General features: G+C 45.7%; 3 protein-coding genes across 11 annotated transcripts; 2 read left to right on the forward strand and 1 right to left on the reverse strand.

The window, feature by feature from the left end:
- Window positions 1-27,911: 27,911 nt before the first annotated feature.
- On the forward strand, window positions 27,912-44,953 carry ENTPD6 (ectonucleoside triphosphate diphosphohydrolase 6). Of its 5 annotated transcripts, XM_065833654.2 has the most exons (15): window positions 27,950-27,993; window positions 30,847-30,920; window positions 31,091-31,431; window positions 32,755-32,831; window positions 33,641-33,784; window positions 34,908-34,983; window positions 36,581-36,616; window positions 37,765-37,853; window positions 39,186-39,265; window positions 40,181-40,245; window positions 40,596-40,697; window positions 41,160-41,300; window positions 42,201-42,257; window positions 43,208-43,320; window positions 43,596-44,953. In XM_065833654.2, the coding sequence occupies exons 3-15, from the start codon at window positions 31,173-31,175 to the stop codon at window positions 43,683-43,685; spliced, it is 1,329 nt and encodes a 442-aa protein (XP_065689726.1). In that variant the 5' UTR covers window positions 27,950-27,993; window positions 30,847-30,920; window positions 31,091-31,172; the 3' UTR covers window positions 43,686-44,953. The 5 variants fall into 5 exon arrangements, with proteins under 5 accessions (XP_065689727.1, XP_065689730.1, XP_065689726.1 ...); XM_065833655.2 differs by lacking the exon at window positions 30,847-30,920 and having other exon boundaries at window positions 27,912-27,993; XM_065833657.2 differs by lacking the exon at window positions 31,091-31,431.
- Window positions 44,954-46,440: 1,487 nt separating this feature from the next.
- Window positions 46,441-67,774, forward strand: PYGB (glycogen phosphorylase B). Of its 2 annotated transcripts, none has more exons than XM_065834718.2 (20): window positions 46,441-46,701; window positions 48,904-49,005; window positions 51,037-51,115; window positions 52,112-52,215; window positions 53,601-53,732; window positions 57,336-57,447; window positions 58,502-58,584; window positions 59,529-59,672; window positions 60,012-60,104; window positions 60,229-60,375; window positions 60,499-60,662; window positions 61,009-61,123; window positions 62,475-62,576; window positions 62,714-62,861; window positions 64,076-64,134; window positions 64,440-64,581; window positions 64,920-65,127; window positions 65,542-65,676; window positions 66,365-66,493; window positions 66,704-67,774. In XM_065834718.2, the coding sequence occupies exons 1-20, from the start codon at window positions 46,459-46,461 to the stop codon at window positions 66,996-66,998; spliced, it is 2,736 nt and encodes a 911-aa protein (XP_065690790.1). In that variant the 5' UTR covers window positions 46,441-46,458; the 3' UTR covers window positions 66,999-67,774. The 2 variants fall into 2 exon arrangements, with proteins under 2 accessions (XP_065690790.1, XP_065690791.1); XM_065834719.2 differs by having other exon boundaries at window positions 46,443-46,701; window positions 66,365-66,431; window positions 66,704-66,995.
- A 1,895-nt stretch (window positions 67,775-69,669) lies between these two features.
- On the reverse strand, window positions 69,670-116,593 carry ABHD12 (abhydrolase domain containing 12, lysophospholipase). Of its 4 annotated transcripts, XM_065834723.2 has the most exons (15): window positions 116,029-116,152; window positions 115,608-115,710; window positions 115,041-115,188; window positions 91,162-91,286; window positions 87,881-87,986; window positions 85,029-85,148; window positions 82,394-82,424; window positions 77,372-77,417; window positions 75,956-76,085; window positions 73,156-73,193; window positions 72,896-72,975; window positions 72,044-72,126; window positions 71,248-71,326; window positions 70,838-70,965; window positions 69,670-70,335 (listed from the first exon to the last, which is right to left on the reverse strand). In XM_065834723.2, the coding sequence occupies exons 3-15, from the start codon at window positions 115,148-115,150 to the stop codon at window positions 70,296-70,298; spliced, it is 1,116 nt and encodes a 371-aa protein (XP_065690795.1). In that variant the 5' UTR covers window positions 115,151-115,188; window positions 115,608-115,710; window positions 116,029-116,152; the 3' UTR covers window positions 69,670-70,295. The 4 variants fall into 4 exon arrangements, with proteins under 4 accessions (XP_065690795.1, XP_065690794.1, XP_071661911.1 ...); XM_065834722.2 differs by lacking the exon at window positions 115,608-115,710 and having other exon boundaries at window positions 116,029-116,158; XM_071805810.1 differs by lacking the exon at window positions 115,041-115,188.
- Between the last annotated feature and the right edge of the window lie 11,885 nt (window positions 116,594-128,478).

Here is a 128,478-nt window from a genome sequence, read left to right on the forward strand (position 1 = left end):
GGGTCGTGCTTCTTGCCCTCTTTGAAGAGTGCAGTGACGCTGGCTTTCCTCCAATCCTCAGGTACCTCTCCTTTTCTCCAAGACCTTTAAAAGATGATGGAGAGTGCCTTAGCTATAACATCTGCCAACTCTCTCAGCACTCATGGGTGCATCCCATCAGGGCCCATGGATTTGTGGATGTCCAGTTTGTCTAAACAATCTCTAACCTGATCCTCCTCAAGCAAGGGAAAATCTTCCTTCTGCCACACTTTGTCTCCTATGTCTAGGGTCTGGGATTTCTGAGGGCCGGTCTTAGCATCTGTCACCAGGGCACCCTCCTCATTCAGCAGTGGTCCTACATTTCCCCTAAACTTTCTGTTGCTGCTGATGTACTTGAAGGAGCCCTTCTTGTTGTCTTTGATGTCCCTGGCCAGATTTACTTCCAAGTGGAGCTTGGCCTTCCTCACCACATCCCTGTATATTCTAACAGCCCCCTTACATTCCTCCCAGGTGGTCTGTCCCTTTTTCCACATTACATAAAGATCCTTCACCCACCTGAGTTTTGACTGGACCTCCTTATCCATGCCAGCCTCTTACTCCCTTTACATGATTTCTTCCTCGTAGGGATGCCATGGTCCTTGAGAGAACTGGCTGCTCCTTTGGTGACTTGAAGGTTGATTTTTTTTCCCTGACTTTTCTCTTCTACACCTCACGGCCTCTTTCCCTCCCAGACACCTCTACCCACCCACCCTGCAAAGCACCCCATTCTTTCTCTAAGTGCCTGTCTAGTGCTCATTGTCACAACATCTGAACCTCTCTGCATTTTCTTCTTTCTGCTGCCTCCCACGGCCTTCTTAGTGCCCCATCCAGGGGAATGGTGAGTCCCCAGGCAGCACTTTCTCCATGTTCATAACCAGTACCTCGCCAGAAGGAAGCCTCCCTCGACAAATACATCGCTTCCCACTTCCCTGCCCTGACCTGCAGCAAGCTGGAAGCAAGTGGCTGGCCCTGGAGGCACAGGGAAATCCAGGAAAACACATGAAATATTGATTACAGTATTTCTAGTATATCTCTGTTGGGTGTAGAGAAAGGGGGATTTCACTTTATTCTGACTTCAAAGTGATGCAGAGACCAGCTCAGCTCTAGGTGAAGGTGTTGCCTAAGCATTTGCATTTCCAAATCAGTTCAACCATGCCTAATTGTAGGCATGGTGCTATGAGACCTGACAGAATTACTTCTTCTTTAATTAATCTCCAAGTTTGCTATCTGAGTGCTGTGCCATATGGTATTGATTTTTTAGCTTGGTATGACAGCACTTGCCATGAAAGAAGCTAACCTAATTAAAGCAGAAGACACCATGCGCACAGGTGACTACTCTCACTCTTCCCTTTAATATCATTTTCTGTATCAGCTCTCCTGAATGCAAACAGGTGATGAAATGTGGTGCCTCTGCTTGAAGGTGAATTTAAAGTTTTTGTCTGTGCAAAGAGGTCCAGGTCCCATTCTCAGCAGTGGCCTCAGCTTGCAACATGGCTCAGGATCTGCTGGGACAAACGATACTCTGGTGTTGCCCAGCTCTCTCCTCTCTACAGGTGAACAGGGAGATGGTGTTGGCAGAAGAGCTAGAAGATTTTGGAGCCATGTCTCAATTTCTTTTCAGACAGTGCAGATAGTTCATTAATGAATTTCACAGCCCCTTCCCCTCACAGTTAAGCGCTGGACTCCCAAGAGACATAAACGAAGGTCTTTTAGCTAAAGAGACTGACACGTGGCTGTCTCACACAGCCCATTTGGTATTACACAAGCAAATGACCCTTTAATGAAGCAATCCTCTTCCAAACAGACCATCTAAAGGACCTACAGAAATAACATAAAAATAAAATCAAATATATTCCCATCCATGCATTCTCTTTCTCATATGAGCAGAGGCATATGTGCTTGGCTCCCTCACCTTTGCAGGCAATCACACTATTTGATGTTAGAAATACAGATATGAGGCAGGGTTCCCATAGCTCATTTCACCCATTTTGCTTGATCCTGCAGGAGAGCACTTCATGCCCAGCTTCCCACTATGCTCTCAGGGATGCATTTTCTGCACTCTTACACTACATTCTGCAATTTTCTTTTGGATGCGGAAAGAGCAGCTTTCAATGTGTACAGAGTCCTCGCTGCCTGTGTCTCCTTCCATAGCTCAGCACTGTTCTCACCAATGTCACTCCTGAGCCATCTTCTCCTCTCCTTCCTTTTTCTTCATCTCTTTAATTGGCAGCACCTAGTTGTAAAATGTGTAAAATGTTGTTGTGGGATTAATTTTTCCTGTAATAAAGGACAGATTTTAGCACAAAGCACTTTCCAGCTTTCCTACCAGCTCCTGACCTTTGCTTTGACATGATTCCTCCAACATGGTCAAGGTGGCCCCTGGTGTCAAAAAGGAACATATTGTCCAAAATGAGCAGATTGAACGTTGCCAACAATGAACAAATAAGGACTAATATTATTGGTATTGTCACACTCAGGGAAACAAGGAGGAAAAGGATTAAGAGAAAGAAATAAACTTCTCCCTTGAGGGATCATTGTCTGCAGTCTTCCCTTTCAGCTCAAGGTTTTGCTGGATTTTGAAGGTGGAATAAACTTATTTTCTTCCTATTTGGCAATGGCAGGAAAGGCTTTTGTTTCCTTTTGCTTGATACCTAAAAAGGTTCTAGTTTCACTGGCATAGAGATGCCCAGTTAGCAGTTTCATTCAGCATTCCCCTGCTCACCCTTCTTTGCATCTCCTGCAGTGCTCAGCCAGCCAAAGCACCCTTCAGTCTCCCGGGAGCTGAATGCATGGTGGTGGTAACAGAAATCCTAGAGAACACTCTTCCCTCTGCTCTTGTCACCATGCCCAGCCCAGAGCAGAAAAACTTCCGCTCCAGGTCCATTTAGGGTTGCTCACTGCCCCAGGCCAACAGAAAATCTTTGAGGGTGGACGCAGCCCATGTGGGAGGGGACCCATTGCTGTAGGTGTGCCCCCACTTCCCCATATTTCTGTTGGCCATCCCATCATCATAATGATCTTGAGCACACCTGAGTGGGTTACATGTGTCTCCCCTCCTAGCTGGGAGTCCATGGCCCATCTTTCCCTTTTTTTAAGTAACCTCCCACTTTGTTCTTCACCCAGAGGGTGGTAGAGCACTGGAACAGGCTCCCCAGGGAGGTGGTCATGGCCCCAAGCTTGACAGTGTTCAAGAAGAAATTGGATAACACCCTCAGACACTTGGTGTGAACTTTGGGCTTGTTCTATGCAGGAACAGGAGTCGGACTCGATGATCTTTGTGGGTCCCTTCCAACTCAGGACATTCTATGATCCTATGATTTGTTTCTTTAGCTCATGAGAGGAGATGTGACAAAGAACCTCGTGGCCCCATGCAACAGCTGACTGTTCATTTGGTGAAGGAGATGCTGGGGTTGGTGGAAAGCCCTGAGAGTGCCGGCATGAACCATGGCTGATGTATGATGCAATTGAGCCATGAGGCAGCCATCCCCAGGGACAAACTGAGAAAAGAGGCAATTAGTCAGCCCCTCATCAGCACAGCAGGAGTGGTTCAAGGGGAAAGAAAAGCCAAGCCCTGGTGGTAATGACATTTTTCCACATGGGTAAATGCATTGATCTGTGACAAACAACACCAGGTTGTGCCTTTGCCCCTGGTGCAGAGGAGGAGGGACAGGAGAGCTTCCCCATGCAAGATGTTAGAGGTAGAAGTTTCCCAGCTTCCCTGCAGAAAGCTGGATTTATGTGGCATACAGGACTCTAAGTATGTGCCTCCAGCCCTTGCTGAAACCACAGTCCAGGTCTTACCCAGGGACAGACTTCCCAGCAGGTGACATGAGCTCCTCCTTAAAGGTAAGTGCAATGCAGACAAGCCTCATATACAATCCCATCCCGTGTCCTCAGAAAGTTCTGTTGAGTTGAAAAGGAGGGTAAAGAACACTTTAGCAAAGCTTGATAACATAGCTACCCTGGGCTAGCAAGCACATCTCTGCTTGTTCAGCACACTCCTTTGGGCTAGAGCCATCAGGAAATGGATCCTGATGGTTGTTTAATTGCCCAGCTGGACTGTAGCCTGGGACCTGGTTTATCCCAGCTTCCTGCAGTCACGTGTCTGTGCCATGGGCGTAGCAGGGTGGGACCAGGTCTCCCAGCAGCAACAGTGAGCGTAAAGGAAGATTTATTTGCTTTGTGACAGGCCTCTTCATCCATGAGACAGTGGTTGTAGATGCCTTGGCAAGCCAGGAACTGTGCATGAGGAAAGGACCTGCAGCTAAACCCAGAGAAGGCATCACACTTGCCCCTGGCTCAGCACCTGCCTCACCCACCACATCACATGGGATTGCTTTTCTTTCCTTTTTAACAGTAAAATGGCACTTCAGGTAGTGACATTTAACCTAGAAAGCTCCAATTCAAGGCAAAGAACCCCAAACTGACTGGTTAAGGCAAAGCACCCTATCCATCCGATGTGAGCTGCAATGATCAGAGGGTTTTTGTCACTTGCCTCTTCCCACCCTCTCTTTTTTTTGATACTCTCTTCTGTTCATTTTTGCACAGGAGCAAGTGGACCCCACTGCAAAGCAGACCCCAGCTGCCCTGAGCATGGTGGCACCCCACCACACTGCCTGGCCAGAGCAAATTCCCCACCATGCCAGCAGGCAAATACCAGGCACAGGCATCAGATGTGCCTCTCATCCCAGCATCTCTCACTCCTCCTTGCTGACTTTCCAGCCCGCAGAAGTGGCTCAGATTTTCCTGAGCAAAATCTAATCAGTCCTGTGTCAAAAAACTGAGGGGGAAAGAAAAGCCCTGATCATATTTTTAAATAATACCAAAAAGCTGTAAGTATTTGGTCAGCCTGTTAGTTCTTACTGCCTGGGATCAGCGCGATTATTCAGGGATTCATTTTTATTTCTAATTTTTTTTTTCCTCTTTTAACAGCTGCACATTAATAAAAACTCCATTTATTGGAGGATTTGGCTGGGATTGCTATAATAAAATAGAAGGATTTGTGCTGGGCACTAAAAGAACTCTGCAAAAAGTAGTGTTTTTCCAGTGATTAGGAGCACCAGAACATATTGTTTTGCTGTGTAGCCCCGTCACTGCCGCGGACAGTGACAGATGTCTTGTGTTAATGTTGAATGATTAAATGCCATTTCTGAAGCCACTCCCTAGCTGTGTAGCACAGTGCTGCTTCACCCACACAATCTGGCTTCAGTCTGTTTCCTTAGCCAAGAGCATCCTGCCTTGCTGACTGTTAGGAAGCCCCCATCACAACCCAGGCTGCCCAAGCTCAGCCTACATCCTGCCAGTGTTGGGATATCAGCCTTTCAGCTACCCTCTAAGGACGAAACCCATCATCATAACAACTCAAAGATGGAGGATGCAGCCAGTGGAAGTAGAGAGACAAGTAAAGCTCCTGAGCTTTTCATCCTCTCCTGGTGTCCTTCACCCACACCACTAGTAAGGGCAGATTCGGTGGGAAAAATGAAGCCAGCTCAAGATGTCACTATTTCCTGCTCTATCCACTGCTCTGCTAAAGGAGGTGATATGTCCTATAAGGACAGGCTGAGAGAGTTTGGGTTGTTCAGCCTGGAGAAGAGAAGGCTCCAGGCAGGCCATATTGCAGCAATACAGTACTTAAAAGGAGCCTATAACAAAGATGAGGACAGACTTTTTAGCAGGACCTGTTGTAATAGGACAAGCGGTAATGGTTTTAAACTGAGGGAAGAGAGATTCAGGCCAGATATGAGGAAGAAATTTTTTACACTGAGTGTGGTGAAACACTGGCACAGGTTGCCCAGAGAGGTGGTAGATACCCCATCTCCAGAGACATTCAAGGTCATGCTGGTTGGGGCTCTGAGCAACCTGATCTAGTTCAAGATGTCCAAGCTTATTGCAGGGGCTTGGACTAGATGAGCTTTGAAGGTCCCTTCCAAACCAAACTATTCTATGATTCTGTGATTCTATGATTCTGTTCTATCCATAGGCCACTGCTTGGGTCAGCAGGGTGTGCCTTGATCTCATTTTTAACCATTGTGTTCGAGCAGGGGAAAAACATCCCAATCAGAGGTGTCTACACAGCCATGTCAAGCTGCACTGGAGGGCTCCACAAGCCCTCTAGGGCTGGTTCACTTGCTTTCCAGGGTCCCCAACCCCTTTCACTTCTTTCTTCTGCTAAATGACTACAGCCCACAAAACACATCCTGTTTTGCCCAGAACTGGCTAGGTAACTCAAATCTGGGAAAAAAGAAAAAAAGAGCCTCTGCCCAGGAGGAGAAGATGGGCAGGCCAACAGTGAAGTGGAATTGGTGGTTCACTGAAATTTAGCAAACAGCAATGCTCCTCTTCTAGAATCCTGCTCTAGCCCCAGCAAACAGAAAGATACTCAGAGAGATGCATGCACACACACACACACACACAGATCCTTCATCAGAACATCTGTATCTTCTGGAAGTATGTTGTCTTTGCAAAACTATTATCTGTTTGGCATATGTTGCAATGACCCACTCAGGCAACAAGTTGTGTACACATCACTTTTGACTCATGTGCGCACATGAGACATTGGAGTCTCAACTTCACACAGAGGACAAATCAGGTTGTTTCCCCAAATAGTGCTGATGTGGTTGGGGGGAAGGGAGGAGGTGTCTGGGGAAAATCTGGCTGTTCGCATGCATTCACACATGTTATTACAAGTTCTGTTAGTCAAGGAGACAACATGGAAGGGGACACTTCAACAAGCTAGGAGGTGTAGAAAGATGTTAAGGAGGGGGATTGGGAATCCAAGCCGAGATAGTGGGACTGCACCCATTCATGCCATCTGCAAATAGCACCCTTCTGCCCACTTCTGGTCCCTCCAACCACCTCTCTTCATGTACCCAATGCGGGTGATGTCCCCCCTCAACCCAGGATCAAGTTCCACCGAAGACACTGGCCCCTGGGCTGCAGCAACCTGGCTGTGCAAGGCAGATCCTCTGCAAAGCTTGAGGAAGCAGGACGGCAAGGTGTTGACAAACAGCAAAAGGTCCAAATTGATGTCTTTCTGCCACCTTTCCTTCAAAAAGATATGAAACGTGCTGTCACTCACTAGTCCATCAGCCTGACAGGTCAAGTAAAAGCAGGTTGCCCACTCACTTTCACTTCTCCTCCAGCCTAATCTCTGTGCTAAATTACAAGCTGATAATAGGTTCCCATTAATTATTGATTTTTCAGATAATACTTGTTAAAGTAGAATTAACACTATTGTTTCTGAACAAATACTGCCCAAATACTGTGTTTAGCGGGCTTGTAATCAGCTTTACCCACTTCTTCTCTAATCTGATTGAAGCAGATTTCCTACCAAATCTTTTTTATCATTTTGTTGATATTAAAAGGTCACATATTTATGCCTGCCCAAAAGTTTAATTTAAGTTACTGTAATTGATTATCATTATGTGTTCATGCACGAACAGCAGAATGCTGATGGACGCAACTTTAATTTAGACTGGGAATGAAAAACCAGAGAGGAACCCAAAGTACACTTTTTATGGCATCCAGTGAGTGATGTTGGGCATTGTACATGTCAGCTTATTTTCCCAAGCCTTATATTATGATTCTGTTCATCATAATGCCTTTTGGCCTGCTGCATTTACTCCATCATAATTATCCTTTAATACTCTTATGAATGAACTTTTAGCCTATCTTGTGTTAATTCTCAGAACAAGCAAAGCACACACGTAACAAACAAAGCCATCTAAATAAAGTGTTTAACCCTTTTGATGGCTTTCCCTGAGTATTCAAAGGTGTGTTCTGCGTTTAAGAGATAGGTGGCTTCCCCACATGTGGTGCAGAGCGAGTCATGGCATTTCAGCCCCTCTTCAAGCCAAGCCCCATTAAATGACTCTCTGAAAAGCAAAAGCAATTAATTAAAACCAGAGCAAAACTAGATGCAAGAGTATCACAGAGCAGCCTGGGATTTCTCTAGTGTTGGGTAGCCACACAGGCTGAAAGGCACACAGGACCTGAGATGAGCTAGTTAGAGAGGGAAGGTGAGGGCAACTTGTCTCAAGCACTTGAGAAGCTTCAATTCCATTTCCCACTCAGCCACAAGCTCTCAGTGAGCCCTTGGACAAATCAGCTCTCTAGGACATGGAGGGAATACCCCTGTCTGTCCTGTATACCTGCACCCTGGAGCAGAGACTGTCTTTCATAACACAGCCATCAAAAAGCTCATAGTATCACAGTATCACAGTATCACAGTATGTTTGGGATTGGAAGGGACCTCAAAAGATCATCTAGTCCAATCCCCCTGCTGGAGCAGGAACGCCTAGGTGAGGTCGCACAGGAATGTGTCCAGGCGGGCTTTGAATGTCTCCAGGGAAGGAGACTCCACAACCTCCCTGGGTAGCCTGTTCCAGTGCTCTGTTACCCTCACTGAGAAGAAGTTCTTTCTCAAATTTAAGTGGAACCTCTTGTGTTCCAGCTTGATCCCATTGCCCCTTGTCCTATCATTGTTTGCCACTGAGAAGAGCCTGACTCCATCCTCATGGCACTCACCCTTTATATATTTATAAACATTAATAAGGTCACCCCTCAGTCTCCTCTTCTCCAAACTAAAGAGCCCCAGCTCCCTCAGCCTTTCTTCATAAGGGAGATGCTCCACTCCCTTAATCATCTTTGTTGCCCTACGCTGGACCCTCTCCAGCAGTTCCCTGTCCTTCTTGAACTGAGGGGCCCAGAACTGAACACAATATTCCAGATGGGGTCTCACCAGGGCGGAGTAGAGGGGAAGGAGGACCTCTCTCGATCTACTGACCACCCCCCTTCTAATACACCCAAGGATGCCATTAGCCTTCCTGGCCACAAGGGCACAGTGCTGGCTCATGGTCATCCTGTTGTCCACCAGGACCCCCAGGTCCCTTTCCCCTACATTGCTCTCTAATAGGTCATGCCCCAACCTATACTGGAACTTGGGATTGTTCCTGCCCAGATGCAGGACTCTACACTTTCCCTTGTTAAATTCCATCAGATTATCCCCCGCCCAACTCTCCAGCCTGTCCAGGTCCCGCTGGATGGCGGCACAGCCTTCTGGCGTGTCAGCCACTCCTCCCAGCTTAGTGTCATCAGCAAACTTGCTGATAGTACACTCAATTCCCTCGTCTAAATCATTAATGAATATATTGAATAATATTGGCCCCAGTACTGACCCCTGAGGCACTCCACTAGATACTGGCCTCCAACTGGACTCCGCACCATTGACCACCACTCTCTGGCTTCTCTCTTTAAGCCAGTTTGCAACCCACCTCACTACTCTATTGTCGAGACCACACCTCCTCAATTTAGCTGTGAGGATGCTGTGAGGGACTGTGTCAAAGGCTTTACTGAAGTCAAGGTAGACCACATCCACCGCTCTGCCATCATCCATCCACCTTGTTACATTCTCATAAAAGGCTATGAGGTTGGTCAAGCATGACTTACCCTTGGTAAAGCCATGCTGACTGCCCCTAATGACCCTCTTATCCCTGATGTGCCTTGAGATGGCACCAAGGATAAGCTGTTCCATTACTTTCCCAGGGACAGAGGTGAGGCTGACCGGTCTATAATTACCCGGGTCCTCCTTCTTGCCCTTTTTAAAGACTGGAGTGACATTTGCTTTCCTCCAATCCTCGGGCACCTCTCCCGTTTCCCAAGACTTGGCAAAAATGATGGATAGCGGTCTAGCAATGACTTCAGCCAGCTCCCTCAGCACCCGCGGATGCATCCCATCTGGACCCATGGATTTATGGACGTCCAGACTACTTAATTGTTCCCTAACCCAGTCCTCATCGACTAAAGCAAACTCCTCCATTGACCTGGCTTCATCCGGGGTCTCAGGGGTACAGGGTTCCCCAGGACATCCTCCAGCGGAGTAGACAGAGACAAAGGCGGCATTCAGCAATTCTGCCTTCTCTGTGTCTTCTGCCACCAGGGCACCCACCTCATTCATCAGTGGGCCTACATTGCCTCTGGTATTAGTTTTATCTGCTATGTATTTGAAAAAGTTCTTCTTGCTGTCCTTGACCCCTCTCACCAGCTGTAATTCTAAGGAGGCCTTGGCTACCCTAGCTGCCTTCCTGCATCCTCTAACAGCAGCCTTATATTCCTCCCAAGTGGCCAGTCCCTGCTTCCATGACCTGTAAACTCGCCTCTTCTGCTTGAGCATACCCAACAGATCCCTATTCAACCACGCAGGCCTTCTGGCTCCCTTCCTCGACTTCCTACGTGTGGGGATGCTCTGATCCTGAGCATGGAAGAAGCAATCTCTGAATGCAATCCAGCTCTCTTGGGCCCCTTTTCCTTCAAGCAGTCTTGCCCATGGGGTTTCCCTCAGCAGTTGCTTGAAAAGGCCGAAATTAGCCCTGCCAAAGTCCAGGGTTGCAATTCTACTTGCTATTCTGTTCCTGCCACACGAGATGCTGAACTCCACCATCTCGTGGTCACTGCAACCCAGGCAGCCCTCAACCTTTACTGCTTCAACCAGACCCTCTTTGTTAGTGAGGATGAGATCCAGCAGTGCACCTCTCCTGGTCGGCTCCTCCACCATCTGCATGAGGAAGTTATCATCAATGCACTGGAGGAACCTCCTGGACTGTGGCTGGCTGGCTGAATGGTCCTTCCAGCAAACATCAGGGAAGTTAAAATCACCCACAACAACCAGGGCCTGTGACTGTGAGGCCACTCTCAGCTGCGCATAGAAGGCCTCATCAACTTCCTCAGTCTGATCTGGTGGCCTGTAATAGACACCTACAACAGTATCACCCCTACCAGCCTGTCCCTTGATCCTGACCCATACACTCTCAACTCGTTCCTCATCTGCTCCTGGGCAGAATTTAGTACATTGCAGTTGCTCTCTCACATAGAGAGCAACTCCACCACCACGCCTGGCTGGCCTGTCTTTCCTGAAAAGGGCATAGCCATCCATGACCACATTCCAGTCATGTGAACTGTCCCACCACGTTTCTGTAATTGCCACCAGATCATAATCTCCCGACCGAACATAGGATTCTAACTCCTCCTGCTTATTCCCCATGCTGCGCGCATTGGTGTACAGGCATTTCAGGGAGCGAGCAGAGCACACCAATTTCTCCCTAGGGGCACAGGAGGCCACCCGGTCCTCATCTGTTTTAGAATGCTGCCCCTCTGGGGCAAGCCCAACTACAACCCCATCCCCCTTCGAGGCTAGTTTAAAGCTCTCCAAATGAGCCCAGCTAATTCCTGCCCCAGCATCCTTTTGCCTCTGCGAGATAAGCCTTTCCTGCATAACACTGTCCGGACTGGAGTCTTATAAAACCAGCCATTATCAAAAAAACCAAAGCCCTGCCTGTAGCACCAGTCTTGGAGCCAACCATTTAGAGATTGAATTCTCCCATTCCACCCCACATCGTCACTTGAAGAGGGAAGGAGTGAAGAGAAGATCACTTGAGCCCCTGAATCTTTCACCATCCTTCCCAAGACCTTGAAGTCATTCTTCATTCCCCTCAGACTACGGGAAGCAACTTCCTCCCCATCTGTCTGGAAGACCAGCAGTGGGTAGTAGTCTGTCGGTTGCACCAGTCTGGGGAGCTCTCTAGCAATATCCTTGATCCGGGCTCCAGGTAGACTACAGACTTCCCTAAGATGAGGGTCAACCCTGCATATTGGGCCCTCTGTTCCTTTCAGAAGGGAATTTCCTATTACAATCACCCTTCTATCTTTCTTATCAGAGGTAGTCTTCAGTTGTGTAGTCAACCGCCTCTTCCTATGTGATCTTGTAGGCAGGCTTGGCACCACCTCCTCACCTACCTCTTCTTCAAGTACTAAAAACTGCTTCATCTTCCACCTTCTTTCTCCTCCATGGCCATGTGCAAGCCAAGGGTTGTTCCATTTACTGTTGTTTCAGAGTTTGGCACATAATCACATCTCAGTTGTGGTCTCAGCAAAAGTTTCTATAAATACAACATCTGGGGAGCACAAAGACCAACACTGTTTTGCAGCTGTAGCTGGGTGCAAGTGAGACCCTGCAGGCTGGACTGGAGACACCATCTGCCAGCAGAGTCCTCCTTGTCCTTCATAACCCAAAAGGGATAAGAGTCTCTGATACTCCCAGTGGCTTGGACTCCTGCCACTGACCCAGCATGTCAGACTCTCTCAAACTCTTCTGCAGATGGCAAAGCTGCAGCCCATCTCTGCCGTAGCCTGATTTCCCTTGATCCACCTTGCGACGAGCAGGAGGAAGGTGGCAGTGATCAGCACCTGCCTCCCAAGGTGGGAGACAGACCCCTGGGCACCCGCGACCCGGACAGCCCTGCTCGCCCTGCATTTCTGGACGTTCCAGGTGAGGTGTCACTTCCTTGGCAGAAGATGCCTACTGCTGCTAGCAATTAAATTGCAGCTTCTCTTGCCACGGTCATTCCATTTGCCTTACTGCCATTATTTAATATTAGCACAACAAGAAAAGGTCCCTTTCCCAAAGAGTTTGCTAAACCCAGACACACAAGGGCAGAGAAATGGAGCATTATTTTCCCCAAAGGAGCTGAGACACAGAAGTTAAAGACCAGATTCAATACAGGCTTTACCTGCCTGGGGCTCAGGCTTCGAGGGATTACATGCAACTCAGCAAACCTTACACACCTTCTCAGCAGCTGGTCAATGGTCAGCTTGAGTGGCTGTACCTTTTCCCAGGACACATGGCAATGAGGCACGGCTAGGAATGGGGATGGGTGGATGTTTCAACTACCAAGGTGTTGTCCTGGAATGGCTCCACATACAGCAGGGACTTATGTGCTTCAGCATTTCCTTCCCTGCACACATCCTGCACCTGCCTGTTCCAAAGGTGAACTGCTTTAATTTTCCATTGGTTCATCAGAGAGCATCTCATCTGCATAATTCAGAGGTAGTTAGAGGACAACTCATTAGAAACAATTCTTAAGATCCTTTTATAGATCGGGTAAACCTTGCAACTTGACAGTGAAAATTAAACAGATTTTCATAGAAATTTGGTGATATTCAGTGAAAGGCTGTTAGTGTGCATAATGAGAAAATACCTAATTCTCCCAAAGAAGGTTTTATGCCCATAAGTGCATCTACAATAACCTGGAAGGGTTAGATTATAGCTAGTAATGTCATGCAGACCTCTAAAGAAGATTAATTCAGGAGTTGCATTATTAAAGGTGTACTGTTCGTGAGTCTAACTCTGCTACAGTGATAGATACTAAACAGTACTAAAAAAGTTCACCGTCCTGAGCAGCTCTATGAGACAACTTGCCCATGTTGTTGCACATTCCAATTAAAAAAACCCCTCAATAAATGACCAATGAAACAGCTGTCCTCTTTGGTTCCCAGCCTGTCTTATTTACCCTCTAATATTATTTGCCCTCATAAAATCCTGTTGCAGTCTTTTTCCTGGTTTTGCCAGCAAGACAATGGTTCTTTCAAAGTTATGGGGCTGGATCCTCAGCTGCTGTGGACTGACCCAGCTTTGACAGCTAACGGGACTATGTTGATTTATATCAGATGGGAATCTGGTTGCTCCCCTGCCTCATGTGGAACGGACTCACAAAGATTATCAGTTAGCTTTAAGACTATCATGTTTTTGTTGTAAAGAAATCACCCTAAAAGCATTTTTCCCTATTCAAGTTTGAAGAATCAAATCCTCTGCTTTAGCTTAAGGATAAGTTCATGATTACCACAAGCAAAGCCAGGCCAACTTGAGAATTTTTTATTTTTTTCCTGATAACATAATCCACATTCCACAGAATTTGCCATGTGAAATACACTCCTGTGTAATACTGAAGTGTTAATGGCACAGTAAAACCACAAGCTGGTTTGAAATGCAGAGGTTTTTAAGGAAAAGATATGAAATCACATAATGCAGCTTCATAATCGTTTGACAATAAATGATCCTTTTATCCGATTATTGTTTCAGTTGCATGTCCTTAATAAAATGCAGCAGTTACCCGATCCTCAAAGCCTTTGGACCACAGTTATTACCAAAGAATAGTGGAATGCTAGGTCCTGGTCCTTTGTTACCCCACTCAGCCTGAGCTCCTCAAATCTTAGCGTTGTCAATGGGATAAGACACAGGATCACGTCATTAATTACTTTACACTGCAGTAGTTCCAGTGAAATCATTGCACTAATGGTTACCAGCTAGCAGGTAGTAAATGGAGAGAACTGATATAGGAATATAAAAATAATTTAAAGCATTGAAAAAGACCCTGACTACTAGAGTCAAAGAAAGTAAGAAGGAAGTCTCTACATTTACAAAGAGCAAATATATTTCCTGCTCATTAGCTAGCTTTGCTACAATATGCTGTTTGCTACGTTGCCATTCATGGTTCAGAATAATTTTCTTTTAGTCAATTAACTTTTGCAGTTTTAAACAAGGGAAGAAACAGTGGTCACATCTGTTGGTGATAGCTGTAGGAAACTTACCAGCTCCATAATTTTCCAAGGGGAAGTATGACTAGAAGTTGGCTCAAATAATGTGAGCATGTTGATAAAATAATACTACAACCTCTCAAAGGAATTTGATTTCATTCTGATTTAAACATAAAGGAGTGTTACGCAATATTGGCTGTGCCCATACCAACCTGCTTTCAATCTATTCAACTGCTAAATCCTCAAATCAACACCAGCCTTTTCTTAGCCCGGTAGAGTTTCATTAACTACCAAACTGCAAAGAAACATTAAATGTTACTTTTAAAGCTTTATGTTCTGAAGGTTTTTTAATTATTGTTGGGGTTTTTTTCCTTTTTTTTTTTTCCCTGGATTCTTGCCAGATTTGCAGAGGATTCAAAAATGAGCACTAAATAGCACAGGATCAGGTCAGATATGCAGACAAATGTAAAAATATAATCACCTGCAGAAACACATCATTGTTTTCAAAAAAGCTACAGCCAAATGCAAGTCTACATCTCCACAGAAAAAGACAGTGACTAAAATAGTTGAATAAAAGGTTGAACAAAATGGCATGGTTGGAACACATTCTCTCTCTGAAGTGAGATGAATTTGGGTAAGAAAGAAGTGGCATATTTTTTGCCATGTATTCCATAAAGTTATTTACAACAACCAAAAAAATGGGCTGTTTTTAACTGTGCCAACCATGAACTTGGCTGTTTATGCATTGTGTTATTTGTACATGGGGTGCAGTAAAATTATTCACCCCCAAAAAGACATTATCAGAAACCAGGGCATAAAGATAGGAGGCAGGGAGATATTTTTCTCTTTTTGTTTTGTTTTTTTTGTTCTTTTGTGGCCCCTTGGGACAGAGTGACAGAGCTGTAGAGGGCAATTTGCCATAGGAGGAGAAGGTCTTTTGCCTTCACAAATTCTGTAATTGGAAAGGAAGAGTCCTTGCATTTTGCCTTCAAAATAGTCTAGTGGAAAAAAATTAGTCCTTCAAAATTGCAAAAGCAGCATGGGAATCACACTGCTTTGGTCATTGCTTGCTGACCTCACTCAGCAGGATACCAGCTGTTTGGGAAAACATCGAGTAACCTGGGATGCTTCGCTGCTGACTACAGGCCTGTTACACAGATCCGTGATGTGGGTCTGATTTTAACAAGTGCCCCACTCTGCCTAGTTCCCACTGAAAGCTGTGAACACTGCAAGCTCACAGCACCACAGGAAATTAGACACCGTTTATCTGTACAGAAATGCCTGTGGGCTTTTTATGTGTTTTTCTTGTAATAAACAAGCAATGACTAATGCAGTGAAAGAAGATGTGTCAGAGCAGAGTTACATGTCAGAGAACAAGCCACCAGAGCCAGGTTGGACAGGAACAAAGTGGCTGACTTGGTGCAAATACACAGACCTTCATTAAAGTCAGCCACTGTACAAAATCATTCAAGAGCAAATTCTTGTCATAACAGTATTTTTCAAAGTTGTTACAGCTGTCAGAGATACATGCAGAGCAGTAAATTTTCTTTCTTTACGCTTGAAGTTACAGATAGTCTGACAGAGCATCTCCAAGAGCAGCCTCTGAGATTCCCCAGAAGAAATGCAGATGTCCATGTAGCACATTCATGCCTCCTGACCAGAACTTGCTTTTCTATAACTTTTCACAGCCCTTGCAGTATCCCCTGGACTGCCAAGACTCTGGACTTCTGGCTGAAATCTAGTGGTCTGGAAGGTGATGATATAGCAAAAGCTGAATAGTTATATCAGAGGCTGCAAGGCGTGCAAAGCAAGCAGCTCAGGGGGGTCCTTCTTCCTTGTAATGGTGGAGAAACATTCCCAGTTTCAAAGCTGGATAACTGAACCTTCAAATACCCGCGGAGATTATCAAGGGTGGTAAAAGCACAAATTCTTTCTTTGGCACATGCAGGTTAATTGAAATATCTGACCAAAATGCCCAGGTATGACAGACAGAGATACACCTTGTGTATTTTTCTTCTGCTGATTAGGTGCTCTGAGCAGTACTCTGCGGTCTAGGTTTTTGAACTGGATGACTGAATGTGGTGCAAATGCTGAGCAAGACTGCCCATTCAGTTAGACTCTCCACCAGCTCCAGCAAATTCAGACCAGAATAAAACTGATGTCATTAAATCAGGCTGAATTATATTGGTGGTTCTGGTACTTCTTTGGTTGTTGAAATCCCAACATGGGATTTCTCCAGAAATGAAGGAGCAGTTATAGGATTGGGGTCACATCTCCAAGCACAGAGCACATGTGCCAGTGATGACAGTACAAGCTGACAGCTGTCATATATTTTCTCTCATCGGAAGAAAAAAAGCTATTAAACGAGCAAAAAACTTTGCACAGCACATGCCATCATTGCACCAGCATCAACCCAGATGCTTAGAAACACATAGAGGCAACAGTTCTGGGAACCACTCTTTTCTTCCCAGGGATCCCACCCATTGCCATTCCTCTTTTAGGAAGAGGCGAGAACTGCGTGTGTGGGGGGAGAAAGGTGTTTGTCCAAATTACCTTATTTATTCATGTGCCTTCCTTAATAGAATGATAAGAATAAGTCCTGTGGGAGCACTGTAACTAATTCAGGCGTGGATGTGCAAATGGGTAATTTGCAAGCTAATTGCCCCCAGACAATATGCTGTGCAGACAGGTTGTCCCAACACTGGCTCTGCGTACTTTTTGTACGCGGCGGCTGCCTGGTAAGAGGCAGTTGAAATGCTTTTCTGGGCAGACAATGGGCTTGCTCAAGTGTGCAACTATTTTGGAAGGAAGCTATCCCGCCCACCCCGGGTGGTGAGGGTTTTTTCTGCCTGCGTCCAGCTGCCATGTCCTGCCAGGAAAATACAGAGGGGCCACATATGGGACAAAACCAGTTTTGCCTTATTGCTTCTGCTAGCCTGGAGGGACGCAGACAATATCAGCAGCATATGGGCCTTGAGGGATTTCAGCAATTTAACAAACATTATATGCTCCATAACAAAACAACAATATTTCGGTACTTAGATCAACCAAATAACTAAATTAAATTCCCTAGATGGCTTGCCTTGTGGATTTTCTATGTTGTTCCCCATGAAACAGATTGGCCCATTTTTCAGGGAACTGATTGTTAATTGGAGTAATGAATAGCAGCCTGGAGGGGCAAATCACTTTGCTTGGTAAATTCAAACCCCTGGTATTCATGAGGACAAGCTAGAGGTAAAGTGGTTTGCCTGGGAGATGGGCAGATGGGCTCGTGCTAGTTTGATACTAACATGTTTTTCTTTCCCTTTGGGCTGGGAACACAAGGGAAGGTTTAACACCCGATTCCCTGATCCCCCTGTGATTCTGTGATCTTCAAAGAGTTGAACTGCTGGTGAGAAGGGCTTCCCCCATTGACTGTAGAAAGCCAGAAGATACCTTCCATACAATCATACGGTAGTTTGGGTTGGAGGGGACCTTCAAAGCTCATCTAGTCCAAACCCCCTGCAATAAGCAGGGACGCCTTCAACCAGATCAGGTTGCTCAGAGTCCCGTCCAGTCTGGCCTTCAATGTTTCCAGGGATGGGGCATCTAGCATATCTCTGGGCAATCTGTGCAAGTGTTTCACCACTGTCATAGTAAAAAATTTATTCCTCATGTCTAACCTTTATTGAGCAGGCCTCTGCAGATCTGCTGTTCCAGCTCTGTGGTCCCTAACACACGCAACCTCTGTTACCCCTGGGAAAGTCCTTGGCTTTGCTGTGCTTTGCTTCCCTGGTAGCTCTGATGGTCTGGACAAAAGAGCTGGAGAGGCAGAAGCATGCTGGTGAAGTCAGGTCAGCAGCACACAGCTTCTCCCTTCATCATCCCAGGTCCTGCATTCTCTGCCGGCCACACACTCCTTCCCCTTCCCATTCAATCACCAGCAGTGGTTCTGGTTCCCCACTGTCTCAGTTTCCCAAGCTGGTTAGAGGAACACAACTGAGGTCTGAGGAAGGTGAAGCTTGGGGGTCTTGTCTGCTCTTTGATCCGGAGTCATAGAATGTCCTGAGTTGGAAGGGACCCACAAGGATCATCGAGTCCAACTCCTGTCCCTGCATATGATGACCCCCAAATCCCCACCATGTGTCTGAGGGCATTGTCTAAATGCTTCTTGAATATTCTCAGGCTTGGGGTCGTGACACCTCCTTGGGGAGCCTGTTCCACTGTTCCACAACACTCTCTAGCTGAAGAACCTTTCACTAATGTTCAACTTAAACCTCCCCTGGCACATCGTCCCGCCGTTCTCAGACCTCAAGCCCATGCTGACAAGGATGAAGGCTGTTACTTTGTTTTCCACCCCACCCTCTCAAATGCCTGCCCTTAATTTAAAAGACAGTGTGAACATGCTGAGACTTCTCTGTTTCCCGCAGACTTTGATGTAAGCCAAGCTCTCAGCATCTCCCTGGGGCTGAGCAGCCCTGTTCAGCCTAGGTTCCATGGTGGCACACAGGATACCTGCATGGTCTTCCTCACAAGCACTTACTGCATCAAAACACAAGGTAACAATTGCCAAACTATGCACCAAGGACTATACTCAGAAAATTTTAGAAATAGGTCCCTTTAGGGTATTCCAAGTACTGTTCTGCAACTGATGACCTCTTCAGTTCATTAGCTGAACCAAAATATTGGTTTTATATATATATTCACAGAACTTGTTAATATATCACCTCCCCAGCCAGTCACAGTTATACTTTCTACAAAAACATAGCAATTGCTTCAGTTGCATATTCTCCAACAAATGCACAGTTTTGGTTTCATGTTGAGCATGAGGGTGGCTCAAACCAACACACAGGTACCTAAAGTCAGAAGTCACTTTGAAACTCTCACTTACAGTGTAATTTTTCTGCGTCATGATGTCAAAGTAACTGAGCTCATTAGAGAGACTAAGATCACATTTTGCAAGAGGAGACTTATTTTTATAAATTATGTTAGAAGACAGGTAGGTGACCCCATTTACTGAGAAAAAATGTGGCACAAGAGAAGACACTCTATATTCAAAAGCAATTAATAAATGTTGGTGTCCGAATTTCTGGATGCCCAAGGTGGGTGGTCCAAAAGGCCCAGTCCTCAAAGAGTAGGGAGGCTGGTTTTGGAAAAAAAAGTCTTCTTGAAGTACCTCAGGTTGAAAAGCAGAAATTTCCTGTTTGCTTCTCTGGGCTGATCACAACTATTCATCCAGGCACTTCTGCATTCACTCTGGTACAAAAGTGCTTTATAATCAACAGTGAATTTATCACTGGGGCACTAGAAGATACATTCATTTGATAGGAACTAGAGGCTGTGACGTGGGCCTCTAGAGATAGTTTTTGCTTTTTAATATGACCCAGTCACATTTTTGTACAATGAAGAAATGTGCTAGTAACTCTTCAGGTCAGATTTAATTTTAAGATGGGATACCTTGGGTTACAAACATAGAGGGTAGTTGGCAGGCAGCTTCATTTCCATATTTCCATTTCTACACATATTGAGTAATAGAATATTATCAATATTAAGGATAGACACTTTCAATTTTCTGTTCTTCCTAATTTTAAATTGCTTCTAACATGCTTTATGCAATAATCATTAAAATATTGTAAGGCACACACAGAAAATTTGTCATGAAACAAAACAGTGTGAAAACAAGTAATCACATGAAAATGCAAATCATTGCACAAACCCCACAACTACTGTCTGTGGTCAGCAGTCCAACTGGCAGCTGATTACTACGGACATTTTTCAGAGATTGATACTATCTCGGGGCCTCTTGAGGTCGAGCAAAGTCACACACCAAGTCCTCCCCCAGGACAGACAGAAATCCCCATGCAAGGGGACAGAATGGGGTGACAAGCCTCTGGGGGTCAAGGAGAGGTCAAGGTGACCAGGATCAGCAGGATGCCCTTGCAGCCAAGGGGGACAACTGTGCCCTGGGTTGTGTTAGCAAAGGGGAGGAGAGGGATCCTACCCCTCCATTCAGCACTTGTTTGTTCAACCTAGAGAAGGGAAGGCAATGGGAGAGAGCTTATTACTATCTGCAGCTACTTAAGGAAGACAGAGCTGGGCTCTTCCTAGAGATCTTCAGTGACAGCACAAGAACTGACGGGTGCAAGCTGGAACATGACAAGTTCCTGTTAGATATCATGAAACAAATTTCATCTTATCTGTGGTTCAGTCTCGGGACAGGGCCCAGAGAGTCTCCATCCTCGAAGATACTGAAAGCTCAACTAGATAAGGCTTTGAGCAACCTGATCAAACTTCAAGTTTGGCTCTTGTTTGTTTATGGGAACCTCAAGAGGTCAATTTGAAGTTAAATTATTCTAGATTTCAAATATCATGCCCAATATTATTTTTTTTTTTTTTAAACCAGAGCGCTGTTTTTTTAAACTACAGCAGCTGTTATTTGAATCTTAATGCCATACAACAGTAGCTCTTGAAAGCTCTATAGAAGAAATTGGGATCAATTTTCTGCAGGGGAGGCAGAATTATAAGGTGAAAAGGACTTTCTTCTCATTCAGATTATTTACAATTGACTCCAAGATTACTACAAGATCATAAAAGCCTTTATTAACAAAAGCCTGGTCAAGGTACAGGCTGCCTATTCAGCTAGACAAACCCGTGCCACTTGAAAAACAGTTGAGCTAATGAATAATATACAGTTTTTGACTGCCTGGAAACCCATTCCTAACATGAGACACAGAGAGCAATTCCTGAAATCATGAACAATTAAAAATGGTTGGAATGTCTTTTTGCTTTACTCATCCTCCCCATACATTTTTTTCTTGAAAACAAGCTTCTTGAAGGAATTACAGATAATATTCAACACAGTGCTATGTGACAGCCCACAGATGGATGCATTTCTAATTACTTTGGAGAAGTTAAAAATGCCGTGATAGCAGACATGAAAAAAAAGTGTGGACTTCTCCTTAATTAGATTACACTCTGCACACCTTGTCTGTATGAATGAGGACACAGCAGTGTAAACCATCTGATGGCATTGTTAATACAACTGCTAGAGTTCGTAGCAGTGGACATCTGTTTTTAAGCTGTGATCCAATTCTGCCCCTAGAGGCCAATCAGTCAGGCTTTGGATCTCGGTCTAAGCTACTCCTACATTTATACAGTTCTAAAATTACATTTGGCCCTTTGAAGGCAACTGCAAGGCTCATGTGGCCCCCAGTGAAAATGAGTTTGACACCCACAGTCTAAAACATTACAAGCAAAAATCAAACTTGCTGGGAGAAGGTGCAATTCCATTAAACTTGGAGGTATTACTGCTCACCACATTTCAACATCATCCTAGATTTCAAACAGTTCCTACAATTTGCAAGCAAGACACAAGTGAAAGGAGAAAGAAACCCATTCATTATAAATTGTTCTAATATCAGCAGGGTGTAGTAATTCTGTTTCCCAATCTAGAAATGTGTCTCAATAGAGTGATTAAAGTGCAAAGCACATTCAGGTCCTACTCACTGGCCTACAAGTCACAGTCTTGAAAATGTTGCTGTATTTTCTCTCTCATGCTTAAACATACAGACATGAACACAGACAGATATATCCCCTTGCCTAAAATACTTTTTTTTTCTCTGAAAGCAGAATCAATTCACATTTTACTGCAATAATTCAAGGCACAGGTCAAATATGGAGGAGACTGAGGGGGAAAATCTGGAAATTATCCTCCCATACATCACTGCAGACAATGTGCACACACCTTCATATAAATAAATAGCTCTTAAGCCATTCCCATTCATGTTTGCAATTAGTGCAACCTATTTAACAAACAGACACATAATATAGGTCAGTTATGTAGGTCATGATAAATTTGTGAAGAATTTCAGCCTGCAGGGCACCAAAAAGGCCACGTTGAGGCAGCATTTTCCAAGTTACAGCTCACTGCTACACATGGCTTCAGAAGAGCAGTGAGTAACAGCAGAAACCTGTTGGTTTTTCTGTTTTGTGGTACTTCAGCCACAACCACTAAAGAAAACATCAGTGACAGCCCCTGGGAGACATTCTCTGTGATACAATCACAGAATGTGGTGGAGCCCATCCAGCATTTATTCTAGACAAATCCAATGCAAAGCCACTAAGACCACCTATTACACCCTACTATAAAGCAAGTGCAAAATATACTTACTTGGCCCAAATCTAGAGTGCTTTAGAGTTTTAACTTATTGCCACACAATACATTTAGCTCAAGAAAAACAAACCCATAAGACAAAAATACATATTACTTCAGATCACAGAAATCATTGATGCATCATGAAAAAAGCAAGGACAGAGCTAGACAAGCAAACCAGTCAGTGGAGGGCTTACATGTGAATTTGGCAAAGGCACGTTTTGATCATTATTTCCTCAGAATAGAAGGCTTATGTCATTGTTTTGCCCACCTGCTGCCACTCCAATATTTATCAACCAGTTACTCGTTTCAGCCACAACTGCCAGAAACTTAAATGTCCCAAAGATGTTTAATTTCTATGAGTTTGTCAAAAATTGATGGGTATTCAGAGGCAGATTGAGAAATATCTTATTTATGCTTTCTCTGTAGGAAAGGAAATGGCAACTCAGCACTTATCTAGTATGTTTGACCATGGCCTCTGGAGAAGCCACAGTATGTGCCAAGTCCTGTCTTGCTAGAAATGTTGGGAACAGATGACAGGGAACCACAGTGGAGGGCATCAGAGAGCAGCAGTTGCCATGTGGGGTTTCAGGTAAGTGATGGGACTGCAGAGCTGCCCATCCTCCTCAGTGATATGGAGAGGATGTGGGAACACAATATCACAGCAAATGCTACAGGTGTGTGGTTTGCAGCAGGGAGATGAAGGGGTTGTGGGAATTTGATCCATAGGGAAACAAGCTTAATGTTCACTGTTCAATTTTACTATTGAAAGTCAGCACTAATATGATTCATTCTTCGAGATGAAGGTAGAAAACGGATCTTGGATGAGAATTTGAGCCTTAGGTTTAGTAGCTGTTATCTTCCCTTACTATTTTCAGAATATTTTTCTTCTTCAGGCAATCTCAACCTGGCCTGTCGTGGGGCAGAACTTCTGGCTTCCTGGACTGCTGGTAGCAGAGGAACTCTGAAATCTTCAAAAGAAATATTTCAGGAAGTTACCTGAGGTACTCTTTTGTACCTTAAATGCACAATAGTATCAATAGTATTATTAGATAAGCATTTGGGGAACATCTGGGAGCCAGGACACAGCTGGGAACTCAGATGCAGAGCAACAACAGTTGGAAGGCTGATGCCCGAGCACCTGTGGGCTGCTACACCAGCTTTAGTGGCACCAGCACCAGCCACAAGCTGGGAACAGACTCTTCACTTTGAACTTCCTAAATCTGTGCTGCTGCCTGGGAAACCAGTCCCTGGGCAGAGCACTGGTGGCAGCAACAAGGGAAACATGTTCTGCACAGGGAGCCTTAATTAACTGGGCAGATGTTCAAAACCCCATATATGCATCCAGGTCAACATAAAGGAGCCCAAACACTATCACTGGCCACGTGTCAGTTGGCTGAACTCCTGTGTGCCTCTCTTGAGGATGTGAGGAGATGGAGTGTTTTGTGTAACTTGGTGTATGTTACTACCTGGCTTACACAAAACAACATACCAATCACGTGCAGTTTATGAGTACACTGTGCCAAAATAACTGACCTTCTATTTATGTCTATAATATAATCTTGCTACTGTTTGCAATAGTCATGACTGAACTGGTAAAATAGCCTTTTAATTATATAGTTTCTCATATTTGTATAATTTGTCTTTGATCACTGTTTATCAATTATCCTCCAGACATCCAACACAATTGTTCTTATAACACTGGAGTGACAGAGATAACCTGCATTCTAGCTCAGGTATGAGAGCTACATATAATACACCAAACTATGAATTTAACATGTACATATAAGTAATATATTTAATACATAGACACTATACTTGAAAATTTGTTACAAACCTCAGACTACGTGGCCTAAGTTAATCCCAGGAATGATGACAGTACTGTGTGTAAGAAAGTCTCAGGAACAAATGCAAAACCTTTTAAACCATCTACACTCACTCTCAGGGCCCCAGATGAAGCAAGGGCTTTTCCAAGAACAGATTGAGAAATGTTCCCCATGCACATAAATGATGCTTTTCACAGGAGGAAAAAGACCCCACAGCACTACATTCCCATTCTTTGGAATCTCTACTCCTAACAGCAGCACTGTTTATGAACATATATGCAAGATATTTCAACTATGAGAAATAGTGTACTATTTTGCCCTGTCCCTGGGGAAATGGTGTTCCTAATGAAATACTGCTCTCTGCTGGCCTGGCCTGCTTTTTCACAAGGACCTCACTTCCCGCAGTCTTCTTTTCTGTATTCCCCAGTCAAAAAGGGAAATAACACCTTGTTTTGCTGGCTCTTTAACTGCATCTTTTACCAATCTTCATTTAGGATTGAATACAATTATATTGCTAAGGAAAACAATATTGATATCACGTAAATCTTTTGTCTTGAAGAAAAAAATATAAGTAGTTCTAGAGCCAGAGTAACTCTCCAGAAGTATTCCTGTTTTCTTGCAACTTGAAAGAATAGGCTGTCCATGTAGCAGGCTCCCCATTTTAATGAGCTCAGACAAGAGGTATTTGCAAACCTAAAGGACTGAAGTCTTGTTCTGGGTTTCAGGGAACTTGCTTCTAGGTGGAAATTTTCACAGCAGTGCAAAATCCCAGTGACAACCGTAAGATTCAAGATGGGGCTCCTCGGTCCTTTACTTTAAAAGGCCCCTCTAGGCCTGGGTATCTCCCTGACCAAAACTTTTAGCATCTTTACTCCCTATTCCTATTTTTTGTTGCTTTATCAAAAGTGGATCACTCAGACCAAAGCTAACTGAAAACCCCTTTATTTGCATTGAATTTACCTTCACACTGCCACTAGGTATCGCTGTGCTGGTATAGCAATAACCATAAAAGCTGACATTTTTTAACCTATCAGCATCTCATATTTCAGGTCAGAATAAGGTGATGCAATGCTGCAGATTCACAAAGACCACCTAGACCCAGCTGCAAGTGTAATCTTCCCTGCAGTCCCAGGGTATTTACCCAGCAGTCAGGTTGCATCTTTGCTGAGGTGCTCCTGTCTATCCTCTTCCTGACAGCTTTACAGCTCCTGAGATGCTCTGACCGACAGGACTGCTATAGCAGCAATTTTGGGATTAGCACCGACAGGAATTAACAGAGAGCTATCAGCTGTTTGTTTTCAAACTGCCTGCACACTCAGACAGGTTTCTGTGGAGAAACCACACTAGGTGTGAGGATTTCACCTGTAAACTAGGAGATCTAGAAAATAAGTACAGATTCTGCTGCAATCACATTATGGGGGAGCCACAAATCTTAAAGTCTTTGTGCCTTAATATTCCTTTGCAGCATTCTCCCATTAATTGCATGATTCCTTTTAAATATAATTAAACAGGATTAAAATGAGTCAGAAAAATAGTTGGAAATATCAGCTTCATTTACCTGGGTAAGGGAGTTTGATTTGAACAGTAACCATCATTTGAAATTCCTCAGTGCCTCCTACCCACAGGACTGGGAAAAGAAGTACCAAACTAATTTACTTTGCAAACACCTCTATGAGAGAGTCATTTACTGGAATTAATAACACCCTGGGAGACTCTGCACTAATTCCTACAGTAAGGTCTGATAGCACAGATGCCCATACCTGTGTGGAGCAGTAGGTGGTACAGTTGAGAGGGCGTGAGTGTCTCGGATACAGTCAACAGCATTGTGGCTTAGACCTGTGCTCTGCATCTGATTTCCAAACATCAGCTTCCATCTCTTTTATCATAGAACCATTTCGGTTGGAAGAGACCCTCAGGATCATTGAGTCCAACCATAACGTAATCTAACTCTAGCACTAAACCATGTCCCTAAGAACCTTGTCTAAACACTTTTTAAACACCTTCAGGGATGGTGACCCCACCACTTCCCTGGGCAGCCTGTTCCAATGCCTGACAATCCTTTCTGGGAATAAATGTTCCCTAATATCCAATCTAAACCTCCCCTGGTGCAACTTGAGGCCATTTCCTCTCATCCTATCACGTGGCTACTTGGGAGAAGAGACCAACACCCTCCATGCTACAACCTCCTTTCAGGTAGTTGTAGACAGCAACAAGGTCTCCCCTCAGCCTCCATTTCTCCAGGTTAAACAGCCTCAGTTCCCTCAGCTGCTTCTCATCAGACTTGTGCTCCAGACCCCTCACCAGCTTTGTCACCTCCTATGCACTCTCTCCAGCACCTCAATGTCTTCCTTATGATGAGGGGCCCAAAACTGAACACAGGATTCAAGGTAGAGCCTCACCAGTGCTGAGCACAGTGGTACAATCACTCCCAAACTGCCTCTCCTCATTCTTCCCCATCATGTGGAGCAGCAAGCCGTTCTGGGAGGAATTTTAGCTGGTGAAAGACAAAATTATCTTGAGGGAAGAAAAGCCATTACAAAAGTTACTCAGGCAGGAAAAAACTGCTAGAGGAACACAAGGCATGGATCAAAACCAGAGCAGCTATCCAAGGGTGTCCTTTGCTCACATCTACCAATGCTTTCTGCCCCAGAGCTGGATCAAATGTGAAGCTGAGGAGCTCTTGTCAGGGCTGGATTTCACAAGGGCCATAGAGAGTTTCCACCTGTCCTGCTGCCATCTCTTGGGTGACCCCATCCAAGGATTAAAAGGACCTCTCCTGCCACTTGCCCAGACACTGGTGTGTTTCACAGCTGTCCCCTGCCCTGGACCTCAGCCTCCTTCCTTCTCCCACCTTGGGGACCGTTTCTCTCACATCTGTTCCTCACACCACTCTGTTTTCATGGCATTTTGCCCTTTTAAAAGCACATTTTCCCTGCGATGCCACCAATGAGGAGCTCCGCTGGGTTTCATAAGAGGGCTGTTGCAGAACTGGCCATGTCCAGCACAGGGCAACACCAGCTTCTCCTCATGAAAGAGTGTAGGAAACAATTACCTTGCCGATATAATAGGCCCAGGCATGATGTCTCAGCAAAGCGTATTTTATTAACAATTTCGCAAGACCGGGTGTTTTACCTAAAGGTAGGCACCCGTAATATGGCAAAAAAAACGCTGGTTATATCCCCCCCAAATCCCGGCCACAAATTCCCTCCCGTTCCTCACTGGTTGGTTACTGCAGGGTTTACAGACTACCCAACACTTGCCTCAGTTTACCCATCTCATTAATCTCATTCTAACAGGCCCCTCCCCTTATTGATTTACTTAAAATATGGATTCCTGGCTCATTGGTTACTCTTCTCCCTAGCTTAGTTTTTTAAATAATCAGTTTGCATTCCGGGATTAGTTTTAAGAGACTTTGTTTTACATTAAGGATTCATAGTCTGATATCTCTCAGTCCTTCCCCCACGCTGGGGTCAGGCGCCAGTTTTGTAAAAACAACATTTCTTCGCTAAACGTCCCTCACGAGAGACCCCACGGCCAACATAGCCCTCCGTGGAGAGTGGCAGGGCTGGGGGGCAGTTTCCGTACCTCGGTCTCACCGCGCCTGCGCAGCGGGCGGAGCGGTGACGTCGCCATGGCGGGGCAGGCGGCAGAGTGAGTGAGGGCGGCGGGGTGGGCTGGGAGCCGAGTTGGGTCCTGGTGGGTGCGGAGGCCTGGGCACGGAGATACGTGTGCGAAGGGGCGCGGCGGCGGGCGGGCGCCTCGTGGGCTGGGCTGGGCTAGGGTAGGCTAGGCTAGGCTAGGCCGGACCGGACCGGACCACCCGCGCTGAGAAGCCGTGCTGGGGCCGCGCAGGCCCGGGCTGCCAACCGGCCTGTGGCCCGGCGGGCTCCGTCCCGACACCCGGCTCCCAAGGGGTCCCTGCCCTGCCCGCCCTTGTAGCAGATTTCCTCTTGTAGCAAAAAATTTCCTCTTGTAGCAAATCTCAGCGTCCGCTAACATACGCAGGAGGAGTTAATCTCGGTTCTCCGCAGGAAAATGGGAGTAGGAGGGTCGTGCTGTCAGGCTGCTGCTCCTCTGTCCGCCTTACCCTTCCAGTCTCCCCTTTGTTGAGGTGGAGACTTCTGTCCCCTCACAGGATCACCCGGTTCCTGCTGCTTTGCTATCGTGACATGTTTTAGCTCTCATGTAGCTGCAGCTGAGGCCTTTCTGGCACATGGAAGAGCGCAGTAATCGCCTCGGATATGTGCAGTAATTGCCACCTACACTTTTGTGTGTGCTGATAGAAGCCAGAATGTTGTTTGGTTTGGTTTGGGTTTTGTTTGTTTCTTTGCATGTTTGTTTTTCAATGCCATCTCCCTGATTTCTGTTTCGTGATGACCTGTGATTCCTTTATCCCTATGCTGAGCTATTCATGTGGATTTGTGCCTGTGGTTTTGCTTTCCTCCATTTTTATAAATTTTTTTCCTACCCGTTTTGGACAATACACTGTAATTGCCTTGGATTTAAATTTCTCCCCCTCATGCCCTCTGTGGACCTCATGAACTTGTATCATCAACAGATTATGTATGTGTCAAAACCTTGTTTAAGTCAATTTTGTCAGTTGGTTTGCTTTCTCTTCTGTATTACACTATCAAAGAAAGAAAGGTACAATGCAATTTGCTCCCTATAAATCACCACTGACTGCTTTTTAATCATCTGGATGATGTCATGTGGGCATTAGTGGCTTTCTTGTGTTGTGCTTTGCTGTGGTTTCTTTCCTGCTATTGGAGCTGGGGGCAGGGGAGAGAGGGGGGCATTCTAATTCCCTGGATCTTCCTTCTTACGTTTTAAACACTGGTTTTAAATTGTCCTTGTCCAGTCTTCTGGGACCTCCTTCACCATTCAGGAGCTGACAAAATTAACTGCAAGGCAGTGGTTGCCGTGGGGGATTTTAACTTCCCTCATGTTTGCTGGAAGAACTACTCAGCCAGCCAGCCACAGTCCAGGAGGTTCCTCCAGTGCCCTTCTGATGCAAATGGTGGAGGAGCTGACTAGGAGAGGTGCACTGCTGGACCTCATCCTCGCTAACAAGGCGGGTCTGGTTGAAGCAGTAAAGGTTGAGGGCTGTCTTGGCTGCAGTGACCATGAAATGGTGGAGTTCAGGATCTCATGTGGCAGGAACAGAATAGCAAGCAGAATTACAACCCTGGACTTCAGTAGGGCCAACTTTGGCCTTTTCAAGCAATTGCTAGGGGAAATCCCATGCGCAAGGCTGCTTGAAGGTAAAAGGGGCCCAAGATAGTTGGTTAGCATTTAGGGACTGCTTCTACTAAGCTCAAGATCGGAGCATCCTGACATGTAGGAAGTCAAGGAAGGGAGCCAGGAGACCTGTGTGCTTAGACAGGGAACTGCTGGGTAAGCTCAAGTGGAAGAGGAGAGTTTACAGATTGTGGAAGGAGGGGCTGGCTACTTGGGAAGAATATAAGGCTGTTGTCAGAAGGTGTAGGGAGGCAACTAGGAAAGCTAAGGCCTCCTTAGAATTAAACCTGGTGAGAGGAGTCAAGGGCAACAGAAAGAGCTTTTTCAAATACATGGCAGATAAAACTAACACCAGAGGCAATGTAGGCCCACTGATGAATGAGGTGGGCACCCTGGTGACAGAAGATACAGAGAAGGCAGAGTTACTGAATGCCTTCTTTATTTCTGTCTGCTCTGCCGGAGGCTGTCCTGAGGAGCCCCATACCCCTGAGGCCCCAGAGGAAGTCAGGACAATGGAGGAGTCTGCCTTGGTTGATGAGGACTGGGTTAGGGAGCAATTAAGCAGTCTGGACATCCATAAATCCATGGGTCCAGATGGGATGCACCTGCGGGTGCCGAGGAAGCTGGCTGAGGTCATTGCTGGACCACTCTCCATCATCTTTGCCAAGTCTTGGGAAACGTGAGAGGTGCCTGAGGACTGGAGGAAAGCAAATGTCACTCCAGTCTTCAAAAAGGGCAAGAAGGAGGACCTGGGTAACTATAGACTGGTCAGCCTCACCTCCATCCCTGGGAAAGCGATGGAACAACTTATCCTTGGTGTCATTTCAAGGCATATCAGGGATAAGAGGGTCATTAGGGGCAGTCAACATGGCTTCACCAAGGGGAAGTCGTGCTTGACCAACCTCATAGCCTTTTATGAGGACATAACCAAGTGGAGAGATGATGGCAGAGTGGTGGATGTGGTCTACCCTGACTTCAGTAAAGTATTTGACACAGTCTCCCACAGCATTGTTGCTGATAAACTGAGGAAGTGTGGTCTGGACCATCAGGTAGTGAGGTGGACTGTGAACTGGCTGAAGGAGGGAAGCCAGAGAGTCATGGTCAGTGGTGTGGAGTCTGGTTGAAGGCCTGTATGGACACTTAGACAGTAGCCAATACATCAGTCTTACTCCAGGTGCTGAAGGAGCTTCAGGCATTAATTCTTTTACTTGCCAGCAGTGGTGTGTGGCTCCTTGTGTCTAAGTTGTTTGTTTTTTGTTTTACCAGACTGGTTCCTGTAGTGACTTACTGCTTACCTTGACTGTTGTGCCAAACTTATCACAGATCTAAACCAACTAACAGTTAAGTATTTTTTTTTTCTTGTCACAGATCTAAACCAACTAACAGTTAAGTATTTAACTAACGTTCAAGTCAAGTTTACTCCTGTAAGTCCCTTATCAAATAACCGTCATACTCTTAGATGCCTTCAGGAAGTTTAGAAAATAAAACGTACCTTTTCTGTTGGATATAGGAGTAATATGGGAACCATCTGTTCTGTGTGAAAGACAAGAAAGAAAAGATTTGATAAAGGGAAGAAAAAAAGCATCAAATAAATGGAAGCCATGAAGATATCAAAGCGGTTCTTTGCTTTTGGGATTTTGGCATGCATAGCTCTTTATGTTGCATACATAAAATGTCGTTTGGATTCCAAACCAGTCATGGGAGCAACAGAAGGAGCTGCTGAAAGCAGGGGAGACAAACCAAGCCATCAGGCACTTACCGCAGATCTCTCGATCTTTTACGGAATTATGTTTGATGCAGGAAGCACAGGAACTCGCATCCATATTTTTAAATTTACACAGCAGCCGAAAGGTATGGCTTTCTCATAGCACAATAGATTATTTCTTCCTTAACACATGGAGCAGATTATTGATGATTCTTTTCTAGGGATTACTTGAGCAAACATGCTTCAGCTCTCTAGAGAGACATCAGGAAGTATATTATGATTCAAGCATGTGGGTTTGGATGAAATTAGGAAAACATGTAACACGGAGAAAATACTGTAGTGTCAGAATGTGAACTAAATAGCAGCTCTACGTTTAGAATGATGCCTTGAAGAAAAGCAGTTTTTCATCACACTGCTTGGTACAAGTTCAGACTGTCTTATTCTGCCCAAATTTTCACCATGAGGTTGTTGGCTGTCTCCAGATCTGGGAGTGAGCTGCTTCTCTCTCCGTTGTCTGTTTTAATGCATCTTTGCCTTCAGTATTTGATGTAAACTGCAGAACTCCACTGTTTGATTTAAATTGTGTTTTGCATCTGAACAAAAAGTATTGCTGAGAAGCAAGACGGAAGTGGATGTAAAAGCTTCAGTTTTCCTCTGCAGTTGTAAGCTTCATTTGTTTAGGTGTTGTCAGCTACTATTTCTGAAACTCTTAAAAATGAAAGAACCCATGTGGATGCTTTGAAGATTAGCAGTGTGTGGTTTTTGGTGTGATTTGCCTATGGGGGAGCACCTTAGGTTTGCGGAATGAGCTAGTGTGAGGCTTAGCCACCAAAGGCGCTAAACAAAAATCCATGAATTTACTTTGTTCTTCTTTCAGTGTATTCCTAAATCTTTGCCTCTTCTTTCTCTGCTTCTCGTTAAAGAAAATCTCAGAATATAATGCAGGTAACACTATGGACTACAGTTTGGTACAGGAAGATGTCAAGTTCTTGTTGTCTTGCCTGCAGGTTTATATAATTGTCTATACAGTGATTGTCAAAAATACTTAGGTCTGGTTCCCTCTGCTGCCATTGAAGATGGTGGTAAAGCTTCCGCTGGGTTTTGCTGGAGTCAAATTTAGCCAGAACAGAGCACACTGAAACCTTGTTACTGGTGCAGATTGGGAAGCTGCACATGGCAGGTGTAAGGGCTCAAAGAGAACTTGCACCCATCTGGTGATTGTCTGATGTGCATGAAAAATATGTGCATAGTGGACACAAGCACCTGAAAAACAGTCACAACTTTTAAAAATAGTTTCCTTGGGAGCTAATTCCATAGTAAGGGCTGTATTTAAAGTTCAAGTGGCTGTTGATAGTTTATTAAACAGAGGCTTCAGTTGACTTCCATTAGCATGTAATGATGTAATTTTCTTTTTGTGTATGCAAAATTTTATGTGCCATTACTTATTTTGGAATACTGCTTTTGGACAGAGACTCCCAAATTAACCCATGAGACGTTTAAAGCACTGAAGCCAGGTCTATCCGCATATGCTGATGATGTTGAAAAGGTAATTCTGTTTCTGTTGCTGTGAAAGTACGTGTGCCAAAACCTCCTGTTCTTGATGTGCCCTGCAAATCACATGTTGCTGTGGTACAGGATGCTGAACTGTCTCAGTTCAGGGAAGTATTTCCAAATGATACAAGCCTTCAGTAAAAGTTGATGAGCATGCAGAGGAGTGAGTAACAGAATGCATCTAGTCCTGCGCAGTGATGTTGTTAATTAAGCACAGTGGACATTTTTCCTATCTCTGCCTTAAGATTTTTGATGCATTTAATAAAATGACGAAAGAGCTCTGCTGGATTGGAGAAGAACCTTCTCCAAAAGTGACCAGAATTGGATTCTCAAGGAAATAGTCTAAAAAAACAGGTTAAGTACTAAATTACTTCTCTCCCACCTCCCTTGCCTTCTGACTCACAGGGATTTAGGTACTTCCTGAGCCAGACTTACACCCAGCTCATAGTGTCTTACTGATTCCAAAGACCTTGTCATCCCCCCCCCACCAAGGATTTGTCATCATACTGCTTTTCCAACCTTTTGTAGCCAAAACGCTCAGTGGCAGAGAGCTCTGTGTCACTGAAAAAGTGACTCTTCCTGTTCATTTTTGACCTGTTGCTGGATAACCCCCATTATATCTACCATGTGTCATGCTATCAGAGATGGTGAGTCCTCTACCTTCTCCTGACCACCTGAGATATTCACTTGTCTCTGTTCCACATTTACAGTGAATCATACCTCTTATCACCTTTTTGCCCTTCTAAGAAAGGCAAATCTAAAGAGTTTTTAAGATGCAAAAAATTTTTCTTTCTCTGCTCACAGAGTGGCCAGGGAATAAAAGAGCTCCTGGAGGTGGCAAAGAAGGACGTTCCAATGGAGCTGTGGAATTTTACTCCTCTGGTCCTGAAAGCCACAGCTGGCCTACGATTGCTGCCAGGAGAGAAGGCTCAGAAGTTGCTGGATAAGGTACTGTCTCTTGTCTTTCTGTTTGCTTTCCAGAAATTTTATAGCAAAATCTGGTGCTTTCTGTATAATGTACATACTCTCTTATCTTCATGTATGTGAGCCATTCCTATAATTTAACCCTGAAAGCAGTACAGAGCTGCCTGATCTCAAATGGGGTTTGGGGAAGAAATTGCATGAGTACAAGCACAGAGGGATTATGACAGCTCCAAATAAGCCTGGAGATGACATATAATATAACAAGTGTAATGAGATACTCCTGACGGTCATCATAGGTTTGTTCTTACTGGGTGTATTTGCCGGTGGTTTTTACTAGGATGCTTCTATTTTGAGAAAAGCACTCTACTGTTTGATTGGTCATGTTACCAGCCTGCTGCTGCAAGGTGACTCCTTTATATTGGTTGGAAATAATGTAAATTGTATTTACAGGCATGTAAAATATGTTTAATATTTTTTAAAAATATAAAAATAAGCAATATGTTCCAGACCTTACGGCTGCAGTGAAAGTTTGAGTGTGCGCTAAATGTACTCTTTTTCTAAGCAATAATTGGAAAGAAGAAATGTGGTGTGGTTGAAACCAACGTCTGTTGTGTTCTCTACTGCCTGCAAGGTGGCCCATTCATCTCCACACTGAATTTCAGCTGGAATGCTGCAGTTGTTACTTTAGAGGACTCTGGAAACATAGGGCTTTGCCACCACATGTAGGATGTAGTGTAGAGGACCTCTAACAGCCAACATACTCCTGTTAAAAATACCATTCCCTGGGGCATTCCTGACAGCCAAGGTGTGCATCTCCTGCCTACGCTCTGCATATATAATAACCTGTGGGTGAACAGTTGCAGCAAAGTGAACTGAGCTCCCTTCTCTACCCATGTCCATCCCTTGTTAATGGCATTTCTGATCAACCTTCATGCTTGAAAACCCACATATCCATCCCTGTCTCTGCACCAAGCTGCAGAGCCAGTGTGTAAGTCACTGACCTTTCATAGCAGAGTGCAGGGTGAGCAGCACTCAGGATCTGGTCCAGAGAAGAAAAGCAGTTGTGTAAAACTGGAGTTTAAAAAAAACCCTGCTTTCCAGCTGAAAAAAAAGATTTCTCTGAGTGTAGCTTGTATTTGAACTACAGGTGAAGGAGATTTTTCAGGCCTCCCCCTTCTTCGTGAGGGACAACTGCGTGTCGATAATGAATGGAACTGATGAAGGTAGGCTAACTTGTGGAGACCCTTTCTGCAATCCTGAAGATTCCTGCTGCGTTGTGAGAATCCCCACTCACTGTAGCAGGAACCCCCAAGCAGTGGGTTGGGCAGTTTTTACACTGCCTCAGGCAGTGCCTGCCAAAGAGATCTTGTGCTACATTTTCCAATTTGAGGTCCTGAAATCTGTCCTGATTTTCAAAGCCCTGAGTGCCAGGCAGTTCCCATGGGATCACCAGGAAGCCACTGTGCAGTCAGCACTTCTGGAAAGGTTTCTGAGTATTTACTTGTTGAGGTGGTCTACAACAACTGGGTTTGCACACCCTGTTCTTGGCAGTGCTTGTCAGAGCTTTCTGGAAGTATTTGGTCATGATGTTAATTATAACTGATCTAATGAGTGTGATTGTGAATTTAATTTGAAAAAAATGTTACATAGACAAGAAAATACGTGCTGAAATAAGTTGATTCTAATAAAAAATACTGAGGACAGAACCCAGAATCAGTCTTGATTTAAAATAATTTGAAGAAACATGTCTGCATTCTATTATAAGTAACTGAGTGCTGAAATGTGTTTTAAAACTGCTTAGAAACAAAACTTTAAAATAGTTGGAGCTACTTGGAGCTGTTTATGAGTTTCTTTTTTACTGCTTAATGAAAGAAAGACATTGTAATTCTTTTTGTTTTCCTGTACAATCATTAATAGCCGTGACAGCCTTGGTTCAGCCAAAGGTTGAACTAGACTGTGTTCCCTAGAATGCCTTGAATTTTAACCACATGGATAAATATTTACATTTACATTTATATTTACATTTATTAACATAAGGCCCACTAGTTTATCTAAATTATGGAGCAAAGGTTTATAAAACAAGAGGACAGGAACAGTACAACTCACAAAAATCCTTAGAGGAAAACAGGAAAAATTGGAACACTAAAAAGATTAGGATTCTTAGTATTCAAAAGCAAAGCCAAGTGCCTGACATCAAATAAAAGCCTGCCAGTGTATGTTTTCCTAGAAAATGGACAATGCAAGTGTCAGTCATTTCCTTGTCTTTTAGCTAAGCACTAAAGCCTTTGTGACTTCTCACCTAAGTTTTTGACCTGTGAAATACAGAGTTCTCCGGGTACTTCATATGTGGGGCTTCTTTTCCAAATATCACATAAGCTCTGGTATAGAATGTTATTCTCTTTGTTCAAGGTATCTAATCTAAGCCACTGAAAGTTGTGGCAGCACTGGCTTTGGGGCAGGGTGGGGCAGGGGAGCTCAGCAGAGCCAGTCCTATTCACCTTTCTTGAAGGTCCTTCTTGCTTAGCTCTCAGCTAAATATGCTTTGGAGACTTTGTACTAGAAGTCTTCCATTTGTGAAAAGGGGACAAAGGAGCTTGTGGCAGGTGGTATGTGGTGTCTCTGTCTGTTGTTGGATGACAAGCTCTGGTTTGCTGATGATTTTGTTTCAATGGTACAGTTAAATTGTATGAGAAAACTTAAAAATGCCTCCAGCTAGAGCAGGAAGACTTTGCAATTCATCTCACCTTATTTGTTACTGTTGTGTGATGAAATGAAATGCTATGATCTAACGGTGCATTTTCTGTATACTCTCCTTATTAGGTATTTCAGCCTGGATCACAATAAATTTTTTAACAGGTATGTGTACATGAACATGTGCATAAAGATGTGACTGATGCTGTGAAATTCATGCTCTTTTCTGCCCTTGCATGGCATTTGCTCATTCATTGGGGTGGAGTGGTAGAAAGAAGTCTCTGGGAGTAAGTCAGCAGTTGTTTTTGGCCTAGCCTTTTAAAGTCATTAGGATTTCGGCCATTTATTTGCCAGAATGAGGAGTTTAATCCCTTTTCTTAGAGGATTAACATAGCCTTTCTTTCATTTCCCTGTAGGGTACTAGAGCATTTTATTCGTTTTTAAAGTCTGCCACTAATTCTGGCTAAATTTTTAATGTGGGTATTCTAGATCTACTTGGCAGCTGCTCAGAATGAAAGAAAGTGCTGTGCTACTTCCTTACAGATTTATGACAGAAATACCAGAAGTATTTACACCACTGAGTTAGAAAAGGGTAGCTGAAGAGTAAAGAAAAAGTGAGTTGAACCCCTCTCTGACAATAAGTAGAGCAGTCTCCTTTCCTGAGTGCTTTATTCAGTGCACACAGCGTGTGAAGCAGTATGATAAGTGCTCTAAAGCTTTTTATGCTCACAGGAAATATCAGAAAGGTCAGAGATCTTCTAACATCAGCTGTTATGAGGGATACTGAGGTACTTGGCACAAACTAGTCTTATCAGGAAGGTGTATTCAAAGGATCTAACTGAGAAGAACTGGATTTAATAAGAAGAGGGGTCTAGGCTGTCAGCAGGAAGAATTCCAAGAGACCTGAGTCTCTTAGGCCAGCTCTTTTCAGTCTGTCATCTCCTTGGCCACAGGAAAGGAATCTGCAAAACTGCATTCCTCTGTGTTACAAAGTGCTTACCAGAGTAGAATTTGCAAAGGGGTCCTTGCATCCACTGAGAAATGTTTAGGAATCCAATCACCAGAGCTACTGTAATTAGGTCATGAATAGCCACCAGAGAAATAAGAGAAACTCTGTCACTTGAAGATTTTCAGGGCACCCTGATAAAGCCAAAATAAGTGCCCAGTAGATGAGGATATAATTTAGTTCTGGCTGGAAGCTGACAGGTGAAGTTAGATTGTCCTCTTTCTTTACCAGTATACTTCTGGTTTTGTTCCTAGTCAGTTTCTCACAGTGCCCACCATGGCTATCTCTGTTTTGTCACACATTTCAGGTAGCCTAGATGATCCTCAGAAGAGAAGCGTAGGGATGCTGGATTTGGGTGGTGGATCAACACAGATCACCTTCCTTCCACGCACTGAGGTAATGTGAACATGCACACTGTTGGGAAATGCTCCTGCAGAAATCACTAACTGCTAAGATCTGCTTCTCTTGGAGACAGACCAAGAGTTTGTTGTTGTGACATGAAGCCACACTTCTGACAGAAAAACCCTGGTCACTTTGTCACATCTGCCTTGTTATCATCCATCATGGAGGCATTTACAACTCTTTGTCAGTCCTCTTACTCCACCTCATGGGTCAGTGGTGCATGTGGCAAATCTACCAGGTCTTCTTTATCTTGGGGAAAATGCAGTGTTCACCTGAGAGTCTTAATCTTTGACTCTCTGTTTGTGCTGCTTATAACAAAGAACTCAAAGGCAATGCTGTTGATGAATTCAATTTGGCCTATATTGGCTTGTAAGAACAAAGTAAGATGCCTTATCAATCTTTTGATTGTGGTTTTGCTGAGGTCACTCAGTTGCAAATGAATGTTTTCTAAGGAGCAACTGTTATTACGCAGTAAAAAATACATGCTGAAGTTTATCATTTCAGCTTCCTGTTGTGGTGTTTTTACAGCTGTTCTGTGGGCTAGAAGCTCTGTGGATCTAGCCTGAGCAAAGATACTGTTCGTAGTAAAGCTGTGCAAAAGCAAAGGGTTGGGATGCTGTATCTGGTGTCCCACACTGGGCTAATCAAGACATTGTGCTCTTACAGCAGAATGACAGGGGATGTGAAGAGTCCAGGATGTGGACATTCTGGGTTTAGAGATGGTGTAAGATGCAAGCAGCATGACCAGCCTTGTGGCCTGAGCTTTTCTCCCCACAGACACGCTAGCCATACTGGTGCACTTGGGGATGCAAAGTGCTTTAGACAATTACCTTTTCATTTCTTCAGAGTACAGGCTGGTCCTCACTCTGTTCCTTGGTAAGCATAGAGCTGGCTTGTGGAAGTCACAGCTGAATTCACTTGAGTAGGAAGTCAGTGCTTGCCTGGCTTTCATGTTATTTTGTGTGCCGTTTTCACTAGTAGGGACCATGTGAAGAGGCAGTTCCTGTACCCTCTTGATAAAAGCAGTTAAGAGCTGGAATAAGGACTCCTTTTTAATTAAAATAATTCTTTCATACAGCAGTTTGGTGTGGATACAAATAGAAATGTAACCAATTTAGACTCTGTCATGTGAAGATAGTATTTTAGCTCAGGGTTTTATGGTGGTCTTGTGTATCAGCAGTCAAATCAAAATACTTGCAAGTTCATCATTTCTCTCTGAACCACGCTAGGATTGCTTAAGTTTTTGGTAATGTTTTGGAAGATTGCATTGTTGATGTTTGCTCTTGCTGGCAGAAACCTTGCACTAGCATCTTTTTCTCCCTCCAGGCAACTCTCCAGACATCACCAGCTGGCCATACAACTTCATTTCAGATGTTTAACAACACCTACAAGCTGTATTCCTACAGGTTAGTTGTGGGAAGGAGAGCACACTGTAGAGATAGAAGCTTTCTATGGATTCAGTGATATCTAGGTGTTTTGCTAAAGTGGGGTCCTTGTAAATGAGTACTGAGAAGAAGCATTTGCTGTTGTGGATAAACTTTGGCTGCCTGTCAGGTGCTCACCAAGCAGCTCTATCACTTCCCTTTCCTCAACAGGACAGGGAAAAGAAAACAGAAGAAAAAGCTTGTGAGTCAAGATCAGGACAGGAAAGTAATTTACCAATGACTGTCATGGGCAAACCAGACTTGACTTAGAGAAGTTAATTTATTTTATTGCAAATTAAACAGTAGGATAATGAGAAATAATAACAAAATCAAAAACATCTTCCTCCCACTTCTCCCTTCTTTCCAGGCTCAACTTTACTGCCAGCTCTTCTACCTCCTCACCACCAAGTGTTGCAGGAGGAGGGAGGATGGGGATTGTAGTCAGTTCATACCACTTTGTCTCTGGCATTCCTTCCTTCTCACTGTCTTCCCCTGCTCCCAGTGTTTTGGGCAGAGGGATGTAGCTTCGTCCCACACCTGTGCTTGCTGTGGGGTGTGTTTGGGCTCAAAAAGAGTCAATTCTGTGTGTTAGAGGCTGTGCTGCCTTTGAGGAGGGTAGGAGAAACATTAGAGGAACAGTTCCCAGTTCTTCAAGAGCCAGCTATTGCCTTGACCCTTGACAGCTATTGCCTGTGCTTTTTCAAAGAGAGATTATCCTTCTGGATAAGGGTAATAGGAGAGTGGGTTGTCACACTGTTCACCTTACCAGAGTTAGCTGCTGACTCGAGCCATTTTGCTGGGACTATGTAGAGAAGACTGGCATGTCCCAGCCGAGTTGTCAGTAGATTAACAGAGGAAGGATGTTTGTTGTTCACAGAGGCTTTTATCCCTTTGCAGTTACCTGGGACTTGGGCTGATGTCAGCAAGGCTCGCCATTTTAGGAGGAGTTGAGGGAAAACCCTGTAAGTTTGGGGCACTCAAGGGTTGTCTCTGAGCAGAGGGTATGTAAGTCCTGTTGTGGAGGGAGGAGTTGTCTGTCCCTTTCTCACTTGGCTTGAAGTTCTGAGTGGTATGTTGACTCCTGTCATCATGGCTGGGTGCATTTGAGACAAATGCAGGTGGTGACACTGCTAGATCCCAGGAGACCTGGATTCTTTTCAGCACTGGGGGCATGATGGGACATCTGAGCCATGACAGGGCTTGGAGGTCCCTTGCTGAGGTTGTAGTACCCTATGGAGCAGGGCTGGGAGTGATGGATCTGAAATAAACTTCTTATGTTTTTCCCTAATGTGGCTTTGTTTCATTTCTGCAGTAGGAGAAGGGGAGGAATTGATCAGCCCTTGTTTACCCCCTGGCTTCGAATCAGAGTGGCAACATGCTGAGATAATGTACAAAATTAAAGGACAGAAGGCAGGTATAGTGATTAATCACTCTTCCTATCTAGGCCAGGATGCTATTAGCAGAGTAAATGATATATTCTCAGCCTCTTGCAAAAACACTAGATTCTGTGTTTACTGTTCTGTCTGTCTCCTCTCAATGGGCTGTTAAGAGAGATTCTGCAGCCCTTTCCTCTTGTACCATGGTATGTCTGTCCAGTCACTAAAACTGCTAGTAGTAAAGTAGGTGGAGCTGAGCAATCCCTGAACAGGTCTTTAAAAAACTTCTGCCTCAAGTGATGTTGTCCATCTCTGCGTACTTGGTCTCAACCTGAGGATGGTTAAGTGTTGCCACTGAAAGAAGATGCAGATTTCAGTTCTCTGTGAGGAGCATACAAAGTGCTGTTATGCAAAAGGGAGCCTGTTTCCTGGCAGATCCCTAATGAATGATATGTATATTTAACTCTGCCTATATGCTGGGTTTCTTTGCCTTCTTTTAGGGGAGCCTCTGTATGAGTCTTGTTCCAACGAAGTTGCAAAGGTGCTCTACAAAAAAGTGCATAAAGCTGAGGAGGTGAAGGACTTGGATTTTTATACTTTCTCCTACTACTATGACTGTGCAGCAGAGGTTGGTCTCATAGGTATGTTTGCTCCTTTATTAATTTCATTTTAAATGACAAGTTGTGGAAGAAATGGTAACACTTACGCATCACAATGCTTTGCTAAGCCGTCATGGAACTTAGTCTTTTGTTACACTGCTGTGCACTGTTGGTCTTGACTGTATACTGAATGCTATTTGATTTCTATAAAAAAGGGACTGGAGCTGTGAAATAAGACCTGCAATTTCTGGTAGTCGTTTTTAAACAAACTGTCTGCATTTTGGAGATCGTTGTTGTCTGATTAACTTTACAATCCAAAATAGAAAAAAAGCCCTCATAATGATAAACATATTTATTGGGTATTAAAGCAGTAAAGTGATCTTGGACTTTGAGTTTTGCTTTTCTGACCTTTTTAGGTGGAATGAAGATTTTCAGGTGATTCCACATTTATACAGAATGCATCCCATCTCTTTTCCAGTGGTACACTGGTGTACCCAAGGCTATCGTGTTCAGTGGTTGAAAACAGATGATGAGATCTCAAGATAGCTTGGACAAACATACTCCCCTCCTCAGCCACTTTGCTTTACAAATGATTTCAAATTTATTATGTTGCAGAGCACCACTGCCTTGACAGATCTTGTTAAAGGTGTTTGGTAACTGTGTTCAGGCATCACAGGGCAGGGCATCACAGACATGGGGACAAGGTGAGAGAGTCTGTAAACTATGTTTCTTTAGGAAACAAGGCTAGAAGTTCTTCATAAAATTAGGCTTTTCAATCTGTATAAAGAATCTTTAAAGGTGCTTTTATCTTTAAAGAGAGTGTGAGTTTTATCATGGATTTCAGTGGCTCAAGGTTTGATTTCCAAACAACTTTTATGACTTGAATCTACAATTGCCCTTATACAAAAACCATTTAAAAAACCATGGGTTTTTTTCTTTTAGATAAAGAAAAAGGAGGAAGCGTAACTGTTGGTGACTTTGAAATTGCAGCTAAATATGGTGAGTAAAATACAAACAGACACTAGTAATTGTGTGTAAATTCATACCTGGGTGACAAATGTGTGACATGCTAAGAAGCCTGATTTTGTTACTTAAAGTAAATATTCAGCACCTCTCTCTGTAGCATCTTATCAACATTTCTGCTTGTTTCTGAAAATCTCAACTATTTTTTTATTAATTCTTGCTTTTGCAGCCTACATAGGACACGTAATACATTTCAAAACTCCCTCAAGAACTACTAATAAACTTGTCAGTTAACAATTGTCCTGAAATCATGCTTTAAAAATAGATGTGGTGTTCTCATCCTGTTAGCATAACTTGTTTTTTCTTTTTGTCTTAAGATTTGTTCATATGCTTAACTGTTAATCAGAAGAGGGGGAAAACTGATTCATAGCTTTTTGCTTCATCAGCTGCAGCGAGAACTGCCTATGCAGACTGACAAATGTAACATTCTTTACTTATTACCACAAACTCAGTCTTTGACCTTTGGTAAACTTCATGAATGACTGAACAATTATTGCATTTCTGATTTCTGGACTACGATTTGCCTAATTCATCCTGAGAAAGGAAGTGGGGTTTATTTTGGTTTTGTCTTTTTTTTACTTTGGTTTTGTCAAAATCTGATGAGTGTTTATGCTTAACAAACAAAATTGCTCGTATTTTTAAAGGCTTGAAGTAGATAGAAGGGGAGTTGGACGCCCTTTTCATCCTTTCCTGGAGAGGTACAAGAAACCCAGCTGTCTTAGGGGCGAGACAAGATGCCGTGATCATCCTTCCAGTGTGCCGAAGCTTCTGTGCTTCTGCTAACACGTGCATGTCATTTCAGCCCCATTGTAACAGATTCTGTCACTGTCCAACTCAACTAACAAGAGGTGTTTTATGGATTCATGTGAGGTTTTTCAAAGCTGGGCCCACAGTGCACATTCATACACTGCTTTCTTTCTCCTTAGTATGTAAGACCATGGAAATCAGCCCCAGGAGCAGCCCTTTTCTCTGCATGGACCTGACATACATCACCTTCCTCCTGCAAGAACTTGGCTTCCTGAAGAGCCAAGTCTTTAAGGTGATGCACAAAAGGGATTGCTGGGGAGGGTGGACAGGAGGGTGCTGAGGCAGCAGTTGTCATGCCAGGAGCTCAGTCCTGAATTTGCCTTCTTGCTCCAACACATGCTCTATGATAGGGGTGGAGGAACACTGTCCCCATGGTGGTGATGACCAGTTGTGATAACCTTCAGCACTGTATTCACCTTACATGCTTCTCCTTCTCCCAAAAAATTGTGTTTTAACTTTTTTTGTTTGGTTGGTTGTTTTTTGTGTGTTTTTTTTTTTTTTTTCCAGCTTGCCCGGAAGATTGACGATGTTGAAACGAGCTGGGCATTGGGAGCCACTTTTCATTACATTGACTCACTCAATAGACTGCAGTACTAAAGCTCCTCGAAGGCAACTTTTGGAATTCTTAATTTTTGGAAGCCAAACATGGGAGAATCTATTGAAGGGTCTGCTTTTGGATTCTGGGAGGTCATCATAAACTAGGCCCCTTTCCTTCCACTCCCTGGCAAGTCCTCTCCATCACTAGCTCTTTTTTACAGTGCAGAATGTAGTATCTAAAGAATAAGCCTTGATTTGACAGCATCTGCAGTCAGCTTGATGTAAAACTTGATCATTGTTGAAGGAAAACCAAGACTCTGCAGGACATCTATGATCTCTATGAGAAAAAAATGCTGTTTTGGATTATGCCTGTACTATGTGGTTGTACTGTGCCAAAGCTGCTGTAGGAAAGGGTCACTCCAGAAGGAACTCTTTGCCATCCTGATTACAGGGTGCTTTTTCCTCCTTGTAAGCAGTTTCCAGTGATTATTTTTATTTTACTACTTCTGTGTTTAAAGGTGAGGTTGTGTGCAATATAAGTCTGAGCTCTGCTTTTTACTTGCTGAATTAGAAAAGCTCCAGAGCAATCTAGAAACTTGATATGAACTTAGAGCCATGAATTAGAGCCCATGTGCCCTGTAGGGTTAAAGGCTACAGCCTAATGTTGGTTCCCTGGCTGTTGGAGCTGTGTGGTAGAAGATGATACCAGATTTACAAGGCCTGGGAGCTGGGTATGGGGCTGAAGATGGATTTAACAGTTCTAGAATCACTTGGGGCAAGGCTGATGGACAAGACACAGCCACAAAAATAAAGCCTGAGCGTGGCTTATTGGACCTCACAGACATTTGTGCCTTGGCAAGGTTGATGCAAGACCTGGGATGAATGCATTTATGTGGTGTTTTGAGTGCCATTTCCTGCAGATACCTTCATTTATCAAAGCGAGGTGTATTGTGGTTGCACTGAGCTGTGGCAGGGTGGCTGCGATGCACCACTCCACCAGTAGGGCTGAAAGTGATCTTGGAGGCAGTGGGAGCTGGAGAGGACATGTGGTATTTGTAACCTAACTGTGGAACTGTGTTGTATGTGCATGGATGTTTAGAGCAGACTCGAGTGGGCTTTTGGGGCTACAAAAGATCCCAGGCCCCTGGAGAGCCAGCACTGCCTGTCCCAACTCATGGGCTTATGGCCACAGCCTTGTCCTTTCCCTGGGGCAGTGAGATGTGATATGGGGTGTGCTGTGCTGCAGGGCTGCTGGATCTGCAGCTGAGTGTACAGAGGACACTTGAACCCCACTGTACTGACAATAAAATCCCAATTTAAAATGAAAATGTGGTGGTTGTGTGGCTTTTAGTGCCAGAGCCCACAGGGTGGGTGTGATGTGCTGAGAAAAAAGTGATTCATAGAATCATTTTGGTTGGGAGAGACCCTTAGGATTTAGTCCAACCATAAAGTAACCTAACTCCAGCTGTAAACCATGTCCCTAAGAACCTAATCTAAACACCTTTTAAACACTTCCAGGATGGTGACTCCACCATTTCCCTGGGTAGCCTGTTCCAATGCCTGACGATCCTTTGCAGGAAGAATTTTTTTCTATCCCATCTAAACCTCCCCTGCTGCAACTTGAGGCCATTTCCTCTTGTCCGATCACATGGCTACTTGGGAGAAGAGACCAACACTCTCCATGCTACAACCTCCTTTCAGGTAGTTGTAGGCAGCGATAAGGTCTCCCCTCAGCCTCCTTTTCTCCAGGCTAAACAGCCCAATTCTCTCAACCGCTCCTCATAATGACACATGGAAACAACTTTACAACCTATAAAGTCATGAAACTTTACAACTCACAGGGTTATAAAGCAGATATGTTTATTTCGACATCAGGCACAAGGGGGATCATTCCAGCATTCATGCGCAACTTCTAACAATGTGAGGTGTGTTTATAAATACAGTAAGGTGTTACATATGCATAATGACCCCAGGAACACCTATATATATTCATAACCTTTCCCCGCTTCTTATTAAAATGAGTCCCAGGTAATCATTTCCATAATCTCCTTGACCCCTCCCTGTTACGCCTGTGCAGTGCCATCTGGTGGTCTTGAGGAGGGGTCTTTGGGGGTCTTTGGATGAAGACTCCTTCAGCTTTGTCACAGTGAACTTTTTACCTTTGGCTCATTATGTTGAATTGACTGGAACCCAAGCTGCCAAGTCGATTGAAACCAGACTGGTTCCCCTCTTTTGCTGTAAATCTTCGTTATCTCATCTTCTCAAGTTTACAGCTAGGTGCCTTAGGTTTACATCTAAGTGCTGTTAATCTTCTTATCTTGGCATTCGACGAGGTTCTGTTTTTTCTTAACATAATTGGTTACATAAAGCTCTAAACTAGGCACCCTTAAAGTGTTAGTTAGTTAGTTCCCTCTATCAATAAGACTCCTGAGTGCCCTGATGCCACCCGTCTCCACATGCCATCCGAGCCCCGCACACCATCGCTGTCCCCACATGCCACCCCTGACTCAAGTCATTCCCTAGAGGCCGTCCCTGTCCTCACACACCATCCCCATCTCCTCACGCCATCCCGGGCCCTACACACCATCCCCGTCCCCACCAACCCCACCGCGCCGCCACCCCAGTCCCGGGCATCAGCATGGGGCAGGGTAGTGACAGCCACCCCCCCAGTGTCGGGGACGGACCCGGCCGGGAGGCCGCTCCCCTCATCGGGGATCAGGCCGGGCGCCGGCCGTGCGGAGCTCCGCCTCATCTTGGGCGGTGGAGGCGCAGGCGCGGCGGCCTCGGCTGCGGCAGCGGCGGAGCCAGCGGCGGAGCCGGCGGGGAGGGAGGGATGGCGGCGCCGCTGAGCGACGGGGAGCGGCGGAAGCAGATCAGCGTGCGGGGGATCGCGGGGCTGGGGGACGTGGCGGAGGTTCGCAAGAGCTTCAACCGCCACCTTCACTTCACCCTCGTCAAGGACCGCAACGTCGCCACCCCCCGGGACTACTACTTCGCACTAGCCCACACGGTGCGTGACCACCTGGTGGGGCGCTGGATCCGCACCCAGCAGCACTACTACGAGCGAGACCCCAAGGTGAGCCCCCACTGGCCCCGCCGCGGCAGCTGCACCTTCCCTGTTGCCCCGCGGGGTTCACTGCAGATGTGGCCCACAGCCGTGTTCTTTGCAGGAACCTTGCTGTTGCCATGTCCTCTTGGGCATGGCCGCAGCCTTGGCCTCTTACCATGGCTGTGTCCGTTGTGCACCTCACCGTGGCTTCTTCCCCATGGGCATTGCCACAGCTGTATCACTTGCATGCACCCTACTGTGGTTTTGTCCCCACAGGCATCACTGTGACCAGGTACCTTGTGTGCATCTTGCTGTGGCGATCATGCACCTCACCATGGCAGTGTCCCCATGGGCCTTGACCCAGCCATGTTCCTCACACACATCCTGCCATGGCCATGTCATGATGGGCATCAGTGTGGCCAGGTCCCTCACACGGTTCACCACGACTGTGTCCCCATGTGATTCTTTGCAGTCCTTTCCCAATGAGCCTGGCTATAGCCATGTTCTCCCTGAGGCATCCCCATAACTGACTCCCTGCACCTTGTCACAGCCATGTCCCCTGTGATCCCTCTGTGAGCACGTCCTCACATGAGCCTTGCTGCTGCCAGCTCCTCTGCATGCTTCATCATGGCCATGTTCTGCACTCACACCACTGTGGTAGTGTCCCCTGTGGGCATCATCACCTCCACATCTCAGCACATGCCTCAGCACGGCCATGTCTTGGCTTTGCTCCTGCAGAGCTCACAGGCAGCTTGGCTTTGAGGCTGGAGAGGTGTTTCTTGCCTTGTGTAAAGCAGACAAGCTCTCCCAGGTCACCAAACCCTGGGGAGCTGGTAGTTCCCAGGGGACTTGGCCTGCTCCCTCCTCTCCTCATCACTTGCCCAGTCAGGATGGTGATGCTGGAAATGTTGGGGGCTGCAGGACATTATTCAGCACTTAACTGGAGAGCCCCAGAGGGCAGGTGTATACTAGAAAAGGTGTATACACGCCCAGCATGCAGGCAGCTGCCTCCTTGAGTCAGCTTTTTTCTTGAAGTTATGAATATTGCCTTGACTCAAGAAAGAAACTGCACTTTCACACTGGTGTGGCTGCCTGTGCACTGGGAGTTAGGCTGGTGTGTGGAACGCTCCCTTTTATCCTTACTCGCACAAATGCACACTGATCCATACTGCTGCATCAACAGAAGGGATTGTGCAGATCCCATAAAGTCTAAGAGGAGTTTGGAGTGGGTTTGCTTACTCTTCCCTGCACTTAGATATTCACTAGAAACATGTCTCAGCAGGAGACTGAAAAGCACAGAGTATTTGTGCAACTGTGGGATGTTTTCAGTCTTTCTGATTAGCCCCAAGGAACAGATGGATCCTTTCAGACTCCCGGCAGAGCTGTCAGAGTGGGTAATCCTGCTGCTTAGCAAGGAAAGTTCCCACCGATGAAGGGAAGAGATTCAAGGGGAAGCATGATTTTAAGGCAGACTAATGCTCTGTTCAAAATTCCTGTTTGTTTATAAAAATATCTATAGTGATAAATCTGAGCAAGGGCAAAAGTTTGTACAGCCTGCTTTTCATCCAACAAACAGGCTTTCATTAGCATCCACGGCACAGGCACAGCTCCTCTGAAACTTGGAAGGTCACTGCAGAGCAGCCTGTCTTGGCACAGTTGTGCTGGGAACCCTGTCACCTGTGGGACAGTTTATTTGTTCAACAGGGTGAAACCTGTGTGTGAAACTCGACAAGGGGAGGAGGACCTACCCATGCACTGGAAAATCACTCACAGGAAGGTGCCTGGCCCTGAGCCTGACTGGTGTCCATGGGGCTGAGGGCTTGCTTCAGCTTTCAGCAGGCTCTGGATCAGCTTCAGCTCAGCATGGGAAAACTTTAAAAGCTCAGCATAAGCATCACCTCTGCTGAGCTTGATGGTGTATAAATATACCATTCAACATCCTAGATAATTCTTGCCCTAAGTTAATTAGGGAAACACTTAGCAGGCACTGAGATTTTTCTATAGAAGGCTGTTGGCAGGGAGATGTGTGGCAGAGGGTTGGCTGGCATCCCGTGTGAGAGCCTTCTGGAAAACAAACTGCGGTGCATGGTGTTCAGCAGCAGGCACAAAGAGCCAGTTTAGGAAGACGTCCCTACTCAGGGAAGCACTTGGGTCTGCTCTTAATTTTAAGTGACTTTGTTGAAAGCAAAGTTCTGTGCTGTCTGTAAGCGTCTTGCTTTGGCTCCCCAGCGCATTTACTACCTGTCTCTGGAGTTCTACATGGGCCGCACTCTGCAGAACACTATGGTGAACCTGGGCCTGCAGAATGCTTGCGATGAAGCCATTTACCAGGTAAAGTCATGTGAGGGTACTGGAGTCCTCCTGAGGAACTGGCCAAACCTTTCCACGCAGAGGGTTGGGTGTCTTTATTTCTCAGGGCTTCCTCCTAAGGATGTGTTATTTTGAGTAAACAAAGCAAGGCCTGGATCTCTGTTAGTGTTTTTCATCCCCTAGAGAATACCATGGGAGGACCTGGGGTTCCTTGAGAGTTGGAGTATGACTTTCTCAGACCACTGTTTTCCTGTAGTGGCTGGGAAAATCTAGAAGAGTACCGAGAAAGCACCACCAGTATCCCAAAAGATGAGGCTGCACATAGCTTTCCATTACTAGGAGAGATGATGGTTTGTTATGGGAGATGTAGTCTAATGATGGAGGCTGGGCCTGAAGGGCAAACTACAGCACCAAACCACCAAATTGCAGTTCATACATGCAGGTACACAAAGCACCACAGCAGCGCTGCCAGATAAAAGTGGATTGCTGCTTGAATTAAAACTTTATTGGATGAGTTCAAACAGGAAAAAACATAGCTGAGTACCACCAAGGCAATAAAAAATGCAAGGCCATGCTGCCATCTCTGCAGCAGGACAGTGACCTTTTTGACAGAGTATGAGTTTTTGGGCTTTCTCACCCAAAAGCTCTATCTCCCCTGCTCCTCTTCCCCCCAGCCCCATCAGATTGCTCCATGTTACACTTTCTAGCAGAAGTCGGGCTTTGTCACCATCTCTCAAAATCAGGTGCTACAATTGTTGATGAAACGCCATGATGAGCACTTTCCCTGCCAAGGGATGGGAAGGCATTTCTAGGGAGGGACCTGGCACTTTTCCTGTCTGAGGTGTCGTGCCTTGTAGAGCAAGCTGCCTTTTTTCAGGGAGGATCCCCAAGTCCCCTTGCAAGGTATTTTCCATGTGTGGATTCGGCCTGACATATGCAAGTGGAGGCTTCTCTTGCTCTAGCCTCTGACATGTGGAGATCATCATGACCATTGGCTTAGTTGGGATGGGAGGTCTCGTATCTAGCATGGCTCTGTCCATGACAGAATTTGCCTCAGTTTTTATTACGCCCATCACACTGTGCATGAGGCTTTCCCAGTTTGTTGTGGCAAACTGCTGAAGTGCTGGAAGTGGTTTGGGGAGCAGCTATGGTTTCGGTCTGACTCCTCACCCTCCCCTCTGGCACTGAGGTTTGATCATAGAACCATAGGATGTCCTGAGTTGGAAGAGACCCAGAAGGATCATTGAGTCCAGCTCCTGTCCCTGCACAGGACAGCCCCACAGTTCACACCACGTGTCTGAGGGTGTTGTCCAGTCTCTTCTTGAACACTGTCAGGCTTGGAGCTTTGACACCTCCCTGGGGAGCCTGTTCCAGTGCTTCACCACCCTCCGGGTGAAGAACCTTTTCCTAATGTCCAACCGAAACCTCCCTCAGCACATCTTCCCACCATTCCCTCGGGTTCTGTCATTGGCTACCAGAGAGATCAGCACCTGCCTCTCCTCCTCCCCTTGTGAGGAAGCTGTAGACTGTGATGAGATGTCCTCCAGCCATGGACTCCAGCCAAGGGGCTCATCGCAGGCCGGACAGGAGCGTAACGGGGAACACTCTGTTAACCAGCTGCCAGAGTGACCATGCCCTTCCTCAAAGACTGGGTGGGCATGAGCAGAAGGGCAGCACATGAACCCGGGCAGGACTCAGTGGTCCCTTCTGCACTGATCTGGCCCTTTGCCATCCTGTCTTCAACGGCGAGTTTGGTGCAAGTGCCTCCTGGCATGAGGGGCTGCAAGGAAACAAGTGCTTTATTTGGGGTCTCTAAGGAAACCTATTTCATGGGAAAGCAATGTTTGATGATGGGCTAAATTGTTTTCTAATTAATTGGACTGCCTGGGACCAGAAGCTGGTGAGATGCTTTGTGGGGAGGGCAGGGTGGGAGGATGCATAAATGCCCATGGGTTTAATTGCCTGTGCTGTGAATTTTCAGAACTGTGTTTGCCCTACTAGATGAACAGCCCCAGCTGTTGACATGTTCTGCTGTGTCTCTTTCCCCAATAGTTGGGTTTGGACTTGGAGGAGCTAGAAGAAATCGAAGAAGATGCTGGGCTGGGAAATGGAGGCCTGGGCCGCCTTGCAGGTAATGGTGGGAGAGGGAAGCCCACTCCTTACACAAAGTGCATGGGGACTGCGGGTGGCCTGGCTGGAGTCTATCATGGCCTTGCTGGTGGCACCTCAGTGGGACAGCATTCCAACCTCAGCCCTTCAGCAGCTGGTACCTTCTTCCTGCTCCTGGCTGGCCAGAAATGAGTTCCCTGCCTGGGGAGGGCACCAGAGAGGTATAGATGTGTAGTCTGCAGCACAGCAGGCAGGGCTGTGGTGGAAAAGGCTGTCTGGAGTCTTTCTGCTCACTTCTCATGAAATCTGTCACTTATTGGAGCCACCCAAACAGCTCTCACATAGGAAGATTGTTGGATACTATTTTATTCTGTCATAGGATCATAGAATAGTTTGGGTTGGAAAGGACCTTCAAAGGTCATCTAGGCCAACCCCCCTGCCATGAGCAGGGACATATTTACCTAGATCAGGTCTCTTAGAACCCCATCCAGCCTGGCCTTGAATGTTTCCAGAGATGAGGCATCTACCACCTCTCTTTTGTCCTGCAGGACTGCTGGAGATGAGAGCTTCCCAACACAGAGGAAATGCAGGGGCTGATCTTTACCAGAGCTGCCCTGGACTCAGGGCTGAAAGGGTTTGCTTTGAAAGCAATAATAGCAAAGTAGCTGGTGAAGCAGCAAGTTGGGGTCAGAAGCCCTGCTTCACTGGGCAGGCAGTCTCAGAGCAAGGTGTGGGCACCTCAGACAAGTTTAGAAGAGCTCTCACTACAACAAGGCTGGATTTGTTTTTTTAATGACCTGTCCTTGTCTCCAATGCCTTTGGGTGCTTGTGGTGGCGTGGCAGGATGCGCATGGGGTCCTGCTGCAGGCTGTCCCCTTCCATGCCTTCTGCACGTGGATTTCCTCTGACAAATATTTCCAGTGGCACTGGTTGTGGCATCTCCTCACCCCTGTGCACAGCACACCATAGCACATGTGGGTGGGGTTCCTTGCAGAGTGACCATGCTCTGTTCTTCTAGCTTGCTTCCTGGACTCCATGGCCACACTGGGGCTGGCAGCATATGGCTACGGCATCCGCTATGAGTTTGGTATCTTCAATCAGAAGATTGTTGATGGCTGGCAGGTACATTGACAAACTCAAGTCATGCTTTCTCTGTCTTGTTTTATGTTGTGGTGGCCACCTCTGCCTGTGGACAAGCCCTGGCCACACAAACAGCACTGAAGTACTTTGAGCTGTTCATAAACTGGGCAATTTGAGCCCATCACCTGGTGCCACTTTTGCTAACCCCAGGGCTCTGACCATCTGAGCAAAGAGAAGTGATGAAGGTGCTGGGGGTGCATGTGTGGCTGGAGCTCACCCATGGCCATGTGCAAGCTCATCTGTGCCAGTCACCAACCGAGCAAGACGGTGCTGAAGCTGAGCCCTCAGTGCTTGGCTGGGACCAGAGGTCTCGCTGCCCAGGGCTCCACAGCACAGCTGCAACAATGCCCAAGTCCTGTCCAGCCTGGCAGGGAGTCAGGCTGACGATGGAGATGTGGCCAAACACCTCATGAAAGTGCCTGGTGGAGTGTGAACTTGATGGAACACGTGCAAGTGCCAGGGTTGCTGCTGCTCCTGCACGTTTCCTGGGAGACTGGCAGCAGGGGCTTAAACAGGGACTCTCCCATTAAGTTAAAATTGATTAAAAAACTGCTCCAGCTGGGGCAGTCTTCCTTAGTGTATGTCTGGAAATGCTTGTAAGCATAAAAGACCTTTTTTTTTCCCTTTAAAGTAGCTCTCTTTAAGTCAGGGAGGATGAGAGGATTGTTTTTTCCTCCTTCCCCACAAAGAAGCTGCAGTGCTAGGCCCTATAAATGGTGAAAAGAGGGAAAAAAAGCATCCACTGTAATTGGCTTAATGTGACTTTAAAAAGAAAGGGTGGTGGCAATGCTGGGTCATGGCTCTGACCTGCCCCGCCTGGCAGAGCAGCACCTGCAGGCACAGAGCATCTCTCCCAGTGCCTCGGACCCTCTGGTTTCTGGTGCACACCCACCTCCGTGGCTCTGCTGAATTCACTTCACTCATGTTGGTGCTGTTATAAGCAGAGAGGAGAAGAGAAATCCTCTCTGGAAGAGGGCAGAGCAGTTAGTAAGATCTGGGTTACAGGGGTTGGTTTGTGGCCAGGAACAGCATCAGTGAGCTTCTAGGGAACCACATCCCACATATCCCACTATCATGGTGAAACTGGATGTAAAGGCCTTGAGATAGCCTGAATGCAGCCATCTGTGCTGGGTGGTTTAAACCTGTACAGGTCTGCAAAGCCAATAGAGGCTGTTTTATTTATACCAGCTGGGATGTAGTCATCCATGTTTTGAAAAGCCCAGCTCTCCTCTAGAGGCCTCTGCATATCCATTTTTAAAGCCAGCTTACTAAAGCTTTGCTTTTAAACTGACCTCCCTTTGGAGAGCCTAGCTTATCTGTCACTTGGAGAAACAAGCCATCACTTGAATCCCGTTTGCCTCTTGCAGGTGGAGGAGGCTGATGACTGGCTACGCTATGGCAACCCCTGGGAGAAAGCTCGCCCTGAGTACATGCTCCCCGTGCATTTCTATGGTCGTGTGGATCGCACCTCTGAGGGTGTGAAGTGGGTTGACACACAGGTACCAACATCTCTCTGGGTGCTGGGCTGGGGGAGGATGGGCCAAGGTAGCTTGGAGAGGGAGAGTCTGTCCCCGGGTTACCTGAGGTGGTCAGAATTTGCTTCTCTCTCCATCTGACAACACTCACTCTGTTACCCATACAAAGGTGACTTGGTTGGCTATGGCTGCAGCAGGATTTGAGGAAAAAGAGGGATGATCATAGAATAGTTTGGGTTGTAAGAGACCTTCAAAACTCATCTAGTCCAAGCCCCCTGCAATGAACAGGGAAATCTTCAACCAGATCAGGTTGCTCAGAGCCCGCATCCAGCCTGGCTTTGAATGTTTCCAGGGATGGGGCATCTACCACCTCTTTGGTCAACCTCTTCCAATATTTTACCACCTTCATTGTAAAAAATCTTTTCCTCTTGTCGTGATATTTGGTCACTGCTGTAACTTCAGATCAGTTGGGGCCTCCTTCTCTACTCATTTCCAGGGCGCAACCCTACAGTCTTGCATAGATTTATGTTGGCAGAGGGCGATTTCCCTGGCAGCCGTGTCAGTCTCCTTCAGCACTGTTCCTGGTTACCACTCACTCAAATCCAGTGGTTTTGCAGGTGTTTCTGGTTCTGCTGCTGTGGGCAGAGATTCATCTTGTGGGGTGGCCGTGGGTGTTTAATGCCTGTGATCAGAATAAGTTCTTTTCCAGAGCAGCCTGATGTGGAAAGTGCTGTCAGAGGAGGCTGGTGCCATGGTTTCAAGTCTCCAGTCTGCCTGGAGGGCTTGTTTTGTGGCACCATGGAGAGCAAATGCTTCTTCAGCCTCCCACAGCTGGGGAGATAATGCTGTCAATCTGGAGTATGTGCCTGCTCAGAGCACAGGCTGCTGCACGGTAAATGCATTCCAGTCTTATGGTTGAGGAAGGCAAGCTTTAAAGAGGCACAGATTTACTAAGGGAACCGAAGATGTTTCTGCTTCTCCCCTCTAAGCACTGCTCAGGTTGGAGGAAGGAAAGACTATGAACTTCTCTGGGATTCAGGATCATGACCCAGCGTTGTTCCCATGATGTTCAAGGTCTCTCAGCCTGATAGGCCAACTCTGTCCATCTGAGGAGTGCACTGTCATAAAGCCAAGACATTCTCTTCAGTGCCAAGAGCTGAAGCTCAGTTGCAGTGTCGCCCACTCAGAGGAGAAATAAAATGTCCTTTTCCAGGGACCTTAGTTGTGAAAGGCTGTGCAGTGACCAAGGCCATTTCTAGGACACTCAGTGCAGAGGTTCAACACCACAGCCCCATAAGGAGCATGAAGGCACCGTGCCAGAGCTCTCTGGGGAAGCAGACCCATGGATCGAGCGTCATTGTCTTTCAATGTGCTCCTTTTCTGACCCTGGCGGTAGTCCAGGGTTTCAGGGATCCCGAGCAGTGCAGTGGAAACACTGCTTCCCACAAGGAAATGAATTTTCAGATAGTGCCATTAAAGGAACAAGTTAGAAAGGCTCAAAAAAGCCAAAGACGTAGTCTCCAAATATAGTGTTGCTCGGTTCATGTGATGTGCAGCCAGTCCTGTGGCTCAGGCAGGGCAGGCTTTCTGCCTGCTTCCATGTTCAGAGCTTGTAATAGCAGCTTTGAGTGCCTGAGCTTTTGCTGATTCTCCCTGGTGGGGACGTGTTGCTGACACCAGCATGAAGAGGCTGTTCAGGGCTAACATGCTGATCTGCCTGGCTTTTCCCTGCCCTGTGAGCACGGCTCCTGCAGTTCTCTGCTGCCTCTCACTTCTTCAAGAAGCATTTGGACAATGACCTCAGACACACGGTGTGAATTTTGGGGTGGTCCTGTGCAGCGACAGGAGTTGGACATGATGATCCTTGTGGGTCCCTTCCAGCTCAGGACCTTCTATGATTCTGTGATCTTTTCTTGGGGACAGCTTCTGGCTGCCGTGCCAGTGCACACTGACTTGTTCAGGAGGATACTGGCTCCTTTTGCCAGTGTAAGAGAGGCAGCCCAGGCTCCATGCTGCAGCATCTGGGCCTTGTGCTGCAAGAACCATTCAGCTCTGCTGAATAAGCCCTCAGCTTCTTTGCTCCAGGCTGATATCAGGGTGCCGCACCTCACTGCTCAGCAGGTCTGAGGACATGCAGATGTTGACACAGCAGTGAGCTGGAGCACACAAGCTTGGAAGCACACCCTTGCCTGGCTAGTTTAATCTGAGCTGGGAGACCCAGTATTACGCCCTGTAGCCATGTGTGCAGCACCCTGATGCTTAAGCATCATCTGTAGCATCATTGCCGACCCCAGGCAGTGCTACAGGCTCAGGAAAGAGTGGCTGGAAAGCTGCCTGGCAGAAAAGGATCTGGGGGTGTTGATTGACAGCAGCTGAATATGAGCCAGCAGTGTGTGCAGGTGGACAAAAAGGCCAACAGCATCCTGGCTTGTATCAGGAACAGTGTGGCCAGCAGGACTAGAGAAGTGATTGTGCAACTGTACTCAGCACTGGTGAGGCCACACCTCAAATACTATGTGCAGTTTTGGGCCCCTCGCTGTAGGAAAGACAATGAGGTGCTGGAGAGAATTCAGAGAAGGGCAACAAAGCTGGCGATAGGTCTGGAGCACAAGTCTGATGAGAGCAACTGAGGGAACTGGGGCTGTTTAGCTTGAAGAAAAGGAGGCTGAGGGGAGACCTTATCACTGTCTACAACCACCTGAAAGGAGGTTGTAGCATGGAGGGTGTTGGTTTCTTCTCCCAAGTAGCAAGTGACAGGACAAGAGGAAATTACCTCAAGTTGCACCAGGGGAGGTTTAGATTGGATATTAGGGAACATTTCTTCCTAGAAAGGGTTGTCAGGCGTTGGAACAGACTGCCCAGGGAAGTGTTGGAGTCACCTGGGGATGTTTAAAAGGCTCATAGATGAGGTTCTTAGGGACATGGTTTAGTGCCAGTGTTAGGTTAATGGTTGGACTCAGTGATCTTGAGGGTCTCTTCCAACCAAAATGATTTCATGATTCTATGATATGTAGACTGCATTAATAGTTGTGCACTCAAGTTCAGTTTGGGTGCCAGAGATCTCAGTGGATTTACCCAGGCAGGTTCAACAAACCTTGAACATTGGATGAATTGCCCTGGGAATGGTGCTGCAGTGGTTTGGTCCTGGCAGGCTGCAGAAGGCTTACAGGCAGGATTCAGGCTGTGGAGGTTATCTTGGATGGAAACACAAAGGTCTCAGCTGCTCTGGTCCTACCCCAGCACAGACAATGTTGTAGTGGCCAGCTGAGGATGCTGGCAGTGCTCTGGTGAATAACTAAGAAGTATGCCAGTTGGTATAGGAAGGTCAGCAGGTTGCTTGCAAATCTCTTTTACATTTCATTGGTGGGCTTGTAACTCCAGTTTGCCTGTAAAGCTCCAAACAACTCTGCTTCTCCTATAAGTGCTTTGCCAGTGGGTGCTGGAAGTGCCCATGATAGCAGGGAAGTCTGTGAAGCTTAGCAGGTGTATTTTAGTGAGGTGAGATTCTTACCACCGCCAGGATTGGTCTGTGTCCTCTGGATTCTTCCTGCAGAGGCTTCAGCCAATTTCCCACCTTCTTTGAGGCCACCATGCTGCTAATCAGAGGGGAATACTGTTCTTTTGCAGGTTGTCCTTGCGATGCCTTATGACACGCCAGTGCCTGGATACAAGAACAACACTGTAAACACCATGAGGCTGTGGTCTGCAAAAGCACCCAATGACTTCAACCTCCAAGAGTGTAAGTGCCATCCCTCCCTGGCCTCTCTTCTGGCCAGACTGGGACATGGTTGTCCCAGTGTGCACAGCACCTGGCACCACACTGTCTGACCTGCTTTATCCATGCCTCCTGGCCACCTCCAAAACACAGCGCTGTGTGTGCATCCATGGATCACGCTACCTCCACCCACTTCCACAGCCCTCGTGTGCCAGGACACCCATCCATCCTCCTTCGATCCCCATTGTGCTTATCATGCTCTCAAAATCTGCCCTGTGGCTTCCCCAAGTGATGGACCACCTGCCACCGCGCTCCCCACATCACCAAATGAGCTGCAAACCCACACCTGCCACGGAGGGTCATTTCTGTGCAGCATCATCCCTTAGTGCTGAAGGACAATAGCAGCACAGCCCACCTTAACTGTTGTTTTCCTTTGAGTCTACGTGTGACCTCTCTAGTGCATTTTTCAGACTCTAATTGTAGTGCTGCAGAGCAAGTACAGGACAACTAACATATCAAATGTCAGTGCTTGGCTGTTATGGAAGGGGAAGGTTTTAGACTTGCCTGATTTGATTTACTCCTCAGCACAGAGATGTGTGTCCAAGCAGCCATGCCAGCAGAACTTTTGTGGGATGAGGGATGATGGCTCTCGAGTCCTCATAATGTCTGCTCAATTACTGATTGGCAGCTGCAAGCTGAGTTTCAGATGAGCCTTTTGTACACTTTAGGAGTTGAATGTGATTGTGGTCTTTGTACTTCGTTGCACTGCCCCATTTCTCCTTAGTCCTTAAGTGAGATGGCGTCCTTTTTTTCACCTTCTCTAGCTGCTGTCTGTCTTCAGTTTCTGTCTGTCCTTCCCGACATGTGTGTCTTGAGAAACTGCATGGAGATCTGCCTTTCTTTTAGCCCATCTTCTGTCTGTCTGGTGCCTTTCACATATGTACATTCCCACTGATACTCCACTAATACCAGCCTGAATGTTCCTATTACAAATCTCTTTACGAGGAAAAGCACGTTAGGGACCTGCCTGACTCTTGACACCTGCTGCAGTGCCGTGTGTATTTCTGTCTTGCTCCAGTCAACGTGGGTGACTACATCGAGGCAGTGTTGGACAGAAACCTGGCAGAAAACATATCCAGAGTCCTGTACCCAAATGACAACGTAAGTGACTCTCTTGCCTCTCTTCCCAGCTGCATGGGATCTTCCTCCCTGTAGTTGTATTGCCTTGTTTGCAAGCACTGGAACGTCATGGCCACGTGATGTTTATTGTTCTGGTTTGGTGATTTTTAATACAAGAGATTGGCCCCATAAGTCTCAATGAACAGACACAGCTCTACTGGTTCCAGAGGGGCTCTGCTGACTGATGGCAGCTGAGAGTCTGACCCATAGCTGCTCTGTTCCTTGCTTCGAAGTCAAGGCAGTTGCCAATTTACATGGTTCACCATTTGCAAAAGTAAGTTGACATTTCAGAAGTGTCCATGAGGGGTGGACTCATTTCCATCCCCAGTTCAAGGGATTTGTCACTGCAGGGACTGTCCCAGGCCATGCACTCACTGGGCACTGGTTCCAAAAGAGAAGAGCCCTCACTGTCTAGTCATGGATGAGCATCCGTGCTGAAAAAACTCAGCTTCTGGGTGGTCTGTCAGAGTAGCATGGATGTGGCAGGTTCTGTGGCCCTCTGGAAACAGCTTTTTGGGATAGAATCATAGAACCATTTTGGTTGGAAGAGACCCTCAGGATTGAGTCCAACCATTAACCTAACACCGGCACTAAAATGTGTCCCTAAGAACCTCATCTACGTGTCTTTTAAACACCTCCAGGGATGGTGACTTCCATTTCCCTGGGCAGCCTTTTCCAATGCCTGAAAACTCCTTCCATGGAGAATTTTTTCCTAATATGCTGAGCCCCTTGTCCATCCCTACAGCTGCTGCCCCATTAGAGGCAGTATGAGAAATGTCCACATTTTCCCCTGATGAAGTGCTGAATTTGTGAGGTGCTGTTCCTGTTGGATAGCCCATCAGAGTAGACAGGAGCATCTCCAAGGGTTTGGCTGCCAACTGGGGATGGTGGCTGCAGCACTGATGACTGTGGTCTCCCACTTGCAGTTCTTTGAAGGCAAGGAGCTGCGGCTGAAACAGGAATACTTTGTGGTGGCTGCTACCCTCCAAGACATCATCCGCCGCTTTAAGTCCTCCAAGTTTGGCTGTCGAGACCCTGTGAGAACATGCTTTGAAACCTTCCCAGACAAGGTGAGTTTGTGGGCAAAGAGGGTCTGGGGGTGTTTCAGACAGACCTATCATGAGGGAGAGCAGGATGCTCAAGACCAAGTGGAGGCATGTATACCAAGACCCTGGCAGTTTGGTTTAGAAAACAGGTGATCTCCAGGCCTATTTTCCTGGAAAAAAACTTGCAATTTGGAACAATACTTGCAAAGGTTGAATAGCTCTGTTCCTGCGAGCTCTGTGTATGGGGTGTGTGCCATGAGAAGAGGTCTGGGGCTGACCATCGCCCCAGCCCTATGTTTGTGGGATGCTGTCACAGTCCCGTCAGTCATTGCCAGATCTGAGCCCAGCAAGTCTCTGTTACAGGTGGCTATTCAGCTAAATGATACCCACCCTGCCCTGTCCATCCCAGAGCTCATGCGGATCCTGGTGGATGTGGAGAAAGTGGATTGGAACAAGGTAAGCATGGCTGGGAGGTCTGTGCTGGACCTTGCAGGGACAAGAGCTGCTGTCCTGACCTCACGTGGGATTTCCCTTCCCCTCGGGACCTAGGCACACGTGTGTTAACCTGTCTGTACTGCAGGCCTGGGAGATCACCAAGCGGACCTGCGCATACACCAACCATACTGTCCTGCCTGAAGCCCTGGAGCGCTGGCCAGTCTCCATGTTTGAAAAGCTGCTGCCACGTCACCTAGAGATCATTTACGCCCTCAACCAGATGCATCTAGATGTAAGGGACTGGGCTGGTCACAGGCTGTGGGAACTCTGGGGCATCTTGATCTGGCTGCCTTTAGGATGGAAATGTTGCTATGTCCTATGGCTGGGTTGCTAATGTCCCTCTTTCTGCCTCCAGCGGGTGGCAGCTCTCTACCCAGGAGACATTGACCGTCTCCGGAGGATGTCAGTAATCGAGGAGGGAGACTGCAAACGTATTAACATGGCACATCTCTGTGTGATTGGCTCCCACGTGGTCAATGGTGTGGCCCGCATCCACTCTGACATTGTGAAGAACTCTGTGTGAGTTGGGCGATACCCAAGGCACCACTCCACTCACTGGGCTTTGCCTGCAAGCCTGGGGGGATAGCTGAAGCCATCAGGTGTCAAGATCTGCTTTGGTTGGTTTGCTGGGCTCAGCAAGCTTGGGAGACGGTCTCGTTTGCATGCAAGGTCTACTTCATCTCCCTTTGGGGCTGGTAGAACCCTTGGAAATTATGGCTGAGGAGGGGGGTGAGAGGCAGCACAGAGAGTTCATATATGTTACAGGGAGATCTGCAGTGATGGCCCTGAGTCAGGAGCAGAAACAGGGGGGCCCAGCTAAAGCTCTGAGTGGTGGTGGGTGGTTCATAGCTCCCCGGTGTTCCAGGTTCAAGGATTTCTATGACCTGGAGCCAGAAAAGTTTCAGAACAAGACAAATGGGATCACGCCAAGGCGCTGGCTCTTGCTGTGCAACCCGGGACTGGTGGACGTTATTGCTGAGGTGAGTTGCAAGCATCTGAAGTGAGAGGCTCAGTGTGATCTGTTTGCCTCTGATCACTTCTTCATGTGGTCTGATCAGACCTGAGGCAAAAGCCTGGCGGGTGCAAGTGAGGACAGCCTGGGAGGAGCATGTCTGTGGCATGTGTCAGTGTGAGATTGGTTGGGTTTTAAAGTCAGTGATGAAGAGTTGGCCAAAAACATTGCAGAAATTTGGATCTGTTTCCCTGCTGGAAAGCAGCATTGCGGAGAGGGACCTGGGAGTCCTGGTGGACAACAGGTTGACCATGAGGCAGCAATGTGCCCTTGTGGCCAAGAGGGCCAACAGAATACTGAAGTGCATTAGGAAAAGTGTCACCAGCAAGTTATCCTCCCGCTCTACTCTGCCATGATGAGGCCCGTCTGCACTTCTGTGTCCAGTTCTTGGCTCCCCAGTTTAAGAAGGACAAGGAAGTACTGGAGAAAGTCCAGTGGAGGGCTACAAAGATGATTAGCAGTCCGGAGCATCTTTCTTATGAGGAAAAGCAGGTCTGTTCAGCCTGGAGAAGAAAAGGCTGAGAGGGGCCCTTATTTATGCTTACAAATATCTTAAGGGTCGGTGTCAAGAGGATGGAACCAGACTCCTTTCAGTGGTGCTCAGCAACACAGTGAGGGGCAGCAGGCACAGATGGAAACACAGGAGGTTCCACCTGAAAATGAGGAGAAACTTCTTTACTTTGAGGATGACAGAGCACTGGAACAGGCTGCACAGAGAGGTTGTGAAGTCTCCTTCTCTGGAGACATTCAAAACCTGCCTGGACACATTCCTGTGCAATTTGCTCTGGTGAACCTGCTTTAGCAGGTGGGTTGGACTGGATGATCTCCAGAGGTCCCTTCCAACCCCAACCATTCTGTGATTCCGTGAGTCTCTGCAAAAGCATTCAGTTTCACAGACACAAAGGAGCTCACTTGGAGCTGAAGCTCCAGTTCTGTCTCCTTTGTTTACAAGTCCCTTTAGCATAGGTTTTTGCTCCAGGCCGTGACACGCCATAGCCAAATAACGTTCTGCAATTAAACATACCTCAGTGTCCCACCTATCAGTTTTCCAGCTGCCAGGAGGCCCTGGTACATGTGCATACATCTCTCTCTAGAGCTTCTTGAGAGAGAGGGACTTGTTTGGGTTTTTGCAAGTGTCCTGTTTCCCCTGTACCTTTGGGCTCCCTGATGACACACAGAAGAAACTGTGTCCCCTTTTCTGGACAGAGTACTTCTTCCAGTTCCCAGTGGGACTGGAGAATCTTTGTTGGGGAAGCACAGTTGTGGACTGGGTGAGGTGTCTCATGGATGGTTTGTTCTCTCTTGGTTTGTTCTTTTAGAAAATCGGAGAAGACTTTATCACAGATCTGAGCCAGCTGAAGAAGTTACTGGATTTCATCAATAATGAGACTTTTATCAGGGATGTGGCGAAAGTCAAACAGGTAACATGCACTGGAGGTGGGGTAGGGGAAAGAACGCTAAAGGCACCATACTCCCAGGGACATCCCAGCAGCAAATACTCACTTCTGCTGCAAGGCCTGGGAACCCACGCCTGTTCCTCATAAGATTTTCTTGCCAGGAGAACAAGCTGAAGTTTGCAACCTACTTGGAGGAGAAGTACAAGGTCAAGATCAATCCTTCGTCCATGTTTGATGTTCAAGTCAAGCGAATCCATGAGTACAAGCGGCAGCTGCTGAATTGCCTGCATGCTATCACCCTCTACAACCGTAAGTCCTGCCTGGCCTGCTACTAAAAGGGTGTCCCACCAGCCTCTCACTGCCAGTGTTCCCACGTAAAAGTGTGGCAGCTGGTGGCCAAGGACTCCTGCACCTAGCTCTGTCCTATCATGAAGGGTTTCTCTCCAGGAGGGAAGACAGAGAGTGTGAAGGGTTGTACAGAGCCCCAAGGAAAAGCTCACAGCTCATGTCTCTAGTCCAGCTGGGTCCCAGGGCCCAGGCAACTCCCACACCTATACTGCAGGTGTTAGGACTAACTGGAGAAGGCTAAGAGGGGACCTTATTTATGCTTATAAATATCTAACTAACAAGTTAAAATCCCACTTCCTTTGGTTCTCTACCCATTCCCAAAGGGAGGCGAGTCATTGGAGCCCTGCATTGAGCTGGCTTGAGCTCTGAGGACCATGAACCAGCAATGTGTCCGTGTGGTCAAGAAGGCCAGTGGTACCTGGGGTGCATTAGGAAAAGTATGACCAGTAGGTTGAGGGAGGTTATCCTCCTCTGCCCTGGTGAGGCCGCATCTGGAGTACTATGTCCAGTTTGGGGCTCCTCAGCTTAGAAGGGCCAAGGAATTCCTCAAGAGAGTCCAGCGGAAAGCTACAAAGATGATTAGGGGCCTGGAACATTTTTCTTATGAGGAAAGAACTGAGACAGCTGGGTCTGTTCAGTCTGGAAAAGAGAAGGCTGAGAGGGGATCTTATCAATGCTTATAAATATCTCAAGGGTGGGTGTTAAGAGGATGGGAACAGACTCCCAGTGGTGCCAAATGACACGATGAGGGGCAACAGGCACAGACTGAAACATAGGAGGTTCCGTCTGAATTTGAGAAGAAACTTCTTTACTTTGAGGGTGACAGAGCACTGGAACAGGCTGCCCAGAGAGGTTGTGGAGTCTCCTTCTCTGGAGACATTCAAAACCTGCCTGGACACATTGCTGTGTGATCTGCTCTGGGTGAACCTGCTTTGGCAGGGGTTTGGACTAGATGATCTCAAGAGGTCCCTTCTCATCCCAACCATTCTGTGATCCTGTGACTTTGCAGCCCATTTTTGCCTAGCACAGCTCTGGCAGATGTCTGGTCGGGTATTAGGGTTCTACAGGTTTGTTGAGCCCATGTGACATGGGCTAGAATCCCAGCCCACCTCTGAGGCATGCAATAAAACTCTGCTTTATTTTCACTTCAACTGTCTTATGTCCTGCTCTTTCAGGCATCAGAAGCAATCCATCCGAATCCTTTGTGCCCAGGACTATTATGATTGGAGGAAAGGTAACATGCATTCCAGACTCGGTGTGTGCATGGCTCTATGTGGATGTGGGGAAGGTATTGTCTCTTTCTGTGGCTTTGCCAGGCCTGCTGTAGGTTAGACAGCATGTGTCTACTGGTGGGTTCTTCAGGGACCAGTTTCGTGAACTAATGAGACTGAACAAGGTCCCATCACTTTTTCCCTGTGGCTCAGGACTTCTCCTCCCAGTATGGTGTTTTTGTCCCTGTGAAAAGCAGAGGTGAGGACCCACTCTGGCACCTCTCCCTTTCTTAAAAGCCTTTACCCTTTCTGGGTTGCTCTTCTTCAGGCAGCCCCTGGCTACCACATGGCCAAGATGATCATCAAACTCATCACATCCATTGGTGAGGTTATCAACAACGATCCCTATGTGGGTGACAGGCTCAAGGTCATCTTCCTGGAGAACTACCGGGTATCCTTGGCTGAGAAGGGTATGTCTGGTCTTGTGTAAGCATATATCAGGAGCGGGGAATGTCCTAGCTGAGCCCACAAACTCACTGGCCTGAGAGACTGTCATGGCAGGTCCCCTGGCTGTGTTTTAGGAAGGGCCTGAGGGTTCCACACAGGACAGGAAGCCACCTTCATGCATCTGCATGAGGTTGTGGCAGGGTTGAGCCTGGCTCTGGCCCAAGAGCTGCATTCTTTGGGCTGAGGTTGAGGTCAGCGGGGCCACTAGCAGATGCCCAGGGTTGTTTTGCATGCCTGGGGCCAGGTTGTGGGGAGCTGCAGAATGCCAATGATTAACTCTTCCTTCTCTTGCATCTGGCAGTGATCCCAGCAGCGGATCTCTCCCAGCAAATCTCCACAGCTGGAACGGAGGCCTCAGGCACGGGCAACATGAAGTTCATGGTGAATGGAGCCCTTACCATTGGTACCATGGATGGGGCCAACGTGGAGATGGCTGAGGAGGCAGGCGAAGAAAACCTCTTCATCTTTGGCATGCAAGTGGAGGATGTGGAGGCCCTGGATCGCCAAGGGTTAGTCCTGGGGAGAGGCCAGTGTGTGCCAGGGCTTGTCAAACAGGGATAAAAGTCCCAGCTCTGGCAGGGAGAGCCATGATCTCTGGCAAGGACACCCTCCTCCCTGGGCAGCTCAAAGCAGGGGGCTGGAGGCTGACTCCACTGTGGGTTGGTTGGTGGATGGTCTGTCAAGGATGCAGCCCAAGCAGAATGCCTGAGAACAGGACATGAGCCTGGGTACAAAGTGATTCAGGCACTGTGACTTGTCTCAAAGCCACTAGCAAGGTGTTGTGACGAACACAACCCCAAGAACAAGGCTATGTCACCCTCCTTGCCTGCCTTGCCTGCCCCAGACATCCCAGGTCCTGCTCTCCGGGTGCTGGGCCCCCAGGGCAAGCATCAGTCCCTACAGCCCATCTCTGCTGGATGCAGGTACAATGCACGGGCATACTATGAGCGCCTGCCAGAGCTGCGCCAGGCTATTGACCAGATCAGCAGTGGTTTTTTCTCCCCTCAAGACCCCGGTTGCTTCAGGGACGTAGTGAATATGCTCCTGTACCATGACAGGTGAGTCCTGGCAAGCATCATCCCCCATTGGTGGGCTGCTCTCAGCTTACCCAGGTCTCCTTCCCTGCTGGCCTGAGTGCCCCTGCACAAGGGCTCAGCCCTGTCTGCCTACAGGAAGGTCTGTGCTGCCTACTCCTACCAGCCTGGGACCCTGTAGCAGGCAAACCCTCTAGCCCTGGCAGTTTTGGGCACCACAGTATGAAAAGGATATAAAGTTACTGGAGAGGGTCCAGAGGAAGGCCACAAAGTTGGTGACGGGTTTAGAGGGGAAGCCACATGAGGAGCGGCTGAAGTCACTTGGCTTGTTCAGCCTGGAGGCCTCATCATGGTCTACAGTTTCCTCACAAGGAGCGGAGGAGGGGCAGGCGCTGAGCTCTTCCCTCTGGTGACCAATGACAGAACGTAAGGGAATTGCAGGAAGATGTGCCGGGGAGGTTTAGGTTGGACATTAGGAAAAGGTTCTTCTCCCAGAGGGTGGTGGAGCACTGGAACAGGCTCCCCAGGGAGGTGTCACAGCCCCAAGCCTGACAGTGTTCAAGAAGCAATTGGACAACGCCCTCAGACACATGGTGTGAATTTTGGGGTTGTCCTATGCAGGGACAGGAGTTGGGATTTGATGATGTTTGTGGGTCCCTTCCAACTCAGAACATTCTACGATTCTATAGCTTTACTCTGCTTTGGATTTCAGGTTTAAGGTGTTTGCCGACTACGAGGCCTACATTAAATGCCAAGGCCAAGTGGACCAGCTCTTCATGGTACGAACTGCTTCCTACCAAGGAGGGGGACACAGGCACCCATGGCCATGGCAACATAGCAGGTGCAGGGGGCTGGGACAGCATGCCCCTGTAGAGCCATTCTTCAGCCACTGTATGGTGTGAGCATGGGAGGCAGGTTTTGCTGCTTTGGCAGCCCCACACCACAGCATTTAAACCAGCCAAGTGTGCATAGCCAGTGCACTTGCAAGGCTGCGAGGCAGGACAGAGCTGGGTGAGGGACTGACTGCTGACATGGTCTCTCCTCTTTCCAGGACCCCCGGGAGTGGACTAAGAAAGTCATCAGAAACATTGCATGCTCAGGCAAGTTCTCCAGTGACAGGACCATCAAGGAGTATGCCCGAGACATCTGGGGTGTGGAACCATCTGCCACAAAAATCCCCCCACCCAACCTTCCCCGGGATTGATGCAAGCACAGAGGGAAGAAGGGATGGCTTCCCAGCCCAGGAGCCCTCACCTGCATTTCACCACCAGCCAGATGGGCTCTGCTCTGCAGAAACAAGGCCTTTCCCTCAGGGCGCTGGAAAGATGCTTAGGAGCCCTGTCTGAGGAAGAGGAGCTGGCAGAGAGGAGAAAGGACCCTGTGTTTGTACCCTTGTATCCAGCCTGCATGTGCTGCATAGTGCTTTTAGTGAGATGACCACAGATAAGTCCTCCAAAGCTGTGCTCCATGCTTAACAAGGGCTTTCCAACTAAATCCTCCCTCATTCCCTGCATGTGGGCTTGCCTGGCCTCCTTGACCCTGCCCCACAGGCAGGTTTAGCCAACAGAAGAGTGTGTCTTGCATTCTCCTCCAGTGAGTCCGCCAGCCCCAAAGCCAGAGGAGGGAGAGACCACTGTCTGCCGCTCTGGTCACCCCATTCCCCAGTAGCACCTAGAGAAGGTGGGGCTGGCTCCAGTGCAGGTGCCAATATCAAATACTATTAATATGTACTGCAAGAAGGAGAGAGTGCCTGGGATCAGCAGCTTCCCTGCCACAGAGCTTGCTGTAGCTTCCTCCCATGCCTTTTTGTTAACTAAAAGCCCAATAACGAAGCCACTCCAGGCATTTTTAGCCTACACACCTGCATGGAAAGGGTTGTACCTGCCCCTGCCAGCTGTGTGGCTGACCCTGCTAGGCCTACAGGCTCTTGGCTCTCCAAGCACAGCTGTATGCTGGGTGCTACCCAGGGGATGAACATGTATCACAGCTCTTGCATCCTTCCACAGCTGAGTCACGCTGTTCCATGTATCCCTCCCAGTGCTGGGGTCAAAATTTAACACCTGTAGTGCAGCAGTACTCCGCTGTGTGACACCAACTCATTAAAACAACCACACCACTTGCAGGTTTGACTTTACAGTGACTTGTGACTACTCTACACCTGTGGGTTCAGGCTGCAATAATTTTAGGCCATAACACCTGAAGCCATGCTGGCCTTCCCCAGCTGTGGCTTCATGGAATGTGGTCGCCAGCAGCTGGCATTGTGCAGGGGTGCTGGCACTGTCACAGGGGCAACATGCCCATGGCAACAAGGTCAGTCTTGCCAGTGCACAGGGTATACAGGAAGGAGCTGGTACCAGAGGCTGTACTGGGCTAGCAAAGGCCAAAGCCATTTACCTGCACTCCTGGCACATTACTGCATGGGGGTGGGGGTTACAATGCTGGGTTTGCCCTGCAAATGGCACACAGGGCCAGCCCTGTGCTAGAAATCCCACAGGCAGCTCCCATTTACCCCAGCACCAGTGGGGAAGCAGAGCCCCAGCTACAGCTGGACCACAGGCACAGACCCACTGGGCTCTGCTCACTCAGAACTGGTAGCAGCCACAAAGGCTTGTCCAGTCCCAACTGTGAGCTTATCTCCCATGCACAACCCTGCCACACACTCAGGTTCCCCGCACAACTCAGGGAAAAAGTCCCAAAAACTGCCAGGTAAAACAGGTGAAGCTGAAGTGATCAGCAGTCAATGCTTTTATTAAAACTACACCACTTTAGATATCAGTTTAAATTTCCAAGCGTATCACTGGCCTACTAATGGAAATGGCGGTGTTGGAATCACCAAAACCAGCGGTTCACATGCTGGACCTTCAGCTCTGTCCTGCAGTAGGAAGGCAGCCAGCCAGCCCACCTCTGGCTGCACTTTGACCCAAACCAGCTGCCAGCAGCAGCGTCAGCTGGAACGTGCCCGTCACCCTGTGGAGCCAAGTGTTTCTCTTCTGTCAGTGCAATAAGTACATGTGTGTAAAACATAATTTAAGTGGCACAGTTAGCTTAGGAGTATCATGGGTCAGAAATCTCAGAGACAATCACACTATAGCACTATCTTAGTAAAAGAACAAGCTACGATCTTGCTTTGCAACTAATATGAGCCTGCCTATATATAACTTGGATGCATGCTGAGCAGTTTATACTATGCTGTACCCCCCTGAACAGACCCTTCAGGCAGCACAGTTCACTCTTTAGCACTAGTGACTAAACCTACAGCACCTGGTATTGTCTATATAGAGTGACAGGGGGCACAGCCAGGTCCCCAGCCAGCCACCACAGAGTCAGCATATGACCTTCTTCTCATCTCAGTGCAGAGCTTGTTAGTGGCATAAAAGAGCCCCTGTTCTAGCCTCAAGCAGTGCAAGCACACCCCCAGAACCTCTCACCCTGCGAGAGGCTCATTTCGTTTTCTGCCTCCTGGACAACATGCTCTGACCATGGCTGTGGGACAGGCTGAGAAGTGCTACTGGAAGCGCCTGGGGTGCCCAGAGCACAAAAGGGAGGTGGAGGGACAGCCCAGACTGTAATTTTTGTATCAAGAATTGCACACCACTGCCTGCTTTTAACTACAGAGGAACACTGTAGCCACCAGGAACAGGAAAACCTGACCTGAAGAGATACAAGGTCACTGAGGAAAAATCTCTGCCCTTCCCACCCAAAGCAAGCATGTCTGTTTGGGTGTCTACTGGGAGAATGGAAGACATCCATTCCCTCATCCTGGGCCTACATTGTTCATGGAAGGGGGAGATGTAGCAAAAAAGTAATCTCACGCTTTCCATCCTAACTCCCAAGTTTGCAATTTATCTGCGTAAGTCAGTTCAGTCCTATTAGGAAGTGCATGTGAAGAATGAGAAGAGCTCCACAGAGGATAGCAGGGATGGGAGCAGAAATTATGCTTAGAAGGAAAAGGGTACAGAAAAAAGGGCACTAACCTTTTCCGTTAAACAGATGTTTGAAAATGAAAAAACAAACAAAAAAGTCTTTCGTTTTATTTCCAAATGTATGCAATTAGCCCAACATTTGCAACACACTGTGACTGAAGAGCTGAATAGAAATATCTCTCACCACCTCAGTCTTCTGTGTACTTGTAATTACAGCCACTTAAAAAGGCAAAACAAAACATGAATTTCCTAGAAAGAAAACACCTCAAACTCAAGCAAGACAATTGTGGTATGGAGACACAACAAAAACCATTTACCTACAAATGAGTCTCTACTTGATCCAAAACCAGCAGCAGTGTCTACAAGTGGAAGAAGCACCCTTGGTCATGACATGCGTGTCCTAGGAATGTCTGTCCTCAGTGGCCAGACTGGCCAGGCTTTGTTGTGCTTAAAATTTTCACGGTTTAGTACCAGCTCCTGGGCTGTTATCACCCCTCCATCCATGTCAAAAAAGAAGCGAACAACTTCCTTCTTCTACCATCACAGATGCTGATCCTGGGAGCTGAAGTTGCCAAGGGTACGCATCAGGACCGGAGTGGGAATCCCTGACCTCCTCTAGTGCCAGGGTTGGAAGAACAGCAAAGTGACTCATGGAGAGGGGGGAGGAAAAGGAGAGAGACAAAGGAAAGGAAAATTTCTGTGCTGCCAAGCAGCCAGTCTTCAGTGATGATGCTCATGTTCAGATTTTCCCAGGAATTCCCTAGGAGAGGAAACAACACCACAGTGATACTCAGCTCTCTCCTACACTCTGGTGCACACAGGAGCCTGCAGATCTTCCCATTTCCCTGGCAAATACTGGGGCTCACGCACCTGCAGCTATAGGGAACAGCACTGAGCTTTGTTCTCACCCATCACTGGCTCCCACTAGAAGAGGCAAGCAGGAGCAACTGCTCTGCAAACAACTCCTCCAGAGCAACCAGCTCACAGCAGAGATGAATCACAGAGGAGAAATGCTCACAGTTTTCTGTGGCTCCCCATCCCAAACCCCACTTTACAGAGAGGTAGAGAGATCTGAATTTGTGCTAAGCCAGCCCCAGTATCTCACCCACTCTGGAGACCAAAGGGAGTTTCAGAAGAGCTGCCCAACACAGGTGCCTCTCACCAATCTCTCTTGCTCCTGGGAGCATCTCATACTGTACCCCAAAGCCCCAAGCCCCAGCAGCACCCAAACCAGAGGAGACCCCAGTTAGCTGTGCTGTTACCGCAGTATTCGAGGTAGCTCTGGGCTCCTGTAGATGTACTTGTGTCGGTAGCCAAGCTCTGTGTGGAACGGAACAAACTGCACCTTGTAGTCTCGGAAACTTCGTGATGTCGCAGCAATGTTGTAAAGCTGAGAAGCAGGTGAGGAACATGTGTCACTCCAAACCAGCTACCCCTGCCAAACCAGCACCCCCCTCAGGAGTGGGTTATGGGCCCTGGCTTGACCAGCTTTGCTAGCTCTAGCTCTGTTTCAGTCTTGATTTGGTATCTCCAGCATCAAAGAACTTACAGTCCCTTCACACTATGCATTTCTACATATACCTTCCCATTGCTGACTTTTTGCCCGGCTGAGATGTTGTTCTATCCATACCAGTTCCGCCCACCACATCAGTTTGCAGAGCCACACGTGTACCTTCTTTCCTAGATGAAATGGTACCACTGGGTCATCCTCAGCATGAAGGATGAGCAGGGAGCAGGAAATGTATTTCACACTGTAAAAGATACAACAATGTCACAAAGGCTCAGAGAAACCCTATCAGTCTCTAACACCGACACACTTGGATTTTCATGGAAACTGCAATGACGAACATGTCCTCTGGGTCATTAACTGCAGTTCAGATCTCAAAAACACTGTTATCTGGGCACCATTCTCTCAATGTATAGAAAATTTACTAGTGAAATAGGCACCCTTGTAAAAGCTATCTGCTGCTTAGACCAGAGAAAAGTGGCTCGCCCTACTGCAAAACATCATTCCCCAAGGTCTGATTTGGTTTTAGTACTGGAAACCCCTCACAAATCCTCAGGCACTCTATAATGAAAGGCTCGATGAAAAGAAAAATTACAGGCAGGGTGGCTTATGCAAATGCATGGCAGAGCAATCTTCCCAAAACTTCAGTGTGCCAATGCTGCTGTTTAACATGTAACACACTTGAAAAGCATAAATCTCATGGACCAAATTATCACATCCCCGAGTAGTCTCTGTGCTCTCTGTTGCATCTGTCCTTATTAAGAACAGTTAAAAAAGAGCAAGCTCCATGGTGCAAAGCCATGTTGCACTCAGGGCTGCAAGAGTAACTGAAATCCCTTCAGCAAGTATCATGTTTCAACAAAAATAAAAAAGCAAGCAGAGAGTCTGATGTGTATCCTACTTGATACTTGTCATGGCTCACTGTGGCCACAGCTGAAACTCCAGTAAAAAGGGAACTCACTTCTCATCATTTGCAAATTTAATTCCACTTGTCGTGATGGGGTCAAGGAAGAACCAGTCAAACCCAGGGAAGTATCTGTATATCTGAGAGGAAACATTTGCATTAGTGGTACTTATACAAACAGCAGTAATAGGGCAGGCCACTGCCACCACAGTAACATCCCCTGGCACTTGCAGGGCTCTGTGCAGTGAGATGGTCCATGTTTCCACCAGCATTATTTTTCCTCTCCCGTTTCAGGCCCACCTTACCAGCCTGCTCCAGAGCAGGCTCTCTGGATGCTTGTGTGGTCAAGGTCTTTAGGTATCATGCTGCTGCTGGCAACAATCTTCCTGGAAGAGAGCTTAATCCCAGGGCACCTCACCAGCCCACCACATCTAACACCTGGTCCGGGTGTCTGCTCATTGCAGAGTCAACTCACAGCCACGTCAGATGTAAGAGCTGGCCACACCAGAGTGTACTCACCAGGAAAACCACGCAAGTGCAAAGGGGCCACATGGACAAGGCAGTGATCAAGAGAAGCCCAACTTTGCCATCACTTTGCTCGCAGCCCTCAAAATAGCCTCCTGCATCAGAGGAGCTACAACACAAGAACAGGCCATCCACTGCTGAGAGCAGTCTGTCTTCCTGTCGCTACATTTACTGCCCTTTCTGATCCCAGTTTCTGCTTTCTTTAAGAAGGCTCCCCCCATGACTCTGGTACTACCCAGTCTTCTCAGGAGCTGCCTTAAGTGCACCTCTCTACCTGACACTTAGAAACATCAATGCTTCCCCACAGGTCATAAAGTTAGCTCAGATACAGCACTTCTGAAGGTTAATTACAGGCCACTAGCATGAGAGTCACTATATACTTGCCACAGAAAAGGGATGACTTCGCGCCTCCTCCCGTATGTTGGTAAATGGAGATTCCAGTATCAGGGCATCTGGGGGTGTTTCTGAAAAGCCAGAGGCAATGTGCTGAAATGCAGGGGTGCAACACAGCCAGCAAGGTCAGGGTCTACCATGAGAGCAGCTGCCACCGTGGTGGCAGCTTTGTCATAATCGCAAATACATGCAGAAGTCTGGGATGCCAGGTGGGGGGCTGGGTGGGAAGAACATCCAGCCACCAGACTTACCTCTCTCACAAAGGCGCCTCACTAAATTTGTTGCAACCCTAGAAAGAAGAACAATGAGCATTTAATCTGGTGCAGGCCCTCTGTAAAGCACCAGGTTCTAGTGGTAGCAGGCAGCAGAGGTACAACTCAACCCCTCACACTGTCTGAGATCTGGGTAGCCAGCCCACAATGACATGTGTTCCCACAGGTCTCCCATACCAAACTGTCTCAAATAGTACCAGATGTCTGCATTTAGGTAAGGGAACAAGTCCAAGGAAGCAGCATACCATGTAGCCACTTGGAAGGACCTCCTGTAAGGTGGGTCTCAGGCTCCAAGCATATCTGCAGCTGTGTGACACAGCCTCTTATGCCCAGAACACAAAGACTGAGCAAGAAAGAATGGAATGAGCAGAGGGGTGCTGTGTTCCAGACAGCTGGAGAGCACGGTCCCAGAGTGACACTGCAAGTTTTCATAGCTGGGTCAGAAAGCGGCATGCATTTCCCTTAATGGGACAGGGATTGTTTGGTTGGTGCAAAAATAACTGCAGTTTTGGACTGTGAATTTTAAATCATTATAACTAGGCTCAAACATCTTTATTAATCAAAATAGGAACCATTAGAATAAACACATTTTTGCCAACAAGAAATGTTTATTTATTCCTATAGCATAAAAATACATGCTTTTAGATTTGACAAACTCTTGGAAAGCATTTTCTGCATCCTGCTGGTTGTGGAAGTGTTTTCCCTGCAAAATGTTGTCGAGATGCTTGAAGAAGTGGTAGTTAGTTGGCAAGAGGTGAGGTGAATATAGTGGATGAGGCAAAACTTTGTAGGCCAATTTGTTCAACTTCTGAAGTGTTGGTTGTGCGACGTGCAGTCAGGTCTTCTTGTAGAGAAGGATTGGGCCCTTTCTGTTGACCAATACCGGTTGCAGGTGTTGCAGTTTTCAGTGCATCTCACTGATTTGCTGAGCATACTTCTCAGATGTAGTGGTTTCGCCAGGATTTAGAAAGCTGTAGTGGATCAGGCTGGCAGCTGAGCACCAAACAGTGACCATGACCTTCTTCTGGTGCAAGTTTGGCTTTGGGAAGTGCTTGGGAGGTTCTTCTTGGTCCAACCACTGAGCTGGTCATCACTGGTTGTCATACAGAATCCACTTTTCATTGCACATCACAATCTGATCAAGAAATCGTTTGTTGTTGTTGCATAGAATAAGAGAAGTCAACCCCTTCAAAATGACAATTTTTTTTTTATTTTCAGTCAGCTCATAAAGCTCTCACTTATTGAGCTTTTCCACCTTTCCAATTTGCATCAAACGCCAAATGGCTGTAGAATGGTCGACACAGAGTTCTTCAGCAACTTCTCATGTAGTTGCAAGAGGATCAGCTTCGATGATTTCTCTCAGCTGGTCAACTTCCAATGGCCAGCTACTATGTTCTTCATCTTCAAGGCTCTTGTCTCCTTTGCAAAACTTCTTGAACCACCCCTGCACTGGACATCCGTTAGCAGTTCCTGGGCCAAATGCACTGATGTTGCGGGTTGTCTCTGCTGTTTTACAAATCATTTTGAACTCAAATAAGAAAATAGCTCACATTTGTTTTTTGTCTAACATGATTTCCATAGTCCAAAATAAATATAAAATAAACAGCAAGTAATAAGTCAGTAACAATAAAACAAACCCAGAAAATCACAATAAAATGATGTATAACATAACCACATTTATTTAAGAATATACTGCAATATCAAATGGCAAATTTCAACAATGTAAAAACTGCAACTGCTTTTGCACCAACATAACATTTCCAAAGTTGCTGAATCCCCCAAGCACAGCGTATTTCAAAACCTCAAACTCCAGGCTGGCTATGGTCACCGGGGAACTCAGCTGGGAACCACAGTGCCAGGCTACTTGGACTGCAGTGCATTGGGAAATGTCATGAGCACGCTTTGACCCAGAAAGAGATCCTGAACAGGGCAAAAATTTAGAGGAAGAGCCACAGGAAAAGCCTTTGCCGTCTCTCAAATGAAGCAGGATTTTTAGTATCACAGTAATGAAGACATGCTATCCTGAAGTATGTCCCTGTCCCAGCAACACATTTATTAGACAGAAAGATAACCTGTTGTGGTCTCAAACAGTTTAATCTGCACACAGCTCAACTCAAAAGTAATTCTTGCATATGCCCTCTGCTCCTCTGCAAATTGAGGGGGTAAGAGCATATGCTGCCAGCTGGACATGACCCACCTAAAGACAGCAATGGAAAGGGAGGAAGTGAGAAATGAAAGCTAGAAACATGCAGGCAAAGGCACTTGAACTTCGAATTTCCCTGTGTCAGGCATGATCATGTAAATTTCATTGATGGCCAGCAGTGCAGTTATATGGGCATCTGCATGAGTACTGAGTACACACAGCAGGTTTGCCAGGACAGGAGGAAAATGTTTTGTAAGGGCAAGGCACATGCACGTGCAGTTGGTCTGAGATACTCTTTTCAGAGCATCAGAGAAGCCTGATCTGCTCCGAGGGACATACAGACACAGGCTCGCCACAGGAAGAGAACAGTGCAGTCCCACTTTCCCTCCCCTTGGTCAATCTGCATTATATTATGTAACCCTCTGGGTAATGAAGGTTGAACATCAATTCCTACACAGTCATTCACTGCAGCCCTTCTCACTCTGTAGACTGCAAAGGGAAAGCTATTCTGTAGCAATTACACCACAGACTCCAACCCAAGCCAGTCTGGGGATAACAGCAAACAGCACCTTCATCCAAGGTGAGTGTTAAATGTTTTTCAGAAGCTGCTAAATCCCACTTAGATTAGATGCTTACCCTGTGCCCAAGGAATGTCCCCAGATATAGACAGGGTTGTCTCCACTTCTTGCTTTTATCCAGTCAAATACATGAAGGGCATCGTAAGTCATTCCCCTCTCTGACGGACTGCCTATCGAATCGCCCCAGCCTGGAACACAGAGAGTCCTACTGAGAATCACACAAACTGGTCAGCAAGTCCAGTCAGCTCTCCCCACACAGCCAATCTGCAACTGCAAAGGGACCTGGGACACAGACAGTTTCTGTTTATTTCACTGTGCACCTCTACAATTTGGGGCTGAAAGCCCCGACTGATCCACAGTCATTTAAAGAAGGCAACTGCTGGCTACCAAGGGGTTTTTGTGGATTTAGTCAACAAAAACAAAAGCAGGATCTCCAACACTGTCTGTCACACTGTATTCCTGCATCTACCCATCTGTAACATTGCAGCTCCCAAATCTTACCTGCTTTTGCATGTGTGTAACCAATTTGTAAGCAGATCCTCTAACAGCATAAGATCTGGATGCTCAGAGTCAAAAAACAAGCACATTTCACAAAGCCATTGCAATATCAGTTCGTCAATGCTGTTCGATCAATGCCCTCAAGCATTTTTCCACCCTCCTGACTGTTTTGGCTCTACCATTGTTGCAGCAAGTCTACACATCTTACACTAAGCAGCATCCCACATCCCTTCTGATACCTAATAAACAGCTAGAGAAGCAGCTGCCAGCAAGTCCGAAAAACAGGGCAAGCTCCTATAAATAAACCTCTCCCAGATGTCTTCTTGATAAAGATGCAAGGGATTAATTTCTTTCCTGTATCTCCAGTGGCATTACACTGCAGCCATGGCTTGAATACTAAGAAGGGGAAAAAGAGCAGCAAATGTTTGACTACTCATGGCACAGAGTTGCCAAACGGTCATGGCTTCTGCCAAGGATGTTACCAGTTGTTTGCAAATCATTTGCTCTATATCTTATCTCACTTTTCAATCAGCTTTTAAAAAGAACTGGAAGTTCAGTTCCCTGTGTGACCTCAGGAAAGTCAATTAGGTCATATACAAAAGACTATATCTAGATAAGGTTACTAGTTTCCATGTATGCACCTGGAGGATGCCATAAACTGGATGCAGTGACAGCATATGTCCAATATGTCTCCAAATCAACGAGCCCTGTGCATAAGGACAGACAGGGGTCAGAGTCCACCGAGCTGGACATCAGGGAAGCAGTGCTACAAAGGAAGGCACTGGAAAGAAATCTCTGGAAGTTCTTTGTATACCCACAAGGAAAAAAAGAAGCAATAACAAAATCTAATTAGCTGGTAGCAAGCATTTGTAAAATAACAGCTCTCCTGACATCAAAAAATAAATGAGCAAGTTCTTTGTTGCTTCTACAGAAAGAGACATCAAAAAGTGTTTCATAGTAAAAGAAGTCCACCTACCTCGATAATCAAACGTGACTACATGGTACCCAAGGGAGCTGAGAACCTGGAGGGGAGAGAAATATGCAGAAACCCATCACAGAGATTTACGCAGTAGGCATGCTCTTGCCTCAGGCCAAGGTGTAGGGATCTAGTGTATAACATTATCAGCCTGACACACTAAAGTCATTAATGACAGCTTTTTGGTGTAGCAGGCACAGAGCTTTTCAAACACTGATCATCTCAGCTCACTGGCTTTACTCCATTTGTTTCCTGGGCTTTATTATCAGGCTATTTTAGATGTTCATTCTCCCTTTAACAGCTTTGCCTTCAAGATCCACGAATATCCTATGGTTGTTTTGCCAACAAATACTTTCAGGTTTTCCAGTGAAACAGTACAACTGCTTCATTCATATTATTCAAATTGTCATTAATGTTAGCATAACATATAGGAGCCCATTTCAGGTTTGAGGCTTAAATGTATACATCCAAAACGTGCAACTGCCTTACCACAAAGCTTTATGTTGCAGCCAACGGTAACCCTAACAAAATCTGTTAAAAAAGGTAAAAATACCCAATGTTACATTAAATTGCTCAAGAAAAGTGCCTCCGTAAAACTATGCTAGCATTCCAAGCTACCATTGCTTGGTATGACCCTAACAGCTCCATGGTAGATAAAAATCAACAAAAACTCACAAAATGATGGAAATGTTGTTGCTTTTGTGGTCTACGCATGATACGTGTTTTTTTAAAAAGCAATCTTCTTATTACACTATACTCTAAACCTTCTAAAAGACAAAAGTTAATAATCTCATATGTAAAATACACACTTTATTTCTAGCGTAACTGAAATCTTAACAGTCTATTACTAGTCCAGATCTCATTAGTACAGGAAAAAAAAAAAGGGGGGGGGGGGGGGGGAGAGAACAACATAGAAAAGAGGGGTGTTCAAGTAAGCTGGCAATTCAGCTCCTATTATGGTCACTGTTTCTCTCACTTCCCTCTAGGATCCACTTGGGTTAATTTTCACACATTTTGGACATGCATTGGATGATTCTTTCTAGTCAACGGTCTGTGATTCCATGTTACATCCAAATTATCTTGTGGGAGTGTGTTCAACATACAACGGACACATTCTCTTTGTTCCCTCCACACAGATTTTTGCCCAGCTCCCAAGTTTACATCTCTGCAGCTGAGCACTGCACTACATTCAGTCCCTTCATCCAGGTCATTGATGAAGAGGTTGAACAGGACTGAACCTAATACTGACCCCTGGAGGGCCCAGTAACTACAGGTCTCCAACCAGACTCAGCACCGTTGATCACAACCCTCTAAGCCCTGCCATCCATCCAGTTCATGATCCATTTCACCATGCATTCATCCAGCCCGCACCTCCCAAGCTTGCCTATGAGGAGGTTGTGAGAGACGGTGTCAAAAGCCTTGCTGAAGTCAAGGTAGACAACATCCACTGCTCTTCCCTTATCTACCCAGCCAGTCATACCATCATCAAAGGCTATCAGCTTGGTTAAATATTATTTCCCTTTGGTGAACCCATGCTCACTACTCATGATATCCTCCTTTTCCTCCACATGTTTGGAGGGACATCCAGAATGAGCTGTTTCATCACCTTTTCAGGGATGGAGGTGAGGGTGACTGGGCTACAGTTTCCTGGGTCATCCTTCTTGTCCTTTTTGAAGAGTTGAGTGATGCTGGCTTTCTTCTAGTCCTCAGGAACCTCTCATTTTCTCCAAGACCTTTCAAAGATGGTGGAGAGTGGCTTCGCATGTTTATCATCTGCCAACTCTCTCTCAGCGCTCATGAGTGCATCCCATCAGGGCCCATGGATCTGTGGATGTCCGGTTTGCCTAAACGATCTTTAACCTGATCCTCCTCAACCAAGGTAAAGTCTTCCTTTTGCCAGACTTTCTCTCCTATCTCTGGGGTCTGGGATTCCTGAGGGCAAGTTTTAGCACTAAAGACAGAAGTCACTAAAGAAGAAGGCACTCTGTCTTAGCCGTACCGTCTATCACCAGGGCACCATCCTCATCCAGCAGCAGACCTACACTTTCCCTAACCTTCCTGTTGCTGCTGATATACTCGACGAAATCCTTCTTGTTGTCTTTGACATCCCTGGCCAGTTTTACTTCCGAGTGGAGCTTGGTTTTCCTCACCACAACCCTGCATACTCTAATAGCCTCCTTGTATTCCTCCCAGGTGGTCTGTCCCTTTTTCCACATTACATAAAGATCCTCCTTCTACCTGAGTTTTGACTGGACTTTCTCACTCATCCATGCTGGCCTCTTACTCCCATTACTTGCCTTCTTCCTCATAGTAATGCATTAGTCTTGGAGGAAGTGATGTTTGAATATTACCCAGCCCTCTTGGACCCCCCCTACCTTCTAGAGCCCTATCCCATGGGATTCTTCCAAGCAGGACCTTGACAAGGCCAAAGTCCACCCTGCTGAAGTCCATGGTTTAGTCCTACTTATTGTCCTGCTTCCTCCTTCCTGAACTCCACCATCTTCTTGTCGTTGCAGTCGAGGCTGCCCCCAACCATGAAGTCTCTAGTCAGTTCTTTTTGGTGTGTTAGGATAAGGTCCAGCAGCACGCCTTTGTTGGCTCCTCCACCATCTGTGTCAAAAAGTTGTCACCAATGATCTGTAGGAGACTCCTGGACTTTGTGTGCTTAGCTGTGTTGCCCACCCAGCAGATGTCAGGGTGACTGAAGTCTCCCATGAGAACCAGGGCATGTGATCCTGAGGCTACTTTCAGCTGTCCATAAAAAGCCTCATCAAAAGCATGAGTTGCAGAAGGAGCTTGTGGTAGTCTATCACTGACGGTCAAGGTAGCCAAGACAACAGGATTCTTGTCAGTTTTAAAAGGTTTTGAGTTGCATTACTCAAGCATGATTAATTTAATTAATGAGAATAACATGGTGACCCTGAATACATTGGTAAGTGTGATATTTGGAAACCAGGCTTGAACAAAGAATAACTGGATGCTTGTCCAGACTAGAGGAAAGGATGCTCCTCAAAGCACATTTGTATCTGGTACTGTTCCACTGCTGCTCCTTCTGCTGACTTCTTCCCCGTGGCTCCTGCTTCTAGTTACTGTCTGAAAACACACATCGACCTGGGCAAGAACAATTTCGGACACTTGCTACTCACAGACTGTGCAGCAGTGACATCCTCAATTTTCAGTGCTGCTGCTGCTGAGAAAAGCTGCTCCCATGAATCAAGCACTCAGAAAGAAAAGACAGAGACATCTTAGAGATGTTATTTCCCTTCTGAGGCTGTTTAGAGGGTTTCTCCTACTGTGTCCAGCCTACTAGCAGCACCAGCAAGAAGGACAGCAATCCAGCCTGTTTCATTCTGCTGGTATAAACACAAACCTAGAGATGATCGTACAGGTATTTAGTGAAAGGCATTTAAAGAACATCACGTACAGTCAACATGGGTTCACAAAAGGAAAGTCCCATCTAACTAATTTAATATACTTCTATAATAAGGTCACCTGCTTAGTGGATGAATGGAAGGCAGCAGATGTAGTTTTTCTGGATTTTAGTAAGGCTTTTGATATTGTCCCTCACAACATCCTTCTGGACAAGCTGTCCAATTGTGAGACAAGCAGGTATGTGGTATGCTGTGTGAAGAACTGGTTGAAGAGCAGAGCTCAAAGGGTTGTGGTGAATGGGGCTACATCTGGTTGGGAACTGGTCCTCAGGTGTCAATTCTAGGGCAAATTCTGTTCAATATATTTATCAATGATCTGGATGTGGGAGTTGAATGCACCATTACTAAGTTTGCTGATGATACTGAACTGGGAGGTGCTGTTGTTTCTCTCAAAGGACAAGATACCTTGCAGAGGGATCTGGATAGAGTGGAGCACTGAGTAATCATCAATGGCATGAAATTTAACAAGAACAAATGCTGGATTCTACACTTGCAATGGAATTATGTCAGGCACAAGTACAGACTGGGGGAGGAGCGGCTGGAGAGCAGCCCTGCAGAAAGGGATCTGGGCATGCCGGTCAGCAGCAGCTCAGTACGAGTCAGTAGTGTGTACCCTGGCAGCCAGGAGGGCAAATCACACCCTGGGTTGCATCAAACACAGCATGAACAGCTGGTCAAAAGAGGTGATTGTCCCACTGTACTCATAATTGGTGTGGCCTCACCTTGAGTACTGTGTGCAGTTCTGGTCCCCACAATTTAAGAAGGATGTGAAAGTCCTTGAATACAACCGGAGGAGGGCAACGAAGCCGGTGACAGGGCTGGAATGAATGTCCTATGAGGAGCAGTTAAAGACTTTGGGTTTGTCTAGCTTGGAGTAGAGGAGGCTGAGGGGCAACCTTATTGCTCTGTACAACTTCCTGAAGAAGGGATGTGGAGAGTGAGGTGCTGAACTCTTCTCCTTGGCATCCAGTGAGAGGACACATGGGAATAGTTCAAAGCTCTGCCAGGGGAGATTTAGACTGGACATTAGGAAGCATTTCTCTACCAAGAGGGTGGTCAAACACTGAAACAGGCTTCCTAGTGAGATGGTTGATGCCTCAAACCTGGACAAAGCCTTTATATGCTTTAACTTTTCATCAGCCCTCAAGTGGTCAGGCAGTTGGACTATATCATCATTCTAGGTTCCTTCCAACTGAAAATATTCTATGATGGTGAGTATATAGAGACTGATAACACAAGAAAGAATACTCTTAAATGGTACCTTAAATTACTATACTAGTAAAATCAATCAAATTAGAGCTATGAACAAAACTTTACTTTTTCCTATAAACTGTGTTGTAAATGTTCCTGGCAAAGAATTTGGTTAGCTCAGTCAGAGCTGACACTTAACAAAAGCAAGGTAAAGACCTTTCAAATACCTTTTAATAGAGGGAAGTGTGCTCATAGCTTACAGACCCCTGTTGTCATACACACATCATATCTAGAGGAGACTAAGAGTCCTGAGCTATCTGCCCGTTGGCAGGGGGCTGCAATGAGTAGTCTTCTCAAGTCTGTTAATACAACTGCTTGGACAACACATGCAGTCACTTACCTTGTAAAGCTCCACACGGTGATCCCCTCCTCTGGCCAAAGTGATTCATGAAGAGGAGAAAACACCAAACAAACAAAAAATCAAAACAAACAAAACCACATGAACATTTACACTTCCAGAAACAGACTTTCCCAATTGCCTTGGGCTTCCAGTTTAACACAAACATGCCAAACATAAGAAACACCTGACTGCTTTGTCGCAGGCTTCAAGGAGACAGCAAAGCTTTGTTGAGCTATGCAGGACACAGTTTTTAAGTCAACTTCTCCTTATAAATCACTTCTCACAGCAGGTAAAGAAAAACTTTTCAACCTATCCTCCTACCTGCCTTTTCCAAAGTCTGTAATGTGTCCAAAAGAGTCTGTCCCTGTTGGCTTTGCAGACTCTGCACTCCTGCCACCAGTGCTGCCCCAGCCAGTGCTACACCTGCTCTCCAAGATGTGATGCTCTCAGCAGAACTCACCACATTAACCCAAGCAGCTGACCATTCTCAACTGACTTCAAGCACATAGACAGAAAAGGACATGTGCAAAAGACTCAGCAGAGAAAACCAGAGCTGAACATTGTAAGTAAGTCCAGAGGAAGAATTTGCTCTAGTTTTTTTTCATAAAGTGAAATCTAGATAATAAAATGGAAAGGAGAGTGAATGTGCCATCACGTTTTAAAATACATTTACAACATGAAATGGCTAATCCACACTCAAACGTTAGTATTGATGTAAGAGTAGGTTTAGTCCTGCACTCATATGAAAACTCCATGACTGGTTTGGTCAGTACAGCCTCCAAACCAAAATGCCACTTTCCAGACCTCCCTCTAAGAACACATGTGCTTGCCAGCCAAAAGCTGTCAGCTCCAACTGTACTACAAAATATCTAATGCAGCCAAAACCACTCAGGGCAAAATACAAGGGGCTGCTTGTGAGTCATTTTGAATCATACAAGTCTGAAGAAGATGATACACTTGGTTGAAAAGTCACCTTTGACATGCACATATTAGTGCCTTTTCATGCACTCTTCAAAGTGCAACAGAGGAATTTTTTGCTCAGTTTCAGACAACTAAGGCAAACCAGAAAGACAAGGCAGTGCGCCTTTTACTTATGGTTAAGGCAGCTTGCATCAATAAAGCAGCCCATTGATAAGAGACTGAATATGCAGTGTAGAAACATACAGCAATATGTATTAAAGCTGAAACGACAAAGCCAATACACCTCCAGCTTCTCCAATACACAGAGTAAAATGAAATGTGAAATATGTAATCAATCCATAGCTCACTATTTTATCTCAACCTAATCAATACACATGTAATAAGCTCACTAAGCTGCAGAATAGCTTCCGTTTGCTACACCGAATAAAGGGCAAGAAAATAAGTAAAGAAGTACTTGAAAAATAATTCAACAATCTGATAAACTTTGTAACACATGCACACAAGACTACAAGGCCAGTTTCTGGAAACTCATCGGCTCACAGCATGTATCTTCCACACCATGGCCTTGTACTAAAATAGAACACTGCTAAGACATGAATTTAAGTGAATAAGGGCAACAGCACACTTAAAACAGAGTTTCTTTGCTTTACATTACGGAACTTGTATTTCTGCAATGTTTCTGCTCTTGCAGGGTATCTACGAGCAGACATGAGCTTCAAAAGAACACGTGCTGGCACTCAAAACTCAGAAAGGGGCTGATACTCTTTGTAAGATGCATCATGCAGAGATGTGGTAATAAGAATCCAATTATGAGAAATATCCAGGAAGTGTCACACTGCACTCATGGCTTTTAGCATCCAGCAACAAAGTTTAGAGAACCAACCTACTTCCTTAGCTGATACACAGTCCACAATAAAATTACAGATTTTGGAAAGGCTCCTGTTCAGGACAAATGTCCTGTACATATGCAATAATGAAATAAGACCAGCACATTACCTTCCTCTTTCCTTCTGATTTTCCTTTGTCATCACGTGTTAACTACTAAAATAAGCTCACAAAAAGAACTGGAAAGTTTACTTAATGCATGTAAATCACACCTACTGAGAGACCACTATACTGAAAGAAGTAAATCTCCCTACCTGACCTACTAAGTGTCACAACCTCCTGGCTTCTCCCTGAGGATAAAAGGTAAACTACATCATCGGATGTCTCTGATAGCCGCAATAAATCTATTCTCACACTCAATAATTTCAGATGCATCATTTCTTAAAACATGCTTTCCTTTTAAAAGAAATGAAAAGCACCAAACTGCTTTTAGATTTTATTTTACTTTAAATCATAGAATAGTTTGGGTTGGAAGGGACCTTCAAACGTCACCTAGTCCAACCTCCTGCAATGAGCAGGGACATCTTCAGGTAACAGATCAGGTTGCTCAGAGCCCCATCCAGCCTGACCTGGGATGTTTCCAGGGATGGGCCATCTACCACCTCTCTGGGCAACCTGGGCCAGTGTTTCACCACCCTCCTTGGAAAAAGTTTCTTCCTTATATCCAGCCTGAATTGCCTCTCCTTTAGTTTAAATCCACTACCCCTTGTCCTATCACTATAGGCTTTACTAAAAAGTTTGTCCACATCTTTTGTATCAATGGTGTTGAAGCTGTGGCAAGCCAGGAAAACAGAGCATGAAACAACGCCATCACTGTTTTGTACCTCACCTTGTTCCCGCATTGCCATGCAAGTAAAGGATTACAGGATGGCTGGAACCCAAAGCATCTTCAAACCACAACTGGTCCTTCCCTCGGGCGTTCTTCCATAAGGCTGCAGGGACCGTGTGCCTGTATACAGAAGGACAAATGTACATTTTTCTGTTGCTGTTCAGTGTGTCCTGTGTGGGACTACAGTGGGTCCATGGATTCCCTGACAGAGGGCATGGGAACAGAAATTAGCCTTGAAGATATCAAGGCCTACTCATGAGAAAGATGGGAGTAAAGGAGTACCTGGAGATGTTAAGGATATACCCAAGAGAGAGAAGGGAGTAAAAGAGTAACATTGATGATAGCAAAAATAGCCAATGAGATGTTACTGCTGTAACTTGTAACCAATAGTAAAGAGACACATGAATTGGTAAAACTGTATAAAAATGCACTTATGGCAATAAATGGCATCTACTATTTTCATCCTCGAAGAACTTGGTCTGTGTCATTTGTCCCTCTCAACCATGACACTCCTGCTCTAATATTGAGTTTTTCTGATCATTAACTCAGGATTACACACCCCACACACACTCTTATTCTTAAAGTTGTCATGATCAGCCAAGAAATGGTCAAATTTAAAAGACAGTATCTAGGATTATATCTACATTTTCATCTCCATCAATGTTGCCTTCAAAACTCAGGGCTGTGCAAGGCTTCAAACTTCACAGGTAACCTCAAAGTATAACTACTGAACTTCACACTGTTCTGGAGAAGAATCTGAATTCTTCAGTTTTATGGCATTTAATTACCTCAATTAACATAATTATACACCATAAACAAGATTTCATAGCTAGGTCAGCAGATATTCAGAATAATTAAAGTCAGCTGTTTTTGGAAGGAATGTTCAATCAGCAAGACACATATCTGACTCCAAACTCAACATGAGAAAAAAGAGGGGCTCAGGGTCTGATGAGATCACGTATTTTGTTTTCAGACAGCAGGCTTTCAAAGGTATAACATTTTAGCTGCAAAACCTACAATCTAGAAGAGCCAGGAATTTTTAACTCGCAGCTGTTCTTCTGTAGATAATATAGCTGGGCAGCCTGTTAGAAAGAATTCAGCACTGGTGGAATAGAAAGAAAGGAATGACAGACCAAAGAGAAGGTAGGCATTTAAACTGGATAATTACTCTAGAAAACAAACACTGAAACCAAGTACATGCCCACAACCTTCTCAAATTGTTGAGAAAGGGGGTAGCTTACAGCTGTCAGAAGTAACTTGAGTACTCACGTGCCTTTTTCCTTGGAAGGCTAACTCCATCTACCACACTTTCCTCCCAGATTTGAAGTTCAGAGAGAGCAAAACCATGTGGAAAGCCTCCTTGCATGCATGCAGACAGAAGACATTGAGATCTTGAGGAGGAAAAAAGCTCCAGTAGCTTTCGACTACTGGAACGTAGCACTCAACTTCTCCAACTGTTCTGCCTCAAGACTTTTGCAAGCTTATGAGTGAAGCAGGCTGAGGACTTTGTTTCAGAAGTATACCGAACACAAGACCTTATACTGGCATTACAGCAAGGCTCCAAACTTTCTTGAAAACTTGTCTCATAAGTACAAAGACAAATGGTATGGACTCTGCCACCACAAGCTGGAAGTTCTGTTTTAGTAAAGATATAGAGTACACTTGCAAGGGAAACAAAAGTCTCATGACTGCATTCTAAGCTAACTCAACAGCTTAGCAGGTAGAATTTTAATTGTCCAAGTGAAGATACAAACCATTGTTTATCAGCCTACCCTGGAAAGACTAAACTTCCAGCCTCTAAACATGTCTTTCACCAAAATACACTTATAGGAATGGAACCATCTTTATGTAGTAGAATATCACTATCCCATTCAAAGGTCATATACCTTCAAGGGAAAAGAAAATCTCTACTGCATTAGTGGACACCTGCAAACTACACACACATAACAGAAAGGTCCAAATCCTACAGCTCACAGATCTAGCAACACTGCCTGTATTAAGGAACAGCCTCCATACCTTACATGGTGTCTAGCCTTTTTTTTTCAAGTGTTTGCTGCTTTTGCATAGATATTCAAACTGCATGAAGTTCTTTTTCTTCAAAGGTAGCAGGAACTTCTCTGTGGTTTTGAAACTTCTTGTGTTGAGACACAACAGAAAGTAAACATAAGAAACATGCAGAAGTTGGTCTGAGCTGATGTGTTAGTATGAGAAGCACTGAAAGCAGATCTTTTCAGAGAGCTGACCCTGAGTAACAAGGAGCTAAAATGAATTGTCCTTGCCTGGGACCAGAAAATCTGCTTCACAAGGAAGAAATGACAGGCAAACTCTGACAACGTCACTTGTTTTGTAAAGAGTAAACTACATGTTCTGTTCTCACCCACTCTCCAAATCTTACATATGTGTTATACACAGAATACTCTTCCTCCTACTCTGAACACTTTGATCCCATTTTCCTATCTTCCCCCACATCTGTTTTGCAAAACTAAATATGAACAGCAGGTGAATGACAAAAATTCTAACTCTTTGGGTCTCATTTGATATGGAGGCATGATCTTTGTAGCAATGCAGACCTATAAAATTTATGATTCCAAGTTATGAAGTTTCTCTGAATGCACAAGTTGTCCACTTGTGTTTCATGCACTACTGATCTGAGTTCAGATGAGCTCCAGAGGTTTGCATGCTTTTCAACATGAACTCAGTCACTTGGCAGAGGAAAATACAAACATTCACTAATCAGAGCTGGCAATGGCTATCATATGCACAGCAAAAATACTGGATAGTCAATACTGAGAACAGAAAGAAGGAAAAAGATGAATGGCACAGAACATACTGCACAGAACCATCTTCCTTACCAAACTCCAATGGTTACATCCTCCTCTGGCTGCAGGTAATAATTACAGGTGTGGTTTAAACCTTGATCCTGTGGTCTTTTCAAGTCAATGAAATATGGGACCCTCACTGAAAATACAGAAAAAAAACCAAACAAACACAAACAACAACAACAATAAACAAACAAATTTTAATTTTTACCTTTATTTTCTTACAAAACTGCTTTACCAAGCCACTGTAGCATTGTACAAACTGAATCACTGTGTTGGGAAGACGTTATGCTTTTTGTGCAAAAGAATGAACTGGCTACAGCTGTGACTAAAATAGAAACAATGAGACCAAGGTAAGAAGATCCAAGCAACCACCAAAAAAACAGGGAGCAGGCTAAAATTAAGAGCCGTGGGAGACAGACAAAGCTTCCTGTGACACACATTCAACCATCTCTTGTCACACTACTTTGTAAATCTCCCAGACACAAGACAGTAATTCCTGGCGTGTCAATAAGGTTAGCTCATTTGGCAAATCTTTTACTGTACGCATTGCAGCTGTAATGGAAGTTACTGATGGGACAAACTCCCTGGAATAAAGGGTGCATCCCAGAGCTGTAACGTTTCATGACAACACGTGGTTTCAGCCTCTGTAAGACAACAATCTAAAAGATGTACTGCATTACAGTAGCAGACATCACATTGCTCTTGTCCTGTGAGAGAGTAAGATAAATTGTGTTAAACACTGTCTGGAGCCTTTGAAGAAGATATGCAGTTTGTCAGCCCACCCTCCAAAGATGGTCAAACATCTTACAGACTCAGAGCAATGTGCTAAATGAGGGCATGTGCTTAATCTGAACACTTCCTTTTCCATCACCAATGCTGTATGGCCTCTCGAGGCAGCCTCTGAAACACTCAATGCCAGGAGACATGCTACAGAGATCTACTGACATCACTGAGCAGTTTTAAGGACTCCCTTTTCCAAGTGCTTCAGGTTTTTCCCATAAACTTGGGTTCCACTCCAACAGAACCAAGAAGTCCTTGAAACTTAGAGGTACAACAATTAACATCCCAAAGTTTTTGCACTGCTGACACAAAGAAGAGGAATAATGGTGACAGTCAATTCTCACTTCACTTATCCCCCCAAAAAATCACTAAACATTCCACAAACATGAAAGCCAATGCAGACAACAACTGATGTTAACCTGACAAATCTGGCCCCTTCGACTACCTGTGCAAGTCTGCTCGCTATTATGAAAAAGCATCTAGAAGAGTTTCAGACACAGAGAATGCCACCAGAGATCTGCTAGGTCACTGCACTGTCACTGCAGAACTTCGTGATGTTCTCATAAGGGTGGTGGATCCTCCAAGAAGTCAGTAACTTCTGTGGTCAAGGTCTGGACAGGTGCACAAGTCACTTCTAGAAGCATTCTGGGAAAGTTATTCAACTTCTCTGTGCCTTGATTTTCACATTTGCCCAATCTGTTATGACTGTCTTGCCAGATTTTGTTTTACAAAGATATGAACAGGAACACAATAATGTTAGTGATCAGGACCACGTAAGCATCTACCTCAAAACAAGAGAAAAATATAGAAGTAGAAGCAATTTGTATGTATGGCATTTATCAATGAGATGGTCCACATGCACAGAAAACAGATCATCATCATCTAGATATACATCACATGGAGATTTAGCACATCAAAGGGTTTTTTTAAAGACACATTTCAGAGCTGTTTGGCATCATAACACATCACATGATTTGTTAATCATTCTGATACACTAAATCTGATCTAGTCTGTATTTATGTTTCTAGAAATCCCAGTTTTCTGAAAACTTCCAGAGGAGACAGTTTGAGATCTCTACCCATGTAACTGATAACCTGGAATAAAACTCTGTCCACAAGAACATATCCAGACGTCAGTTTAGTTGCTAACTGTGGGAACACTGCTATCATTTCATCTTCAGGTATCTCGAGAAACAAATGGGAGCCCTTTCTCCTGAAGCTTTGTGTTACTGTTTTGGAAGCAAATACCCAACTACACAAAAGGAGGAGAAAAAGATGGCTGAAGAGTAGTGATTTATACTCAGGAGGTTAAAAAAAATGACAAGCCAAACTCTACACCACTGCTCTGAAGAAGAAATGTCACTCTCCAATGGAGAAGAATTACTCAAACATGCTAATGTACTTCTAACACGTGTGAGAGAATGCACTTTGTGTTAAGGTAGATAGTTTTTCATGGGAGTACTGTCACAAGTTTTTCATGGGAGTACTGTCACAAGTAAAATCCAACTGCCATTATATAAAGCAGTAGGAGCAATTCTGTAGTGATATTAGCACAAGTACTAGTGAAAGAAAGTGTTACAGGACAATTATTTCAGTCCCTTGGGAATGAATAGAGGTACGAACTTCAGGGATCTAACAAAGGTCTGTAAGGGCAAATTAAAATTATTGCCGTAAAAGCTATGTGATGAAAATAGAAGTAACCTGCATTTTTCACGTTACCCAGCTGTCAGTTCTGACAATCAAGGCAAAAAAGCTGGCCTGCACATGTGCAGACTTCACAGTGACCATGATCCACGGTGTTGGAATAAAAAAGACCATAAAATCAAAATGACTGAATTTATATGAAAGCAACATATTCATAGTTCATCCTTCTAGCTTCTACAATCAAAGGAAGATACTTTTCAAAACTTCATTACAAAACACAAGTGAGGTTTAAAGACAAATTTAGATCACAAAGAAGTATTTCTCATACAGTGATGCTCCATCCTGCACATGCTCAGGCCTCCCTGGGTGACCTGGTAACTAAGCCAGCTCACCAGACCCACCATACGGCCAGTTTGTCCAAATGCAACAGCTACACAGACACAAGGAAAACATTCAATTTGACTGCATGAACAGGTCTCTTCTGTCCCAACCAGAAAATTCTCCTGAAATGCTTTCAGGTGAAGAGTCACTGTCTGGAAGACAATTCACTGGATTTAACTTCACTTGCTTGCTGTCTCTTCATGCAACTTTGTTGAGCTCTTCAGAAAAATGCACTTGACATACTGCATAGTTCTCCTGGAGGAGACCCTTTCGCTGAAAGTTGGCTACAATTTGGTCACTGTATTTATATAGAGACATACTACAAAGACCTCCAGGGCCACAGAGAATGCTTTCCAAAACATAGTTTGGAGAACTTACAACCTGTGAAAGTTCATATCCTTTCACAAGCTGTACACATGCAGGGTGAAAGCAAAGTCAGGCAAACGAAAGATAATAGACACTCCTTCCCTCTGCCCCTCACCTATCCCAACAGACTGAGTCACTTACCAAAGTTTAGGAAGACCAGCTTCGCCTGAATAGCAGGGCAAAGTTTTACTAGAAATGGAATGGCTATGTACACTCCCAGCAACCAGACTATTAACTTGCGCAATCGAAACCACAATCCGTATCGCCTGTAAAAAAGACAAACAAAACAAAACAAACAAACAAAAACAACCTGGTCATTTACTCTTTAAACAGTTGCCATAGCCTCAGTTGTTGAAGAGAAGTAAACAAACAGTCAGATGAAGAGATGCAGCTTAGAAAAACAGAACAGAAACTTCCCACTGATTACATCTCAAAACACTCAGTAACAAGAGCTTTTTTTCTGCTGATTTAACAGATACCAGGATCTGTAGAAATGCACATCACGTTTGTCTCTAAAAAGCAGCCTGACTGTACTTTCCATTTAAAACACTATCAGCAAGATTTTGCTCAGTTACATTTTCACATATTTTGAGGAACAATGCGTAATGAGACTGGTAAAATTACACATGATCTCATGCACAGACAGGACCAGACATTCTGCTTTGTCCAGCTGAAAGTGTTCGTATGTCTCAATGCCCTGGAATGCAAAACTTAGTTATAGAACATTATGAAATTTCTTATCTGCAGCATCATTCTCTATGAGTCCAGGCTGAGTTTTGAACAACTGACCCAACACTTTATTTCTGTTTTTTCCTAAGTATTCTGATAGGGAAGAGTATGCTTAAAAAAAAAAAAAAAAAAGACCACCACAAAAACAAACAACAACAACAACAAACACCAAACAAAAAACAAACGAACAAAAAAAACCACCCACCAAACAAACCAATACACACACACACACACAAAAATAAAAGGATCACACAGCAGCTAGTTAAGCAATTTTTCTCAAAATATACTTTATTGCCTCAGATCATCACATGCCCACTCATATGTATATATACACATATGCACGTACGTATACACAGAGGTGTACTTCTAATGATCTAGTTGATTAACATTTTATGAGCAGAAACACTGAGGCCATCAACTATAATTGCAATCAAGAACTAAAATGCATGTAACCCCTTCAGGCAACACAACCTCCTTTGCTTTCCAGCATTTAGTTTAAAGCAAGAATGACATTTCATGCCAGTGAGCCACAGGTTCTTGGTATCAGGAACTGCCAGCAGCTGAAAGCAGAGATCAGTTTTTTCAAGAAGCATGAAATTATTAATCTTCCATTTGGCAATTTTAGGACCTGAGACACTAAACTTGCTCCATACTAGTGCTAAATGAGTTTGAACACTGTCAGCTAGTTGAAACTATCAAATAGAGAGCCTGAAAACCTATTTTTAAATCATTTCTACAAGAAATACACATACAGACGGAACTAGGATGAACACAGTTTAATCATGCACCAAAACCTTCAAGATCTAAACATCTTTTTGTAGCCCTAGGCTAAAACCAAGGTTCTCAGGAACAGTTTTGCAGCACAAGTGAAAAAGGAGACACCCCAACCCCCTGCCTGGGTAAGTTTTTGACATGGTTGCCAGGGTACTCCAGGGAACTGGTTGTTCCCTATTCATCCAAAACCTGCCTCCATCACACCACTGCTTGCCTACAAGTCCTTGTCTGTGTCCTCTCACCCAGGAACCATATTCTGGACTTCAAAAATATTTACCATCAAAAGAAACACACTTTTCTTGACAAGCTAAAGGAACTTCTATTTTCCAAGAGGGGAAAAACAAATACCAAGACACTGCAAACCAGCTCAGGCTGCAACAAGCCCATGTCAAAAGGTTCAACAGATTTTAGTACTTCTCATAGCAAACCTGACAGTGAAGAGGTGAAGAAAGCCAGCAAGGCTTCCACTGAAATTTCTGCACCTCAGGCCCAGTTTCCTAAAGTATTAAAGAAAGCAGAAACAGCAAAGGACTGGCAGAGAAAATAATACAAAACAGACTTTAGAAGAACATTAGTGAGTACTAAAGTCTTCGACTGACCCATCTCTGCCCCATGAAGAGCAACCAATAGAGGAGGAGACAGCAACAGATCCCAAGTGCACAAGCAGTATCAAGCAACACAGAAAGTCTGCCTACAGCTGTGGGCTTTGAGCAGGGCCCAGCACACAGATTCTAGAGCCAGGGCCTGCAGAGCAATCCACTATGAAATTCCATAAGGTCAACTAAATACACATGTAAACGCCACAGCTTTGGAAAACAACACACATTTTGCTTGGGCTAATTACAGCCAGTCACAGCTCTCTACTCTCAAATTAAAACCAGCTTTCCACAACTACTTCCACATTAGCACTTACTGCCTATTTCCATTGCTGGAAAAGGGTTTGTGGAAGAGAAGGGGAGAAGAGATTACCAAAGGGTTGCTGAGCGACTGGAGTATAATTTAGCTCTCTTCAATGAGAAAAGCGTGTCTTTTCATTAAAACTTTTTGTCTCTTTTGGCTCGTTGCTCAAAGTTAACACAACCCTGCAGTTTCCTCTCACCACACCCTTAAGAGGCGACTCTGCCATCACCACTTTCGCACTGAGAAGGGTAACCCAGGTGAGCAACCAGGCAGGATGGGGCTTTCCAGCAAGCTGTCCTGCCTGGGGTCCAGATCTGCTGCAGCCAAACAGAGCTCTCCTAGGGGACTTTTGCATATACCAGGATTTCAGTCCTACAGAAAAAAAACCCCACTTGTTCAGAAATGCACCAGAGTCAGGTCTGAACTCCTCCAGACATGACCAGAGCACACCAAAACACAGGTTCTTCAGATGCCTGGGTTGCAAAAGCACTTAGTACGACCCAGCCACAAGCTGGAACCACGAGCAGAAAACACTGTAGGCAACATTGCCCAAGTAACACCATCAGAGTTTCTCTTTTCAGAGACTGAATCGAGACATCTCTTCCTTTGCTGTGGTACCCCATGCGAAATGCTAATTGGTAACGTGACATCCAAACCTCATCTCCAGGGAGATGTCTACTTAAAATGCAACCAGGGCAAAATCTCTCTCCATCAATAAACACTTTCTCTTTTGATAAATCCAAGACTACGTGCTGAAGAACAGACATTGTAAAATTACCAGTTAGGTCTTTAGTGAGCAATTTAGCTCAACTAAACTGCTCTTGCTCTGCAGAAAAGCTATTTCAGGAAATAAACGGCCTGCACAGGGAGTTTTTGGTGTGCTCAGGCAAAAGCAGCAGCAATATACTTTTCATCCCCTTTTCACCAGGAAACTAAGTAGGTGTCAGTTGGAAAATACCAGTGAGCTAGAGAATAAACAGCTGCAAACTGAAGACACTGAAGAATATAATAAACAGATTTATGGGAACAATAAACATAATTTGTAAAACAAACAAAAAAACAAGAAAAACATCCCACACCAACCCAAAACACTCAACCCCAAGTCACTCCAAAAAAAAAAAAAAAATCCCCAATTTTCTCCCTTCATTCACTAAAGGCTTTCGTCCAACTTCTGGGTTCTGTCTAAACACAGGCAAAATCTAAAGTAGTTTTTGCTTCACAAAGGTTTCTGAAGTGGATGCGAAAAACATGTCCTCTCTCCAGAGATACTTGAATCTGAAAGTAGAAAGTCCTTCCTTCAAGTGTGACATCAGAAACAGAAAATTTTCCTGGTAATTTACACCTGAACTAAAGTCATATATTAACTAAGAACAAGCACACTTTGCATCTGGGTAGACAATAAGAGTAACTGATGAGCGAGGAGGAGCTAGGGGTCCTCTCATGAAAGCTTCTCCTGAGTGTGGTATCTTTACCAGCACTAAGGGAAACAGAAACATCCTTCATCTCACCATGGAGAACACCTGCCAAACTAAGATTTACATACTGCGCTATCACACAACAGGGATTTCAACCAGTGTTGCACAATCAGAGTGTGTCTGCAACAAGCAGCTCAGGCAAGCAAACTTTCTTTCAATTCACAGCAAACTCCAGAGGCTTTGTGAACAAGTGCCCAATGACCACACTACTGCGGCACATTCTCCATACAGATTCAGATTAAAATAATTTCCACTGGAGAGCACCAGAATCACTTATGTGTCAGAAGTATGCCAGAAGAGTTTCCACTAGGATCTCCTTATCAGCTGTGCTACAGGGGTAAAAGGGCAAGCTAAGTGCGAAACAAGAGACTGGTACCATCAGAGCTGCAGTCAAGGAACAAGACCATTTATCAGAAACACACACACACTGGGCTTGCAGTCCCAAAGGACCTATAGACAAACGCATGTAGAGCCCACATGGACTTTACCATCTAGGAGAAGCAACAATAAAATGCTCACAGACACCCGAGTACGAGGCTACATTTGCTCAGTGAATACCACTTCTCTGGCTTGTTCTGGTGACCCCCAAATCATCACCTGTTTCAACTGCAAACTGGCAATCGTTTTCCAGCAGGAATTTAGAGCACGGGATGTGGAGAGCCAAGACCATTTTGATTCTTTGTTATGCAAGGTACCTCCTGATTACCAGGTGACGAAAGTGACTTTATAAGTGGTAGAGGCAGAAATAAATAATGTGAATAATGGCATTATGAGAACACAGAGAACACAGTCCCACACTTTTCTAACAGAAAACTTTTTTTTTTTTTTTAAATTGATACATTCCTGCCCATAGACATGGATCAAGGCCATAACAATCAGGAGGCAGATGAAGACTAGGGCAAATGATTAAAAAAAACAGGGTCAACAAGAACTTAAAGGACTGGGATGAGATTGAGTAAACAAAGTTGTGCACAAAATGTCCTATTCTACAACCTGGAACCTGCAACTCAGCCCCAGGGCACATAGTGGTATGCAGAAACACAGCAGCCAGGCACATGACAGCCCACACCAAGTCACTGGCAAGCTCTCCAGACTTCCTTGCTAGTCTTGCTTGAAACAAGAGGCAATTTCTAGCCCAGTGTCCTGGCTTTGTTAAAAACAAGACCAGTTTCTCTTTTAGTGAATTTTCCTTTCAGCTAAGTTCTTCTAAGTAACCACACTTTTCTGAATTTGGCTGCATGTTTTCACAGACAGGAGCTGACAACATTAGCAATGGTATGCAGAAGAGGCCCAGGTTTAGATTTATTGCTATGGTAGCCAAGGTTGCTGATAAATTTTGCAGTTCCTGTAAGTGAGAGGGGCGTGTTTGCAAGGAGGGGCAAACAGAACAGGTGACCAAAATTGACCAAGTATTCCATCCAATCCATATCATACAGCCTATAGAAGTGGGAGATCATGAGGGTCTCGGTCTCTCTGACCATGGCCAGCATCTGAAGAGGACCCTGCCTGTCATGCCTGCAATCCAAGACCTGGTTCCAGACCCTGTATCCCTGAATCCAGTTCTGGATTGCTGCAGAGTCCAGCCCAGGACTTCTGGTTAAAAGCATTACTCTTCCCTTTTTTGTGTGTTTTTGTTTGTTTGTTTTGGTTTGTTTTGGTTTTTTCCTCCCCTGGCTTGTTTCATAAACATGTGTATCTGCATCCTCAGAGACTTTTAGTTTCAACAAATTCCTAAAAGCCTTACAAAGATCTGAAAAACAAGAACAAAAGAAGCTTGACCAGATTCCTTTGCCAGTTCCAACAAAAATATCTTAAAATTTTGAATATTTGCTCATGCTGAAGAAATATTCTAGGTTCTCTCTTGAAAACTAAGATGCAGTAGAGTATCATCCCTTCAGCATTTCTTCAAAAGAATGAAAATACTACATTGCAAAGAGCTCTGCAGAGCACGTTTTTACAAGGGTAAAGGACTTAATGATTTTTCAAGTGTCCAGCTGCAAACATATTGTTAGTGACACATGCTACATCTCTGAAGGACATGATTTACTTTTTGATGTTTTAAAAGACAACCTCATCTTACAGCTATTGGGATGTGACAGAAAAGTTTGGGTATCTATTTGTTCTTTGACAGCCTCTTATAATTCTAGCATAAATCTTTCTGCACAGAAAGCCAAGCATTAACAGTAAGAGTTGTTAGAGCTGTTACCAGGAAGTATCCATTAATACAGAGTAAATTTCCATTCTGTGCCATCAAAGGTAGAGAGGATACAACAGGCAAATTCACACCTGATACTATGGTTTTCATCACTGTAGTATACAAAACATTCATCAACTCGACTTGAGAAAGGAATCTGAAATCAGGAATTATTTGAGTCATGTCACAGAATCATAGAATAGTTTGTGTTGGAAGGGAACTTCAAAGGTCATCTAGTCCAACCCCCCCCCCCCGCCATGTGCAGGGACAGCTTCAACCAGATCAGGCTGCTCAGAGCCCCCTCCAGCCTGGCCTTGAATGTCTCCAGGGATGGGGCATCTACCACCTCTCTGGGCAACCTGTGCCAGTGTCTCAACATCCACATTATATTTTAAAAAAAAATTTTCTTCCTCATGTCTAGTCTGAATCTCCCATATTTTAATTTAAGACCATCACCCCTTGTCCTATTGCAACAGGCCCTGCTAAAAAGTCTGTCCCCATTTTTCTTAGAGGCCCCTTTTAAGTACTGACAGGCCACAATAAGGTCTTGCTGGAGCCTTCTCCAGGCTAAGCAACCCCAACTCTCTCAGCCTGTCCTCACAGCAGAGCTGTTCTAGGCCTTTGATCATTTTTGTGGCCTCCTCTGCCCCTCTCCAACAGGTCCATGTCTCTACTGTGCTGAGGGCTCCAGAGTTGGACACAGGACTCCAGGTGGGGTCTCATCAGAGCAGAGCAGAGGGGCAGAATCACCTCCCTTGGCTTGCTGGCCATGTTCCTTTTGATGCAGCCCAAGATACAATTTGCCTTCTGGGCTGAAAGTACACATTGCTGGCTCATGTCCAACCTTTCATCCACCAGTACTCCCAAGTCCTTCTTCACAGGGTTGCTCTCAATCCCTTCATTCCCCAGCCTGTATTGATACTGAGACATGCGCTCTGACCCAGGTACTGGACCTTGCCCTTGGCCTTGTTGAACTTCATGGTCCCAAGGCCCTGAAGTCTCTTTTCATCACCCTTGCACTATGGATCGCAACTTCATTGTCCCAGCAAGGCAGCAGACCCCCCTAAAAAGGAGGGTCTGTCCAGCATACTGGACCCTCTGTACCCCTCAGAAGGGAGTCACCTACAACTATAACCCTCTACTTTCCTTTCTCGTGGAAGTGGTTATAATACCTTCCTCATCCTGTCAACACCTGTGGTGTAGATGAATCTTCATTTTCTTCAACTATTGTCTGGCCTTCCATATCCAGAGCCTCATACCTGTTTTACAGAGGCACCTGGGAGGGAGAGGTGAGCAAGGGTCGGGGCGGGGGCAGTTTCGCCTGCTACCCCAAGTGTGGACTTGCCTCCATTCACTGTTTTCTCTTGAGCTACTGTTTTCAGTCTCCCTTAATCTTGTTTTTTCACTGGTCACCCTTCCTGCCTCAGGAAGGCCAGAGCATGATCCCACCAGTCTATTTCCTCCTCAGACTCCCTGATGCTTCTACTTCTCCTCTCAGCTATACCATCAGACAGAGCATATCATCCGTCTGTTACATGAACAGCAACGAGGCTACAAGAGACCTGAGAAGTCACCCAGTGCATTCTCCCATCCTAAAAAGGACACACTACCTAAAACAGTTGTATGCTTCATTCCTCCCACCACCTCCTGGCAAAGTGCAATAGTCCATGCTACATGAACATACCTCTGCCAACACACAGCTGAGCTTGATGGACTGAAGTTCATCAGGTTCACACAACAAATCAGACTAGCTGACTTCTCACTGAACAGTGACTTTTCCCAGAAAAAGAGAAGGGTACCAGAGTGCTTCAAAAGCTGAATAAAGGTTTTCCCAGGAGGCAGAGACAGAAAAGGTTATCCAAACCTCGAGATTCAGCTAAGCTACTAAATGGCCTTATTTACACCAATGCAAAAGAGGGAGAGAGGTGAATAAAACACTAAGCACACCTTCTTAAATATTGGCCTTAAAAAGCTAGGATAGAGCAAAGCACTCAAGCATTCACCAGCACAGACCCAGTCCAGAAAAACCTACTCCACTCCATAGTTCCCACCAGCCTACTTAGTTTGACTGTACCCAGAAACAAGCAGTCGAGATATTTTACTATTGCTCTTTTAATTAAAAGACAAATTAACAGGAATAATGGGCTTTTAATAAGGCAGTGGAAAGGCAACTAATTTGAAGCATATGAATTTTAATAAAAGAGACAGGAAAGAAAGGCAAGCTGAGTTTTTTTGAGAATGTTTTCAAGTTTGCAGGCTCTACCTTCAGGTTCCTCAGAATATATGATGGCTTATTTTTTAAATATGCACACCACCAACAGTCATGGAAAGTGAAAGTGTGCCAACAGAGGCAAAAGCTCAAAAATTAGCAATGACAAGACGACGTTAGTACACCTGTAAAACCTTTTGAGTTAGCATTTGGCAGGAAATTCAAACCATTCTAACCATAGAAAACCACTGCCAAATTTATTCTTTCATTTGCTATTATTATAGCTGTCGAGGGTTTAGATTGCGGGATGACAACAAAAATCCTGGCAGATGTACTGTCAACCTCCTCCTCCCCCACTTCCCCCCCTTGCCCCTCCCTCTCCCCCCTTCCCACTCAGGACAGGCGATTGGGAGGAAAAGAAGGACAGAGAGAAGAGAGTTGGAAAAATTTAAGATGTTTTACTAATGCTACTAATAAGAATAGAGAAAATAATACAAAATATACAGAACCAATCTTGAAAGTCTCAGCAACTGCAGAGCCGGCACCCGAAGTCCTGGATTGGACTCTAAAGCCAGCTGGAGCTGGATTCAGTCTCTCACTAGGCCTCAGTTCGCAGGGACGACCAGCAAGGTCCTCTCCTAATGTCAGCCACAAGCAGAAGGGAAAAGGGACAAGATCCTCATGATCTCCCACTTTTATATGAAGTATTCACGTGAATGGAATGTTATACACAGTTGGTCAGTTTCCTGGTCACCGGTTTCTCATTGCCCCTCTCGCGAGATGTCCATCCGTGCTTATCAGTAAGTCTGCATACCATTGCTAGGTTTACCAAAACATGTATCTGGTTCTCCAGGAAAATGCAGCTAATATGAAGGCTTTAGCTGACAGGCAAATTCACTAAAAGAGAAACTTGTTTTTTAACAAAACCAGGACAATAGCAAAAAAAGCCTCTTTTTCCTGAATAGTATGTTGTATTTCTAAAGCACAGGAGAAAGCTATCATAAGCATTCTCTCATTTCCCTGCTCATAGCAGTATCACAGACAGTGAAAGCTGCATACACAGCTCCAGAGAAATGCTGCATGTCAGCAAACAAAACTAGAATATTTTGCCTATATGCTAACCAGCACTTCCAGCATCCTACCCCTTATTTTCCATTGACAATGTCCTACGTAACATTAAATGCCTACTGACATTGTCTTCAGTTAGGCCTACTGGATCTCTCTCCTCTTTTAAAAATCACCCTACATCGCCTTTCAATCAGAGAAGTTACCTAAGTTCAACTGACAAGCTCTATGTGGGCAAACTATGTAGTTAGTCCTACTTTCCATTCACTTTCATACCTATGCAGCCTGACGTTGGCAAACGTTAGTGCGGCAAGAAAAGAAAATTCATCATAGGAAGGACCTGAACCTGAATCTGCATCATAGCAGATATATGCAAATAGATATAAAATGAGCTTTTCAAATTCATCAGTTTGTAGAGATGGTTTGGCAGTTGTGGTAGAAAAGCCTGTTCAAAGAAGGAGCCTCCAGGACTTTTTCTTTTGGCACCGGCATCAGATTAGAGACTGTACCACTGCTGCCTCGGACATAATGCTTTTCAGCAATGTCCCTTCCCTCCCTTCATTGCAAACTGTCTATTCCCAAACTCCTGCCTGAGGCTTCCTCATCCATTTCAGCTCCAGAACAAGCTGTTGCCTACAGGGCATCTCCTTTTGGCTGAGGTAAGAGCTTCAGGCAGTGTTGTTGCAACTATCTGAATGCAGATGAAGATTGAAACTTTAAGGTCCCAAATTTTCCCAGTAAACCACTTCATTACCTAGCTCCCCTCTTATCACAGAATGTTAGGAATTAGAAGGGACCTCAAAAAATCATCTAGTCCAATCTCCCCACCAGAGCAGGAACACCCAGATGACAGGAACGTGTCCAGGTGGGTTTTGAATGTCTCCAGAGAAGGAGACTCCACAACCACCCTGGACAGCCTGTTCCAGGCTCTGTTACCATCACTGAAAAGCAGTTTATTCTCAAATTGAAGTGGAACCTCCTGTGTTCCAGTTTGCACCCACTGCCCCTTGTCCTACCATTGGTTGTCACCGAGAAGAGCCTGGCTCCATCCTCACGACACTCACCCTTTACATATTTATGAACATTACTGAGGTCACCCCTCAGTCTCCTCCAAGCTAAAGAGACCCAGCTCCCTCAGCCTTTCCTCATAAGGGAGATGCTCCACTCCCTTAATAATCTTCGTGGCTCTGCACTGGACTCTCTCCAGGAGTTCCCTGTCCTTCCTGAACTGAGGGGCCCAGAACTGGACACAATATTCCAGGTGTGGTCTCACCAGGGCAGAGTAGAGGGGAAGGAGAACCTCTCTCGACCTACTAACCACCCCCCTTCTAATACACCCCAGGATGCCATTGGCCTTCTTGGCCACTCTCACTTAAACTGCTTCTGTGCCTCTTTCTGATTAATATCAGGTGATTAAACATTAACTTAAAACAGTAAACAGCAAGAAAGAAGTGTTGTAGTTTAGCCCCAGCCCACTCCCCAACCAGCAGCTAAGACAACCTGTCGCTCTCTCGCTTGCTCACCGCCCCCCCACCCCGATGGGATGAGAAGAAGAATCGGAAAACAAAGGCAAAACTTGTTAGTTGGGATAAAAACAGTTTAACCAAACACCAAATAAAAATGAACAAACAGTAACAACAATAAAGAAATGTATGGAACGTTTAACAAAGAACTCTTGTTTTTACATAACTGAGGACCTGGTGCTTGACCCCAGCAGTGGAGAAACACCGAGAGACAGCAGACTATGAATCCTTAATGTAAAACACAGTCTCTTCCTGGAATATATACTGATATCTGTATTTACAAGTTAGTTTAGGGGGAAGGGTATTCTATGTAAACTGAAGCAAGAGTTGGGGTATTCTGTAAACCCCGAAGTACCCACCCAATGGGGAACACGGTAGGAAAAATGCAGCTGGGATTTTGGGGGAATATAAGCAGGAGTTTTTTGCCCTATTATGGGTGCCTACCCTTAGGTAGAGCACCCAGTCTTGCAAAATCATTATTAAAATATGCTTTGCTGAGAGATCCTGCCTGAGCCTATTATATTTGCAAAATAATTGCTTCCTACAGAAAGAACCTACAAAGCAATGGACACACCAGCTGAGAGCAAGAGAGAGACTGCCCCCACCCTGGCCCGTCCCCTTGGTAACTGAGCCTGAGGTGTTATGTGATATTGAATATTCCCTCCGGCCAGTTCTGGGTTCAGCTGTCCTGGCAGTGTAGAAATTAACTCTATCTCAGCTGACCCAGCACAGGAAGCCATCTTAGCCAGTCATTTACAAGAACCTGGGGCTGTCTCTAAAAAGAGATGTAACTGCAAAGTAAAGCACCTCAATGAACTGGGTTTTTCAGAAGAGACCAGCCATCTCCAGCTATTGAAACCTTAATAGCCACATTTCAGCTTATGGAATAGGGCAAGATTCTTGCAGGTAGGGCCTGCAAGAATCAAGACCCCAGTACAACAAGAAGGGGAAATGAGGCATGAGCACCCAGGGGAAGAGGAAGGTGCTGTTGATCAGTCAGTCTATAGCAATGAAATGACAGGGAGGGTCATGCAGGAACTCAAGAGGGCAGCAGGAAAAAAAAAAACACAAAACACAAACAAACAAACAAAAAAAACCAAACACAAAGTGTGAGAAAGGCAAGTTAGTGTACAATGTTAATGAGCAGAAATTATGGAGCAGCGTCCAGGTAATGTATGGGCCTTTAGCAATAAAACATACTTGCAAGAAGCAAAGCAAATGAAGCAAGGTATGGAAAGGCTCACACAAGCATTTACACACCCCGCAGGACGAGGACACACAGGAGCTACATCTAACTTTTCCCCCTGAAGTACCATGTCCCTTTCCAGTGAAGTGCCCTCCGCTCATCTCCTCACAACCATCACCTAAACAATTACCCCTGAAAACACTACCGGCCTAATTAATCCACTGTAAGTGCTGGCACTTCTTTTGAAGGACAGGAGCCTGGAACTGGATCTTGATAACTTACATTCTAATTGCATGAAATCTACCTATGTGTCACAGAGCAAGAAACAAGAACAAGATGGACATTCCGCAATACAGCACTGATTTATTTTAAATGTATACTGGTGGCATGGCCTAGGCAACAGCTATACTACTTCTCAGTGCTTGGGTAAAATGGTACTAGCATTCATGTGAATTGTGTGTGACAAGAGGAATCTGAAAGCTGTGTTTGAAGAAGAAAGGAGCAGATGCTTCTGTTATTTAAAGTATGGAGCAAATAATGAATAATTATACTCTAGGCAACTGAACAACTGACTTTTGGGACAGAAAAGCAGGCTTGGGGATTAGAGTTTTAAGGCTGTTGACTTGTTTTTAATGCATCTTCTGCAACAGCCATTTGGTTTGTGCCAGACCCCTTCCAGTAAGAACAATTTGTTTAAATTCTAATAAGCTTTCTCCAGAGCTCCCCAGCAATGCTGCTGACGCTAATCAAGTCTGAAGTCACCCACACTAGATTTTAGTTGAGCTTGGCACTGAGATATCACTGTAGAGCAAGGACACAGTGTTTACTGAATTCTTAAGTCTTCCACTCATTTCACAGCTGACAGCTGGGTTATATTAAAGGCACAGCCCTCTTACAAGTCCACAAGCTGGTGAACCCAAAGCTGTCTGCAAAGGAAAGAGGAAAAAACAGAACATAAACATGAAAAGACTGAAAGAGCACTGAAGTGCAAATATGGAATTTGAGACCAGCTAAGTCAGATTTTTATCGAAACAGTACAGCTTATTTCTCTCTACCACACTTTCCTTTACAAGGAGGAATATCAGGGTGCACAAGCAAAGGTTCAAAAGCAGAACCAATTTAGACAGTTCCTAACTGCTGTTTAACAGAGCCACTTGCCTGTTGAATACATACCATAATTGAAAAAGCATACAGTACATATGGTATGGGCCAAGCCAGCTTCCCTATCACCACTTCAAACTTGTTAACATGCTGTAAATCCACCAAACTTGCAAGTGTATGTTAACCTTCCAGAAATAACAGGAATCCAGAGTCAGACTCTGCTCCTATGGACACATGTGCATGAACAGGTCTGTATTTCCAAGCTGCACAACTTTGTGAACATGAAATCTTCTTTTCATGCAACAGTTTTGTGAGATGGCCACCAGCCACACAGCTTGAGAATTACCACTATTGGCATTCTCTGTGGCTCTTGCTCTCTTTTAAACCATCTGAGCAGAAGTCTCATTTGTGTATTGTAGATCTTTTTCCTTTCAAATACATAAATATGGTCATCTTATATTAGTCCAGCTGAGACAGCTCTGCTTTTTCTGGCAGAGATCCGGAGACATTATTCCTTGAAAGCCTGAAGGAAACAAAAAAAGCTTTTGCATTGGCAGTGATTTAGGTGATACTGCCACTTTTTAAACGCACAACACATCATTATGAATACATTTTGATTACAATGAACCAACAGTTCCCTGTTAGAGGCATACAAGCAAACAAGAACATTAGACAATGCCAAATCAGTTACATTTAGCTGGCAGTCACAGTGTCCTCTGTAATTGTGACCTGTTTAAAAAGGAAAGCTTAACGAACAGTGTATGGCCGTAAAGCAACAGCCATGGTTAAAGAACAGATGTACGAAAAAATACACAAGTGCTGTCAGCTCCTGACATACCTTGAACAGGGGGTTATTTTGCATACAGTCAAGAAAATTAATTCATTCCTGCTTTCGTCTGTGCATTATTAATGGATTCCAGCTTTAACAATCATCTTGTTGAGGAAAAAACTCCAAAAGGACAAATGCTTAAAAAAGTAATGATAATTAAAATCAGAACCTTTGCTAATACTACAAAACTCTGAAGAGCCAAACTGGAAAACGCATACTCAAAGAGGGTGAAAAGCAGGTGTTGGGCTGGGAGTTTCCACTTAACTGCATGAAAACAGAACATTTTGCAGCACTGGCACAAAGTTTAACATGAAATGTGGTCCCTACTCTGGTAGTCAAAAGGGGAAAAGAATGCTTTACTAGAGACAGCACAAAGCTATCAGAAACAGAAAGAAAAGGTTATTCACTGCATTTCTGCTGGATTTGCAAGGATAAGCGAATGGGATATTTCCAGTGATTGTGTCCAATTCACAGTTTTCATATCCAGCAGTATAAAACTGACACTGTCAGCTTTACTCCATAATACTTCCTAAAGCTGCTCTGAAACCAATAAAAACTTTACAAAAAGTGAGATAGGACTGCTTTAGGGGAGAAAACAGAGCCAGGCTTCCCTTCCTGGGGATGCCGAGGAAGTCTAAAAGTCTATTCAATTATTTAAACACCTTGCACACACTTTCCTCCTCAACCTGGAAGCTCTGACTCCAAAGACCCAGTCACATCACCCTCATTTGTGTAGTCTTCTCTGTCTCAGAAAAATGATACCATCGGAAGCTTTACTGCCAGTAGAAGGCAAACCAACCCGTAGGCAGGGTAAATGCATTTACTGCTCTCTGCTCTGAGCTTGCATATATTCCACTGAGAAGTACTTTTCAAAGAGGGTTTTTCAAATCTGTGCCACATGAAGTCCTTTATTCTGCACACCTTTAGTAACAATGACTACATGACGTCATTTCTCCTACTATTCAATACCAATCTCTTTTGCAAGAAGAATTAACTGTCATTTTAAGTGGGTATAGATCCGATTTTGATATAATCATTAACACTGAGAACAGCAGCACAGGTACTACAGGTAAGAACACGTGAAATCTCAGCTACCCTTCATTGTCCTGTGCCTGTTGTACAAGAACCGTACTATAAGTGAGAGGTAGGGGACACATTTTGGCTGACCCATCAGTTCCTTTTGGAGGCCAAGAAGGAACGTCAGTTCTTGTTATTCACACATCGCCCTGACTAAAACACAAGAAGATGGTAACCAAAGAAAACCATCATTTCTCAAATCATGCTTGGGAAGAGATAAACTCTGGGCTTAAGAGATGTCAAAAGGGGAATTCTGTATTCTATTATCTGCACTTAAAGACATTCAGCATCCATTCAGACACGGCAGTTACAAAAAAAAAGTGAAACTGGTCAGACTATTGGGGGGCAGGTTTTTCTTTTTATTTCTAAAATAAACTCCACAAAGATTGAACTACTTGTACTGCTCAAACCCATTTGCTCTCCACTGGAAGGTTTGTTTCAGCTATTTCCTATATTCATAAGACAACTTCAATGCCTGGGGTTTTCATGCTCTTATTTTGATTCCCAAAATTCTCTTCCTGTAGTTTGACAGATTGGTTGGAACAACCAGAGGACAGCTGTGGGGCTTATCTCAAGTATTTTTCAAGTGTTTGTGTTTTAAAAGTTAGTTTTCTAGTCCAACAAGCTTTTTTATTGCTCTACTACTCAGTAAGAACTATGATGTTGAAATAACAAACACTTTGATTTGGGAAGTAAACAGAGAGATGCTTCCTGTTAGGCTCAGTTCAATAGTCATACTTCAAATAATCAAGGCACTTAATACAGTCTAAAATTAGGAGATTGTCAAGGTTTAAGGCAAGGCGGCAATGAACTGTGGCAGATGCTCCCCGTTACCCCCTTACTTCCCACCACTTCCCTTTCCTTTAGATTGGAAAGATTATAAGAAAGATCAGGGGAAAGGAAAAGAGACTTCAAGTTGGAGAGTTTTAAAGGGTTTTACTAATGCTACTAATAAATAGAGAATATATACACAAAATATACAAAACCAATCTCAAATGCTTGATGTGGAGCTGGCATCACTCCAGCAGCAGGAGCTGGGTGCGCAGAGCTGGCGGCTCCAGCAGGTGCAGGCCAGGCCCCCAAAAGTCATGGGCTGAACTTCACAGCAAACTGGAACCTGGTTGCAGGATGCAGAGCCTGAGGATCACAGGCAGACAGAGAGGGTCCTCTCTAGATGCCATCCATGGTCAAATAGAGTGTGACCCTCGTGATCACCCTCTTATATAAGGGGTATGACGATTATGGGATGGAATACTTCTGTTGATCAGTTCTAGTCACCTGTTCCATCCACCCCTTCTCAAACACGCCCCTCTCACAATGGAATGTGGGAAAACCTATCAGTCTTTCTTAGCTACCATAGTAATAAATCTAAACACGAGCTTCTTCAGCATTCTGTTGGTCTCTTAGCACCGAGTACAGCATCCTAGGAAAAACATGCAGGCTAAGATTCAGAAAAGTACAGCCACCCAGAAGAACTTAGCTAAAAGAAAAATCACTAAAAGAGAACTGGTCTTGTTTTTAACAAAACCAGGACAGAGATTCTGCTTGCAAGGTTGAATTGCCTTCAATAAGGAAGAGGCAAATTTCTGAAGCTCAGTGTTACACTGTTTTCCCAACAGTTACTGCTCTGAGAAAGAGAGATAGGTGCCCAAGTAAGGCCCAAGTGCAAAGCCTGGATATCAGCCTGACACCTAGACAGACAACACACGTGCCAGGCCTCCATGAAAGGACACCTGACAGCTTGCAGAGGCCATGAACCAGAACAACTTCATTCCTTTTCACAGTTCCCATCCCATAGTTGTATACTCTTCCCTGCCTTATGGCCAGCTACATTTAACCTGTGTTTTGGTGACCTTTTCAGTGCTTCACCAGTGGCCCCAAACTGACAACTGCTCTGTTCATCAGTCCTCATCAACCCACTCCTCCTCCCTGCTTAACCAACAGTAACTGCCTCATAGTTGGGATGGCTGACACACAAAGTTACGCATTCTTGACCCCAAGCATCAATTCCAAAATAACTCCCCAGTTGTGTCTCTCTTCACTGAGTGAGTTTTCAACACAGAAAACATGGTCTCCACTAGCAATTCAAGTCCTGTCAATAAAATAAACTACAGTACGAAGTGCTTTGGAGAAACAATTTTACCACTGATGCGTTCATCAACCAGGCTGCAATCTTGACAAACCTGTCACATTTTTACACTGAGATCTCCCTTCCACAGGGCAGATCTATCTTCACATGTGTGTGTATATATATATATTTAGCTGCTAAAACTTCTTCCATTGAATTGAAAATCAACTCTTACCATTAAAATCACACAGACAACCTCAGGCTAATGGCTTTAAAGTCTCCTAGCTCTCCCATTACCCTTTTAATACACCAGAAGTACTTTCTTTTAATCTTGTGGTACTGATTCAGTCACAGCTACATTAACATAGTGCTCTCACATTACCACCTTAGTGAATCTCCCTTGCTTATAATCACTTAGTGTATGGGGATATAGCGGAAGATTTGGCGAGGAGGTTAGTTAAATGTAAACACGCTCAAGTGACTTGCAGCTGTCTGTAGAAAAAGCACATACATCACACTAATTGTTTTACTGACCTTGTGTGCTTGATGAGTAGAACCTCTGTGTTAGATAACATAGGCCTGTGAGAAACTTTAGGCACCTTATCACTATGTCTGCAAGTCCTGCTTTGTTGTGAGAAAGAGCGGGAGGCTGTGCCTGCCTGAAGCCTTGAAATACAGGTGAGCTCAGCAGGCCCAGCGATCTTCCAGCAGGGCTGAACTGACCAGCACCTGCGTTCCCACTTGTGTCACCTCTGCCTGGGAGCTCAGATGTGGCTTCGGAGATCCCCCAGTAGAGAGGTAACTAAAATAAAACTTGCTCTTTGCAAATGCATTCGTGGCCTCTGGCTCTTCTTGCAACGTGCCTGCGTATGTGTACACACTTGGCCTTGATGTCAGTTGTCCACAACTGCAGCACCAACAACCTGACACTTATAGTGCAGCCACCCACCGAGTTTCCAAAACCCAGGGTTCTGTAGGGGAATTGCTGTAGAAGCCTATTTACTAATTTCACATCCTGGCATGATTACCAAAATAATCTGACCTACCCTTCAGGCCTGGAAGGATAAAGTAACTTAGTTGTAGCCTCCTAAGAGGACAGCATGGTGCCTTTCAAAGGAAACTGGACTCAGCAGGCAGGACTCTTCATCTAAAGAAGTCCTGCTTGGGTATATCAGGCTTCTTGCACATACTGCAGCAGTGGATTCTGGAGAAGAAACAATGCCACCATCATTAGTTTTAATGAAAACATCACAATGTTGTTTTCATCAAAAAGAAACATATGTATTGCATCTGGAGAAAACCTACAGACTCACTGTGACTGCATTTGCAACTATATGCATGAAAGCAAGGCAACCTCAAAAACTAGTTTGTCAGAAGTAAAACACTGATCCACTGTGTAAGGGAAAATAAGCTGGAAATAGACATGGGGATACCAGAGGAAAATGAGATATCTAGAAGGAAAAGCACACACAGGAACCTAGGACTTGTGCTAACGTTAGAAGCTCAGTTTAGCTGGTCATCGTATGGCACAGCATCACACTGGCTGACAACCCAGCCCATGATTATACTCACCGGTATGCCCAAACGAACTGGTAGTGGCCAGTTGAGAAGGACGGACAGAAAAGATTGTGACAACACTGAGAAGACCTTGATCTCCACAGACATCTTCACTCCAGCGGTGACTAGAAAGTCCTCTTTGTCACAGGAGTTACCCACAACCACCCATACATTGGGAAGTTTAGGTATACTGAAACAAGCAGAGGTCTGCAATGCAGAGAGCTCCTAAGTAGAAAAGGACTTTCTAGAAATTACAAAGAAGGAGCAATTAATAACACCATAGTAATTATTAATTCAGGCATAAGCCATCAAAGCAGAGCAACTGAACCCAGGGCAGGTATGATGTCACAAGTATGGCACTGCAATGACATTAGGAGTTAAGCAGACCAACAGAAAATGCAGTCATAACTACAGGGCAAACTGTCTTCATTCTGAAGCAAGCCCACTCAAGCAGAGGTCTTTCTGAGAAATATGGGCACTTGAGGAAACTGCAAGACTGTAGGATGACATAACACGAAGCCGATGCAGCAGAAAAATGCTGTGCATCACAGATAATTAAGAGAGGCTCAGGGGAAAAATAGATCCAAGGAAATAAATTTTAGGTCATACAAGCGTGCAAGAGGATGCTAGGAGTCTCAAGAGATGCTCGCGAGAGTAAACCATGCCTGTTTAACATAAAAAAACAAAGTCAGTGATGAACATGGTGAAAGAAAAAAAGGCTTTAACAGTAATGCACTGAGGCACGGAACTGTCAGCTAAACATCAACATGATGGCCTCACAAATCATTAAGTCCTTGAAAAAAAAAAAGTCCCATATTAAAAAAAAAAAAAAAAACAAACCACTAATAAAACTAATAACTTCCCAAATTGCAGGGAGTCCTGTTATTTTTGCTGAATGAATTACACATCTTCAAGAAAGAAGAAGGACAAAATGAGCACAAGGAAGGAGAATTATAATGGCTGCAAAGGCTGAACAGATTGGGAAGATGATATAGAGACTGAACACTTAATGCCCCCAACTGGGTGACTTGGTAGCAAGTCAGGGCACTCACTACGCCAAAAACTGCCAAAGCAGATAACGATTCCTGAAACAAACCAGAATTTAGACACAGCCACAGAGTTCCTTTCCATTAAAAAAACCAAAACAAACAAAAAAAAAAAAAAAAAAGAAAGAGAGAGAGTAAGACAGGCCTGGAGTAATTACACAATCCCATTTTTGACAGATCTGAGCAAAATAATATTGTGCATCCTCTTCAAGAGAACTGTAACAAAAACCCCAAAAACATGACCAAAAAAACCCTCAGCAACCCACACAACAAAAAAAATCCACACACAGAGCAAGGTGCTTTTACACATTTTACACAAAAGAGGAACTGTGATTCAATCTACACTCACTATGGAAGAAAGGACAGACAAGTGACTGGAAACCATTCCAGAGTTCCTTTGCGAACTTTGTTCAAGAACAACTATCAAGAACAACTGAAATAGTGGCAGCTACCCAGTAGGAAGGTGGAATTGGTGAAAAAGATGGGTGACTGATGAAATGTCTACACAAACAGCACATTTCCTCCTTGAAGAGTACTAACAAATGATTTAACCTGAAGACAGCAATTAAGAGAGACAATTGCACAAAACTCCCTTGGGAAAAGAAAAAAAATATAATCTTACAATATTGATGAAAACTTGTAGAACAATCCAAAAATTTGTCATCTCTGCCACAATGACCAGAATGAAATAATCATAAAAGACTGTGCAAATGCTTCCAAAGTAGCATCAGGGAAAAAAGAGGCTAGGCCTTGACATACAAGGCAAGGGAAGGGGCAGGGGAGACATGGCCAAGTTTTCTGTCAGAGGAAAGATACTGCTGCTTAAATCCAAAGAGACACAGGAAAGCATGGAGCACTTCAGCAGCTGGGGCAGGATGGCACCAAGGGTCACCACACATGACGTTCAACACACCTGGGCACACTCACCATTGCTGTCTTTCCATCTGATGCAGCTGAATTTTACTGCAGTAGACTGCTGCAGCCCCTCATCCTCAATGCTCACTGTATTTTCACAGAACTACCAGGAAAGGGTACTATGAAAGCAACCTTCTGCCTTTCCAGAGAAGTTTCCAAGTGAGAAAGCTGCACACAGCTAACAGGAATGCAAATGTGGGTGATTACAGCATAAATGAAATTACATCAAACCATAACATATTGAGACAAAAAAGATCTAGCTTGTGGGATCCACAAGCTGGACAACCAGAAGTGTGCCAAAAATGCACCTCATAGGGACCTATACCATGAAGAGGGGGTCACTAGGAGCAAAGATAGCTGAGAGAACTGAAGAGACAGCCTAAAGGAACAGCAGGCTTCTCCCTGGACACCGGAGGACAAAAGTGTTGAGGTACCTAGCTTACACACATGGGAACTGGAGCTCTTCACTGCTTCACAGCATGGAGAGAGAGAGAAAAAGGTTTTAACACTTGCAGCAAACTGATGTTTGTAGGAGAATAAAGAATGGCAAAATTAACACTTCAGGTATACAGTCTGACTATTGATTGGGATTAATGAGGCACAGATTAAGGACTAGGTCACAGACAGGAAGGGCAATATACATGTGACTGCCATCAGGATCAGGGTTCAGCAGAAATGAGACAGGAAAATTGACTTTTATATCAATGCCAGTACTAATACCACTTGATTTTCTTTATTCTCTGTGCTCCCACATAAAGGTTTTCTAAATCTAAGGCTGCTCAAATGCATTTCCTCAGAACACCAGAGCCACTGACCACAAAAAAAACATCAGAGCAACTACCTGAAACACAATGCTCCCTTAAAAACCACCCGGTACTTAAATGCTGTCACCTGGAAAATGCATCATAACACAAATACTAGAGGAATGGCCATTCATGCACAATACACAAACTGGGAAAATCCAGCACTGCATACTGCCTCTTTAGTGCTGCATCATTGCATGTCATGGTTTCTGACAAAGCATCTCCATTCCTTTAAAAAACAAGCTATTCACAGACTTTTAAAGTAGCTACTGGTAAAGTTCTTAGATAACCACCATACTGTATTCTGCCACCACCTATGGAACAAAAATAGAAATACCTGTATTTGTTCCTTTCTATGTGTAAACCACTTAAGAAAAGCCATATTGACCACAGCATGCAGTAGATAAAGCCACTTAAATCTTATTTATCAGATATTCGTATCTGTTATACATACATGCACACACTCTTTCTGTAACAGAGTAGTTCAAATGCACAGCTGAAACTTCAATATGAATTTCAGTTCCTGGATGAATAAGCACAGTGTGATGATATGACTGAATCAAACCAGAGGGACAAATACAGTGCTAGTGAAAATTAAAAAATTTAAAAATACTGTTGCAAGAATAAGTTGCAGCCACTTTAAACAACTGTGGGGTGGATTCGCTTTTCTAACCAGCAGCTTGTATCATTTACAAAGAAGAGATGGAGACATACATACTGAAGCCAAACATATGTGCTGTTTTCCCAAGTCTGCAGGGAGACTAAATAACGGCAGTAGGAAACACAGACAACCCCACTTCCCCTGAATGCAGAATTCACAGCCACCAGAAGTGCTGATTTTAACTATTTCAACAATGAGCATGCTGCTAAGAACAGTTTGCTGTGGTACAAGTCCCCAGTTCCAGGTATTACACCACCTCCAGAATCCCAGCAACCTTGCAGCAGAGTTTTCATCTCCTTACAGCTTCTGCAAGCTGAGGAGTAAAACTGATGTACAACACTGAAAACACCATCACAATCAAATGCTAATTTTATAGCCAGTGGTATAAGGAATGCTGCAATAACAGCATGACTTGGCATATTAAGATATGAGGATATAGATCATCATTCAGCAACTTGTTAGCCAAATAACTGGCCACAGTCAGGGTAATCCCAAGGGAGGTCCACTGTGTATGTACCCTTTTCATGTTAATCTTTAAACATCCACTGTTGTCCACTGCTGAAGGTGAGGTACTGGTCTAGGGAGCTGTATGACCTGACTCAGGGTGTTTGTTCTGGATGACAACCTTATCTCTGGGCACCATACTTTCTTCTGCCCAGACCTTCCATTCCTGCATGCTCAGATTCACACTTCAGCAGTATATTTGTTATCCTGTAGAAAAACATAACTGGATGGTACTTGCAGACCCAGACATCTTGCCTGAAGGCTCACCAAGTGAAGAAGTCAAAGGAGGTCCACTGAACATCAGTAAGAAAGGTAGACAACCCACAACAGCAGAAAAGAAAAATCAACACAAGTACAGAAGTGAGCGATCGTTGCACTTTGCACTTTTACTCAGTTAAAAACACACACGCCATTTCAGCAACACTGCACAAGATGATCTACAGGACCTTTTTTTAAATAAAAATAGTTTCTCAAAATGTGGAAAAAGGAAAGCAAGTTCCAAACAAAGCCTTCCTACAATGTCAAGAGTTTCAGAAACACTGTTGTATGGAATACAGTACCTAAGAAAGAAAGAAAGGTCCCAAAATACATATAGGACACTTCAGAGATTTCTGAAACAGGCTTTGAAGGGTCAACATGAAGAAAAATGATAAAAATTTGCCTGCTGATGATTTTTAAATGCACAAATGGAGAAATAAATACAAGAAAACTTTCCACAGATTGGATGTTTTCCCTGCTTTTAGCTTGGCTTTTACAACACAGTGTATCTAATAGCTGTGCTATGTCTGGTTTCCACAACATCCTGCAATATGTGGCCTTTAGGCTTGCTCAGTGCTCATCACTGAAGTATTTCTCCTTCAGTAAAAAGCACTTGAATGTCATTCACAATGTTGAAGAAGTTAATAAGCCATCATCTGATTACCTTAGAAGTTATCCTCTTGGACAAATGCAATAAATATGCTGAATTTTTAAATATTACAAAAGCAAAGCACTGACAAGACTCTGATCTATTGCACAGTCACTGGAGGGATCAACCTAGCGCCATCTTCAATTACCAAAAGTTTGTCATAACAGAGATCACTGAAAACATCCAAAGGTTTACCTCCAAGGCATAAAGTTGAATAGCTACTACCCAATAAAAGAAATAATATTTTAAAGCCTCTGTCTTTGAACATTGCAAAAACCCATGCCATGAACAGGGAAAAGTTATTTTTAAATGTTAATTTTGTCTATGAGAACGGAGAAATTTTACCAGGAAAACAGCCACATTGGTTCATTTTTTAGAAATCCACCGATAAGCACTCTTTTTTTTAACAAACTGCTGTATTCCCAAAGCACAGCAATTTGGTTTCAACTACCCAAACCACACAGCTCTTTTGATCATTAAATATTCTTCACACTTACAAAACACAGTCAAAGAAAGGCAGCATGCTGGTGTAGATTAAACTAAAAGGTTGCGCCTTTTCCTTCCCAACCCTCTGCAACTGTGAGTCAGTCTTCACTGCGTACTCCATCCCCTGAAATCTTGCATGAAGAAGGTTTCAGCTTAAATCTGCAACAATGGAAGATACTTATATCTTTTTATAGAGAAACACAGCATAAACATACACAAAATGTTTAAAACATTAACACAGCTAGTAAAAAGTCACAGCTAAATTCTTTTCAACAGAGTCACACATATAAGTTTCTCCCATCAACACCTAAATCCAATTAATTTATCGGCCTACCTGCATGCCCCTGCTCCTCCACACTCTCTGATGGATAAGATTTTGTGCTGGCCACTTTTTGGGGGGTGAATGCCTGCCTATATGAAGGGGGCTGGACGAAGCCACCCTCAGGTATGAAAACACAATACTTCTAGCCTTTGTTATGCAAATCTGTGTCTGCAGGACCCGCTACCAGCCCATCCTCTAATTAGTTAGTTGTACCGAGAACTCGAAAGCATCCAAGGAGGGAACAGCATCTGCTCACCCAGCACACAAGGGCCCGAGCAGTGTAACCAACGTGCGAAACATCCCGAATTCCCACGTACATTTCTACTCCCAGGGCTCTTCGGTCACGGGCTGCCGTGGTGCTGTGGAGAGGCGGAAAGACCCTTTCCCCTCTCCTTGCATAACACAGCCCCGCCACCACCGCCTCTCCCATAATCCTCCCGACCTGCCCCCGCCATCCCCGCCACCAGGCTGAGGAGATACCCGAGGCTCCGCTCCCCGCCAGGCCACCGGTGGTCCCCGGTGAGGAGGACCGAGAGGCGCTACGGCCACAGGCCCGCCGGACAGCGGGGTTGCCGAGGCCAGGGGTCCCTCCAGCGCGGTGCGGCGGGCTCAGCAGGAACCGGGAGCGCGGGGGACAACAAAGCCCGGCGCAGGGACGCCACCGCGGCGGCGCTCACCTGTTCAGTGGTCGCTTCATGCCCGTGTCGGCAGCGGGCAGGCGCAGGCTGTGTCTCAGGCTGCAGCCCTTGTCGAGGGGCACGGGCGCGGCGGTGGCGCGCTCATGCTCCACCGTGACCGACTCGTTGCGCTTCCTCATGCCGAAGCGGCGGCGGCCGGGGCGGCGGAGACGGCAGGAGCAGCCCGGCTCACTGCCACCGCTCGCCCTGCGCCGCGCCGCACCACGCCCTGCCCCGCCTCACCGGCGCCCCCGCCAATCTCCGCCTCCGGAGCGGTCTCGCGAGGAAGATGCTGCTTGCCAGTACTTCAGGGGGACCGCGGCGCCATTTTTACTGTGGGTAAAAGCGCCGGCTGCCATTTTGTTGGCAGCTGGAGGTGAGGCCTTGAGATGCTGTGTTGGTGCGTGTCACAGGGCAGGGACCCGGGAGATACCGCCGCTGTCATCCTGGAAACCTGCGGGTGGCTGGAGCTGCTGGCACCCCGGTACTTGGGATGGACACCTGGCTTGTGGAGCTGCTGCTCACAAGGGGAGATGAGCCTGGCATCATGAAACTGCTGCTGAAGAAGAGCTGGTGGAACATGGGAAAACATGGCAGCTGTGAATTAAAGAAACCACCTGGTCTGTCTGTGCAATGTGACACCCTGCCCGGTGCTAGAGGCAACAGCATTTGAGCATGGAGAAATGGTTAAACTGATATGGATGCAGAGAGAGGCAAAACTAGGAGCAGCCCTGACTGTTAGACTCAGTAGCAAGGACAGGCAGGAATGAACCACTGAGATGACACAGATAATTGTAGCCTTGGTCCCTGAACAGTCAGAGATCATTGCCTCTATTTTGTCTTCCAGAACTTTTTCTGAAGCAAAGTTATGGAATTCATTGTCCTCCCTTCCATTTGCTCTGTAGCCCTATGGAGAGGTTACAATACCACTCTGGAAAGCATGTCCTCATCTGCTGATCTCTACAGATGCACAGAGACAAGGCTAACTTGCTACAGAGCTTCCCTAGCAATAGCTGGTGGCTGCGCTGTCCATACTATTGGGGAGCAGGACAGCAATGCACTGCAGAAAGCAGCCATGCTCAGCTGTTCTGCCTCCCACTGCTGCTGATGGGTTGATGTATTTGGGTACCTTCTGTGTTCCTGTAAAGTGAAAAAGTGAAGCAATTACAGGAAAACGGCTCTTCAGACAAGTAATCTCAGCTGTCTTGCATCCATTTCTTCTGACTTACTCCTGACTAATCCTGTACCTGATGGAACATGGAGATTCAAGAGAAATACATTAATTAATTAATCCCAGCAGCAAAGACAAAGGCAGTGGACCAAAAAGGGGGAAGCAATTGTTAAAATGCAAGCCTCAACTCTCAGCAGTTACAGATAGCTAGTGGAAAGTACTGTGTAATGTGCTGATACATGCTTTGTCATGTCTCTGGAAGCTTCTCCTAGCATTTGTGACCTTTTAGCGATTTTTCTCTCAAGCAGATCATAATTGCTAAAATTTTCAGCCAGGCTTTTGGAAAGACTGGTTGTTCTCTTGCCTGCTTTGATCAGGAGAGTGTTCCTGTTCCTCTGATTTTGTTTCATTTCCTACATCTCATTGGTACGACTCAATGCTGCAATTGGGTATTGTTAGCCACGTGTTAGGAGCTTTGCTTGGTGACAACATGTCGTCAGTGGTGGTCCCTCCAAAAGCAGGCTCTGCAAAGGCTGCATGGGGCTCCTTGGGAGTGACAGTACAGTCCTGTGAAGAGGCAACTGCCAGCTGCTACCACACTTTGACACATGGGACTCAGGTGTCGCAAGTCCTCTGAGATGCTTCCAGGTGAAGTTTATTACTGAGAGGGACAATTAAGGAAAATTACTTGAAAGTCTGTCTTTGTGGCGTGGGCCTTAATACTGGTTGGCTTTTTTTCTGTGCTAGGAAGAAGACAAGCAAGTGTTTTCTTGTGGCAACCTTAAGCTATTCTCAGCATTTCTAAAGGCTTTTCTTCCTTAACCATGCACAATTATAAACAGGTGCTGGTTTGGTCACTCTCATCACATGACATTTTTAAGATTCATAAATCACCACAGGATGTTTTGTTTTTGTTTTATTTCTTTTTAGTGTAACATCCTGTAGGCTGGTAGTACATAATTTATAGAATATAAAGAATATGAAGATCCCATTTGCCCTTCTTACCTATTGAAAAAGATGAGTGCTGCCTCAGAAATACGCCCACTCATAGAAATAAATGTACGGCATCCACTCTGAGTTACAAATTAACCCCAAATGCCATGGTTGAATTCTAGTGGAATTGATGGAAGTTTGTTACAGAGACAAGGGTCCACTACAAACTGTATTTCTGCTGCTGTTACAGGCAAACCAAAGTGAAATTCTACCATCTGCAGACACCAAATAACTTCCTCTGAACAATGCAAAACAGCTTAGGGAATGTGCTGCCACACACAATTTCTTAGCACCCAGTAACTCCATGTGGTTCTACAAAGAGAGCATGTACAGGAAGAACAGGAAAATCTAGTCAGGGAAAGAATCTGAGATTTCTTAGCTCAAGGCATGAGCAAAGATTACAGTATGACAATAGTAGAAACCGTCCCTGTGGGCAAGGACATGTTCCATAGGGTTTCTGTATGTCTGGAATGATCTGGCAGAGGTGTGGAGACAGGCCATAGGGCAAGGACACAGCCTGCTGAAGTGCACCGATAGCAATCTCCTCCCTACTCTGGATCCTCCAGAGGCAGCTTCACCTGAACTCACCTGCCTGGCCTGGACATGAGGAAGAGTGCTGGAAACTGAAAGACAGCAAGTGGGCACATGCCCTAAGTAACATTATAAAGAAAAGGCATAAGAGCTGTGTTTGGCTGTGGATGAGCTCAACCAAGTCTCCCCAAAGGACAGAATCCAGAGCAGTAGAAACTGACAGAACCCCAAAAAGCTAGAAGAAAGTAATGTTTAGGAAACCACTAGGAGAGTAATCTCTGGAGACCACAAGGATATTCAAAGCAGCAGAGAAATCAGAAAAGAGCAGAGCTACCTCCTTGGAGGAGGTGCTTGAAAGGGGTGCAAAAGCCAAGGAAAGGTGACTCAGGGCAGAGCAGATGGAGACTACACCCTACTGAGGAAGGCAGCAGTACCTCTGGAAATGCAGAGAGGCCTGCGAGGATGACAGCTACCCAAGCTTTCTGTTCCGCAAATTACTCTTCTCTGACAGGACAAAGAGAGAAACCTAATGCTACGAGCTTTCCCTAGCCACCATTCATGCCACAAATTCCTTAGCTCAAGTTAGTGGCACATGTTTGTACTTGATGGGCAGCATAGGGCCTTCCAGTGAGTTGAGTGCTCCTCCAGCTGCTGCCTTTGCAGCATAGCACCATGGTATTCTTCGTTCTTCATTGTTGTGATAGGACAAGGGGTAATGATTTTAAACTAAAAAAGGGTAGATTCAGGCTAGACATGAGGAAGAAATATTTTACACTGAGGGTGGTGAAACACAGGCACAGGTTGCCCTGAGAGGTGGCTGATGCTCCATCCCTGGATGCATTCAAGGCCAGGCTGGACGGGGCTCTGAGCAACCTGATCTGGTTGAAGATGTCCCTGCTCATTGCAGTGGGTTGGACTAGATGAGCTTTGAAGGTCCATTCCAACCCGAACTATTCTATGATTCTGCCTACCCAGCTGTCCCTAAATTGGACCACGTAGAGGAAATTTTGAAGAGTTCAGATGGAGAGGACTGTGGAGCCATCCTTACATGCTGACTTAATGAAGGCAGGAAAATCCAGATTACTAAGGGCAGAGCCAACTTTGGAAAGGTTCATCGTCTAGTGCTCCTAACAAGTCAGAGAAGTCTTGCTTCCTGATGATCCCAAGTCAGTACAACTCCCTGCCTGCTACCTGCTAGTTTTCCTAGTCAACAGTAGACACAGAGCTGACTGAAGCCATCAGAGCTGGACAGAGTTTCAGTCTCTGGTGGTGTTCCAGTCTGCTATGCAGTGGCTGAGCCAAGCCTCTCCAGCAAAGCTAGAGTGTTTCCACCAGTCTCCTGATCCATCCTTGGCTATAGCTAAGCCAGTTTCTGAAAGACCTGTATTGAAACGAGTAGTGCTTTTTAGATTACAGAGTTCTCATTTAAGTAGTAAAGCATCTGGGAAGCATTTCTACTCACCTGCGTGCCTGGGCGCTTCTTCACCAGTGTGTCTGAAGGTGTCCAAAATACATCTCTCCAGAGTTTTCTCCATGCTGATTATCTTGCATGCCAGTGGCAATGGTCAGTAAGATGGTCATGAGGTCCAGGAATGTCATTCAAACCCTTTTTTGTTCACCTCAGTTTTCGGTGAACCTCCTCTAGATCCTGCAGATCTGGTGACTTCATTTCCAGGAACTGCAGTCTGTACAGTGATTTAGGTTGGCAACAACCAAAGTCCAACCTCACTGCCATGGGCAGGGACATGTTTCACTCAATCTCGTTGCTCTAAGCCTTGTCCAAACTGACTTTGAACACTTCCAATGATGGGGTATTGTGGCGGATGCACTCGACTCCCCCCACCAAACCAGCAGCAGTTTGGTCCAGGTTCCAGAGGAGGTAAAGGCCCGAGCCATAGCGAGGCCAAGAACTCCTTTTAGGAAACCCACAAGGAAGCAGAACAACACACTGAACACTGGTAAGTTGTGGGTGCAGGGAGTCTTGTGCATACTTTTCCTACTGTATGCAATTTGACTACGAGTCAACCACTTTATTTTATAAATATGACAGCCTGGGCGAGCCCACTTTGAACTCTCTCTGCTAAATAAGTGGGCTGTATGGCAATGGTTTTATTACTCACAGGTCAGTGGATAAGCCCAGTTTAATATTAATCATTTAGCTTAAGTAAATGCACACTAAATATAATAAATCATTTAGAAGTATAAGGTGGTATGATTTTTAATATACTCTCTACTTCGTGTTACTTAGTAAGCTGGATTTGCAGAAATCTCAAACTGTAATGTTCTGCTCATATGTACCAAAAGCAACTACAAACTACACTGAACACTTGCAAAATAAGGTCTAGTTTGCACTTTGCTGGGAAGAACAGAACTGACTGGGGAAAAAATGATTTCAAGGCTAATGTGGAGACATTAGAGACATCTGTGAAATGGGCCTGTTTTGCACTTCACTGAGAAGGATTTATTCAGATAAAATGGCACCTGAAAGGGTGTGCACCATAAACAATGTCAACAGCTAAGCAAAACAAAGACACATATGAGATCAGTGAAAAAGATCCAATGAGAAGTAAGAAGACCCCAAACTGAAATATTGCTATTGGACTGAATCATGGTATCAGTGGTCTTTAAAGATATAAAAGTCTATGGTTTTCTATGTTCAGGTTGCACCTCTGTGCAGAGACCCAGCTTGAGCCATCCCTCCTGCTATTCTACTCCATCATTATTTTTTTTTTTTATTTCTGAGAATTTTGTTTCCTGAAAGTTTGCTCTGCAAACAGTTATCAGGCCTCACCTGAAAGTTTGCCTCCGGAGCTCTAAAATACAGACTCCGGAGCAAATGGTTATCAGGGAGGGAAGATACCTGAAAGTTTGCTTCATGAATGGATATCAGGCTGCTGGAGAGAAGGCAAGCAGCGTTTGGCTTGGCGTATTTTCTCCATGCAGTAAATAGTACAGTGAACTTGTCATCAAACACTTTCAAGTCACGCTTTTCTTTGAGAAATCTGAACAATGTTCTGCAGTAAGCAGAACAGGCATCCACAGCTTCTCTGGACAACCTGCTCTAGGGGCCACTACTTTCTCCTCTTCATTAATGACCTGGATGATGGGTCAGAGTGCACCCTGAATGAGTTTGCAGATGATAAAGTTAGGAGGAGCAGCTGATACACCAGGGGGTTGTGCTGCTGTTCAGAGGTGAGTGGCCAAGCTGGAAAAATGAGCCTCATGAAGTTTAGCAAAGGCATGTGCAAAGTCCCGCACATGGAAGGGGTTAAACCCCAGGCACCAGTACATGCTGGAGGTATGGCAACTGGCCAGCCATGGCCTCGAAACTTTTTGGCCTTTGCTGCCTTCAGGAATCATGGGCCCCTGAGGCCAGAGGGGGTACCAGATGTGAGGAAGAGTTCTCCTTGGAAAGGGAGAACTGGTCTGAGGAACATTTAGACAAACACGACAGACACAAGTCCCTGGGAGCAGATGGGATAACCCCACAGTGCTGAAGGAGCTGACTGACATCTTTCCAAGACCGCTCTCCGTCACCTGTGTAATTACAGTGGTGGTGATGGAGAAAGGTTCCCAGGGACTGGCAGAAAGCAAGTGTTGCTTCTGTCTTCAGGGAGAGCCTTCTGTTCCCTTTAGAAGGGAGTCTCCTACAACCACAACCCACCTTTTTTTCTTGGTGGAAGCTGTTTTGATGGAGGCTGCAGGGTGACTTATCATCTGGACCGTGGGGTGGTCACAGCAGGGACCCTCCTCCTGCACCGGGCAGGAACTTGCTGCCATTTCCCCTTGTTCCTGAAGTTGCTGCATTCCACATCCTGAGCCGCATGCCTGTTGGACAGAGGCACCTGGGAAGGTGGGATGGGTAGGGGGGTGTTTCTCCTGCCGCCTCAGGTGTGGACTTGCTTCCATTCATCCCTTTCCCTTGACCTGCCTTCTTCAGTCAGGCAAGGGGAGGACACAGGAATCCCTTGATCTTCCTTTCTTGCTGGTGGTCTTACCTGCCCCCGGGTGGCCAGAGCTTGATCCCACCAGTCAATTTCCTTTTCCAGCTCCCTGATACTTCTCAGCCTTTCCACCTCCTCTTTCAGCTCTACTACCAGGCTGAGCAGGTCATCCACCTGCTCACACCTCACACAACCGTTTTCTGTATTACCACTCCATACCAGTGAAAGGCTCTGGCATTCCCTGCAGCCTGAGGTCTGGGTGGCTGTATGTTCCCATGGCAGCTCTGTCTGAGCTGCCGCCTCCTTCCTGTTGAGCACGGAGTACTTATCTTTGCCCCGAGTGGAAACCATAGTCAGCTCCTTCTGCAAGGGTGACAACAACCAAGTGAGGCAAATCACTTGAGCTTGCCCTGCCTGCTTAAACTGCCTGCACTAACTGCTGCACTAACTGCTCGCTGGCCCAGTTTGCTGGGCCTGGTCACCTGTGCTCCCTAGGAAGGCATTTAAACCTCCTCCAGTAGCTCTTGGCAATGCCCATGCAGGTGGGTCAGCCCCTCTCTCAAGATCAGCCGCTTTCATGGCAATTCTCTCAGCAGGACCGCAGCTCCAGGATCTCCCCCTCACCTCCCCAATCGATGCCCAGCCTCAGGTCTTACTGTAGCCACTGCTGTGTATGTTGGTTCACCGTGTTTAAATCTCCAACGGATGCTCTGAAGTCATTGCTGTGCTCCTCACTCATTGCTGACTGAGTGTTGTTTCAGTTGCTCCTGGCAACGTCCCATCAAAAGGATGCAGCCCAGGGGCAGGACATAGAGGGTGATTCCAATGCTCCAGGTGTCTGCCAAGAAGGGCTTATAGGACTGTGCCTGCATCTTGGGAGAGGCATAAGTGTAGGACCTGCAGAAGGTCTGGCTCAGCACCAACTTGGCTGACAGTCCCTCATGTGAGGAGGCTCCAAGGGACTCCCCACTGGCATCCTGCAGGGTCATCCTCCTGGAAAAGCTGGAGATGGAGATCTTCATGTTGTCCTCAGTGTCCAGGGGAAGGTTTTCCAACTTTAAGGCTCTTGCAGGGAAGGGGCAACGCATGCTGGGGCAGGCAGGGGCAGATGGCAGCTGTGGAGAGGGAGATGTCAGGGGCCAAGGAGGGAGCTGTGGGTAGATGAGGGTCTGCAGGCTCCTCTGGGAGGAGGAGGGCTTGGACTGGGAGCTGTGGGGCAGGTGGCTGTGTGGAGGGAGGGTAAGTAAGTAAGGGTGCAATGCAGCAGGCAGAGGTGTGGAGGCAAAGAGAGGCTTTCAGGAGGCCCTTCATTGCCTGTGCTGTGCTGGGGGGAATGATCTTCCAGGCAGCATGGCTAGAGCCTGCAGAGCCCTCGCTGCCTTGGGGAGCTCTGTCCCCAGCTACCAGACTGGAGACCCCATGCTTCCATGCTCACCCACCAGTGAACAATGATGCTGCTGAGGAGCAGATGAGAGAACCAGAGCCCTGCCTGGGTCTGGGAGCAGAGCTCCTGGCTCTGCACCTGTGCCAGGATGCTCCCTGAGGGGGCCAGCTCACAACGCATTTGGCCCAGGAACTGCTAATGAACATACAGTGCAGTGGAAGTTCAAGAAGTTTCACAAAGGAGACGAGAGCCTTGAAGATGAGGAGTGTAGTGGCCAGCCACTGGAAGTTGACATGACCAAATGAGAGCGATCATCAAAGCCAATCCTCTTAAAACTACATGAGAAGTTGCTGAAGAACTCAACGTCAACCATTCTACAGTCATTCAGCATTTGGAGCAAATCAGAAAGGTGAAAAAGCTCAATAAGTGGGTGCCTCATGAGCTGACCGAAAATAAAAAAAAATGTCATTTTGAAGTGTCGTCTCTTATTCTACACAACAGCAACGAAGTATTTATCAATCAGATTGTGACAGGTGATGATAAGCGGATTTTATACGACGAGTGATGACCAGCTCAGTGCCTGGACCAATTAAACCTCCCAAGCGCTTCCCAAAGCCACTCTTGCACTGAAAAATGTCATGGTCACTGTTTGGTGCTCAGCTGCCAGTCTGATCCACTACAGCTTTCTGAATCCCAGTGAAGCCATTACACCTGAGAAGCATGCTCAGCAAATCAGTGAGAAGCACCAAAAACTGCAATGCCTGCAACCGGCATTGGTCAACAGAAAGGGCCCAATTCTTCTCCACAACAAGGCCTAACTGCATGTTGCACAACCAGCACTTCAAAAGTTGAACGAATTGGGCTACAAAGTTTTGCCTCATCCACCATATTCACCTGACCTCTTGCCAACTGGCTACCACTTCTTCAAGCATCTTGACAACGTTTTGCAGGGAGAATGCTTCCACAACCAGCAGGATAAAGAAAATGCTTTCCAAGAGTTTGTCGAATCCCGAAGAATGTCTTTTTACGCTACAGAAATAAACAAACATTTCTCCTTGGCAAAAATGTGTTGATTGTAATGGCTCCTGTTTTGATTAATAAAGATGTGTTTGAGCCTAGTTATAATGATTTAAAATTCACAGTCCAAAACGGCAATTACTTTTGCACCAAGCTAATACAATGAGGGTGGTGAAACACTGGCACAGGTTGCCCAGAGAGGTGGTAGGTTCTCAATCCTTGAAAATAGTCAAGGCCAGGCTGGACGGGGCTCTGAGCAACCTGATCTGGTTGAAAATGTTCCTGCTCATTGCAAGGAGGCTGGACTAGATGAGCTTTGAAGGTCCCTTCCAAACAAACTATTCTATGATTCTGTGAGGAGGTAGAAGCCTGTCTTCATGTACAGTATGATGAGGTGCTTGTGGCACAAACCCTTCAAGACCTGTGGGCAGCAGGGGCTTGACATGGCACAGGCCTGCCCCACTCTGGCCTCCCTTTGCCTTGCACACCTGCCTGTTTTTGCCCACTCATGCTCCCCTAACTCCTGGCAGCTCCGCACAAAGTGCCCACCATGGCTGCCATCCTCCTGGAGTTCCCACTGCCAATAGCTCCCTGCCCCTCTGAATCCCTGCCCATTGCCCCCCAGTGCCCCCAGTGCCCCCCTACCCCATGGACTCCCCCAGCTGCTCCCCGGTCCTTTGAACTCCCTAATGCCCCTGCCACATTGAGCGTCCCAGTAGCACCACTGGCCATGAAGCTCCCCAAAGGGTGTACCTCTGCTCCCCTTAGCCCCTGATGCTCCAGTGACCCTCCAATGCTCCACCCTGCCCTGCAGCATTTTATGATGTTCAGGGAGCCCCACCACCGGCCCTTGCCAATGTCTCCTGCTCACCCTACCTGCATTGGATGGGGCAGGAGCTTCCTGAGGTCTTCTTCCAGCACCTTCCTTTCAGAGGGGACTTTGATGGCCACCATGTGCCACAGCAAGGAGACTGCAGTCTCATACTCCTCCTAGCAGGCACTATGAGCCAGCAGGGGCTCCAGCTGGAAGCCCATCTTCCCCAGCATCAGGACAGTCTGGGGATCAGTAGGTGCCTCCACCATGCCTGCAGACAGCACAGCTTGGGGGTAGTTAAGCAGCTGGAACCAGGTACCCCCAGACCTCTGTAGTCCTCCTGGCCCCCAGCATCCCTTGCCCTCCTTTGGCTGTTCTCCGCTCCTGCTCATGGTTTGGCCCCTGGCACAGCTCATCCCAAGGCCTGGTGAGTGCCAGCAGCAGCCACCCACCTGCCAATGACCCACCAAAGTGTGTGTGACAGGGAGGGTGGCAAGGATAGCTGTGGGAAGCAGTGGGCAGGAACAGATAAGGTTCCTTCTCTCCTGCACCTTTGCAGCAGTAGCTGGGCAGTCATTTCTGAGAAAGCTCCTCCAAGACTCCCAGAAACATGGATGGCTACAGCCAAGACTCAGTTGGAAGGTCAAAGACTTGAGCTGGCCTAGAAAAGCCCTTGGAGCAGCAGCAGCAGAAGAGCTGAGGTCCCCAGCTTGTGAGAGGGAGCAACAGTTGAGCACTCTCATTGAGGAGGGGCAACACACGAGGAGCTTGAGGTGAGGACCTTGAGCCGAGTACCCCATGCCCTGAAGCCATCACAGTCTTTCCCCTTGTCATGCACCTGCTGCCATGGAGAAGGGGGTCCCCTCCAGGTGTGGGGGCAGCACTACCAGCAGCCCCAGTCGGGGATGCAGAGCTTGCTTGTTGGGGTTTACTGCAGGGGCTGAACCCTGAGGTATCCAGGGCTGAGTGGCCAGGCAGGTGGCAGCAAAGGGCTTTCTGGTAAAACATCTTCCAGAGCTCTTGGGCAAGCTTGGAAAACTAGTTTTGCTCTTTCAACACTCCCTGCTCTGGGCAAGCACATCCTTCACCACCAAGACTAGGCTGTACACTGAGACTGGTAGAGGTCAGGTCTCACTGCTCATGTGCTCACACTGGGCATGCAGGGCTCCTGCTGGAAAAGGCAGCTGCTGAGCAGCTGAGGCAGTGAGATGCAACTTCTCTTCTGGCAGGTTGGGGAAAAGTAGGCCCAGACACCAGCTGCTTGGCACTGGGAGAAATTCAGGGACCAAACAGCAGCTTGCTGATGCTGCGCTCCTCCAGCATCAGTTGTCAGAAGAACTGCAAAGAAAGCCAAACCAGAACTCAATGTGACAACTTATGAGGGAACAGTGATTCCCACAAACTCTTCAAGCGATTGGCCTTTACCTGCTCACAGCAGTGTACTGCCCTGCTCAAAAGCACCCAGATGGTTGTGCCAATCCTCTGGTCAGGATCGCTTGTGCACAACATGCGAGAGGGACAACTGTAACCAGGGCCTTGCTCTGCTTCTGGGGGACCTCCTGAGTGCCAATGGCTTTCAAGCCAGTGATGATAAGCACAATGACAATAAGCTGTTGGCCGGATGTTTTCTAATAGTCTCAAGGAAAATTTTTCCCCTTGCGCCATGCCAGGTTTGTTCACCTGGTGACTTTATAAAGATTGTGCTCCTGCTGAAGCACCTCTGACACAGCCCAGTGACCCTCTTTTCTCCCCACTGATGCACCACATCCCATCTGAGAGTGTGCCCTTTGCAGAGTGGCTGTATACGGCTGAGGACCCAGTACAGGTTTTCCAGTAACAAGCCCACAGCACAACACAGGCTGTAGGCAAAAGCTTCACATGCTTCAAGTCAGAGTGATCCTTGCTGCTGGCTTGGCTGAAGTGAATAGAAGCTCTTGCACCTCTTGCAACAGGCCAGCAGCCATCATTTTAAGCATGCTGGACCAACTTAAGCTTTTGGACTGGCCTTAGACCCTGTAGGCATAACGAGCCCTAACGACCTTCCCAGCAGGTTCTGCTCAGTTCAAGTCTGTGAACTTGAGGACAGCTGGCTGTCTGCTGGTTGCTTTTCCCATCAGCTGGAAGGGAACATCTGCAGGTCGTTTCAGGCTGTCTTTCTACTGCAAGGATGCAGAGCCATCTGCCGATGAGTTGTCAGAGTTACCCCACATAAGCAGGGAAGCGTCCAGGGACACATGACCCAGGAACAGCCTTCTCTGTTATTAGCAGGGGCACTGCTCTGGCTGTACTGGGTCTTGCAGTGCTTATAGAGCCACACTTCCATCCACCCTTGGGGTCCATCTGTCACCACCTTGCCCTGATCCCATCATTTCCATCAACAGCCTTTCCCCAGCCGTGCCTCAGAGCACCAACAAGCACCTGTCCCACAGCGCTGAGGTACAGCCCCTGGGGCCCTCTCAGGCTGTTGGGGCTCTTCTTCCCAAGCAAAGCAAGGGAGAGCTGCGTAGTACGCGGCAGAAGGAGAAGCACTCCTGCCACTTCTACTCCCGCCCTCCGGGAGGCATTTACAAGCGGTAGGGAACCGAGAAGCCCAAGC

Source organism: Patagioenas fasciata, chromosome 3 (genome assembly GCF_037038585.1).
Source record: "Patagioenas fasciata isolate bPatFas1 chromosome 3, bPatFas1.hap1, whole genome shotgun sequence".
In the NCBI taxonomy this organism is placed as follows: Eukaryota; Metazoa; Chordata; class Aves; order Columbiformes; family Columbidae; genus Patagioenas; species Patagioenas fasciata.

Bases quoted from the DNA above. Each gene is read 5' to 3' on its own strand.
- ABHD12 (XM_065834720.2), bottom strand. From the start codon at position 116,168: ATGAGGAAGCGCAACGAGTCGGTCACGGTGGAGCATGAGCGCGCCACC. The intron at 87,987-91,161 runs GTAAGTGACTCA...CTGTATTTTCAG, and splicing joins GCTGGTCTTCCTAAACTTTG to TGAGGGTCCCATATTTCATT. The intron at 76,086-77,371 runs GTAGGTGGACTT...TCTGTGTTCCAG, and splicing joins AGTCACGTTTGATTATCGAG to GCTGGGGCGATTCGATAGGC.
- PYGB (XM_065834718.2), top strand. From the start codon at position 46,459: ATGGCGGCGCCGCTGAGCGACGGGGAGCGGCGGAAGCAGATCAGCGTG. The intron at 60,376-60,498 runs GTAAGGGACTGG...TTCTGCCTCCAG, and splicing joins TCAACCAGATGCATCTAGAT to CGGGTGGCAGCTCTCTACCC. The intron at 65,128-65,541 runs GTTAGTCCTGGG...TGCTGGATGCAG, and splicing joins GAGGCCCTGGATCGCCAAGG to GTACAATGCACGGGCATACT.
- ENTPD6 (XM_065833655.2), top strand. From the start codon at position 31,173: ATGGAAGCCATGAAGATATCAAAGCGGTTCTTTGCTTTTGGGATTTTG. The intron at 34,984-36,580 runs GTAGGCTAACTT...TCTCCTTATTAG, and splicing joins AATGAATGGAACTGATGAAG to GTATTTCAGCCTGGATCACA. The intron at 42,258-43,207 runs GTGAGTAAAATA...CTTTCTCCTTAG, and splicing joins TGAAATTGCAGCTAAATATG to TATGTAAGACCATGGAAATC.